This window comes from Papio anubis, chromosome 1 (assembly GCF_008728515.1).
Source record: "Papio anubis isolate 15944 chromosome 1, Panubis1.0, whole genome shotgun sequence".
NCBI lineage: Eukaryota > Metazoa > Chordata > Mammalia > Primates > Cercopithecidae > Papio > Papio anubis.
The window spans coordinates 165,788,827-165,933,005 of record NC_044976.1 but is presented as its reverse complement, the minus strand read 5'-3'; the positions used below and the strand labels follow the sequence as shown (position 1 = coordinate 165,933,005).

General features: G+C 35.4%; 1 long non-coding RNA gene across 3 annotated transcripts; it reads right to left on the bottom strand.

The window, feature by feature from the left end:
* Positions 1-28,629: 28,629 nt before the first annotated feature.
* LOC103878931 lies at positions 28,630-143,685 on the bottom strand. 3 transcript variants are annotated; one of them, XR_002518124.2, is made up of 6 exons: positions 138,460-139,567; positions 126,752-126,815; positions 109,019-109,198; positions 81,827-81,901; positions 31,070-31,178; positions 28,630-29,296 (listed from the first exon to the last, which is right to left on the bottom strand). It is a non-coding gene; the product is annotated as an uncharacterized LOC103878931 (long non-coding RNA). The 3 variants fall into 3 exon arrangements; XR_002518123.2 differs by lacking the exons at positions 28,630-29,296; positions 31,070-31,178; positions 138,460-139,567 and adding exons at positions 74,154-74,331; positions 142,090-143,685; XR_002518122.2 differs by lacking the exons at positions 28,630-29,296; positions 31,070-31,178 and adding an exon at positions 74,154-74,331.
* Positions 143,686-144,179: the final 494 nt, after the last annotated feature.

Below are 144,179 nucleotides of genomic sequence, written 5' to 3'. Positions count from 1 at the left end.
TTAATTGAGTATAACTGAATTGTGGTTTATAAAAACATACATTGATTTCACTTCTGAAAAGTTTTTGACATTTGCATAGGGGTCTAGCATAAGATAAACTTTGCAAATGTATTGAGTATACTTGAAAAATAATATAAACTTACTAGGTACAGTATTCTGATTTGCACATTAGGTCAAAATCATTCATTGTATTTTTTTTTTGTTTGTTTGTTTTTTTCTTTCTTTCTGAGACAGGGTGTCTCTCTGTCACCCAGACTGGAGTGCAGGAGTATAACCATGACTCACTGCAGCCTTGACCCACAGGCTCAAGCAATCCTCCCACCTCAGACTGCCAATAGCTGGCAGGCACTTACAGGCAGGCACCACCACTCCAGGCCAGTTTTTTGTGTGTGTGTACATAGGGCTTTGCTAGTTGACAAGGCTGGTCTGGAATTCCAGAGCTCCAGGGATGCTTCCATCTCCATCTCCCAAAGTGGTGGGATTGCAGGTGTGAGCCACTGTGCCCAGCTATTGTTTAAATTTTCTACAGCTCAACTTATTTTGTCTTCTTCCTCATTTTTTTTTCAAAATAAATGTCTATATTTATGTAAAATCAATGATTTTATTTTTGTGATGAAATAAATTATACACATATCAAAGAGGCTTTACCGATATCCGAAGAAAGCTGTGCAAGATAGACCCTTGCTGAAATAACTCAAATTTGTCTATCTTCCTACATGTTTCTACCATGTTAGAAACTAGTTTATAGGTCAACCTCAGACTAAAAAGAGTAAATGTATTTGAATCCATTCAAATAGATTCAATCTACTTCACTTCTGCCTCACCATAAAGTTTATTTACAATGTGGCAGATAATTTCTTTAAAATGCAAGATAATGTGTATATTTGAATTTTAGATAACAAATAATATTTTACCATAAATATAACCATACAAGATTTCAGACACGTTAATTTTTAAAAATCATTCACTGCTTCATTTCTAATTTAACTAAGCATCCTGTGTTTTTACTGGCTAAATCTAGATGAACAACCTTCACTCAAAATTTTTCTTTTTCCTTTTTTTTTCTTTGAGACAGGATCTCTCTCTGTTACCCAAGCTGGAGTGCAGTGGCACGATCTCAGTTCACTTCAATTTTCACCTCCTAGATTCAGCCAGTCCTCCTGCCTCAGCCTCCCAAGAAGCTGGAAATACAGGCATGAGCCATCACTCCTGGATAATATTTGTATTTTTTGGTAAAGGCAGGGTTTCACCATTTTGGCCAGGCTGGTCTTGAACTCCTGATCTCAAGTGATCCATTTGCCTTGGCCTCCCAAAGTGCTGACATTACAGGCATGGGCCATCATGCCCAGTCAAAATTTGTCAATGGCTTCTCATTTCACACACAATTAGATACAGCAATATATGCTCTGATCTGGACTAACTCTCAGATTTCACTTCCTTCCCTAACACCCCAATATTACTGCAAAATATCCAATGATCTTCTTGCTGTACGTGCACTATACCAAACACACTTTTGCCCCAGAACCTTGCCATTTCCACCCTCACTTTCTTCAGATGCCTGTTCAAATGTGCCACCTTACAAGAAAGACTCTAACTTGCTAATATTAAATAGCAGTAATCTTATATTCTATATCCACACACCCTTGTTAGTCTTTGGAATACTTATTGTCACCTGATATTATTAAATTTTTTGTTACTTTTTACTCCTTTGTTTCAACAAAACAAAGTCTTTGGCCCTATGGAGTTCAAACATAATCTTGAACAAGACTACAAAGAATTTAAATTACATTTGAACTCTATAGGGTCAAAGACTATTTTTGGTCACTACTCTATACACAATGCCTAGAACTGCGCCAACATGTAGTTTAGGCTCAGTGTATTTTTTCAATTGAAGTAAATGGGAAAAAATTTGCTTATCCAGGAAGTAGTACAATATCATTTATGATATTGTCCTCCAGTGTATTATCATCCTAAGCACTGTGTATACAAGTCAAAGTGATCTTATTAAGAGAGTTAAAATGATTTAAATGATCGTTTCACTCCAAATTATATGTAACTTTCAAATAGAAAGTTTAATACTTACTTAGACGAGAGAGACAGAGTTACTTATTTATGCAATCTCATATCCTCTTGTGCTTTATTCAAAAAATATTTAAGCAAATATACAAAATATTAAAATTAATGTAGTTATTCTGCTAGATATAGTGTTGAAAGCAATTAAGATATTCTTATGAATTGGTTTCAAATCTACCCATGAACAATTATTTTGACCCCTCAATTTTATATACAGCTGTATATGGATTTTATGTTTTTAAAATCTGATTTTAAAAGTAGTATGAGGTTCTTTTTTTTTGAGATGGAGTCTTTGTCACCCAGGCTGGAGTGCAGTGGCATGATCTCGGCTCACTGCAACCTCCACCTCCTGGGTTCAAGCAAAGTTCTCCTGCCTCAACTTCTCAAGTAGCTGGGATTGCAGGTGTGTGCCCCCACACCCAGCTAATTTTTGTATTTTTAGTGGGGACGGGGTTTCACCATGTTCACCAGGCTAGTCATTTTAAACATCAACATATTGCAGGATGATATAAGAGTAAAAACTCAGAGACGCACATAATCCCATCCCAACAAATAATGAAAACCAGCTACACAAGTCCAGAGATGCCTAATGACTGTGTCCTTAGAGACTACCCTGAGATTAGGGTTGGGGTTCAAAAACCCAGCTCCTTCAAATCTCACTTGTATGCTAATGTATAGTTTTTAAAAATTAGTATAGTGCTAGTGTGGTTTTGCCCAATGGCTTATAACCTCAGCTCCACTGTGCCAGCCCATCTCACTATGTAAATAGATCATTGCAGTCATACATAGTAGTGAAGGCCTCTGCTTCCTCTGCTATGGTCTGACTCTTGGTGTCCCATAAATTTTATATGTGGAAAAGTAATCCCCAATGTGATTGTATTAAGAGGTGGGGCCTTTAGGAGTGTTCGCCCCTCCTCAGTGGAATTTGTGATCTATAAAAGAGGTGTAAGGAAGCTGTTTGCCCTTTCTATCCCTCCTGCCATGTGAGGACATTGGAGACAGAACCATCTAGGAGGAATTGGCACTCTCCAGACACTGAATCTTCAGGAACTTGTTGTTTTGATCTGGGTTTCCCTGCCTACAGAACTGTGAAATGTAAGTTTCTATTGTTTATAAATAGTCATCTCTATAACACCACTTTATAGTACTATTTATAATATTGATAGGGACAGGAGGCAGGGAAATTCTGTGCAGAAGAGGGAGAGTCCCTAGCGAAGGGTACACCCTCAAGCTGAAAAGTTTGGAACTGTGGCTCAAAGTGAGAACTTACATCCCTCATGACTCAAATGTTGCCTTTTCTAAAACCACCCATGGCCTGCCGGCCTCCAATCCCATGTGTATAAAAATCCCAGGCTAAACTGGCAGAGAGAGGAAAAGTAGGAAGACATCAGAGACTATGGTTGGACATTGGAGAGAAGTGGCTTGACTTCAGAGGGACAGGTTGACAGCGTAACTTCAGAGAAGAATCCAGCCAGAGACAGCCAGATTTCAAGGGAAGATTACCTTCTATCTCTATCCCCTTTCCAGCTCCCCTTCCCACTGAGAGTCACTTCTACTAGTGATAAAATCCTCCACATTTACCATTATCCAATTCGTTTGTGTGACTTCATTTCTCCTGGACACCAGACAAGAGCTTGGTTGGGTTCCATGAGTGCAGATGCAAAAGGCTGTCACACTGACCCTTCACCCTAACTGGTGGAGGCAGCTGCCTCACACGAAAAGGCAGAGGGCCCACTGAACTGTCAACACGCAAGCTGCCCGTGGATGGTCGAGCTAAAACAGCACTGTAACACTTCTTCTGGGGCTTCAAGGGTCACAGAGACCACACCCTAGATACTGCCACAAGACTGGTACTCCTGCCTGCACCCAAAAACACTCTCCTGGCTGCTGCACCCACTCGCTGGAGAGGCCAACTGACTCCAGCGCTCCTGTACTAAAGTTCCCTCCCACAAAGGGGTCAGGGAAATACCCTGTTTCATTATCACTGTTCATTTATTTTTACTTTTATTTATTATAATACTGTTTATAATACCAGTGTTAATCCAGAAGTATCGAGAGTAGCAGTGCTTTTGTTGCCCCACAAACAAATCATTAAACCATTCCCTAGGAAAATGTTTTCCTCATTGCTTTACATTTTCATAACTGGTAAGAAATCCATTCCAGGTCCAGGTAAATTGCCGTTGTTTGGTCTATAAAGAGAAAATGCATTTCTCCAGTTGCCTAGTTAAATCATTATTAAAATATAATCCAGAAGAGATGTAAACACAGATGTATTTTTTTTTTTAAAAAAACAGCTACTACTATTTGATATCTTGATTCAAATATTGCTAACATTAACACTAACACTTGGCTTAAAATAGCATATAGGAATGAAGATTAAAGATAAGCTCTAGTCTATTAGTGTAGAGACTAAAATAAGTTGAAAGTATCTATAGATCTTATGTAACAAAACTATTGTAATTATTAAAATACTGGGTATAAAGGAGAAAAACAAAATTGCCTATCTGGCTCCTTTCAAATACAGTTGACCCCTGATACACAGGTTAGGGGCACCAACTCCCACCCCTACTGCTACACACAATAAAAAAAAAAATCTGCATATAACTTTTGAATTTCCAAAAACTTAACTACTGATCGTTGACTGGAAGCCTTATCAATAATGAAAAACCAATCAACACATATTTTGTATGTTATGTGCATTGTATAATATATTGTTGCCAAAAAGTGAGTCAGAGAAAGGAAAATGTTATTAAGAAAATCATAAACAAGAAAAAATAAATGTACTGTTCATTAAGTGGAAGTGGAGTGGAAGTGGATCATTATAAAGGTATTCATATTATCCTCTTCACATTGAGTAGGCTGAGAAGAAGGAGGAAGAGGAAAGGTGGGTCTTGGTGTCTCAGGTGCGGCAGAGGCAGAGGGTGGAGGAGGTAAAACGGGACAGGAGAAGCAGGTATGCTACATGTAACTTTATGGAAATACAGCCTAATTTCTGTCTGACTCTTTCTGTGCTTTTTCATTTCTCTAAAAATGTTTCTATACTGTATAATCCTCCTTCCACCGTTTCATTTTGTTTCAGTGCCCATAGAAGTGTCCATGTCATAAAAGAAATCATAAGCAGTCACAAATAATCAGAACGCTTCTGCCAGATTGTCTGTCAATTTGTTTTCTGGTACCACTTCTAACATCTTCTTCTTCATTGTTTGACACTGGTTCAGAAGCATTTATTTCTTTTCAACTAATAAACGATCTTTGTGGGATTTTTCTTTTCCAGAATAAGGCACTGTTGTCTGCATTAAAACCTGTTCTGGCAGATGTTCTTTCTCTTCCATGATTTTCTCAGTGGCGTCTGGGAACTTGCCTGCTGCTTCTGGGTTGTCTGAAGCTGCTTCTCCTGTTATCTTGACATTTTTAAGCCAAACCACTTTCTAAAATTATCATGTCGTGCTTTGCTGGAATTAACTTCTCCAGCTTTAGATCCTTCACCTTCCTTTTACCTTAAGTTGTCATATAATAATTTCATTTTTTCTCAAATCATATGAGAGTCTATAGATATGCCTCTCTTATAACAATCCTGTACCCACATAAAAGCTCCATTTTTAATAGGAGATACAAAGGTATTTTGCAAGAAGCACAAGATTTTCACACTTGCTGGCATAACTGCAGCCAGGACCTCACAATTTTCCTTTTTATATTTTTTTTCTCACAGTGGTCTTTACACCATATTCATTTATCTTGAAATGTTGAGCAACCACAGCTGGAGATCTCGATCTATAGTACATATCAAACAATTCAACTTTTTCCTGTAATATCATGACTTTTCTGTTTCTTGGGAGCACTTTCAGCATCACTTGTTCTTTGTATGCATCTCACGATGTTATTCAAGGTTTACTGTATTTTGCTAAACACAATGAAAAATACAGGGGAACCATGAGGGATTACTTTTTACCACAGTATGCAATTTACTGAACAGAACTGCTCACATGGAGATAATTAGAGTCACAGAATTTTGAGAGATACTCACAACATTTGAGCTCACTGCAATAGCACCGGAGACAGCTATGAAATTATAGCAGTAGTGCATTACATACTACAGTTAATTTTATGCTGTTATGATTTAATATTAAATTCTTACACTTGTTTACATTTACTTTACTGTGATACCACGTGAGGTCTGTGTTTATGTGCATTCATTTTGATAAAATTTAACCTCTCTTAATAGATTTGTGGATGTTTTATTATAAAAAAATCAACTAGTACTTATATATATTTTATACATTGAGATATACACAAATTTTTCTTAGTTTTTTTTTTTTTTTTGACATTTCTAGGCTATGCAGTTCACCTATGAGTGCTTTCAAATTGTTGCAAATCCTCAAAAGTTTTTCCAATATAGTTATAGAAAAAAATCTATGTATAAATGGACTCATGCAGTTTAAACCAATGTCAATTGTATCACTAATATCCATTTTTTATAAAGCTGCTACAGAAAACTTTAAGTTGTATAAGAGTTTACAAAATCCCTACAACTACTGAACAACAGAATGCTGTGGAATAACTATGGTTTATTACATCTCCGATACTGGTTTTGTGTGTGTGTGTGTGGCGGAAAAGATCTTTTAATTATTTTGATTTCAAGATGAAACTAGTGGTTTAAATTCTTAAAACATTTCTGAAGACAAAAATAACATAGATTAGTTCAAATTATAAGCAATAGAAGCAACCTCAAGTTATATTTCATGATGAGAATTTATTTTAGAGAGTGTGTACTGGAAAATAAGGAAGCAAAGTTGTTTTGTTTTGTTTTGTTTTGTTTTGTTTTGTTTTCCCAGAAATCACACATGAAAGCCTTGCTAATACCTCAATTCAGGTATCAAACTGATATCCCTCTTCTGGTGTTATCTCCGTCTTAACAACCCTGCTGTATTCCCACTCTGTCTTCCTCCTCCTATTCCCAGTACTGATTCTGTAGACATACTTCTGTGGCTTTCTATCTAGGTATTATATTTAAAACTCTCAACCAGAAAGGACATGACTGAACTGTATTGTCACTATCAAAGAGCAATTATTCCCACAGGGTAAGTGTGTGCTTGCTTGTATGATTTTTGCCATTTATTATTACTCATAAGTCTAGTCTAAGATTGCCTTTGTCTAAGATGCTAACTCCTGATTCAGTCGCTGTGGAAAGGAATCACAGTCAAATGTCAAATCCAAAGACCAAATGTGAGTTATTTAAAGTCTCATAGCCTGTCTAGTTCAGTAGACATATTTAGTTATAAGTGTGAAAGAAATTTTTTTTATATTATTTTAGATGCATTTTTCATTAGTAATATTTGTGAAGAATCTCTTCTAGAAGCTGTTACATCTGTGGCCATATTTACAAAGCATTATCTATGTGAACGCATGCTATGTGTACTCTTACTTTTATAAAGTATTTAAAGTACTTCTTTTTGAATGTATCTCTTTTTAAATATTTTCATCTTATCAGCATTTATAAAAAATTAAATTGAAAATGTTATAACAGTTTTGTGGACTGCTCGCCAGAGCTGTTGTTCATATTTATTTGTAATAATACTGTAGCTATAATAAACTAAATTTTTATAATGGACAGAAAGATTATCACTTTTTCCTTATATAAAAGTAAAAATTAATTTATTAGAAATGTTATGGCCAGGTGCTATGGCTCACGTCTGTAATCCCAGCACTTTGGGAGGCCAAGGTGGGCGGACACTTGAGGTCAGGAGTTTGAGGCCAGCCTGGCCAACGTGGCAAAACCTCATCTTTACTAAAAATACGAAAAATAACTGAGCGTGGTGGCACATGCCTGTAAGCCCAGATACTCAGCGTGGCTGAGGTAGGAGAATTGCTTGAATCCGGTAGGATTGAGCCGAGATCATGCCACTACATTCCAGTCTGGGTAACAGAGCGAGACTCTGTCTCAAAATAAACAAATACATTTAATTTAATTTAATTTAAAAAGAGAAAATTTATGTTACTTGTCAACATAATTCCACAATGCCAACTTTTTAATGATATTATTTTAATAATTGTAATCCTTGATACAATAAATTTCTCCTCAGCATGAAAATGTTTTCCTTCATTAGAAATCTGTTTCATTAGTCTTCTTTTTGCTGATTCTCTGCTTTATATTTAGTTTCATAACTAACATAATTGTTTTATTCAATTATGTGTATATTTATTTATGCAAGTTTGTAGTCTACTTTGGACGTTATAATAATAATGATATTGAAATTTATTTCTCTGATAAATAGTTGAGTGCTAAATATATGGGAAACACAGTTCTAGTCATTGGGGAAATAACAATTATGAGAACTGAGTTCTTGCCCTCATGAATGTTTTGCTTACCATTTATTAAGTATTTGTGTTAAGCCAGGGCCTATGCTAGCACTTTTTATGCATTACCTCAATTGATCTTCACTGTTACTCTTACATTCTTCTTTCAAAGAAGAGGAATTGAAACTTCAAGAAGTTTCCTAACTTGGCCAAGTTCACACAGCTAAAACCTGGCAAAGCTGAGCTGAGTCTAACACGATCTGACTTCCAAATTTCCACATTTAATTCTTACATTCTTTTCATTAAGATGAGCTCTTCTACTCCAAACTCAATTTACTTTCATTTTGCAATTTTTTTTTTATTTTTTAGTAACTGTTATTTATAAAGGTTTTAGAAGCTTTTTTTTTTTTTTTTTTTTTTTTTGAGACAGAGTCTCGCTCTGTCGCCCAGGCTGGAGTGCAGTGGCCGGATCTCAGCTCACTGCAAGCTCCGCCTCCCGGGTTCACGCCATTCTCCGGCCTCAGCCTCCCGAGTAGCTGGGACTATAGGCGTCCGCCACCTCGCCCGGCTAGTTTTTTGTATTGGTTTTAGAAGCTTTATACACACACACACACACACACGACACTTTAAAAAAACTGGTTTTGTGGAAATAAATATAATGAAAATTATAAAAGTCAGTTGCATTGCATTGGAAAAGAGAACTTGAAAAGACTGTAGCCAATAATGATTGCATTAGCTATTTCATCCATTCTCAAAGGAAAAATAAATACAATATTAACGTGATTGTGAAGATGGTCAAGATATTTGTAAAACATTCTATAAAAAGTGATATGATAGATATAACGCTATCCTATATTTTCTCAAACGTAGGTATAGTCACATATTAAATGCTTAGTAAAACCAGTCTTTATATGATATTATTTTCTCCTTTTTCCCCCAAATTCTAGTCTTTATTTCAAGGTACAACTTTCTGAGCACCTATGTTTTAATGACAGAGCAAAATGGGCAATGTGGAAAGATCTGTGCATTTCAACTCCAAATTTTTACTTTTATAAACAAAACCCATCTGATTTATTAAAGAAGTTTAATAACACTCAAAGAGATTCCAAAACAATTTGTACTTACGTATTACTTGCTATCTAGAACACTTTTCAGGCCCCAAAGAACACAAAAGTGATCACGCAAACACATTTGCCCATAGACAAAAGGCAAAGCGATACAATAACAAGGAGAGAAGGCAAGTCCTACTTGCTGGTCCTCATCCTTAGAAGAGAAGGGAAACTGAGAAGATCATGTGGAAGTTCAGTGAGTCTGAGGAAACCAGGTAACTAGGAGACTCTTAGATCCCTCTTCCTAAATATACCATGAGTGATTTCCACACTACTGAAGCCATTTCACAGAGCCCGGGGACTCTTTCCAGGGCTGACACTGGGGAGAGTCCCAACCACAAGTTCAGCACAGACTCTGTTGCTCTAAGAGTCCTGAACAAATCTAAGATGTTTTATCATTCTCTAAGAAGGGTTTTTACCCCAAGAGCAGTCAAAGATCCGACAGGGATCTTTTGGAGCACTCAGTAGCAATAATAGTAGAGTCCCAGTAAGTGGCACCCAACCTTCCACTTGACATTTGCAATCAAGGATCAATTGTGTGGCAGGAAAAAAACACTTAGGTCTGCTATGTATTTTATAGTCCAAGTCATCCTACCTCTCAGATTTGACATCAACAAATATTTTTATTTTTCAAAAAGTCAGATTTCTGCAAAAAAATGGTAGCTCCAGAGCTTTTTACTGTGAATCTGTAACAAGTCTAATTTGAAACTCATAAATGATCTCCAACTTATTTGTCCAATGCTATATTACTTCCCCTGAGGCAACAGTTGCTACTAGCTTTGTAAATCAAGGGATGGAGAGTATATATAAAATTCAAAAAGGAGCATTTCTGTTAAACGTTTTCACATATTTTCTGGCTCCACTAGTCTTCATAGTTGTAAGTATGCAAGGACAAGATACGCAAGGTACTCACAAATAATTTTAGTAAAATATAAAAATACTGACAAACAAGAGTTTGACTCAATAATTACATACTTTGTGTGACACAAATTTATTTTTTCCCATACATTTTGTACATATTCGAAGTAAAAATCTGAAATTCAGTCTGCAGAACTATAATCTTAAGTTCTATTTTTAGAATTTAAATTCAGTATTTGTCTTAGGTTCCAACAAATCCAACTACTAAAAGTAAGATACTGCATTAGGAACTACATCTAAAGAAATGACACTCTCTGAAGACAAGTAAGACAGGCATAAGAGCATCTTAAATTTAGCATACAAAGTAATAATTTTAGAACTAATAAGAATAATTTGTTGTAGAAAAAGGAGCAATAAATTCAATAGGCCTTCTTCTAAACCAAAGTCTGACACAGGAGATGTCATTTCAAGAAACTAGTTGCTTTTCTAAATATCTGCAGAGAATTCCTTTGATTGAAGAAAAAAGATTTTCCTCAATATGTAGGTTAGTCTACTTGGTAGGAGAATTATTAGGCTTATCAGACATGATATATGAAAACAGTCTTTGATGTATTGTGAGTTGAAAGTTCTTTGGACTTACCTGCCTTGGAAATCCTGAGGGAGTCTGTGACCATTTGTTACATGATAAAATATTTCTCATGTGAAAATATTTGAATTTAATGAGCAATTATTGGGAGATCATGATATGGCAAAATCTGAGGCATGAAAATCCCCTGGAAAAAATCATATGTCACAGTAAAGAGAGGAAAAGCATAAACTACTCTCAATCTTTACATTTTGATATATGCATTACAATTTTTAGCATGCCTAATATTTTGAAATGCCAGAAGATACAAGAACATTTCTCTTACTCTCCCAAATGAAAAAAAGTAATGCTATAATTGGACACTGACACTGTCAGTCATCTTAAGTGTGAAGGGAGGCAGATGATCTCAGGGGTGGGAAAGAGCAACCAGTTGTGTTGTCCATCAACCAGCTCCTTTTTTTCCCACCTCTTTGCCTAAGATAGGGGTTTCTAATTCTGCCTGGACCTTTTAAATAATACAAAAAAAAAAAAAAAAAGAGATCTCACCAACAGAAGGCTAAGGAAACTCATGCTTTAAAATGTATTTGCAGGATAGAATTAACCAAGATATGTAAAGCCAACACTAAACTTCCGAAACCACCTTTTTTTCTGCCATTCTTTATATATCCACAAGGAATAGGATAACACGACATTTTCATCACTAGCCAAAGAAAATTTGGACTAAGAATTGTTTTTATGAATTTCATCCCAGAGAAAATTTTTTTTTAATCATCTATATTATCAAAATTATCAGGCTTGATTTTCTATTGTAGTCATTCCTCAGGGATAAAACAGGACATATTTCTAAAAGAATTACACATTTTTACTATTAAAATTGTATCATTAAACTTTAAATTATCCTCTACTCCAGAGGTCCCCAGCTTTTTTGGCACCAGGAACCAGTTTTGTGGAATACAATTTATCCATGGACTGGGAAGGGGTGGGGGATGGCTTAAGGATGAAACTGTTTCACCTCAGATCATCAGGCATTAGTTATTAATAGATTCCCATAAGGCACACACAACCTAGATCCCTTACATATGCAGTTCACGATGGGGTTTGCACTCCTATGAGACCCTAAAGCCACCATTCATTTGACAGAAAGTGGAGCTCAGGCAGTAATGCTTGCTGACCCACCGCTCACATCCTGCTATGCAATCCACTTCCTAACAGGCCATGGATAGGTACCAGTCTGTAGCCAGGAGCATTAGGGACCCCTGCCCTACTCCACTAAACTAGGGACTCCCCAAAGAAAATAATAGTCCTTTAAGTAACCCCTTTATCTAACAGTCCTCAACATCATCTTTGCCATGTTTGGTAGGTTTCACATACACTGAGAATCCCAAAGACCTTATAAAAACTATATATCTTATAAATATAATAATGAAACTGGGCATTCTGTGCTCAAAACCATCAAAATTTTATTTTACAGAAGTAATAAAACAAGAATAAAAAATAAAATAGTTTAAAAATAAACTTTATCTGCTGGTGCTTATCTTCATATTTATTAGAAAATGATATAAACATAATTTTATGGCAATTCTAATTGATATTTTCATTTAGTACAAGACTATTGTTGATTAATGATAATATCTTTTTAACAGTTAAACTTATTTTAAAGCTTAGTATTTTTCTATTATTTTGCTATTGGTGGATCATTAGCAATACTAAACCGTATTGATAAAGATTAAGATAACATTGTGCTTTTACTTCAAGAATATAAAGTAAAACAAAAGTAATGGTTAAAGGAATCCACAGGTATGAATGTGGTGTGGTATGCCTATTACTTTTCCAAATCAGTTAGGAAAACGGAAGCAACTTAGAAAACAAAAAAGAATATCTTAGATTCCACATTTCCTCAGGTCTGCTGTCCTCTAGTTTTTGTTGCTATTGAAATCGTGGTAGATATTAACCAAAGTAATGACATACAGGTCAGACAAAAAGGCAGTCAAGATTTGGAGTTGGCTGATAATACGTCTTCTAACCAGGCGTCTAGAGGAAGATATTTTTTTCATGTCATCCACAAAATAGTGTATATATCTCATTTTGAAAGTAACAAAGTATCTTTCTTTCTAAAATAAATTATACATATTTTATATTTTATGTCTTTCATTTAAATGCCAATGTTATTCCATGAGTTAAATTCAAGGACTATAAGAAATAAACTCCATGAAAAGAGGGACATTTTTTACTTGTGCAACAAAGTGTATTCAGTACCTGATAACACACACACACAATCCTCCAATGAATATTTTTAATATAAGCGAATATTGGTATACGAGTAATTTAAGATTTTAAAGGTTTTGAAAAATATACATCAAATCTTTTAAAAACATAACTTATAACTTCTGCACTAATATATTCCTGAAAATATGATAAAATAGTATTTCTAATATAGGAAATTATAAAATTATCCTTAATGGTATGTACCCTATTATTACCAACACATTTGTAAATGATTATATATTTTATACAGTAGTTTGTTATGATAGTATTCTGGATGAAAACTCAGCTCCAAAGGACAATGGTTAGTTAAATAACTTATAAGTCTAAATACCTCAATTTGTATTTTGTCTTGTTTTTGATAAAGATACATAAATAAACATTCAAAACCTAATATAAAATAAAATAACTTTTCTGATGTATATAAAATCAGTGAATGAATCTGAGGCAGTTCATTTCGTTCTGCTACAAACTGAAGAAAAACAAACTGGCATAAGCAGTAATTAAATTTAAGGCAATGTTTTGCAATGCGTGTTCAGTTTCTGAAGAATAAACAGCTGCTTGTAAAATGTGACAGCTTCTTCCTCTTCAGAGAGAAGCAGAAAATCTCTTGAAAAGCAGAAAATCACATGAGTGGAAGAAGATTCAAACAAATTTTATGCATGAATAAATACAGTAAACTTTAATTTGTACAAACAGGAAAACTGTTATATCAGTGCCTGTAAAAATACAATAGATGTTAATATTGCTGTTAATTTATTCTTATAAATTTTCAGATTTAGAACAAATCTAAATATTTTAGAAACTGTAAACTGTATATTTTATCCTATCTGACACAAAATCCAACCTCATAGCACGCAATATTTAACACAAAATGTAAAACCCTCCTGATATAACTCAATAGGTAATGCTAACAAGTGTTTAAACCTATTTTCGGATTAAATCTGCTGCACAGTTTCAAAATAAAGTACCATATCTGAAATCTTAGCACATCTTTTATTTGAACTCAAACTACTTCAAACTGAGTCACTTTTCTCTGATTAAAGCCTTGGCAACCACCAGTGAGAGCTTGCTTTTAACATGTCAATTCACAGAACCCAAGAATTCTCTACTTTGTAAAGTTCAGTCATAGTTTAACAAACAATTTTCAGATTCCAATTCAAAGGAGGAATGCAGTTAAGGGAATATGCTTAAAGATGGTCACCTTTTTTCATACTCTTTAGCCAGTTGAAAAAACTTATACATACAAAAAATAAAGAATGACAAAGATAAAAAGTTTATTAAATGGGATGTGACTAGCCCATCTATTCTTCTGCTGGCGATATATAGTACGAATGCCATTGCCAAAATACACTAGCATGCATGGCACAGTGAATATGTTCAGTCTGCCAGGACCATGGTTTGGTAAAGTGGGTAAATATCCCTTACTACCCAGCCCAAGGCAGAGATATTAGCTTGGGAGTCAGACGCTGGACTTGCACCTGGATGATTTACAGGGAAGGAAAGATGATAAGTGGAATATAGGTCACACCCCACTCCCTTCCTACTGATATGAGTGAGCTGGCTGTGTGTATTGAGACAGAGAGACAGGAATGTGGAAACAGAGGGATGAGGTCCATGATCTCCTAGTTTTGGGGCACTTATGCAATCACTCAACCTTGGAGGATAGCTATGGAAGTGAGTTATCAGTGAGACCCTGAGGTATTTAAAGGATTATGGGACAGAGGTACTCAGATGGTCTTTGAGGCACTTGAGAAGGAACCAACATGTGCAGGAGCTCATGAATGATGGAGTTGCTTAAAACAAAACCATCCAGTTTGTTCCTTCACAGAAAGAGAAATTTTGATCTCAAGGGACTGGTGGTGGCAGAAACCAGGAGAGAACATGTTGTCTTGGCTATTTGAGGTAGTTGTTGAACAGGGGATAGAGAGTGCTTTGCTCTCAGGGAAGGAATGACAAAGCTTGGGTAGATTGACTCACAACCTAGTGTTGGAGCACATGCCCAGGCTCATCCAACTAGCCACAGCTCCAGATTGCCAAGGTGACAAACCAGAATCTTTCTTTTTTTTTTTTTTTTTTTTTGTCTGGCATTTAGCATTCTAACCTCATACCCCACCCAGTATGATACGCTAAGCTTCCTATACACTCCTGGCATAGGGAGGATGAGGCTACCACTGCCTTGTGCAGGATGGCGATGGGCTCATGGTTGTATGGGCCCAAGAGTGGGGAATTAGATGATACTCAATTGTCTAAAAACAGTTTTGATTATTTTATAGACAGTGGAGGAACTGATGTCTACCTCAGCCTCTCCAGGGGAGTCATCTTCCCAGGCAGAGATATTACGATCTTCAACTCAAACTTCTCTAAACTGAAACAGGTATAGAAGTATGAGCAAGATCTCCACCTGTCCTCTAGAGTCTGGAGGCCTCGTGAACCTGTTAGAGTAAATATGGTGTGGGGGACTTCAACTTACATGACTCTGCTAGACACTGGGGCCCATGTCACTGTGGTTCCTGGTCCTGCAGAAGAGCATTGACACTGGGTGGCTTTGGGAGATTTTCAGGGAGCTAAGGAGATGCTAAGTGGAAAGGTGCTTGCTTGCTTATGAGTAGGTCCATTTGAGCCATTAATTGAATCACTGGTTGTGATTCCAGCTGAATGTATTAGAAAATTGATCGTCAAATGCAATGTTTTATCCCACAATGCCTACTGAGCTACATCCCAAATAAAGTAAACATTTTAGCCATCCCACTAGGATAAGTCTATCGCTCCATGTCTCCCCAAACCTCATAATACGATAAAGCCAACATCACATTCCTGTGGAGGAGAAGGACATCATACTCTTCACTACGTGCAAATAGCAGGCAAACTTCTCAGTTTTAACAGTTAGATTTAACCACTTAAGAAAGACAGTGGGACCTGTCACTTGAAAGTTGACTCTTCAGGGCTAAACACTGTGACAGACCTACTAGCACCAGCAATTTTAGATATCATCACAGTGACCAAATACAACATGAAGACCGTCAGCATATAGTATGAAGTCATTCTTTATGCATTCCCAATCCTTTTGAAAGATAAATATAAATTTGCATTTACATGTCAAGATACATTTGCATTTATACCTTACCACATAAATGGAAATGCATGTACAATTGCATTTGCATGGCAGGGTACATTATAATATACATTTACAGTGCTGTGACAGGAGTATTTGAACTCGCCTGATATGCCATCTATGAAGGAGATTGGACTTGACTACTGTGCCCTTGCCCAAAGGAGTCCTATGTATCCATTACATAGATTACATACTCACTGTGGCCCTCAATGAGCAGACCACACAAGAGGTGTTGGATTTAATAGTCACAGATATGCAACAAACAGGCTAGGAAATTGACCCCAACAAAATCCAGGGACCAGCCCAACAGGTGACCTTTGTAAAGTCCACCTGGGCTAGAATCCAAACTAGATGCCAGAGACTCTCTGTCAATAATTGTTAGCATTAACCTGACCAAATATGAAAAAGAAGGACCAATATCCGATTGGACTTTTTAGATATTGGTGATGACACATAACCCACCTGGGCATTCTGATGGTTCCTCCCCACCAGATAACCAGAAAAGCAACTATTTTCCATTAAGGGCCCAGGGAGGATAAGGCATTCCAGGCTTTATAGCAATCTATTACTCAGGCCTTGTCCCTAACCCATTAGAACCTGCCTACCCATTTGAATTACAAGTCTAAGTGTTGGGAGATCAAGCTGACTTAAGCCTTTGTCAAAAATAAAAAGAACAGTAGGGTTCAATAAGCCCTGGGTTTCCAAACTCATAGGTCCCCAAAACAACCACATACTACATCCTATTTGGAAAACAGATTTTAGATTGTTATTGGGCCCTGGTGGAAACTGAAAGGCTGACCCAACATGCTGTGGTTGTACACTGACCAGAATTTCCCATTTTGTCCTTGGTTAACAGCAGCCTAGACATTAGAGAACATCAGCCTAGCAAAGCTGCATCATCAAACAGAAATGGTACATCCAAGACTGGGCCCAGATTAGGCAAGTTGCATGAGAAGGTGACCAGATATCCTGCAGGTGGAATGGTGTCTAACCCATTCAACTGCAATGGCAAATAAAAATCACAATTACAGGATGCAGGCTTTGATACCTTCTACTGGATTACAAATGGCTTTACAAAGCTGAAGCCTTGAGGAGGGAAGTGGATTTTAGCCAGTGTCAACATGAAAACGGGAGGCATCATCACAGAATGTAGATGGTTGCAGTTCCTAATGCTGTGAGTTAAATGCAGTTTGGCTAGTGGTGTCCCACACCCTTGACATTGAATCGTGCTACATCTTTACTGACTCTTAGGAAGTAGCTAATGGCGTGGCCATATGGTTATGATCTTGGCCAGGTTAATTGGACAATCAGAGACGCCCCTGTTTAGGATGCTATAATTTGGCAGAAACTGACAATATACTCCAACCTATTTGTCACCCATTTTGACGGACACAAGAAAGGTCCATACATCAACAAACATCCATGGAATTAGCAATAAATCAAAACTGCACTGAGGGGCTGGGTGTGGGTGCTTACACCAGTAATCCCAACACTTCGGGAGGCTGAGGCAGGCAAATCACTTGAAGTCAGGAATTTGAGACCAGCCTGGCCAACATGGCGAAAATACATCTCTACTAAAAATACAAAAATTAGCCAGGCTTGGGGTACATGCCTGTAATACCAACTACTCGGGAGGCTGAGGCACAAGAATCGCTTGAATCCAGGATGCAGAGGTTGCAGTGAGCCAAGATCACACCACTGCACTCCAGCCTGGGTGACAGAGCAAAACTCTATCTCTAAAAAATAATAATAATAATAAAATAACAATTGCACTGAAATATCAGAGACAGTAGACATCAGTGAAGTAGCAGACATTGCACATATTGTCCCAGTTACATTTTGGGTCCATCAGCAAACAGACCAGGACAACACTGCCACTATTACTCATTGGGCCTGGAAATAAAGAATCACTTTTCCACCTTTGGAAGCCACCACTGCCATAAAGAACTGTGATTCTTTTCAACTTTAGGCCTGTGCACAAAACTGACAATCGGGGTACGTTCCTTGAGGACAGCCCTACACAAGTGTGGCACTTGGAATCTATATGTAACCTTCCCCAAGCTCCCAAGGATGTAAATATGCCCTTACTACTGTGGACACATGCATTAGATATGAACTGACCTTTCCACCTTTCCAGTATGGTGCACTTGCTCAGCAAACACCATGACCACCCTAGAAAAGAGGCTGTGCCATGTCTTCAGATAGCCTGATGACATTCAAAGAGATAGAGGCCCTGCATTTTTCACTGAGGCCATGCAGTTGTATGTTTGAGTATATGCAGAGTATATGGTATCTGTCAGACCCTTTTCAATAGACCACTGAAAAAAGTCTTAAATAGGAACACACAGAAAGAACTTTTCAAGGATGGACTATGCAGCTGTTAAGGACCCTCTGGATTTTAAATACCTCAGTTCAGTGCAAAGGGAGCACAGCCCTGGGTTGTTTGATAGAGCAGTCTGCAGATGAAAGGATAGAAGCACTGAAGCTGTGGGCATGGGTGCTAAACATGAGGTGCAAAAGGGATTAATGAATGATGATCAGAAGTACATATGGAGCCCATGTGGGTATGAGATGTAGGCTATGCGACAGTCCTAAGAGAAACTCTTACAAAACTTCTTTCCCACTACAGCTGTTTGCATTCCTCCCAATATAGTGACAGGTGTAGCCACCTGGCAGACAGACACATTGGAAGACAGTAACCTTGAAGTGCTGACCCCACAGGGCACTGTTATTTAGTGAATGGATGTGCCCACTGGCCCCATGGGCTCAGTCTCTGACCTAATGTGATGACAGGTGACCATAGTGGGTCCCCCAGTTCCCACAGGTTATGTCCTAGGTGATCTAAAAGTAGTGGATCCACCCACGGTACCCTCTGTTCATGCTGTAAGAAGAGTGTGGGTCAGGGTAGCCTTGGGAGAAGTGGTGGTAGAAGGACAGGGACAGACCTGATCACCATTTATTCCAGCCCCCATCTGAGATAGGGACGCCAGAGACAGGGGGAGGGAAGAATGATTGACAGGTGGTACTCCCTTGTCTGCCTGTTCTTTCTACACAAATGAGGCAGCAGAGGCCTAAAGGCATAACACTATTCTTAGAAGTCCCCAAGCTGTGGCCACAAGAAACCTCAATCTGTCACTGACTAAAAAGTGAACCCCTAGTCTTGCCAGCGGTCAAGTATGCCGGCATTCTCAAGGCCACAGTTTACTAATAGGACCCAAGCTATAGCTTTCTGAGTGAAGATCTGAAACAGCCACATGGAATGGAACCAGAAGAGCCTGTTTTAACCTGACTGATTTAAGATGGCAAATATCACAACCACTGGTAACAAAGTCATAGTGGGCTACTTGCTGCACCATACTCCTCTGATTTACGTGAACAAGAAGTGTCCCACCATTGACAACAGAAACAAGAGCTGAACTAATGTTAGCCCCCTGAACAACATTCTAGGAGGGAAATTGAGTTAATCCCATTATGCAGTTAATAAAGCCTGGCTGGTGAACACTTACGCCTACATACCTATGAGTGGGGTGCTGAATAAGAAAATGAAGAAAGGTGTGTTATGAACCTCTTTCTTTGTGGGAAGTCCAGGGTGACCCGAATATGGAATGGCAATGTCATGCCTGTATTGCTGAAAGATTGTGGGATCCCGCATGCTGGGCATCGTAGAGGTGCCGTTGCCCTTGGATAGTGACCCTAACAATGAGATCCACCACTGGGCTAACAGCCTAGTGGGGATACCAGGCACCCCAGAAACCTGCCAAAAGAAGTAACTGACTCTGGATTTATGTCCTTTAAAAGAGCTTTAACACTGTATTTAGGAGCCAGTGATCAAGAAAGAAATGAAGAGAAACCTGTCTCTGCCCATGACAGGTATGGCATTCTCTATGGCCATTGCTTTCATAGCTCAGCAGACATCTCTCAACTCACTTGGAAAATTATTTTAGAAAACAAAATTGTTCTAGACTTCCTTTAAACCCAATTGTGGGGAGTGTGTGCCATTGCCAACACCTCCGGTTATACCTGGATAATTACCTCAGGCATTGTAGAGATACAGGCAGAAAAGATGCAGAAAGGCAGGTCTAATGACTACATAGTGTGGGACCACCTGAAACATTGACCTCTTATCAACTCCCTAGCTGGATTGCTGTGTCTTGGGCTAGGTCACTGCTGCAGTCAAGCATGATCATCTTACTTGTCATAGTAGTCCTCGTGGAGCTGGTAAATTGGATTCTGGCTATGACTCAATGATGTGGCACCGAGATGATATTCATCAAGCTGCTGTGTCAATCTGATGAGACAAAACTTCACCTTCATATCTCAGAAGGCCAGTGGACATAGGAAATGAACTAGCTTTGCCAAGGAGGATATGTAGGTCAGGGGAATAGAGTATGGCAGTTCTTCAGGTGGTCTTGAACCAACTCACTTCTGCTCCCCTTTCTCACTTGTAGTCCTCAAGAATAATTATAGGATGTGCTGAGAATGCAATAATTGATACAGGGAAAAATTGCCTGGGTCTTATTCCTGTCCCTTCTAGAAAAGTAATATCTTGAGTTAGGGAGGAACTGCCCTGAACAGCCTGGGTTTTGCTTCTTCTTCCTCTGGGATCAGGATGTCTTTGAAGACTTTTCCCAGTGAGTCATGTTTCCACTGAGGGTTATAAACCTCAGTGGTATGGGTTGACTTTCAAGGTCCCTCACCTGTAATGCAAGCAAAACATGTGCAGTCTAGACCTCATTTGCCCTACGCAGCTTTCTATAACCTTGGAAGAGTGATTCAATAAATCCAGGACTTATTTTGCCTCTTGCTGCCATCTGTAAGTAACAAACCTGCTTCATATAACCTGGGGTGTGTGTGTGTGTGTGTGTGTGTGTGTGTGTGTGTGTGTGTTCTGTTTCCAGGCTCAGGCAATTGGTAGAACTGTAGCCAAAGATGCAATGGGAAGAAATGCTCAGGCTCCTGTTCCTGGTGGTTGGCATAGGTGATGGATCTTTGCTATCCTCCATGTGGTGGGAGTCTTCCCTTGGGATTGGTCATTGGAGAACCTGCTCTGCAGGATGCCATCAAAGTAATGTAGCATTACTCTTGTCCCACAAATCAGAAGCTCAAATATTTTATACTGTTTTCTCTTTTTGCAGAAACTACACTAACTTTTATTGCCATTTTAAAATGCAGCGAACACAGTAGACCCAGGAAATAACGACTCTAAACTTACTTAAAATTCTGTATCCAAACCTGAAACCTTGACTCTGTGGAGGACTCCCTATGATAATTATTCAGAAATTATTTACTTTTCATTTATGCATCATGAGTAACTGATTTTTCATGTGGCAGAAATACATAAAATAAATTTAAATAGGGTATTTTATAAAATTGGAGACAACAGTTGCAAGGATGAAAGCAAGCAAATGAAATTTTTCAATACAACACAAGTCAGAATGATAGCCTAAATTATCAAAAAGGTAGCATTTTGGTATAGCATATTTTGTTTAAGAAAACACAGAGGCATGCCTTAAATGACTCAGAAACATTTCCAAAACATGAGTAATTTTTAGATTGTTATCAGTGGTAAATAAGAAGAGGTCTTTACAAAAACAATAGATAAGAATGTCAATTAATTCATGAGGCTGATTTTTAAATGAGAAGAGATTCCCTGTAGGAAATTTCTTCTAGAAAAGGTAGGTTGATTTGTTACATACCCTACTGTATACTTTGGCTGTAAAGAGGATTGTTTGAATGCATTTGAGTCAGGCTAGTAATGAGAAATAATAATACTAACGTATGTCTCTTCATTAAATAAGTAATTCACTAAGGAGCCAATTATTAATTATGTGGATTTCTGTGTACTTTTTGGAAACACTTGAACTAAGAAATAAGTAATTTTCTATACTGAATAATGTTTACAAAAATATGTATCTTTGGCAATTTGGGATTACACATATAAAGCAATGAAATTCGAAAGAGAAGGATTCAAATTGCAATTAAAATACTTAATATATTTTCTAGTTTAAATAAATGCAGTCATAACAAAGAAAATACATGTTATTCTCTTCTTCCCACTTCATATCCCTATCTGCCATTCTAACATTCTAACCTATCTTTTCTAGTTTGATTCCAAAATAAGCAGCCACAATACAGGGGTGTATTAAACAAGGAAAATTGATTAATATATAAATATAAAACATAAGTGTACCCTATACCACTGTGTCAGGGCTTTAACTTTTAAGCATTGTGTGCATTCATTTAAAAACCTCTCAACTGCAAAACTTAATTAGAAACTAAAAAGGCAGTATCAAAGAGTCAACACTTTAGTTCACTATATTTGCTCTCTCACAAAATATATTTTGCTCTGACAAATGCCTGATGCAGGAAATGAAGTACTGCTCCTTCCCTCTCCAAAACAATTATAAAACCTTTAGCCAATATGTTTTAATGAATGGCTTGATGTACCAAGAATACATAAAAGTGAGAACAAGGTATGAGATAATATCTAAGAATATGTTATTACTCCTCTCATTTATTGTAGAAATGTGACTGCAGAAGGGATGGGGAAAAGAGCAAAGATCTAGCCAGTAATCCCTAGGAACTCCTGAGTCATCCAATTTATATTGTTGGAGGGAAAAAAAAAAAAAAAAAAAGACAGCACTTCTATAGAATTAACACTTTAAAAGATAAGATTATGAGAACGAATGGTTCCACAATCTCCTGATAACTCAAAAGAGAGAAGAGTTACACCAGAACTCAACTATTCTGGTGTATATTTAAATGTGTCCATCAGAGGAGAATATATGTAGCAACATCTTCTTTTTGAGTTTTAGGGGAGAAGCAAACGTTCCATATGGGATTATTATTCTTTGTACATATTGAAGAAGAGTCTTCATTGCTTTAAGAATTCCACAAAACCTAAATAATAACTTAAGAAAAAAATACCTTCTAAAGCGAAAAGAGTTTTTGACCTTGTGTGTCATTGTCAGACTTTTCAGTCTCAGGAAGGTATCATTTTTCTCACCATGATGCCATATGAGTGCAGAGTCCAAAGACTTTATTGCAGAAAGCAATTTTATCATATTATTTCTTCAAAATAATTTACCCCTGAGATGCAAAAAGTTTGCTTGTAAGTTTACTCTTGGTGGGTTTGGATTCCGAATCAAAATTGTATGTGGAAAACAGTGAAAAACGACATAACTTCATAAAATGTTGTGACACTCAAATGAGATTTTTGGGAGGAAATTTTTTTTAAAAAAATAAAGCACTATTTAAAAAAACCTTCCATTTCTGATGATGATCCCTAATAATGATAATAAAAGTCTTTGTTTCAAGATTTTCTATTGTAAAATAATGATAGTTTTCAGAAAATTAAAAATTACAAGATTATCTGACAACATCAAGTTGTTTAAAATGAACAACTTATTCCACTAGAGTCATCAGTCAATTATATAATGATCAGGTTCTCAAGAAGGAAATGTGAATTAAAAGAAAATTTTAATGTGAAATAAAGATAATAGAAGACACATTAAGCAAGATAAAATGACTTTCAAATATATTTTTTAAAAATTCAGTAATATAAGTCACTGAAATTTTAGGGATATATATATATATAAAAATCACTATAATGTTCTATTGAAACTCTGAGACTATTTATAACACAATATTCTAATTTACTTAAATTATTGAGCCTTTTAAGAATGAGTGTTTGTCTTAGTACATTGTGTCTCAGAATTATTACTGTTTTTGTCATCTTGCAAACATATTATATATTATTATGTACATACAAATTTAAGACAGTAATTAGTTTTCTTTAATTTTCATTTCTGTGCATATATAGTAGGTATATAGATTTATTGGGTATGTGAGATGTTTTGATACAAGTATACAATGCATAATAACCACATCATGGAAAAAGGGTTATCCATCTCCTCAAGCATTTATTCTTTGTGTTACAAACAATGCAATTATACTGTTTTAGTTATTTTAAAAGGTACAATTAAATTATTACTGACTATAGTCACCATATTGTGCTATCAAATACTAGGTGTTATTCCCTCTAAATGCTATTTTTTTTAACCCATTAACCATCCCCACTTCTCCCTGTCTCAACGTCTACCCTTCCCAGCCTCTGGTAATTAGCCTTCTACTCTCTATCTCCATGAGTTCAGTTCCATCCCTTTATTGCAAATGACAAAGTCTCATTCCTTTTTATGACTGATTAGTACTCCATTGTGTATAACTACAACGTTTTCTTTATCCATTTATCTGTCGATGGACATTTAGGTTGCTTCCAAATTTTGACTATGTGGACAGTGCTGCAACAAACATAAGGGTACAGTGTTGTTTCTCTCTTACATACTATCGTTTCATCGTTTCTCTCCAGTAAACTGATTTTCCTTCTTTAGGGCATATAACTAGCAGTAGGATTGCTAGGTTATATGGAAGCTCTATTTTTGGTTTTTTGAGAAACCTCTCAACTGTTTTCCATAGTGGTTGTACTGACTTAAGCTCCCACCAACAGTGTCTGAGAGTTCCGCTTTCTCCACATTCTCACCAGCATTTGCTATTGCCTGTCTTTTAGATATAAGCCACTTGAGCTGTGGTGAGAAGACATTTCATTGTAATTTTGATTTTCATTTCTGATGATCAGCAATGTTGAGCACCTTTTCATATGCCTGTTTGCCATTGGTATGTCTTCTTTTGAAAAGTGTCTATTTAAATATTTTGCCCATTTTTAATCAGATTACTAGATTTTTTTCCTAGGGACTTGTTTGAGCTCCTTATATATTCTGATATTAATCCTTTGTCAGATAAGTAGTTTGTAAATATTTTCTCCAATTCTGTGGGTTATTGCTACACTTTGTTGACTGTTTCCTTTGCTTTGCGGAAGCTTTTTAACTTGATGTGGTCCCATTTGTCCATTTTTGCTTTGCTTGCCTATGCTTGTGGGGTATTGCTCAAGAAATTTTTGCCCAGACCGATGTCCTGGAGAGTTTCCCTGGGGTTTTCTTGCAGTATTTTAATAGATTGAGGCCTTAGACTTAAGTCTTTATTCCATTTTGATTAGAATTTTGTATATGGTGAGAGATAAGGGTCTGGTTTCATTATTCTTCATATGGATATCCAGTTTTCCCAGAACCATATGTTAAAGAGACTGTCTTTTCCCCAATCCGTGTTCTTGGCGCCCTTATTGAAAATGAGTTCACTGTAGGTGTGAGGATTTGTTTCTGGGTTCTCTATTCTATTCCCCTGGTCTCTGCATCTGTTTTTATTCCAGTAACTTGCCGTTTTGGTTACTACAGCTGTGTAGAATAATTTGAAGTCAGATAATGTGATTCCTCCAGTTTTCTTCTTTTGCTCAGGATATCTCTGCCTATTCTGGGTCTTTTATGGTTCCATAAAAATTTTAGGATTTTTTTTTTTTTTCTATTTTGGTAAAGAATGCCATTGGCATTTTGGTAGGGATTACATTGAATCTATATATCACTTTGGGTAGTATGGACATTTTAACAATACTGATTGTTCCAATACACGAACATGGAATATCTTTCCATTTTTTAGTGTCTTCTTCAATTTCTTTCATCAGTGTTTTATAGTTTTCATTACAGAAATCTTTCACTTTTTTAAGTTAATTCCTAGGTATTTGATTTTATTTGTGGCTATTGTAAATGGGATGGCTTTTTTTACTTATTTTCAGATTGTTCACTGTTAGAATATAGAAATGCTTCTGATTTCTGTATGTTGATTGTGTCCTGCAACTTTACTAAATTTGTTTACTATTTCTAATAGCTTTTTGTGAAGTCTTCAGGTTTTTCCAAATATAAGATTATATCATCTGCCTCAAAGATAATTTTATTTATTTTCCAGTTTGGATGTGCTTTACATCTTTCTCTTGTCTGATTGCTCTAGCTAAGACTTGTAGTACTCTGTTGAATAACAGTGGTGAAAATGGGCATCCTTGTCATGGTCCAGATCTTAGAGGAAAGGCTTTCAGTTTTTCCCATTCAGTATAATACCAAGTGTGGGTTTGTTGTATATAACTTTTATTATGTTGAGGAATGTTCCTTGCATATCTAGTTTTTTAAGGATTGTTATGAAGGGATGTTGAATTTTTATCAAATGCTTTTTTAGGATTAATTGAAATAATCATAAATTTGTCCTTCATTCTGTTGATATAATATATCACATTCACTGATTTGCAAATGTTAAATCGTCCTTGCATCCCAGGGATAAATACCACTTGGTCACAATGAATGATCTTCCTACCGTTTTGTTGAATTTGGTTTGCTAGCATGTTGTTGAGGATTTTTGACTAATATTCATCTGAGATATTTGCCTACAGTTTTCTTTTCCTGATGTGTCTTTTATTTTGGCATCAGGGTAAGACTGGCCTAGTAAAATGAGCTTGGAAATATCCACTGTTCTATTTTTCAGAATAATGTGAGTGGGACTGGTATCAGTCTTTCTTTTAATGTGTAGTAGAATTCAGCTGTGAAACAATAAGGTCTCTGGCTTTTCTTTACTGGGAGGCTTTTTATTAAGGCATCAATCTCATAATTTGTTATTGGTCTGTTGAGTTTTGTATTTCTTCCTTGTTCAATATGGATAGGTTGTGTCTAGGAATTTGCCCATTTTTTTTTTCTAGATTTTCCAGTATATTGACATAGAGTTGTTCATAGTACCCACTATTTGAATGTCTGTATTATCAGTTGTAATGTGTCCTTTATCATTCTTTGTTTTATTTATTTGGAACTTCTCTATTTTTTTAGTTGGTTTGAATGTTTGTCAGTTTTATTTAACTTTACAAAACAGTTTTTTGTTGTATTGATCCTCTGTATTCCTATTTATTGTTTACTTCATTTTAATTTCATTTATTTCTTCTCTGATCTTTATTACTTCTTTTGTTCTACTATTTTTGCATTTCGGTCACCCTTGCTTTTATACTTCTTTAAAATGCATCATTAGATTGTTTTAAGTTTTTCTTTTTTGATGTAGGCACTTATAGCTACAAACTTCTCTCTTAGTCTGCTTTTGCTGTATCCTATAGGTTTTGGTATGCTGTGTTTCTACTGTCATTAGTTTCTGAATATTTTCAGTTTCCTTCTTAATTTCATCATTGGCCCACTGGTCATTCAGGAGCATGTTGTTTGAATTCCATGTGTTTGTATAGTTCCAAAATTACAGTAATTATTGATTTCTAGTTTTATTTAATCATGGTCAAAGAAAATCCTTTGATATTATTTAGTTTTTGGAATGTTTTAAGACTTGTTTTGTAATCTAACATATGGTCTATCCTTAAGAATGATGCATGTGCTGAGGAAAAGAATGTGTATTGTGCAGCCGTTGGATGCAATGTTCTGTAAATGTTATATATCTTGGTGCTCCAATGTTGTGTGTCTCCCCAGTCCACTGGCTCTGGGACCAAGTTCAGCACTAGGACTCGCCTAGAAGTTGCAGTCCTGTGGCCTAGGCTGTCTTTCAGGTTTACTTGGTGCCCCAGTGCATGTTAGCCCACGGTGGTGAGACTTGTGGGAAATCAAGTTGGTCTGCTGCAATTGGCAATTCCCTTCTGAGAGGAGCTGTTTTAAATGCTCCCTCAGTGCCTTCTGAGTTTGGTCCAGTTTTGTTTTCTGCTCTAACAGGGCAACACTGAGTTCAATGTCTCACAATCGCTTCACTGTTCCCCTCCTCAGTGCACAGAAATGCTCTCCACACTATGTTGTCATCGGCAGGGCTTTGGGCAAGGGTGGTGTCAGTGATTCAAGACTGTTTTTCCCTCCTCATCAGTGCCTGTCTGGGTGCTATGAAGTTAAGACCGGATACCTTGAGTCTCACCTGATTTTTGGTTCTCGTGAAGGTGCTTTACTTATTTATTTATTTATTTATTTATTTATTTATTTATTGTAGATAGTTATTAAATCGGTGTCCTTCCCAGGTGGACAATTGGTAAAGTCTTCTATTCTACTACCTTTCTCTGTCCCTCTCACCAGTAATCAGTTTTTAGTGTGTTTGATAACATACTGCTTTACAAAGTCGGCAGCCTCTCAGATGGCCCCCAGTGATCCCAGGCTTCTGGCATTTGAGCCTTTGTGTAATGCCCCTACTTTGAGTGTGAGCTGGATGTATGGACTTGCTTTGAAAGAGCAGAATATGTCAGAATTGATGGGATGTCACATCTGAGAATAGGTTACGTAAGGACTGTGGCTTCTGACTTAGGTGTCCTCTGTCACTCTCTTGCTTGCTCTGAAAGAAGCCAACTGCCAAGTTGTGAGTTCGTCTCCAGAGAGACCCACTTTTGTGAGTCTGAGGATTTGGAGACTGATTCAGGAAATGACAGGACCATGATATGGCAGTGTTGCAAAAGTTTTATTAGGTGGTGCCTTGACAGAGTTGCATGTGAAGTAAAGTCCTTCACAGTGGGAGGCTTTCCAGAAATAGTGACCTAGGGCCACCACCCAGAAAAGGCAAAGGGCAAAGGAGAGGAGAATCAAAGAGACGGCTTACGTGTTTAGCGTTGTTACTCAGTGGCAAAGTGGGGAGACTGTGGGTCAGAGAGCTCCAAGGTTTGTCTTAACTATGGCTAGCCGATTTTGAGTGCAATTTCATGGGGTACGTAAAGGAAGGAGGTTCTAAATGGCTAAAAATACACTTATTTGGGTTATTTCATTTAATGGATCTGTAAAAATTTGAGTTTGTTGCCAGTAGCTTTGAGCTAATTGTCCTAGCCTTCTTGTTTACAAAGTAAGCAGTATTAGGCCAATATATTAATATAAGGGCAATCTTTGGTGCATTTATATAACACCCACATGACTTGAAACTCATTTTTTTAAACTAAGAGTCAAAGAAGATTTAAGGCCTGTCAACAACCACCTGAATGAACTTGGAGGCGGATCATTCCCCATGCAAGCATTGAGATGACTTTAGTTTCAGTTGGCAACTTGATTGCAGCCTCATCAAAGGTCTTGAGCCAGAGGAATTGAGATATGTCATGCCCAGAAGCTAGATCCACAGACACTGTAAGATATTGAATGACTGTTGTTTAAAGCCACTAAGTTTAGAGTAATTTGTTTCCCAATAGCTATTACCAGAGAGGATAACCTTTGGCAATCTTTAACAAGGGCATTTTGAGATGGTTATTGGTGTATCAAATTAAAATACACATATACCATTTTTCCAAGTTGAAGTGAATCGTCACTCAATTCATTTAGTAAAATGTATGCTCACTATACTATTCACATGCAATAGTATAATTTTATATTAAAAACTAAATATATTTTATTATGTATTTATTAAGATAATGATAACACTTAGAGAAGTTCAAAAATACATAATGCATCTAAGAAGAAAAAATATTTCTTGTCTAATGGAGTTCAAAATCACTATCATGGTTGGTGACTGGATTTCTTTTAGGCAGAGATGTAGGAACAGCCTTCTTCTATTCACCACTTTCCAGAAATGTTTTCCAAAGTCACCATCCTCATTTGTATCAAGGTAGCAGAAGGAGGAAAAGTGAAGCCAAAATAAAGAATGGAAAAGAAGTATCTACTCCTTAACTGCTTTATTCTAAAAATGGTTCCTTCCATCAAATGCAGTTAGTAAGATTTAGTCATATTATTCCATCTAAATAAAAATGTAGGGCTGGAAAATGCAATTTTTGGCAGGCATTTAATTTCCTGACAATACACTATTGCCAGGACAGTATGCATATTTGGTTCCCCTTTAAGGATACATATATTTCCAGATACTGAATGGGATATATTTGCCCCCTCCCCAAGAGTAACAACACAGAGCATTACACGATTTAGACCGTAAAAATTGTTGGTCTTCCTGCTGGTATGCCTGATGACAAAAGGACAATATTATATTGCATATAAAAAGATGCAACAATGTGTTTTTCCAATATTCATTTTTCATACATCTTTTAATATTCAGATGTTACTTTATTGCTTGCTGTGACCATGCATAGTTTAAGATTTTCTTTAAGTGTGTGATGGTTAATATAGAGTGTCAACTTGATTGGATTGAAGGATACAAAGTATTTTTCCTGGGTGTGTCTGTGACGGTGTTGCCAAAGGAGATTAATATTTGAGTCAGTGAACTGGAAGAGGTAGACCCACCCTCAGTGTGGGTGGGCACCATCTAATCAGTTGCCAGCAAGGCAGAAGAAAGCAGGCAGAAGAAACTGCAATGAGGCCTGACATGCTGAGTCTTCTGGCGTTTATCTTTCTCCCTTTCTGGATGCTTCCTGCCCTTGAACATCAGACTCCAAGTTTTTCAGCTTTTGACTCTTGGACTTACACCAGTGATTTGCCAGTGGCTCTTGGTCCACAGACTGGAGGCTCCACTGTCTGCGTCTGTACTTTTGAGGTTTTGGGACTCAGACTGGCTTCCTTGCTCCTCAGCTCGCAGACAGCTCCTTGTGTGACTTTACCTTGTAATCATGTGAGTCATTTCTCCTGATAAACTCCCTTTCATGTATACATATATCCTATTAGCTCTCTCCCTTTACAGAATCCTGACTAATACTGTGTTCAAATCTTCATTTTAAATCAAGACAAGAAAATGCCAATACAATTAGATGCATGCTTTTTAAAGCCAAGTGGGCCAAAAGAGGAAGCAGTAAATACTTAGCAAAGATAAGATTACACGGTGTTTTTTGTTTTTTGTTTTTTGTTGTTGTTGTTTGTTTGTTTGTTTGTTTTTTTTTTTTTTGCATTTAATGCATGTATGATACATTTGGGATATCAAAATAATAAGTTTTAAGTTTGATTTATGCCACCTACGTACCAGATGTGGAATTCCAACGTCTCCTTATAAGATGACAGTTCCAAGGAAATTCATTTTGACATTAAAATTTAACACTCCATTGTCAACTCTTTGCCACAATCTTGCCAACCTATGCCAAGAAAATTATTATAAATAAATCAAGCAGAGGCCACAGCATCTTATATCAGACTAATTCTACAACCAAATATAAATAAGAATAATGAAACAAAAATATTTAGAACCACTTGAAGAAATTTGAGGGAAACATACACAGGCAAGACTTGAGGACTCCATTACTTAACAGAAAGAACAAGCAGGTTAAGCTTCATATTTAGAACTGCTTTGTCCTTGAGGACATTTTCCAAATCACAGCAATGAAGAAGTAGGTTCCAAGTTGAAGGCAATACTTTTTACAGGACTGAAATGCAGGGTTTAAAGTGCAAGACTGTCGACATGACTGGGACTTGAAGATGACAAAATCCCAAAGAGTGGAGAAACATATTGTAGCAGACAGACTCTAAAAGGCCCTCCAAATCCTTAACTCCTTGTATTCATGGCTTTGTTGAATCTTCTCTCTTAGTGTGTAGGCAGGATTCATAATTTGCTACCAACCAGTGGAGTAAAGCAAAGATGATAATCACTTTCATGATCATGTTACATGAGATTGTATCTTTCACGCTAGAAGACTCTCTTTTTTGCTGGCTTTGAAGAAGCATCCTGTTATCTTGGGGAGCCTAAGAAACTGAGAGAAGTCTCCAGTTAATCATCAGCTAGGAATTGAGGATGACCTCTTTCTGGCAACCAGCAAGAAAATGAGGCCTCCAACCTTACATCAAAAAATTGAATTGTCCTAGCAACCATGTGAGCTTGGAAGTGAATCCTTCCCCAGTTCTTCCTTGAGATGAGACTACATCACCAACCAACACTTTTATTACAGCCTCATGAAATAGAAGCACCAGCTAAGCTGTAACCAGACTCCTAATTAACAGAAACTGTGTGGTAATAAAAGCATGCTATTTTATGCAAATAATTTTGTGGTAATGTTGTTATGCAACAATAAATAAATAATGTAAACAATTTAAGAATCTATTCACCAATTATCTTCAATTATCTTTTCTACTCTGTTTTATGCAAAAAATTGGCTAGTAGCTATTATAGGCTTTGAGGATGATATGTCATATCTGGTAACAACTCAACTCTGCTGTTGTTATGCGGCAGTTGTAGGCAATACATAAATAAATGAGTGTGGCTGTTTTCAATATGAGTTTATTTAGAAAAGCAGGTGATAAGCTATAGTTGGTCTTTGAGCCATGGCTTGCTAATTCTAGGTCTAAAACTATCAGATAAAAAACGAGAGATTAAATATAAGAACAAAAGCCAGCTATATACTTTCTCTGTTATTGATAGAGTAAGCAGACAGAATATCAAGTAAGCAGGATATCAAAGCTATAGATGACCTGGAGACAAACTATCAATTTGTCCTAATAGACATGTATATAACACTTTATACAGTGGCAGAACATACATTTTTACCCATGTCATAGAAAGAATCAACCTGAGCAATGTTAAAACCATAGACTTTAACAAATTTAAAAAATGATACAAATCATATAAAATATTTTCTTGGTCATAACAAAATTAAACTAAATACCAGGAATAGAAATATATCTAAAAATTCCTAAATATTTAGAAATGTATGACGCGTTTCTAAGTGAGATGAACAAAAACTATTTTAGGCTATAGGAAAACAAAGATGCAACTTATCAAAATTTTAAATATTCATGTTAAAGGCTAATTTATAATATTAAATGCATTTGTCAGAAAAGAAGAAATATCTAAATTAGTAACCTAAACTTTTGGAAAATGAAAGTAGGAAGAGCAACTTATACATAGAATAAGCAGAAAGAATGGAATAATGAATATTCTATCAGAAAGCAAAACATAGAAAAGAGAAAACAACATAGAAAAGAATTGAAAACAAAAGCTCATTGATAATTCTGTAGCCAGGCTAGGGAAGAAAAAAGAGGAAGAGGAAGAACACAAATTACCAATATCAGAAAAGAGAGAAAACCATCACTACTGATCCCACAGACAGTAGATGAATAATCCAGAAATTCTGTGAAATCACTCTAAGCTAAATAATTCCCAGAGCTCAAAAATAATTCTCGGTGTTAACGAGCCAGCATGGAGCAGTCTCATTGAACACTGGAGCTATCCACAGTAACACCAGAAAGAGGACTGAAATATATGAAGATTGAAAGCTATTTTAGATCTGTCCTAATAAAACTTAAAACTGGCCTAAACGTAATCAAGCTGATCTGAAACTAATTTAAGTGCCTATCATTAAAAAAGTAACATTTTATCCAGAAAATCATAATGTAAGATTAATGACAGGCAATAGTCTTTCAAAAAAAATATGAGATGCAAAGTAACAGAAGAGAAGGACCCAACAAGCAAGTGAAAAATCAGTAATAGAATCAGACCTAAAAAAGAACAGAATTCATGAAATTGGAAGATAAAGGTGTTAAAATATTTTAAATAAATTACCTAAAGAGTCATATAAACTTAGTGAAAAAAGAAAAAAAAAAAAAAAAAGCCCTTCTAAGGGGGTAAAATGCAATTATCTGAAATAAAAAAATTTATTTGATAGGCTTAATGCCGGATTAAAGAACTAAGAAAACGTCAGAAAATGAGCAGGGTCCAATTTTATTCTGCTGCTCAGTTTTCCCAGCACTATTTGTTGAAGAGACTGTTCTGTCTGCATCTCTTATTCTTGGCACTCTTGTGGAAAAACAGTTGATTGTATACATGGGTTTATTTCTGGGTTCTCTATTCTGTTCTATTGGTTTATATGGGCCCCGTTTTTATGTCAGTAGCATACAGTTTTAATTACTGTAGCTCCAAAATGTATCTTTAAATCAGGAAATTCCATGCCTCCAGCTTCGTTCTTCTTTCTCAAGATAACTAGATATTTGGGATCATTTGTGTTTCCATGTAAATTTTAGAATTGTTTTCCTATTTGTGCAGAAATGCCATTATTATTTTGATATGGACTGCATTGAGTTTGTACATCACTTTGGGTTTGGGGCATTTTAGCAATATTAAACTTTGCAATCCATGAACATAGGGTGCCTTTCCATTTATTTGTGTCTTTTAAATTTTCTTTTATCAATAATTTATAGTATTTAAGGTATAAGTCCTTCACCTTCTTGGTTAAGTTTGTTTCAAAGTATTCTATTTTTTGATGTGATACTAAATAAAATTATTTTTAATTTCTTTTTGAGATAGTTTGCTGTTAATGTATAGAAAGAAAACTGATTTTTTTATGTTAATATTTTCAACCTGTAACTTGGCAGAACTAGTTTATCAGTTCTAAAAGGTGTGTGTGTGTGTGTGTGTGTGTGTGTGTGGTCCGTAGGATTTTCTATTTAGAAGACCAAGTCATCAGCAAGCAGAGATAATTGTACTTATTCCTCTCCAGTTTTGATGTTATTTACACTTTTTTTTTTTTTTCCTAATTGCTTTGGTTGACTTTCAGCACTAAATTAAACAGGTGATAGGAATAGACATCACCACATGCAAAATCACCTCAGAATGGATTAAAGAATGAGGCATAAGACCCAACACTCTAAAGAGGTGTCTGTCTGTTCACATTCATTGCACTGTTATTCACAGTAGCCAAGATATGCAACTAACTTACATGTCTGTGGACAGATATATAAAAATATGATATATACATACAATAGAATATTTTCAGACTTTTAAAAGAAGGAAAGCCTGCCATTTGTGACAACATGGATGAACCTGTAAGACATTATCTAAGTGAAATAAGCCAGTCACAGAAAAAAGAAATGCAACATGGTTCCACTTTTATGAGAATTTTCTCACTTAATTAGTTTATTAGTTCTAACAGATTGTTTTGTATATCTGGAGTCTTTAGAATCATGTGAAATAGTCAAACCCATAGACACACAAAATTAAATGCTGTTTACCAGGATGTGGAGACAGGTTAAAATTGAGGAGCTGTTCAACTGGTATAAAGTTTCAGTTACGCAAGATGAGTAAATTCTAGAAATCTCCTACAAAACATAGCACTTATAGTTAACAATAAAGGCGGGGACACCAGAATATTTTTGAAGGTGATAGACACATCTATTAGCTTTATTGTGGTAATTGTTTTACAGATGCATGCGTATGTCCAAACTCATGAAATTGTATACATTAAATATGTGTAGTATTTGCATGTCAATTGTAACTCAATCTATTTTTTAAAGTTTTAGTGAACTATAAGATATCTCATCCCAATTATCAAGACAATTAAAATAGAGAATTTTAAAAAAAAAAAGAAAAGAAAAGAAAAAAGATACATATTCTTTGTGAAAAAGTATGGTTTACTATACATGTAACTGGAGTTCAAGAAGAGTGGGAGATAGAAAATATTTGAATAATATGTGAATAAATAGTGGCTATGATGGTTAATTTTATGTCTCAACTTGACAGGACTAAGGGATGCCTAGATAGCTGGTAAAACATTATTTCTGCATGTGTTTGGGAGGGTGTTTCCAGAAGAAATTAGCATTTGAATCAGTAAAGAAGATCTGCCCTCATCAATGTGAGTGGTTATCACCCAGTATGTTAAGAGCCCACTCTAACAGAATGAAAAAGAAGAATGAAAAATTCTCGCATATTGAGCTAGGATAGCTACCTTCTTTTGCCCTGAGTCACCAGAGCTCCAGGTTCTCCGGCCTTTGGATTCTAGTACTCACCAGCAGTTCCTCTGAGTTCTCAGGTCTTTGGCCTTGGACTGTGAGATATATCACTGGCTACCAGGTCCTCAGGATTTCAGACTTGAACTGAATTACACCACCCATTTTCCTAGTTCTTCTGCTTGCACACAGCACACTCTGGGACTTCTCCACCTTCATAATCATATTCATGTCAACCAATCCCCATAATTAATATTTTATAGATCTTTTAAATATAAATATATCCTATTAGTTTTGCCTCACTGGAGAGCCCTAACTAATAGAGTGGCTAAATAACGTCCAAAACTGATGAGCATTGTAAGTGCACAGATCCAATACATTTGTGGAAAAATAAACTAAGTTTTCTAGAAATGTAGTGTTCTTTTGTTCTAAGGCAAGAAGGTGATGTATGTATGTCTGGAGTTACGAAAAGGAGAGACAACAAATGATATGTCAGTCTTGGAATGTCTGCAGTACTGCACAAAGGACATCCTTACATTTTTTAATAGAACATCCTATTAACACATCGCATATATCCATCAATGGGATGTAGGTAATCAAAAAGATAGAAATGCAAAAAAATTTATAAAAAGAAATACAAGTACTCGGAAAAGCAATACAAAATAAATCTCTGTAGCAGTGAAATAAATGCAAGTGTAAACAATAGATAATTTTTATCATAAAACAGAGAATTTGATTTTTTGCTGTTGTTGTTTTTATGTTCACTTGAGTGATGATATCCAGTCTCACCTAACTGTTTGGAATAAATGCAATGTCATATAATATTTATAGACATTGACTTATAGGCATCATATAGAATACTATAAACACTTGAAGAATCACATATAGAAATTATTAACAATCAAGTAAAATTGATTATCTCAATGTGTATACTCTTGAGATGGCAAAAGCAGTTTTCTTTTATTCCCTGCCAGTCAAAATATATAAATATTATTTATATGAGACTTTTACTATCTTCCCAAGATACAATATAATGTGTCTATATTTTCCTCTAAACCTTGATATTTTTGTATTTTCAAAACCAGCTATTTATAAAAGGGTATATAATTATTTGGCATCACTATTTGGTATTTATAAAAGGCTATAGACACCTTTTCTGTGGACCATATGGATTAACATATTATTAACATATTATTTCATTTTAATGTATGCATTCCTCAAAAGCTTTGCTCTCTTGAAATGGGTCCCAAAAGAAGCACCAGACTCTTTATGTCTGAATATCCATCTATATTATAGATGTATATTGACATAGTTTGGATATTTGTCCCTGCCCCAATCTCATTTTGGATTATAATCCCCAGTGCTGGCAGCAGGGTCTGGTGGGAGGTGTTTGTATCACGGAGGCAGATCCCTCATGAATATCTTGGGTCATTCCTTTGGTGATAAGTGAGCTCTTGCCCTGAGTTCACAGGAGGTCTGGTGGTTTAAAAGTGTGCGGCACCATCCCCTCACACTCTTTTGCTTCTGCTCTTGCTATGTGACATGCAAGCTCCCACTTCACCTTCCATCGTGAAGAAAATTTCTTGAGAAGCCATGTTTCCTGTACACCCCGCAGAACCATGGGTCAATTAAACCTTTTTTCTTTACAAATTACCCAGTCTCAGGTATTTCTTTAAGCAATGCAAGAATGGCCTAATACATATATAGTCTATATCTGTACCTATACAGATATAGATATAATTATCACAGTGCATATAACATACAAAATTAGAAATACAGAAAATTTGGATAATTAATGCTTATGAAACATCAACTACTTACTGCTCTGTTTTAAAAGAAGAGATTTAACTGTCCTAAAATAAAATTTGTTATATGTTTCTTACAGATTAGTTCATGAAATACTCTTTCATGTGCACTGCTACATTTTAATTAGAACTATAATAACTGATCTCAGTCTTGAGATAAATTTGCTTCAAGTTTATATATTTTCAAATTGCTTTTGTACATAGAAGTTCACTTCATCTTAAAAGTACCTTATATAGCACCAGCAAATGTTTCAATAAGCCCATTTTAAATATAATTAACCAGGTCAGTAAGTTTATAACAAACACTAGGACGTTAATCCACTTAATTCAGTATTTTTTTCTCTATAGCAGTGACTTATGAATGTCTTCTTTAAAGTTTCACAAGGTACAAGGAAACTCAGTAAGCATCATTTTTGCCTCTGATTACCACTGATGATAATATAGGTGGTTGTGAACCTCTGTTTTTAGCAGATTCATGCATTTCAGAATAACAAGAAATGGAAGGGTGCCTTTAATATTAATAATAGTTATAGATTTAATATGTTTTTGCCAGCAACAGAATTAGAACTATATTTTCTGTAAATATTCATGAAGATTTTAGACAATGAGCTAGCCTTTTGAGTCTTACCTAAATTTCAGCATAAGCTTAAATGACAATATTGTTTATTTACATTTCATTTTCTTATTCTTTACACTTCACTGCCTTCAGATATATAGAGAATCAGAGTTGAATTACTCTGATAGGTTTATTCTAATTTCCCTAGAGCAAATTAATTAAGCATATACATATTATATATATCTCTATATATATGCAAATAGGATGGTGTTTCACAGTTTGACTATAATTAATACTGGCTGTTATACTACACAGCATCTATATAAGAAAAATATGTTATATGTTATAGTATTGTATCAAATAATCCTCATATTTATTTCAAATCTTTCTATTTATATGCCATATAGTAAGTGTATATATATGTATCTCAAAAGAACATATGTACATATAATATATAATATATGGAATTTATAATTAATATTTTTATAGCTGATTATATATTTTATATAAATATGAATTTTATATAGTATGCATTCTTATATGCATTTTTTAAAATGAATTTAGCATTAATTTTATTTGTGCTCAGGATTCAGAAAAATACAAATATCTGAAGATACTCCACCTCACTTTCTTTGTAGACATGGTCTCTTATTCAAGAAGATATCGGAGATAAAAACATAACCAATATTTTTATAATCATAAGTGTTCTAATGAAAAACAGAAAAGTAAATAAGCTTTATTTATACACAAAACCAAATATACCCAGAATAATGACAAATATTAATAGGTTTTGAGAAGTGACTTGAAATCTTATCTACAGATTAGTGCCCTCTCTTAACTACTGCATCCATGAAAAATTTTGTATATGCCATGATGAGATTTAGATAGAGACCCCTTTATCTCTCATTCATTCGAGGATTACATAGAATTGTGTTGAGGGAGCCCTGGTACAGTATACCTTTGGATACCTTTGACGTGTCCACTGGTTGAATTACTTATAAAGGAGATTAAAGGCAGAGTAAATAATTAAGAATTTAAAAAGTATTTTCAAACTATTTTAAGCATATCATTCCATCGCAAATTTCTTTTTTTTTTTTTTTTTTTTGAGACGGAGTCTCGCTCTGTCGCCCAGGCTGGAGTGCAGTGGCCAGATCTCAGCTCACTGCAAGCTCCGCCTTGCGGGTTCACGCCATTCTCCTGCCTCAGCCTCCCGAGTAGCTGGGGCTACAGGCGCCCGCCACCTCGCCTGGCTAGTTTTTTGTATTTTTTAGTAGAGACGGGGTTTCACCATGTTAGCCAGGATGGTCTCGATCTCCTGACCTCGTGATCCGCCTGTCTCAGCCTCCCAAAGTGCTGGGATTACAGGCTTAAGCCACCGCGCCCGGCCCCATCTCAAATTTCAATTAGAAAATATAATTAGAATAAAACTGAAATCCCACACATTTAAGGTGTTACCAAAAAAAAAAAAAAAAAAAAAAAAAAAAAAAAAAAAAAAAAACTCAATAAGGAATGTTTTGATTACTGAATAAAAAGTTTTTATTTCATAAAAACTATGCATGGACTAGTCTGATGCATAGTCCATGTACAAAATAGCAACTTGTTTTGTCTTGCTTTAAAGCTCAAATTCAATGTACTCAAATTCAAATGAGTTATTTTAATTAACCATTTGTGTTACTCAGGGTTCTCTAGAAGGTCAAAACTAATGGAATATATGTGTGTGTGTCTGTGTGTAGGAGTTTATATACGTGTATGTGCGTGTGTGTGTGTGTATGTGTATATATATATAAAACAAAGTTTATGGGGGTTTATTACATCTTAACTCACATGATCGAAAGGTCCTACAATAGTCTATCTGCAGGCTTAGGAGCAAGGAGAGCCAGTCCGAGTTCCAAAACTGAAAAACTTGGAGTCCAATGTTTGACGGCAGGAAGCATCCTGAGCACTGAGAGAGAGACTTACATATATTGCCCTGTGAAAAGGTGCCTTCTGCCATGATTATAAGTTGCCTGAGCCCTCCCCAGCCATGTGGAACTGTGAATCAATTAAACCTCTTTCCTCTGTAAATAACATAGCAGCATGAAAATGAGCTAATACGTATTGATAATAACTACACTACAATGTAAGTCTCTCCCTCAATGCTGGGCACATAGAAAGACTCCCTATAAGCTATCAATTATTTTCAGCATTGTCAATCAATTACTGGGAAAAACTAAAAAGTAAGCTTAGGAAATGTTCAGCTCCCAAAACTCAGATAAGAGTTCTGAAATCAATCTACATTTGATAAAATCCTGTTTATCATTGATCTAATCAATGATCCCAGAAGTAGTTTAGAAAGCCATAGATATTCTTTTATCAAATGTTTTCTAAATGTCTCATATCTATAGGAAAATATAAGAAATAAAACAAGATAATGTACAAGACAGGTAACACGGCAAAACTGCTTATGGTTAATTGTCTACTCTTAGTTACCCATGAGGTCCACAGCAATTTAGAATTTTAAAAGAAGAATTTGCAATCTGATTAGAATGATTACATAGGATAGTTTCTACTCTTTCCTTCTGCTCCTCTCACCCACATATACTCTATTCCAGCCATTGCAAGTTATTTGCAATTCTCTGAACACCCCACGTTCTTTTGCAACTTGAGCCTTTAATTATGCTGTTCCCTCTGTCAGGAATGTCTTTATTTTCTAGTCTGTAAGCTACACCTGGGCAGAGGTTGTCTCTGCTTTTTAGGGTTCTATACTATGCATAACACAAAGAGCCCACTATGTGCCATATACATAAAGATATCTGTGAAAAGAATTAATATCCCTCAGGAGACTTCCTCTTTATTTCTCAAGACTTGTCTCAAGACATATTCAAATCTCTTCCTTAGTGAATCTTTATCTTGTACAATTTTTACAGCCATCTACAGAATTATGTACTTCATATTTTGAGCTTCAAAAACATCCCATGTTTATGGCTACTATAAAAAGCAAGATTAACAGAGACAGTTTAGAAGTGAGACTATAAAAGAAGAAATTACCACTAATCTCTTAGAATTCTCTGTAAATGTTTTTAAGTATGCATGATCCTCCTGAGTCAAAGTTCATTTAAATTAAATTATAAAATCTACTATAATGTTTCTGTATAGATATTATTGAAACATTTTTATACTGGTTTGTGAAAACGTAAATAGATCAGTAGCTGTAGAATCCAAACAGTAAAAACATGATTGATACCTTTTAAATTTGAATCTTGTTATCTCTGGAATTTCAGATTGTTATTAGCTTTTTTAAAAAGAGCATAGCCAATTAGTGATTGTAAGCTGAGTTATTTGGAGAAGAAAGAAAATCCAAATATTATGGAAAGTTAGCTAATGAAATAAAATTAAATTACTATATAATAAAAGAACTATTTGAAATTTAAGTTGAATTTAAGGTAAAACAGTATGAATCTTAATTATTTCTGCTTTTCTAATAGTGTTATAAAAAACAAATATAACTTGGTGTTTTTTAGGCATAAAAAATAGTAAAAATGTGTTCTTTTAAAATTCCTGTTTATCACACATTTTGTGCATAGTAGGATGTACCAACTGCTACCATCCTTTGATCAGAGATGGAAAGTAAAAATTCATTGCCTCTTGAAATCTTCTATCATTCTCTTTGTTTTACTCTAAACTGCATTAGCAACATGTCCCAATTTATTATCATCAGCTTCTATTAAAAAAAAAAATGTGGTCAGAGTCGATCATGGTTGGTGTTAGGCTTTTCTAAAGTGATTTATATCATGTTTGCTTTACTTCTCTGAGCTTTATGCTTGTCTTACTCTTTTACTTTTACTTTTACTTTTCCACACTGTGTAGGAAACAGCCTCAAAATAACCTGAGAAGTTGTACTTGCAGAGGATTTGTGGATCATTCATTATATTCTATGTTCTCTTTCTATGAGCAGCAGTTACATTTTTAACTGTAAATTTTTGGACATGTTGATAGTGAAGAAGTGAGAGAAAAGCCAATTATTTATAGAAAATTGTCTGCGGTAGACGTGATTTTCCCTTGGAGACTTTCCTAATTTTTCATGTAAAAATAGATTTTCTTTTATGGAAGTGAATTTTATGGTTTGGTAATTGTAGCAAATCTCAGATATGTTTAATTCAATAAAGTTCTAAGCCTGACTATTCCTAAATAATTATTTAGCCCACGTCTAAAAATTTTATTTATTCCATTTGTAAAAAATTCCCTTACTGCTTAAAACACTAAACTTTAACTCTCAGCTCATGTCCTATAGTTATGAATTTTCTATCATTAGATATATTTCTTTTATAAGGGTATTAAAATAAGATAGAGCCAGCTAATTGAATAGTAGTGTTAAGTTCGTTTAGTGTTTCTTTATGGTCTCAGGTTATGTGTTTTGTTTTTTTACTTTTTCTTCTAGTTTGGACTTTCTGTTGGGCTTGGTTTCATTTTCTTTTATTTACAAGGGACATTACAGCTTTGAGACTAGTAGATAAAACTGAAATGAGCTTGATATTGATAATTGCAAATAATTTTATGCCCACTGTTAGCTAAATCTGACCAATCTGGCATAAGTTAGGCCAATGTAGCATAGAGATAGATTCTCAGTAATACTAAGTAATCACAGTAATTACATAATTGGTAAACACAAATGTATTAACTGTAAGTTTTAAATCAAGTCATAACTTATTAAACAATTGTCATTATTAGCAAAAAGAGTATATTCCACAAATCATTCATTCATCCATCCTTAGAATAAAGAAATATACCTTAAGTGATTTTACCAGTCACTGTATCTTTGAATAATGGCCTGAAAAGAATTTTACTTCATCTTATATCTGTTTATCCTAAATTTAATATTTTAATATGTGCAAATTTTAAAATAACAATTTCCTATTTTTATATGCTGTGCTTAAATGTTTAGGATTGAGGTTATTATAAGACATTGCATGTACTCCCAATTTATATCACTGTTATGTTATTTTAATATTAATAAAATAATCTAGATGTTTTAGCTCATCATACTTGAATTAAGTCACCAAAAATTGATTACTTATTTTACATTTGCATTCATATCTCATATTCTGGTTGTATTAGAACTCTTACATTTATTAATCTAATTGCTTTTAATTATATTTTGATAAATACTTTTTAATCTGAAATCTTATTAATATAAAATTTTGAAAGATGCACATGAGAAACAGAAGAAAAGTTAAACATCTGCAATTTCATTTACCACATACAAAACACACTGTTAGTATTATGTATTATTCATACAAATGTATTCTACTGCGTGAAATGATGAACATTCAAATGCATTACTTTATAAGAATTTTGCTATCCATAAACAGATATGTTTTGTAAAACAGCCATACCCCCACATGTGAATAATCTCTGTTTCCTACATCTTCATATTAACATGATAATTATGAACAGTTTCCAATATTATCAAATATTCCTTGAAAATATAGTCACCATAATGTGTTGGACTTTATGGTAAAGAGATCTAAGTATGTCTTTCAAAACTTCATTATAATTGTTATGCCTTTTTCTACAGTTCCGATTTTTTTATATTTGAATATGTAAATATATTGAGTGCAAATGTAACTCTAAAGCTTTGGTATACATTGTAAAAATAATTTCCAGTAATGCCTATCTTTGAGACTCATCTAAAACCACTTTCTCATGTATTATAATACCACAATCAAATGCTTGTTACATTTTCCACATTTATCTTGCTGTCATTTGTTTCTGGACTTTTGCCTAGTTAAATTATATTCAGTGATTAAAATTTAGTCCAAGAATTGCTGCAGAAAGCTTTATGCAAGTTCCCCGGGCAAGGTGAGATGTCCTTTATTGTTCTCCTGTAATAGGGATGTGCATATCCCAAAATAAGATGTACTTATTTTTGCATATCGCTATGTCTCACTTGAAAATGATTGCCATACTTCTCTTTGTATCCCCTGTGACCAGAAAAATGTCCAACATGTGATAGATGTCATATAATGTATTTTTTAATTAATCATTAATTTAAATATTATTTAATGAATAAATTTTAATTTTCAACAAACTTTCCATGTAGGCAAATATTATTTCCCATATTTAGTTTGAGAAAAATAATTGTAAAATGGATTACTTGCCTAGAGTCATATAGCTAGAAAATGTATTCAGGGTTTTTCTGGGGCTAGATACAGACCTATGAATTCTATTATATTAATAGTATCAAATAGTAAAAGTTGACACCAGACTATCTATAATGAAATGGACAAAGGATTTTAAAATAGGTCCAGAACTTAGGATGCATAAGATCACAAAAATTATTGCTCTTTTTAGATATATAATACTAATAATGAATCTATACTATCTTTTTCATTATGTCTTAGTTCTACATTTTTAATTTCTTTGTCATTAAAAATAATCTGAATTGGCTATCATTAAATAATACATGATGATACACATTTATTAAAAATTATTCACATATGAATTTAAGGAAGAAGGATATGGTGCATACAATATTATTGACAAATATTATGAACCAATACAATATTTTTTAAAAGGATCTGGTTGGCATACTAGGTAAAATTATTCTTTTTTATTTAAATTTGGCCTCAGCTAGAGGAGTATTTTTAGGAAGCTCATTTTTAACGACCATAGTAACTCAATTATTGTTTTAAAATTGCACTGTTTATCAGTAAAATGGTATAGTGGAAGTAGCATGAGCCTTGAAACCAATGAGACCATAAATTTGAATCCCATGTTACCTCCCATCAGGATGTATGATGATAGAAAACTTATTATACTTTACGATCCTCATTGTAAAATTAAGATAGAAATAAATGTCCTAATAATGTTACTAGAGAATTTCAAAACATAATAAACATAAGGGTCTTACATATTGTGAATATTAAATAAATGTAAGTTTCACTGTTTCTATTTCATTGACAGGTAGACGCTGGTGCAGGATAAAACTGAGGAATGTGGATATTGGGTCTGTTTTTACTGGCATTTATACCCTGTATAGTGTGTTTTCCTTTGCATGATCATCAGATTTATAATAGAAGAATGTATGCTTTTAATTATAAACAATTTCATTATTAACAGGTAAAGCTGGTTTGAATTTGGAAGTGTGATTGGTTGTGGTGTAGCATAGCAGTGAATTGGCTTGGGCTTTTTAGTGGCAGCTGATAAAATTCATAGCTTTACCTAGTTAGCTGCACATGGAGAATTGCCATACTTTCCTTTTAAGACAGCTAGATGCAGCAATTACAAACTTACTATTGCCAGAAACATTATCTCTCACCTGGCTAGAGAAATAACAGTTCTTGATAACTCAAAAAAGCTATAAGCTCGTAAAATGAGTTCCAATTATTTTATCCTTTGTCAGGTGTGGATTTCATGTGGCCAGAAAATGTATTTCTTTACTAAAGCCCAAATATGAAGAAACATAGTCTGTATCATATGAGATTGCCAAAACTCCAGGAGAAAATCTACCTTTCTGACTTGAAGAACTAGAAAGGAGTGTTTAGGATAACCATAGCCAGTCTAATGAAGAATGGGAATTCTGGAAAAGAGAGACAAGATGGTAAAACCTAAAATATGTCAAACTCCATAAAAATAGATATCCCAATAGTAATATTTGTACCCATAGTAAAATTTTAATTTGGTATCATTTATAGTTTACAAAACACTCTTACATACTCAAGTTAATCCTCATTAGAAATTGTAAAGTGCTTAAAAGATTTTTTAATAGAGCAAGACTCAGTGTTTAATAAACAATAAACTTGCCCAAAATAAAAGAAAGTGATATAAATGAGTACCAAAAGAAGATTATCCAGTTTCAAGTTTTCTGTTCTTTTTACTTTGATTCGGAGTTTGACTATGTGGATCTTAGGTGGGGACCAGACTTTTACATTTTTAATATTAAAAATTAAAAAAATATAAATATAAAGTATACATTATACAAATATTTTTTTTAAAGGTGGGGCCTAGTCAACAGGCATAGTTGGAAGAAAAAACAGATTTTGAGGGGGAGTGGTTTGACTCAAATATCTCTTGGATAAGGAATCCAGTGAGGATGGAATGGGTGATATTCATTGAGAAGAAGAGGTGTGATTGCAGAGGACAAGCCTATTACTGGCAAAAGCTGCCTGCTCTAATTTCTGCATTTTATTGGCAAAGCCCTCCTTCTGCATTTTAAGTTATTTATAATGTGTCAGGCTGTAGTGGTTAATACAGAGTGTCAACTCAATTAGATTAAAGCATGCAAAGTGCTGTCCTGCGTGCGTCTGTGAGGGTGTTGACAGAGGAGACTAACATTTGAGTCAGTGGACAGAGAGAGGCAGACCCACCCTTAATCTGGTTGGGTACCATCTAATGAGCTGCCAGAGCAGCCAGTATGAAAGCAAGCAGAAGAACATGGAAGGACTAGACTGTTTGAGTGTTTTGGCCTCCATCTTTCTCGTGTGCTGGATGCTTCCTGCCATCGAACATCAAGTTCTTCAGGTTTTAGACTCCTGAACTTATACCAGTGATTTGCCAGGGGATCTTGGGCCTGCAACCACAGACTTAAAACTACACTATCAGCTTTCCTACTTTTGAGGTTTGGGGACTTGGACTGACTTCCTAGTTCCTCAGCTTACAGATAGCCTATTGTAGGACTTCACCTTGTGGTTGTGTGAGTCAATTCTCCTAATAAGTTCCCCTTCATATATTCATCTATCCTATTAGTTCTGACTCTTCAGAGAACCCTGACTAATACAGATTTTGGTACCAGGAGTGGTTCTAAATAAATGGAATTTTAAGGATGGATTTATTTAGTTAGTTTTGGGGTTTCTGGACTTGGCTGTTTAACATGATTAGACCTAAAAATGCTAAGAACTCTACTTCTAACAGTATGGAGAACACTAATAGTCCTTGGTGTGAACTGTTTAGAGAGTTATGCAAAATAAATACATTTAATACTCTTCATTCACCACTAGCAAGAGGCAATACATTCCTCATTTGGGTGTGTTACTCTGGGCCATTTATCGAGTGACCCAAACGTCTGCCAGTTTTAAGTGGAGTCCAGAACAGGAGAAGGTCCTGCAACAGGTTCAGGCTGTTGTGCAAGCTGCTCTGCCACTTGGGTCATATGACCCAGCAGATCCACAGTTTGAGGTATCAGTGACAGATATGGTTGCTGTTTGGAACCTTTGGAGTCTTTGGCCAGCCCTCACAGCAGAGGCCTCTAGGATATTGGAGCAAGTTCCTGCCATCTTCCACAGATAACTACTCTCCTTTTGAGATATAGCTTTTGGACTGTTACTGGGTTACAGTAGAAACCAAATGTTTGACTATGGGTCATCAAGTCACCATGCGACCTGAACTGTCTATCATGAACTGGGTGCTTTCTGACCATCTAGCCATAAAGTGGGGGAGGCACAGCAGCATTTCCTTCATAACATGGAAGTGGCATATATGTGATTGGGCTCAAGCAGGTCCTGAGGGCACAAGTAAGTTACATGAGGAAGTGACTCAAGTGCCCATGGTCCCCACTTCTGCTGCCCTGCCTGCTCTCCCCCACCATGCACTAATGGCTTCATGGGGAGTTCCCTGTGGTCAGTTGACAGAAGAAGAGAAGACAAGGGCCTTGTTTACAGATGGTTCTGCACAATATGCAGGCACCACCCCAAAGTGGACAGCTGCAGCACTAGAGTCCATTTCTAGGACATCCCTGAAGGACAGTGGTGAAGGGAAATCTTCCCAGTGGACAGAACTTTGAGCAGTGCACCTGGTTGTGCACTTCACATGGAAGGAGAAATGGCCAGATGTATGATTATATATTGATTCATGGGCTGTAGCCAGTCATTTGGCTAGATGGTGAGGGATTTAGAAGAAACCTGATTGGAAAAATGGTAACAAAGAAATTTGGGGAAAAGGTATGTGGATGGACATATCTGAGTGGTCAAAAACTGTGAACACATTTGTGTCTCATGTGAGTGCTCACCAAAGGGTGACCTCAGCAGAGGAGGATTTTAATAATCAAGTGGATAGGATGGCCTGTTCTGTGGACAACAACTCATCCTCTTTTCCCAGTGACCCCTGTCATTGCCCAGTGGGTCCATGAACAAATGGCCATGGTAGCAGAGATGGAGGTTACACATTGGTTCAGCAACATGGACTTCCACTCACCAAGGCTGACCTGGCTATGGCCTCTGCTGAGTGCCAAATTTGCTAGCAGCAAAGACCAACACTGAAGTCATTGGTTTGGCCCTCAACAAGGCACCATTCCTCAGATAGATCAGCCAGCTACCTGGTGGCAGCTTGATTATATTGGACCTCTTCCATCATGGAAAGGGCAGAGTTTGTCCTCACCTGAACAGACACTTACTCTGGATATGGATTTGCCTATACTACACTCAGTGCTTCTGCCAAGACTACTGTCTGTGGACTCACAAAATGCCTTATCCACCTTCATGCTCTTCCACACAGCATTGCTTCTGACCAAGACAGTCATACTTTACAGCCAAAGGAGTGTGGCAGTGGGCTCATGATCATGGAATTATTGGTCTTACCATGTTCCCTATCATCCTGAAGCAGCTGGATTGATAGAACGGTGAAATGGCCTTTTGAAATCACAATTATAATTCCAACTATATAACAATACTTTGCAGGGCTGGGGCAAAATTCTCCAGAAGTTTGTGTAGGTTCTGAATCAGCATCCAATATATAGTATTGTTTGTTCCAGAGCCAGGGTTCATGGGTCCAGTAATCATGAACGGGTAGAAGTGAAAGCGGCACCGTTCACCATCACCCCTAGTGACCCACTAGCAATTCTGTGTTTCTGTGACATTACATTCTGTGACATTACATCCTGCTGGTATAGAAGTCTTAGTTCCAGAGGGAGAAATGCTGCCACTGGAAGACACAACTGTGATTTCATTAAACTGGAAGTTACGGCTGCCACCTAGCCACTTTGGGCTCCTCCTATCTCTAAGTCAATAGGCTAAGAAGAGAGTTACAGTGTTGACTGGCGTGACTGACCCAGACTATAAAAGTGAAATCAGTCTACTACTCGACAACAGAGGTTACAAAGAGTATGTGTGGAATACAGGAGATCCCTTAGGGCATCTCTTGGTATTACCATGCCCTCTGATTAATGTCAATGGGAAGCTACAACAACTCAATCAAGGCAGCACTAAAAATGGTCCAGACCCTTCAGGAACGAAGGTTTGGGTCACTCCACCAGGTGAAAAACCATGATCTGCGGAGGTGCTTGTTGAAGGTAAAGGGAGTACAGAATGGGTAGTAGAAGGTAGTCATCAATACCAGCTATGGTCACGTGACCAGTTGCAGAAACGAGGATGGTAATTGTCATGAGTGTTTCCTCCTTATTTTGTTAAGAACATGTTTGTACATGTATACATTTGAGCTAAGAAAATATCTACATTTTATTTCATTTCCTTTTCCTTTATAATGTGACATAAGATTTATTGACTTTATATCAACATTTAAGTGTTGTTAACTTTATGTAATAGCATTTAGGTTAAAGATTAGTGTGCTTCTGGTTGAACAAAGGATAGCTGGATTATGTTAGGCATAATTATGACCTTATTATTGTCTTTATTTGAAGATTATATTTATAATTTCAGGAGATGTGTATGGGCTCAAGTTGACAAGGGATGGACTTGTGATGGCTAATATTATGTGTCAACTTGATTGGACTGAAGGATGCAAAGTATTGTTCCTGAGTGTGTCTGTGAGCGTCTTGACAAAGAAGACTAACATTTGAGTCAGTGGACTGGGAGAGGCAGATCCACCCTCAATCTGGGTGAGCACAATCTAGTGAGCTGCTAGTGCAGCCAGAATAAAAACAGGCAGAACGTGGAAGGCCTAGGCTGTCTGAATCATCTGGCCTCCATCTTTCTCCTGTGCTGGATGCCTCCTGCCCTTGAACACCAGACTCCAAATTCTTCAGGTTTTGGACCCTTGGACTTACACAAGTGATTTGTCAGGGGCTCTCGGGTCTTTGGCCACAGACCGAGGGTCGCACTGTCAGCTTCTCTACTTTTGAGGTTTTGGGACTCGGACCAGCTTTCTGGCTCCTCATCTTGCAGACAGTCTATTGTGAGACTTCTTGTGATAGTATGAGTCACTTTTCCTAACAAACTCCCCTTCACATATTCACCTATCCTATTAGTTCTGTCCCATTAGAGGACCCTGACTAATACGCAGGCCTGACATCCAGAGTCTACATACCTTTCATCTATTAGTGCTCAAGACAGCCTATCAGTGTCAGTTTCACAAGCTCTATACTCTAGGCAAATCTGTACTGCAGACACATTAAGTCATTTGAACAAGGATCACGGGCAGGTAGTATCTTAAATTCAAGTCTATTAGGCTCTATTCTAGTGTGCCACACTGTTATCCTAAACCAATCCTAACAGGTGAGCTATTTCTATGAAGGAAAATCCAAAATACAAAGATCATTTTTTTTCCTTGAAGCTCTTTCAAAATATTTATTATAAATAGGTGGAGAAAATTTTTGTTTTATACATCTAGTTGATTCTTTTGGGGAAAACTTTTCTCGACCTCTGATTATACTAACATCTTAACGTTACCTCTACCTTTCCTCCAGTGTAAAAAAGGAATTAAAATATTCATTCCACAAATTTACTGTGATAAATACTAGATATGTGTACCCATAGTTTTTGTGCAGTAAAATAATTATTGCCTGTGATAGATTCTTATCTGCCATTTTAATGTTTGATTTTTAACGGTTTTTACTATCCAGGTAGAAAGTAATTGTTTATTTTGATGTGAGTAATAATCATTGAGGTTTAAGTATTGTATTTTTCTAAGGGGTGAATGTTAGAGAACCACACTAATTTATCAGGATTAAATTCATGATGTTTTACTGCTGTAGAGTTTAAAATTGCTGTCTTTTTGCCATACTGAACACCAAATATCAAAATTTTTTATCTAAATTATTTAGAGCTCTAAAGAAATTTCAGATCAATTCTTAGTATTATCAAATATTTCTAAAAGAAAAGAATAGACCATCTGAACTAAATTTTTCATCTGAGATGTCCTCATGGATAGGTTTAATATTCATTTTTGACCTTCTTAAAGATATCTTTACCTCTCACGGTTAATACTGGTTAATATTGAATAATAAGAAAAGATGTAAGATATCTCATTTATAGAATTTGCAGCATGATCCCAGTTTTTTAAAATGAAAATTATAATTCTCTTATAATCACTAGAATAGATCATGGAAACACTTAACATGACTGAACTTACATTCAAAAGATTAACTTTATATTTTTTCTTCTTTATATGTAATAACTATTTTAGTCAATAATATTATTTCAATATTTATTTTGATAAAGTGACTTCAGGTTGTAATAGTAACTGGCCTAATAGCATTCTGAACTTGTCAGTGAGTAGTCATGTACTACACTAAATCAAGTGAAATTACATTTCCAAGTATCCATTCACCACTGCTAAACTAACAGCCCATTATTTCAATTCTGTTTACTAGTGAACAGAATTTTGTTCCTACTATTTTGAGTAGACCTTCTGTTCTTAATGAGTATACATAAGCATCAATCATATCCTCTATCAAGTAGTCTAATGATGCTGAGGAGGTAGTATCATTACGGTGCCAAATTGTCTTTTGTCTGATGGGATGAATACTCTCTTCTAATAGTTATGTAAGAGATAGGTCATGAAAATAAGAAAATAATATACAGAAAATGTTATTTGAATTTTCCTTTAAAGAAAATATTTTTAGCAAGAATGAACTATCTTTTTTATCTCATTTTCCTTAATTCATATCAGGGTATATCATGGCCCATGTTATTAAGTTCATGGTTCAGTTTAGAAATGAGAACTGTGCTTTCAAGGTACTTTAAAGAATTATTCTTTTCTTATACTAAGTCTCATTTGTAAAACTTAAGTGGATCATATCTAATATCAAAACAATATTTTTTACTTGGTTTATACATGTGAAAATGATTTCAGAACTGCAAAACCCTATATAAACAGGCAGGCACTCAATGACAGTTTTAAATTTTACCTCACAAATAATTAAGGCGTATTAAAAAAACACTCACCAAAATAATAATAATAAATCAAGAGATTTATTAGAATCTCTCTATTTAATAGAGAGACTTCAGAAGAATATTATCAAAAGGAAAATTAATAGTTCAGGTTAGTATTTCTGGGGGATAATTATAATTGGAATTTAAGAATAGTTCATCTTCCTTTTAAAGTAAAGGAATCAAAAAGCTTCTCTTTTAAAATCCAATTAATTATGGAAGAATAGTGGGTCACTCTTGATGCTTTCCCATTCCTTATATTTTACACCAAATAAACAATTACTTACCAACTGTCGTTAATCTTACCTCCTTCACATCTTTTAAATCATTCAAAGTTCTCTTAATGAAAACAATAACAATCCAATTATCACTATCATCTCTAATCTTTATTCATGCCTCATTCTCCTGGTGACATTTCTATCTCCATATATGCTCTCTCTTCCATATATTCCCCCATTTCCCAAAGTTATCTTCTAAAACACAAAGCTCATCTTGTCCTGGATTAAGAAGTTTCTGCTCCTACAGCAACCTTTGCTTGCCATTATGATACTATTTATCACACAATAGTCATAGATTTATTGTCTAGCTTAGCACTGTAATTTTCTCAAAGGCAAAGCCAACATCATATTTTTCTGTACTGAGTGTGTTGCTATACTAGGAGCATATTCATGGTTGGATCAATCAGTTTGGAATAAATTCTATGGATCACGTAATTCTACCAAGCAAAGGCTATCCGATAGGTTCCCTCTTTTTCTTTCCTGTTAATTTTATTCATTTACAGGCCAGGCATGGTGACTCACACGTGTAATCCCAGCCCTTTGGGAGGCCGAGGCAGGCAGATCACCTGAGGTCAGGAGCTCGAGACCAGCCTGGCCAAAATGGTGAAACTCTGTCTCTACAAAAGGAAAAAAAAAAAAAAAAAAAAAAAAAAAACAACTTGGACGGGAGTAGTGGTGCACGCCTGGAATCGCAGCTACTTGGGGAGCCGAGGCAGGAGAACTGCTTGAACCCAGGAGGCAGAGGTTGCAGTGAACCAGGACCATGCCATTGCACTCCAGCCTAGGCAACAAGAATGAAACTCCATCTCAAAAAAGATTTAAAAAAAAAAAAAAAAGGCCGGGCGCGGTGGCTCAAGCCTGTAATCCCAGCACTTTGGGAGGCCGAGGCGGGTGGATCACAAGGTCAGGAGATCGAGACTATCCTGGCTAACATGGTGAAACCCCGTCTCTACTAAAAATACAAAAAACTAGCCGGGCGCGGTAGCGGGCGCCTTTAGTCCCAGCTACTTGGGAGGCTGAGGCGGGAGAATGGCGTGAACCCGGGGGGCGGAGCTTGCAGTGAGCCGAGATCGCGCCACTGCACTCTAGCCTGGGAGACACAGTGAGACTCCGTCTCAAAAAAAAAAAAGTGGAAGAAGAAAAAATGTGGCATCAGAGCATTTTATTCTGTGTGTTAAATGGAACTCTGTCAAATGCTGTGTCTGAAGAAGAAAATATACTGCAATGATAAAGTGTTTATTGTGTGTCCAGCACTGGTCTTCATACTTAATAAACTGAGGTATGAGAACCCCACTGGGTAGATATTGAGACTATCATCTCCATTTTATAGAATAAAATTAAGGTACAAATAGTTTCAGCAATTTACTGGAAGTCACATAGAAAGGGGCAGAACTGAAAAAGTGAACTCACAAAGTATAGGTCTAGCATCCTTAGGCTTAATCATCCTATAATGTCTCAATTTCTGAGGCACCATATACACATTCAGGAAATAGCAAACATGTATCCTCTCTTTAGTCTCCTTACTACAAATGCTCTTTGAACTGGTGTAGTTAAATATTTGTTAACAGGCTGTCCTTCAATTTGTACTACTTCAGCCACAGATTATTTATGTAATAGCCATTGTTAAATTTTGCCTATTTAAGTCCTTAAGCAAATAATAATAATGTGTAAATAGTGACTATAAACTTCTGGTTATTCTCTTTCTTATGTTTAGTTTTTCAATGTATGTGGCCCAGACTTCTAAAGGAACTTCAAATATATTGTAGCCAGAGAAAGATTATATAAAACAAACCAAACCAAGCAATGTAAGACAAAACAGGTAAACATAAACCTTTATCATGTCAGTACCTTGCTACCTGTGGTAACATAGTTTAATTTGGGTGTTAATTGCCAGAAAGGAAGACATAATATATATTTTTCAAAGGTTTCTTGTTCATTGTGGAGTTTGTATTTAACACTGGTGATAAAATGTGGTTATTTAGTTTCACTTTCAGAAAAGAAATCTGTTTCTTAGACATTCTTAACATTGAATACAACAGATAAGAATCTAGATTGAATGCCAGTAATTATTTGTGAATAGTGACTTAAGCATTAGCTTCTTTACAAATCCATTTTCAATGACCAAGTGACAGATATGGCCCATTTGCATGGAGGTTACTTAAAATGAATTATGTTGGGATTGTAAAGATGTGATTATTGCATCACTCTATCATAGAGATTAGCCAATGATAAAAATTAAGGCAGGGGGAGGGTCTTAATTTTTTTTTTTGAGACTGAGTCTCGCTCTGTTGCCAGGCTGGAGTGCAGTGGTGCAATCTCGGCTCACTGCAACCTCCACCTCCCAGGTTCAAGCTATTCTCCTGCCTCAGCCTCCCGAATAGCTGGGACTACAGGCATGTGCCACCATGCCCAACTATTTTTTGTAGTTTTAGTAGAGATGGGGTTTCACCATGTTGGCTAGCTCATTCCCTTGACCTTGTGATCCACTTGCCTTGGCCTCCCAAAGTGCTGGGATTACAAGGGGGTCTTAATTCTTTTTGTCATGCTACTTAAGGATTTATCTAAGATAACTTTTATTTATCTATTAAAGAAAACAGAGTAGTGAATTGTTTCACTTTTACAGTATTTCTAACTTATAATAATATACTTTTAAAAATAAAATATATTTTTGACCATTATATTAAAAATATAAGATATTGAACCATTCTAAGTTTCAGTTCTTATCAAAGACCTTTGATAGCTATTTGATCTTGCCATATCACTTGTTCTATTGTACCTATCTGGATGTGATTAAAATTAACCAATATAAAGCACAAAGAGAAACATTCAGTGCTTGTTTATTTCTATTGTTACAATAAGCATGTCTAGGCTGTTATTTTTAAAATATTGGTTATCAGAGAGAAGATCCCTTGTTCTCAAAATGTATAACCAGCAATAGAAATAATAAGAAAGTCAATGGTTTGATCTTCCTAAAATTTCTCTTTCCTCTCGATAGTTCTTCCTTGGAGAGCGAGTTTATTTGTCCTCATAATAAGTATTTCTGCATTTCAGAGCATTCCTCTATCCACTAATGAAGAGCTAGCTCTTCCCTATGTTCTAAGTGATGAATCTTTTATTCCCAGGTGACTGAACAATTTAGCCCATTTGAACACTTTTGTTGTTTTAATAGCTTGGCTATTGCAAATAATGTGGTTACAAGGGGTGAGGAGGTGGGGGAAATGGGAGAGGTTAGTCAAAGAATACAAAGTATTACGTAGGAAAAATAAGTTCTAGAGATCTAATGCACTACTTGATGACTAAAGTTAATAATAGCATATTGTATACTGGAAATTTGCTAAGGCAGTAGATTTCAGATGTTCTCACCACACACACACACACACACACACACAGGCACAAACACAAGTAGTTATGTTGGAAGATGCATATGTTAATTAGCTTGACTGTAGTAAATATTTTACTATGTAGATCAAAACATCATGTATGTCTTAAATATACCCAATTTTTATTTCAAATAAATAATTGAATAAACATAAATACTGCTTAGTTTCTACAACCTATATAATGGCAAAATCCAACAAGGGATTAAAGAACCCGGGTGAGATTTTCTCAGACACACATGTGAAACAATGATGTTCTCATTGGAAGGCTCATCTTTCTTCTCTGGGATATTGTTATTATATATGGAGGGTGCTGGACACAAGTAGATAGCGCAATTAAGGTTGGGAGTTAATCTGTAAGCCTTATAACATGTACTGCTTTGAATGAGGCTTTAGGCACCCCGCAATGCACTCTCTTGAACCACAATGCAGTATGAAGTTAGTAATGCTTTCAAAGGTTTTGTGAACTCCATTGCTTTGTGTCTGCACAGAGATTCCATAGCTAACAGTGAACAGATCAAGCATAAGTAACAGTAGCAAAGTATAATAATCCATTTCTTTTAAAAAATAAAGCAATGGAGACAAAGAAAATTAACTTCACTGAGGTCACTTTGTCAGACAGAACTATGACACAACTCTTTTAAATAACATCATAGGGAAGAAAATCTAGGCTGGAATTTTTTTTAAAAAAACTACTCCTAACTATTGAAATTAAGTTTTATATATGAACCATTATGACATATACAATTTTGGATTTCTGGATTTTTTTTTCCAGATTCTTTACTTATTTTTTACACTGAAAGGTTAAAATTTCCTGCCTTAGCTCTAATACGTAATGGAAAGAAAAAAAATCTTAATTAGTTCTTCTCTTCAGATTTCATGTCAAAATAACATACTGAGTACACATAAAAAAGGGGCAAAACATTTTAAATGTCGGTAAAGAGGGGCAAAACATTTTAAATGTTGGCATTTATATGTAGATCTAGTACAATTATTATTTAAAGTAGACATCCCAATGCAGATGATAATGAAGGGATGGACTGATTATATGATCCTGACTATTATAGGATAAAACATCCATTTCCACTCCACTTACCACATTGGATATTCTTGTAAGTTCTCAGTTGCTTTATTATCACCATACATGACATCCACATTCAGGCCATAAGTATTAGTAATAATTATAGATCCATAGAACTTAAAGATCAGAAATTTTAAGCAGTAATGTTAATTATCCAAGACTATGACCACATATGTAATTCATTTACTCTGTACAACTAGAAACTAAACTATCATGTGGCCCAGAGAAATATTTGGAATCTTTCCTATATCGTTTGTTCCTTGTTATCCAAGGCGGATTGGTTCTAAAGCTCCCCAAGGATAACAAAATCAACGAATGCTCAAGTTCCTTATACAAAATCGTGTAGTATTTGCATATAACCTACGTACATCCTCCCATATACTTAAAATCATCTCTAGATTATTTATAATACCTAATACAATATAAATACTAGGTAAATATACATAAATAAATAAATATACTATATTGTTTGGAAAATAATGACAAGAACAGTCTGTACATGTTCAGTACTGATGAAATCATCCATTTTACTCCCAAATATTTTCTCTTCATTGTTGGTTATGTCTATGAATGTGAAACCCATGGATATCAACTGTATATTAAATGGTGACTTCTTGAAAAAGCCTTCTCATTCTCTTCTAACAACAGAGTAACAGAAATTTTTAAAAATCGTTAACTCAAAAAAATGTTTTAGACAATTAATAGGCTATCTATTTAGCTAGGTAAGTTTTGAAGCTTTGGCACAAAAGAAAATTCGTACTATAAGATAAATCAAAAGTGAGATTTACAATATAGTATATATTAGATGCTCAGTAAATGAATGTTGACATAATGAATAAATGAGTTTTTGCCAGAATAATAATTAAATGTATTATCTAACATGCCATTTAAATCAAAACTTATTTTTAAGGTATAATTTTAAAAATATTTGCTAGCATAAAAAAAGATCAATGATGAAGGCAAGATGAAAAATACAGTAGTTAGGCTTTATTTGGGGGATTTACATCAAAAAACAAAAATTGTAATTGCTTCTTATTTGTATTCAGTGTATTTGGTTTTCTAGAGCTGATGTAACAAAGTACCACAAACTGGGGTAGCATAAAACAATCAAAATTTTATTCTTTCTGGAGATTCAAAGTCTGAAATCAAGATGTCAGGAAGGCCATACTCCTTCTGAAGTCTCTAAGAAAAATTGGTTTCTTGCCTGTGTCCTAGCTTCTGATGGTTAACATCAATCCTTGACATCCCTTGACTTGTAGTTATATCACTCTAATCTCTGCCTCTGTTATCACATGGCCTATTTATCTCTGTTTATGCCTGTATTTCTGTGTCCAAATTTCTGCATCAGTCATGGATGTAGGGCCCTCTCTGATCCAGTATACTTTCATATTAAATAATTTCATCTGCAAAGACCCTATTTCCCAAATAAGGTCACATTCACAGGTCCTGAGTGGACATGAATTTGCAGGAACACTATTCAGCATACGAAGTCTCTGTTGTAAATATACAATGGTTTTCAACTTGACTCTATAATGAAAGTTCTCTTTTGGAGTGTGTTGGTGGTAGTGGTGTTTCTTTACATATAAACTAGATACATTTTAAAACTGTTGAAGTTGCTTTTCTGTTTCTTATATTTAAATGTTTTCCTCTCTTAATTCAAGTAGTTTATTCATCACAAGTTGATTGAGGACATACTGTTAATTTTCAATTTACTGGTTATAAAATGATTGCGTGTAGTGTTCCTAGTGTCTTCACGGAGACTTAGACAATAGCTAGCTTCCTCCTTTTCTTATAAGTGCACAATCTTTTTCAAACTGCAGTTTCATTTTCCCCAAAAGTTTTGTAATACTGCAGCATTTTCAGATGATTTAAGGATTTTTTTCTTTTATATTGACCCATCTCTAAAATAAGGGTGCTTTTCAGAATGCTAGAAACCCATGCATCCCTCTTAAGTCCTATATTTTCTTTGGCCAATAATGGGTGAGCAATTGGAAATAACTCTTTTTTTCCCCCAAACATTTGAAGCTATCATCTCTCGTTATTACTATTTCTTCTTTTCTCATTCTATTTCTAGAGAAAGAGAGCTGAAGTGTAGTAACATTCCAGCCTCAAAACTACTTATATTGATTTTGTTACACTAATAGAAGTAACACTTAGAAAACCTCGTATTCTTATCTCTGGCATTTTAAATAAAATATTCAGCAGAATTATATTAAATTCTTTGGAAAATGTAAAGGTTTCTAAAAGCAAAAATAATCTTAAACTAAAATTCTTATTTCATTACTACCTTATGAGAATAAAATAAATTTATTTTAGATATTTTTTATATGCCTAGCAGTTATTTTAATTTAAAAAAGTCTTATAATAGGTTAAATGCAAAAACAGAAGGGAAACATATATATGTGTGTGGTTAAATATATATGTATATGAACTTTGTATATATACACATATATATGCATGTAAGTACATATGATTATATTATTATAACATATAATTCAAACCTGTGTGTGTGTGTATATATATTTTATAACATACATAATACAGATATATGCATATTATGTAGTTATTATAGCCATTGAAAGAAAACAATATTAATTACAATGAATGTTTGATATTTGATGCTGTACATCATCTTAGTGGGAAGAAGAGGGTGCTAAAATACCTAAGTAGAGTCCTGTGATTTTTCCCACTTCCTCCACAATGTCCCAAGACCTCTGGTTCCTTGAATGCCCTAGTGGTATTTAATCATAGAATTTGCAATTGATGAGCTCAGATCATTTGAGCTCTGGCAATGCTCAACTGGCATTACAGTTTGAGCATTGGCTAAACCCCTATTAGGTCTTGATACATATAGGCCTACCTCCTCTCCATTTGTAGTGACCCAATCAGTGACGTTCCTCAATCTCACCTATAACTCACTAATGTATCACTCTTTAAGTCATAATGAATTTCTGCATGTATTCCAGACCATAAAGCTTTCTTGGTGTTTAAAGTCAAGACCTCCCTCTGCCAAACAGTGATGTGTCAAATGGTATACTTTGGTCAGGTCAAATCCATCAGACCTTCTCCTTACAGAGTTTAAATAGGAAACATCTGTTTTAGTTTCCCTTATATCTCCTTCATACCTGTGTGTTTCTAAAGCCACATCCCAGGCTTAGTCATGAAAGAGAATTAAGAAAAGTAGGAACCCTAACACTGGTCTACAAGCCTTTTTTAGAAACGCTTGGGGCCTGATGTGTTTCAGAATTCAAAATTCAGGGGATTTAGAAAGGTAATTATGTAAATCTATTATATATTTAATTACACCTTCAATGGGATTTCAGGTATTACTCCCAATGAAATACATTAATATTTCTGTGTATATATATCTGCACACACGCACAGACACACTCACAAGTGTAAAACACAGAGATAAGATACAGCCTCTCATCAGTACAAGTCAGTTTCTGCACATTATTCCTATACTAGAAAAGAAGATGGATAACCAGATGAGGCCCTGATATGCTAAGAACATCAAAAATACCTCTGCCTTCTGGGACACAAAACCAGGTTACAAATTATCTTTCCTTTCTCACGCCCCAACTTTCAAAGACAGCCAGTCCTCTATAATAACCATGGGTTCCACACCCACAGATTCAACAAACCACAGACTAAAAATATCTGAAAGAAAAACAGCACAGATAACAATACAATAATAAAAGACAATGCAATTTTTTTAAAATCTCATAGGGTTTAACACCAATTTACATATCCTTTACATTGTATTAGATATTATACATAATCTATAGATGATTTAAGGATATGGCAGGATATACATAGATTAGATGCAAATACTACATTACCATTTGATATAAGGAATTTGAACATCCATGGGTTTTGGTATTCTAGGGTGTCCTGGAGCCAATCCCCCACAGATTTGAAGGGATGAATATATTTCCTTACTCAAAAAGGCCAAAATCTGTTCTCTCCTGCCTAAGTATCCTGGCTCAATCTTAGATGGGGAAGGCTGCAAATAAACATTATTTAAAAGATAAACATGTCAAGTGAAAATTAAATATGATAGTGAATATAAATTACTTTGAAAAATAAAACTATTTATATATATAAAATACATATTTTTGTTTTACTTATTTCCAACTAGTAATTTAATATTTAATGTAGGAAAAATTATTACTGGATGCTCAAGCAAGCTCTTGGTTTAGTAAACCAGATATTCCAGTACCAAGATATCATTTCACAGACTACTTGCCAATTGCAGAAGGGAAAATAAAAGCTCCTTTGCAATGGATAAATCTGGGGCATACTACTTTAAAAACTGTCAATCAAAGTTTGTACTACTACGTCTGTAATCCCAGTACTTTGGGAGGCCAAGGCAGTTGGATCACTTGAGGTCAGGAGTTTGAGACTGGCCTGGCCAAAATGGTGAAACCCTGTCTACTAAAAATACAAAAATTAGCCAAGTGTGGTGGCACACGCCTGTAGTCCCAGCTACTTGAGAGGCTGAGACAGGAGCCAAGATAGCACCACTGCTCTCCAGCTTGGGTGACAGAGTGAGACGCTGTCAAAAAAAAAAAAAAAAAAAGAAAGAAAAGAAAAAGTAGTACTACTAATAATGAAACACATTGATGCTGCATTGAGGGTATATCACCTGCATAGTATTCTTGAGGAAAAAGTAATTCTAATTGTGAGGAAACGTTCAGACACTTTCAAATTGATAATCATTCTAGAAAACAACTATCAAGGACTTTAAACAAGAAAAAGACTCCCTCCCCAGAAAAGCTGTAGAACATCTAAGGGAGGCTAAAGAAACTTGATAATTAAATGTGTGACTTTTGGCTCCTCGATTAAAAAGTGTAAAATAATGATTTGTCCAGTGAGACAAATGTTGAAAATATGGACTCTAGGTTAGATTATATAATAATGGCAAAATTGTATTTCCTGAATCTGATAAGGGTATATTAGTAATGCAGAAGAAAACGCTCATGTACTTAGGAGAGGTATGATGAAGTAACTAGGTCAAAATTACTTCCAAATGGTTATAAAAAGAAAAAAGGTGCTCATGCATAAAGAAAAAAATGGAGAGAGAGTAAGGAGGAGGAGGAGAACTTAAAGATATAAAACAAATATAGCAAAATATTAACAGTTTGTAAATCTAGTTGAAAAAAAGAACTATATGAGTATATCTTATACTATTCTTTTAAGCAGAGAAAACATGTTTCAATATGAGTATAATTGTAAACATTGAATGTTCATTTGTGGTTTGCTGAAAGGATTTTTGTAACAAACACAGTTAGGAAACACGAGCTCTAGTGATGTTACTAATTACTAGGGTAGCCTTGCTGCCTACACTTTTTCTCAGTTTCTACATTGGTAAATGAATCTCCACAGTCTCTTTATCTCTAAAATTCTATGAACATGAAATATCTAATTCAAATTGATTTATACAAGTACTTGTGGGAAGAGTCAACTAAGGAAAATAAAATGTTTACTGTGGTGTAGATAGGATCTTAAAATCAACCGAACATGGTATAGAAAAGAGCATAGAAAAAAAAATGCTGGAATAGGATGTGTCATGTCAACCACACTTCTGCCTTTGCCCAGCGTTTTCCTATTGCATTTCAATTTACTCCCCCTTTATCAATATTCTAATTCAAAAATAATCTAAACAAAGAGTGGCAATTTTTATAAAATATTTTTTAATGTAGAATTGCTCTCAACACAAAAATGAAATACCAATCATCAGTGTTTTATTTATTTACAAGAGCAAATAGACAATTTGATAAATCTGTGTAAAGCATTCAGGTAATCAACAAAGAATTCTGAGGTTCATAAAAAAACACTACACTCAACAGACCTTCATGACACTATATAATAGATTGATTTTTAATGTAGTATAGAGATTAGTCTCAGTGAATAGAGATTACTAACTGTAATTAGTTTTGGTGACTTAGAAAAATACTATCTATGATGATTGATGATACTCCAGCCATGTATGTGAGAGCCAATAATTAAATTAAATTACACACATGGCATGAAGGAATTTTATGCCATTTTATTTGTGCATTGCATATTGTCCTTACCTAAGAATTATTCAATAATGTTTTGGCCAATCCAATTTTATTTTAATAGATTTACACAAAAGTTTTATTACCTACTAATTGCTTGGAAAATTTTAAATCTGCTGTGTTATGCTGCTTTATGTGTACATTTTCGATAGACTATTTTAAAACAATTGTTCTCATCAAGGGACATTTTAGAAAATAAATTATATTGCAAACAATCTTGTGTGGGTTTTTTTTGTTTTTTTTTGTTTTTTTTTCTGACTCTGGGATTATGTTATGTCTGTGTTAATTGAATACTAACAGGATCTGTTCAATTAACTTCTTCAGTCATGCTATAGAAACCTTTGCCTAATATAGAAAATCATATACTTTATTATCACAATCTAATATACATTCAAGTTTTTGAAATAATGAGCCCAGCATGCTACTTTTCTAATTTATGTGCAATCAAGTTGCATAACCTCCCTTCATATACTTTATAAAGAATCTATGCACAGGATAGATTATTGAATCATGAGAAATATTTCAAAATATAGATATTATCCTGTCTTTTCTTTCCCATATACCTTTTCCTATCCTTTCCTTTCAACTCTGCAAAATGGTATCACACAAATTTGGGATGGCATGAATAGCTCATACCAACCTGACCCCAACAAAAGTTTCCATCTAATCCCAGCATATATGTGACATTCATGTCATACCAGGCCATCAGTCTCAAACACTTTATTCATTTTCATATTCTAATGCCTTTCTTTATGCTGAGTTTGGTAGTCATATCAGAGTCATAAGGGTTCTTGTTCGCTATGTTTTCAAAGAAAATGGTAAGAATGTATTTTTCTGCTCCTTTTGAAGAGTGATGTGGATATATGCCTTACTTCCATGAGTCAACCATGAGCATAAGTATGTAAATTCTGAGAGGAAGTCATAAGAGCTGATAAATTATTTACTGTATTCTCTTCTCCTGCCATGATGATCACAGAAGCATGTATTGAGATGAGTCTTCGTCAGCCGAGGGTTCTGAGTGTCAAACGTGCAAAGTTCCTGTGTCAGGCTATTGACATGAAATAGAATTGAACTCACTTGGCTCAAATAAATATAATTTAATGAAGGTACTATGTAGAGAGGTGAAATTTAGTTCTTATGGTTACAGGGGCTGAGAAGTCTAAGATCAAGGTACTTGTAGGATTGGTGTTTGGTGGTAGCTGCTTTTTGCTTTCAAATTGACACCTTGTTGGTGTGTCCTTTGTAAGGGAGGAACACTCTGTCCTCGCATGGCAAATGGACAGAAGGCAAGAGGCTGCTCCTTAGCTCCTTTCAACCTAGAACTCTTTTATAAAGGTGCTAATCTTATTCGTGAGGGGAGAGCCCTCATGGCTTAATCAACTCCTAAGGTCACACCTCTTAATACTGTTGCATTGGATATTAAGTTTCAACATTAATTTTGGAGGGGGCACCATTATTAAAACTGTAACAAGTGCTGAGTAGACAAAAGAAGGGAATAGCATTATGGCAGCTCAGTGGTTGCTAAAATTATGGAAAAGGACCCATCCAGCCTAGGTCAGGGGGGCATAGCCACTGGCAGAGACAAGACACCAAAGCAGGAAAGATGTTTTGAGAAAATGTATAAGACTCCCTCATCCCACAATCTGTTCTCCTTTATATGCTTTCTGTTTTCTACATCCAACCAGGAGCCATCCAGCAAGGAATCTCAGAAGATACTTTCTTTAGTGTTGAGTTTCCTGAAGCATTAAGCCTCTAACATTTGTGGGTTATTATTTATTTATTTTTTTTATGAGACGAAGTCTCCCTCTGTCGCCCAGGCTGGAGTGCAGTGGCCAGATCTCAGCTCACTGCAAGCTCCGCCTCCTGGGTTTGCACCATTCTCCTGCCTCAGCCTCCCGAGTAGCTGGGAGTGCAGGTGCCCCCTACCTTGGCCGGCTAGTTTTTTGTATTTTTTAGTAGAGATGGAGTTTCACCGTGTTAGCCAGGATGGTCTCGATCTCCTGACCTCGTGATCTGCCCATCTCGGCCTCCCAAAGTGCTTGGATTACAGGCTTGAGCCACCGTGCCCGGCCACATTTGTGGGTTATATCACATTACAATATAACCTTTTATGATTGATAATAAAATTACTACAAGGAATGGGATGCTACTGTAACCAAAACCCAAGATATAGAACAATGGCTTAATAATTGGCAGGAGTTGAGGAAATGTCATCAGAGACTAGAGAGATGACAATCTGCATAACACAGTGGCAAAATATTTGGTAAAATTTTACATCCGGTAACTTTAAAAACAAATTATATACCTAATACATTTGTAGCTTCAGGGAAAATTGGTGGGAAAAGCAATATTGGTTGCACCTTGTTTCCTATTAGCTATTAGTTGCTTCCTATATGGTGACACAAAAGAGGTGAGTTTAGAAATGAATTACCCAATGTGCAAGCAGGAATGAAAAGGAAGAGAGAAAGAGTTCACAAATTTAGTCTTGTAGCACTGAAAGAAGAAACTCTCTCAATTCCTATTATTGTAAAAGTATTTTGAGAAAAGTTTTGTGTGGCAAAGGATGATTGAACAAGAGCCTTGTCCCAAATAACAAATCGAGAGTATGACCATCATGGCCATGGTTAAAACCTTTGAAGGGAGTGTCAAAGTAGACATATATCTAAAAGTAAATCCTTTGTTTAGACAAAATTGTTCAAGGAGGGAAAATGAATGTAACTCTCCCAACTGAACTACTGATTATTATTTCAGTTTTGTTACTGTAAAATCACCTAGCCTATCCTCAGTTGTGAACCTGAAATATTCTCTCTGCTTTGTTCTGTTATTTGCTTAGGAATCTTGTAAACATCTGGGATAAATGTGATAACATGTGCCCTTCAGCATTTGCTCCAATCTCCATTTAGTGTGCTTTTCTTTTCTGCAGAGACTAGAAAGAAAAGGCTACATTTCCAAGATACCCTTACAGCTAGGATCCTAAATCTGATTTAGGTTCTGCCAATCAGATACAACCCTGTGAGACTTGTATTATAACTGAAATAAATGGGGGAAAAAAACCAGCACAAACACATCAATTTTGCTAAGATGGATCTATCACATAAAATTTTTCTGGAAGCAGTCAGATTTTTGTTTTGTTTTGTTATATATATATATACACACATCTGGGTTACAACTAAGTGGAGTGATCATGAAACTAGTATTTGGGACAGTGGCTTACTGACTTTCTACCTTCCTGAATATTGCTCCCTTTTCAGGCCCTTTGAACACATTCATTCAGGAATTGTTTTTGGAGATCCAGCCTACACCTTTCCAGTGACTCTGTAAGCATGCAATTACTTTTACTAAATGCCATTCTACTTAAAATAGATACAATGATTTCTGTTCAGCAACTAAACCCTAACAAATAAATTATCTTTCAAGACCCTTACTAGATATCAGAATTACTTTCTTCTTTGTAACTTTATATAATAGGTTTTAAAATTCTTATTTCCTTACATTTAAATAGGTTTTTCCCACTTTCTCACTTTACTTGATTGTGAAATATTTGAGTAAAGGAACTTCTATACTATTTTTTTAAATAACTTGTTCTTATCAAAGTAATGAATTTATATATTTTAAATGACAGGGTATATGAAGTCTTATTAAGTAGTATATACCCAGGAGTTGTTTCTGAGCCTAGTTCTAAAAGATCACTAACATTCTATGCTCTTAGCAATTTTCAGTATTCTAATATACATTAGAATATTATCTAATGTATATCTATCTATTATACATAACCTACTATTTTTAAATCAGTTTTAAATATTATTTCCCTATGTATTCAGTTAAAAACTCCTTTTTAATACCACACACTGTTTTAGTAAATAAAGCTCAAGACCTATTGAAGCAGTGTCATTGTCTGGGGTAAATACCCAAGGTTAATTGTCTCACACCAAGGAAATCGAGGTCACAGACACAAAAGAAGTAAGTTTAAGACCAGAGGTTTAATAGGCAAGATAAAGAAGGAAAACAGTAAGTCCTCTCTCTCCTACAGAGAGTGGTGGGTGGGGGGCCTCCCAAGTGGCTCTTCTGGTTTTGTGGTGAAATGTACAGGATTTTATTTTATTTTATTTTATTTTATTTATTTTTTTTTTTTGAGACGGAGTCTCGCTCTGTCGCCCAGGCTGGAGTGCAGTGGCCGGATCTCAGCTCACTGCAAGCTCTGCCTCCCGGGTTCACGCCATTCTCCGGCCTCAGCCTCCCGAGTAGCTGGGACTACAGGCGCCCGCCACCTCGCCCGGCTAGTTTTTTGTATTTCTTAATAGAGACGGGGTTTCACCGTGTTAGCCAGGATGGTCTCGATCTCCTGACCTCGTGATCCGCCCGTCTCGGCCTCCCAAAGTGCTGGGATTACAGGCTTGAGCCACCGCGCCCGGCCAATGTACAGGATTTTATAGACAAGCTTGAGGAGGTAGTGAGTGATTTACATAGGGCCGGAGAGATTGGTCAGACCAGCTGTGCCATTTGCATAGTGTGCAAAGAAGCTGGCCATCCCACCCTAATCTTTTATTATACAGATGGAGTGTTACTTGGTTGGTGCCATGTTGCTTGCTTTTTTACTGCACAAGTGGCAACAAAGAAAAGGGAAGAGGGAAACTTTATGTTGAATATACCTGGTTTCCAGGTATCCCTTTTCAATTGGCACAGCTCCCAGCATTTACCTATGCAAGTTTTTAGTTTGCTTTTCTATGCTTGCAGCTTGATTTTTCAGGCTGCTTTTTGTTAGAAAAGAATTTTTTTTTTTTTTTTTTTTTTAGATGGGGTCTTCTCTGTCACCCAGGCTGGAGTGCAGTGGCACAATCTCAGCTCACTGCAATCTCTGCCTCTGGGATTCAAGCAATTCTCCTGCCTTCGGCTACCGAGTAGCTAGGATTACAGATGCACGCCACCATGCCCAGCTAATTTTTTTGTTTTTAGTAGAGACGGGGTTTCACCATGTTGGCCAGGCTGGTCTCGAACTCTTGTCCTCAGGTGATCTGCCTACCTTGGTCTCCCAAAGTGCTGGGAGTACAGGCGTGAACCACTGCATCTGTTATGCCCAGACCCTCTGTTCCCCAAAGAAGACCACCAGAGTCCAGAGTCAAAGCCAAGCGGCAAGGATCTTTATGACAAGTTCGAACCTGGTCCCTCCATTACACAGCATACAAGAGGGCCCCAAACAATGCGAGTGCTTGCTTTTTTTTTTTTTTTTTTTTTGAGACTGAGTCTGGCTCTGTCGCCCAGGCTGGAGTGCGGTGGCCGGATCTCAGCTCACTGCAAGCTCCGCCTCCCGGGTTCACGCCATTCTCCTGCCTCAGCCTCCCGAGTAGCTGGGACCACAGGCGCCCGCCACTTCGCCCGGCTAGTTTTTTTGTATTTTTTAGTAGAGACGGGGTTTCACCGTGTTAGCCAGGATGGTCTCGATCTCCTGACCTCGTGATCCGCCCGTCTCGGCCTCCCAAAGTGCTGGGATTACAGGCTTGAGCCACCGCGCCCGGCCTGCTTGCTTTTTTATAGCCCGAAAGTTACAGGGGAACAAAGGAATTCTTTCGGTTCCCGCGCTTTCAGTAAAACCTTGAACGGCTGTCTCCTTATCGGAGACCTTCCAGGTGGTGTTTGTACTGGGCTCAGGAAGTTTGAGAGATATGTGGTGGGATGGGAGGATGGGATGTGTTTGTACTGGGCTTGTTTGTTTTGAGCCCGGGGCTGAGGAATGTGCCTGGCTCCTCTCACATCCAGCCAAGAAATGATTTTGGGGACTGCTTTTTATTAAAAGGAACCTTACCGAGGCCTCTTTTACCCTCATTCTCTGCCTAAATAATTTATTTTTAACTCCTGTATCACTATTACATATAAACTGATAAAATGTAGAATATTGTCAGGTAGTAATACATCAAGGTAAGGAGATACCCAAATCCTTTTCAATTTTCTGTCATTCCTGTCAATATTAATGAATGCATCAGGTAACCCCTCAGTTCATTAATTTGCTTTTTCTTGGAAACCTTCTTTTGGAATAGTCTACCCTCCTTTCCATATGACCAGGTAGCTCCCTAGGCTTGCACCCAATTGTTGCTTGTGAACTTTTTATTATTGTTATTCTGAATTGGATTCCTTGATTCCACTCACAAGCCTGCATTTTCTTGCAATCACTCTTCTTTGTTATGGCGATGCAGTCACTATAATATCTTCTTAAGAAATAATGTCTGAGGGCAAATACTTGAGTCCTTGCTTTACCCTTTTGTGACATCACATGTCAGATCACCATAAGCTGTTCTTTGATAGATATTGTAAAAGTAATTGAGTAGCTTTATTTCTCACACATCCTCCAAGTGTCATTATAAGCTTTTACTAAACCTCAGGGCCACTCAATTTCTCCAAGGAGGAATCTACTCATTTCCTATAGTAAGAAGTTTATAGGCTTACATGCTTGACTCTAATATTTCAGAAGTAGAAAAAGGGAAGGGAAGTTGAATTTAGCATGCCAGTTTCTCCAACTCCACTCATTTCTGCCCCCACTTCATTTTTTGCTTTTCATTGTACTTGATTGGCTCACTTTTTTTATGTTCTGTTTGAAGGTAGCTAGATTGCAACCTTCTCTGTTCTGCTCGTTCAGTTTCACCACGTGTTTTTCATCTTCTGAAAATTTATTGAAGTCGCTGTATATATTATTATTTCCTTTCTTGTTTTTTCTTCCTTGTATGTTTATGATTATTCTACTCCTTCACTGAGATTTACAAAGAAGTTTACTGATATTTATTTGGTGGAAAAGTATGAAACATACTAGAAGCCCTAATCTTATTTATCTTTATGTTCTCAATGATCCAAGCTAACACATAATAATAATTAAATCTTGTATTAATTAGAAAGTAAGTTTAGATACTTATAAACAATAAAGAGTCAACATATATAGCAACAGACATTAAATCATAAATATTTTAAAAGTCGCAGTTTATATTATTGGTCAAAGCCCTCAGTTTCTTTGGATCCCAATTTCACATATTAACAATAATAAATTTGGAGTAATTAGTTTCTAAAGTAATTTCTGACACCAAGAACAACTAATTTATTTTTTCAATTGCTTGATCTCTAAGCACATTTCAATACCATAGCCTCTTATTGTTTTCAAACAATCTCTTCCTTGATTTCTCTGACACCTTTCCATTTTCATTCTATGTATTTGGCTATTTTCATCTATGTATTCTCCTTTGTACAGTTTAGAGGTTTTTTTTCTCAGTATTCTTTACAGAGGATTTAGCTTTTCTTGAAAGGACACAAAGATAGATGTGTACCCCCCCCCCCCCCCCCCCCCGCTACACCCTTTTGTTCTCCTCTCTAATCTTTGCACATACCAGAGATTTCGTAAGTTCTGTGAAGTACCTGTTTTTCTGCACGTACCAGAGATTTTGTTTTGCACATATAAGTTCTGAGGCAAGGTCACAAGACGTGTTTAAGTAAGATAAAACTCTTGCTGCCATAAACCTGCTCTCCCGCCTCAAAGGTTGAACCGAAATATCAGAAATGGCGGGAACCAATCATAGTTAGCCAAATCGCCTTGTTCAAACACTAGCCAATCATATATCTGATTTGTATAATAACTCTATGCCCACTTTTCTTAGACTATATAACACTGCTCGGAGCTCAGTGGGGGAGCTCTCCTGCCCGTCTCCTTTCGCGAGCGAGTGAGAGTTCCAGGTTCGAACCTGTAATAAAGATCCTTGCTGCTTAGCTTTGACTCTGGACTCTGGTGGTCTTCTTCGGGGAATAAACGGTCTGGGCATAACATTCTTTCCTGAGAATGTAATTCTTCCTCTTAAACTGGTTCTGGATTCCATATTTTTTGCTTTGCATTCTCTTTCCTGGCAATATGATCCATATCTATTGCTTTAAATACCATCTCTAGAAAATAATCTCTGAATGTATAGCTCCAGTGAGGCCCAGACATCACCACGAACTTCTTAATTCATATCTGCTTATGGATAAATGAAAGTCAACTCAAGTTGAGCAGTCCTAAATGAAGCTCATGATCCATCTTTCACTACATTTCTCCTTCACTATTTCCATTTTAATGAATGATTATGGTGAATACAGTCATACAAGACAGTAACTTAGGAATTGTCCCTAATGCTTCCTCTCTCTCCCCTCATATACAATTCAACATTGAGATTTTTTTTTTAATTTGCTTCTAAACTGCCTCTCGAATTTATTAATATTGTCTACATTAATGCCATTATAACTCTAAGCCAAGCATCACCATTGTCATGCGTGTCTGTGTGAAGAGACCACCAAACAGGCTTTGTGTGAGCAACATAGCTGTTTATTTCACCTGGGTGCAGGCGGGCTGAGTCCGAAAAGAGAGTCAGCGAAGGGAGATAAGGGTGGGGCCGTTTTATAGGATTTGGGTAGGTAAAGGAAAATTACAGTCAAAGGGGGGTTGTTCTCTGGCAGGCAGGAGTAGGGGTTACAAGGTGCTCAGTGGGGGAGATTTTTGAGCCAGGATGAGCCAGAAAAAGGAATTTCACAAGATAATATCGTTGCTTAAGGCAAGGACCGGCCATTTTCACTTCTTTTGTGGTACAATGTTATCAGTTAAGGCGAGGCAGGGCATTTGCACATCTTTTGTGATTCTTCAGTTACTTCAGGCCATCTGGGCGTATATATGCAAGTCATAGGGGATGCGATGGCTTGACTTGGGCTCAGAGGCCTGACATTCCTGCCTTCTTATATTAATAAGAAAAATAAAACAAAATAGTGTGAAGTGTTGGGGCGGCAAAAATTTTTGGGGGGTAGTATGGAGAGAGAATGGGCGATGTTTCTCGGGGCTGCTTCAAGCGGGATTAGGGGCGGCGTGAGAACCTAGAGTGGGAGAGATTAAGCTGAAGGAAGATTGTGTGGTAAGGGGTGATATTGTGGGGTTGTTAGAAGAAACATTTGTCGTATAGAATGATTGGTGATGGCCTGGATATGGTTTTGGATGAATTGAGCCGAAAAAAACAAGGAGAAAAATGGGTATTAAAGGACTAAGAATTGGGAGGCCCAGGACGTCCAATTAGAAAGTGCCTAAGGGGGTTCAGTGTAGCTTTGCCAGCAAAGATTATTTATTTACTTTAAGAGGGAATTTAGAGTGGCGGTTTGGGATAGCACTAGGAGGTATCAGCTGTGATGGCTTGGAGAAACAGTGTAAACTAGCAATGTAAACACGAGCAGAGCATTTATGAGTAGTTGAGAAAGGTGAATAGGAGTATGACTAGACAGAAGACAGTAGGGATGAAAGTTTTTTGGGGTGCAGTCCTAGTTGGTCTGGTGTCTGGAATGAGACTGGGACCTAATAAAAAGGAGTGTCCACACAGGAGCTCAAATGGGCTGTAACCTGTAGCATTCCGAGGACAGGCCTGAATTCTGAGAAGGGAAAGTGGTAAAAGTATTGTCTAGTCCTTTTTAAGTTGGAGGCTGAGCTGGGTGAGGTGTGTTTTTAAAAGACTGTTCTACCTTTCTTGAAGATTGAAAACGGTAAAGGATATACAGGTTTCACTGAATACTAAGAGCCTGAGAAACTGCTTGGGTGATTTGACTAGTAAAGGCTGGTCCGTTATCAGACTGTATAGATGTAGGAAGGCCAAACAGAGGAATTATGTCTGACAGAAGGGACGAAATGACCGTGGTGGCCTTCTCAGACCCTGTGGGGAAGGCTTCTACCCATCCAGTGAAAGTATCTACCCAGACTAAGAGATATTTTAGTTTTCTGACTCGGGGCGTGTGAGTAAAGTCAATTTGCCAGTCCTGGGTGGGGGCAAAACCTCCAGCTTGATGTGTAGGGAAGGGAGGGGGCCTGAACAATCGTTGAGGGGTAGTAGAATAGCAGATGGAACACTGAGAAGTGATCTCCTTGAGGATAGATTTCTATGATGGAAAGGAAATGCGAGGTTCTAAGAGGTAGACTAGCAGCTTGTAACCTACATGGAAGAGGTTATGAAATGACGATAGAATAGAATGGGCCCATGAGGCTGGAAGGAGATATTTTCCTTGGTCTAAGAACCATTCGCCTTGTGTGGGAAGAGATTGATAGGTGGAAGTTTCAGCGGGGGAGAAGGTGGGAGTGGCCGATGTGAAGGAGGAAAACTGTCCTGAGGGATAGAAGTTGGAAGCTAGCTGCTTTTTTAGCTAATTTATCAGCATAAGCATTGTCCTGAGTGATGGGATCTGATGCCTTTTGATGGCTGCTTTTTAGCTACCTTATCAGCATAAGCATTGTCTTGAGCAAAGGTTGGGGGAAGAAAATAGATTTTGAAAGTTATGAGAACGGTAGAGGGTTGAACATAGTTTGGGATTTTTAGGGCCTCTAACAGTATTAAAGCAGTGGCAGCCGCTGTACACAGACATGAGGGCTAGGCTAAAACAATAAGGTCAAGTTGTTTGAACAGAAAGGCTACAGCTCCTGTGTAAAAATTCTGTCTGCACTAACCATGCCTAGGAAGGAAAGGAGTTGTTGTTTTGTAGAAGGGATTGGGGTTTGGGAGATTAGCCGGACACGATCAGCAGGGAGCATAAGTGTGGATTTATGAGAATTATGCCGAGATAGGTAACAGATGAGGAAGAAATTTGGGCTTGACTGAAGTAATGGGGGCTGTCCGTGAGGCCTTGCAGCAGTACAGCCTAGGTAATTTGCTGAACCTGATGGGTGTTAGGGTCAGTCCAAGTGAAAGCGAAGAGAGGCTGTGATGAAGGGTGTAAAGGAATAGTAAAGAAAGTATGTTTGAGATCCAGAACAGAATAACGGGTTGTAGAGGGAGGTATTGAGGATAGGAGAGTATATGGATTTGGCACCATGGGGTGGATAGGCAAGACAGTTTGGTTGATAAGGCGCAGAGATCTTGAATTAACCTATAAGGCTTGTCTGGTTTTAGGACAGGTAAAATGGGGGGAATTGTAAGGGGAGTTTACAGTCTTTAAAAGGCCATGCTGTAGCAAGTGAGTGATAATAGACTTTAATCTTTTTAAAGCATGCTGCGGGGTGGGATATTGGCATTGAGTGGGGTAAGGGTGATTGGGTTTAATGAGATGGTAAGGGGTGCATGATCAGTCGCCAAGGGGAGGTATTTGTGGTGGAATGTCATCAGTTAAGGTGAGGCAGGGTATTTGCACTTCTTTTGTGATTCTTCAGTTACTTCAGGCCATCTGGGCGTATATACGTGCAAGTCACAGGGGATGCGATGGCTTGGCTTGGGCTCAGAGGCCTGACAACCATCTCTTGCCTTGGATGAATATAGAGTCCTTCTAATTGGTCTCCCTAACACTTTGTTTCTGCTTTCCAGTTAATTTTCCACACTGCAAAAAGAATAACCATTTTAGAAATCACATCTGTTCAGGTTGCCCTTTAAAACCCTTCCATGAATTCCCATTTCTCTTAGGAGAAACAAAAAATATTCTTCATTTGGCGTATGAGTCCTGCATGATCCTTCCCCAGCTGTTTGAGCACATTTGGCATAACCATTATAAACAGGAGTTGTAGAACCGGACTGCCTGGGATTAAATCTGAAATACTTCAGTCATTAGCTGTGTGAATTATACAAGATATTTTCTTCTCTGAGCCTCGGTTTTCAGATGGTTTATTAATATTGAGTACCTGCTTCATATAATTGTTTTAAAAATTGAATTAGCTACAACATATAAACTACTTTGATTTATATGCCTTTCACGCAATTTAAACATCAAATTATAATATTAATATTACTATCTTTTCATTGTCTTCTCATGATCATCTCCCTCTCCATCTCTGTATTTTAGCCATAATATTGTTTGTTTGTTTTCGTTATTCAAGTACACAAGCTCAGCCCCACCCCAGTATTTACACATACAGCAGTATTTCCTCTCCGTGGATTGTGCTCCACCCTCCCACCCACACCTCCACCACAGCTGATTTAATTCCCTTTAACTCATCCTTCAGGTTTCAGCTTTCCTGAAAAGTGTCCTCTAACATTAAATCAGTTTCCACCATTCTAAGATTACATAGCACCCTGTACTTTCATTCACAGCACATACCAGTTTATAACCAAATATAATTTAAAAAATATCTTTCTCATCAACTATACCATGTGCTCTGAAAATATAAAAAGTATATTTATTATCTCATGTTACAGTTAGTATCTGTTACCATTTTCTCATTTGTTTATCTAAAGTGGTTAAAATGTTTCATAATTGTATCAGGAAAAGTATGTTGTCACTAGTTGGGGAAATTTATGCAAAACTTGAAAATGGGCAAAGGGATGTAACATATCCTTTCAATGTCAATCAAGAGCATTGTTTAACAGGGTAACCCAAAGATTATTACATTCTCTAGGAGAATATAGCTGTCTTACATTCTTACCCTTTTCTATATAATTATTGTCCAGAACCTGCAAAGTGACAGCTTGCAGGTTTCTTACCAGTAAAAAAGAAGAAAAGAAGAAACCTGAAGTTTATGATTGTAGTTGTCCTCTAAAATATTAGCCAGCATCACATTCAACTAAACATTTATAAATATGTCTTATCTTAATATTTTAAAATATCTACAGACAACAGTTACTCAAATGCTCTTTTAACTAGCTTTACTATTCCTCTGCTCGCCTCAAAAATAAAATAATCTTTGTTCATTTTATACATTCATTTTGTCTTTTATGAATAATATTTTTAAAATTTATATTTAGCATAATCAATGGGTCTACTAGATTAAATCACTGTTGTACTATAGTAATTGGTTCAGTGGTTGCCTGAAAAGTATTGGTTCTAATGGATTATGTAATAGATTATAAATATATAGCTTGGCTGGCACATTTTTTTCTGGCAGTTATATTATATTTATTACATATACTGTGAGATAAAAATTGATGCATTTTCATCTCAATTTAGGCTAAAGCCCCAACACAATAAAAACCAACTGTTCCCATATTCCAAATTGAATTATGATTACACTATTCTAAGTGGAAAGGAAAGAAGATTTCTCTCTTTTTTAAAAAAATGTTAGCTTCTCAAGCAACACAAAGACAATAAAAGTATTGCTATTTAAAGATAAAGAGAAGACTTTTGGTGACAGATCTTAATATACTGAGTCCTATCCACATCCCAAAGGGAAGAGAGCAGGAGGCACTTCCCTCTTCATGTAATGTGAAACCATAGGGGCTTTTCAAAGCCCACCGAGATAACTTCGTATAGTTCCCCTGGAGCTTGAGAAAGTATAATATATTGTTGTCTGACTCAATATCTTTTTAAAAAAATAAGACTGGATTATTAGTTGTTATCAGGGCAAATCAAGGATAAAGGTATTTGAGTTGAATACCTTTTGATAAGAACTGACATGAGTCAGTATCTTCACTCTGTTGCTTGTGAGACCAAAGGCCTCAAATGATTAGAGATACATGAATTACAATAGGCATTCTTTCGTATAGTTTCACAGCTAGGTGATATGTTACAACAAAAGCGAGGCTTAGACTGAATTCTACCTCTCACAGAAAATTTATTTGTAAACAGGTCCCAAACAGTCATGGGACCTGTTGTGGTAGAAGTATTAAGTTAACCTTCTCATCCAGTAAGACGACAGATCCCTCAAAAACACTGTGGCACAGTGGACTGAATAAAGCCCTTGACCAAGACCCTCACTCAGGAAGATGTCAGTCTGAGAGCTCTCCAGACTTTGTTCAAGGGTCAAATCTATATAAGATTATTAGCTAATAAACACCTCTTGACCATTAATCATTTCAGCAAATACATATATTTCTAAATTTCCTTATACTGGTCATCAAGTCTTCCATTGTTTATTGAGAAAATGATAGTTCAAGAATTTTTAGTTGAAATCAACCTATGACTTTAAAATTCTTGCATGGATTTCTTTTTATCTCAGTAAAAATGGGAAAAGTTATTAATTTCAAATGTTAATTCACTACCCCTATAGTGAGCATTCCTAGGTATTTCAAGTGTTAACCAAGTATTCATAAAATAAAATATCAGTGCATATTCCAAAAGTTTTACTCATGATGCTGAATTTTTTTCAATAAATTACTGACAGTATAAGACCTGAAGTTTCATAGGTTTTTCTGGCAAAAGAATGGGTAGTCTGTTTGCACAGGACAAGACACAGGCCATTACCAAATGTAACTAGTCAGAATAGAGTTGTTCTTTGTCTCCCTTACAGAAACCATGAATGAGAGGTTCCCAGTGGTGGGGCAGTGAGCATGGAAGAACCCACACACCCTGAAAGTCAGTGTCAGTTTTAAATGTCTGCCCTGCAGGACAGCCTGATGTTCCCTCACATCATTAATCAAATAGGAAGGTTCATGTCACATTCCAACATTCATTGTGTATGGAAAGCTTCTCCTTTGATAGGGAAGATTATTGTGTTTCAACTTTGGATGAAGTTTATAATTTTAAATTAATAGAATGGATTGAACAAAATAATTACTGAAATGAGACAGTGTATGAAAACTGGAAGTTACTTGAGAATTTTTTATGTTAAAGTGACAATGACAGCCATGGGACTTGCCCTAGTTTTCATCCAAGGGAAGAAAAGGCAAAATGAGTCCTACAGCATGGAGTGAATGGACAATGGAGGTTACAAATAAGATTCTTGCATATTTGTCCTTATTGAGTGGCATTGTTTCAGTATGATGATTTCTGTTCCAAATTTTCTCACAGATAAATAACATGGGTGGATCAGGAATCATAGTATTCAGATCCCACACGCTAGTATTATAAAATAGTCTCTTCTCCTTTTCCTTTCAACATCTAAAAGTTTTTAGCTGAAATGTCTGGAATTTCCTAATGCCACAATTCAGAAAAGGGATGCGTCAAATATGTTGTAATTCTGTGTTTATTACACTAATGGCTAAAGGAGTAGAGATGGCCTTAAATTACAAGCTATCAGGGACAGAGTTTCTGGTGACAGTACACTGCCACTGAAGCATCAGTTGTCTCACCCAGGGCAAAGGGCAGTGACGGTGTGATAAGTTTCCGGAGGGAAATATAAGCTGTGGTGAGACAGAATTGCCTGAAGCTATGAGTGGTCTTAGAGGTCATAGCTAGAGAACACTAGTTGTATTTATGTCCCCTGTTCCAGCTGCTACCATAAGTTCTGAAGGTAGTTTTCTTTCAGGCACAGTTTCTGAGCAAAGCTACTGCTCAGAGTTTTACTCAGTTGAAAGGATGCTGTATTATATCAGACCAAGGTCATGTGAATAACTTCTTTGATTTGCACCTCAGTTCATAAAGGGTCAATCTCACATTAGTGTCTGGGGCTCAGGTTTTTTCTTTAGCAGTCTTTACACTTCTCACTCCTGCCATGTCACCATCAGTGTTTTTACCCCCCTTGCCTTCATGAAGCCCTGACTTCATTCCAGAGGCATTCCAACAAATGCTGATCTAATCCCTGACTCCATTCTGGAAGGAAGATCATAGAAAATATTTTATAAACCTCAATGGAAATAACTGTTGCTTTCAGATTATTCAGAGTGAAGCATCTTTCAAACAAACTTTAAAAAAAAATCATTTCCATTCTTTCATAGCATAGCTGAGTTACTGTGATAAGGGAAATTCTCTTCCACAAGAGTGAAAAGGGAAAGATAAAGGAAGTGAGAGAAGCTGAACACACAACTCTACCTCCTTCTACCTCATATGTTTTAGGACACTTCATCTACAATTTTTCAACATTTCAGATTTAAAATAATGTATCAACTGATTGGCTAAATCCTTCCACTCTTCAGTGTGCCTGCCACCAGCTACCTGCTACACACAGGTTTTCTACGAGCTACCATTCTTCTCTAATAATTTTTAAAATTGCTATTCTCAGTGCTTTTGGCTAAGAAGAGTGTATTCCAAAAAAACTCTAATTGGAGAAAGGATTGTAAATTGGGAAGGAATTTGAATAATGTTATAATTTTATACATTATTAATTACCATTTCTACTTGCAGCGGCTTCGAACTTCCACTATTTAGCATCATTATGCTCAATTATCATGTATATTTCTCTACGAAATAACTGAATATGCCAATAGATTTATGGAAAAATCTTTTCAAGAATGAATGATTGACAAATATTAACTTCATGTGTGGTCCTTGATAAATTAATATTGGTTTGTATCATCTTCACCATACCTTTGTCTGTATATGTAGAACTACCTACAGTGACCCAATTTCACCATAAGGGTTACCACTAGACTTTAGAATAGGAATGCATGGCAGTGAGGAGGAACAGTTGATTGGCCATGATGCTTAAGTATACACTACTTCCGCAAAGGAAAACAATTGCATGCTAGAACTTTCGTGTCAGAACTAAACAGTGTCATCACTGATCAAATTCCTTCTGTAAGTACACAACCCCTACTCTATAAACTAATTAAATCTCATTGTACTCTCTTATTTTGTTATCTGTTGTGAATCCAAAACCTTATAATCAGTGAGAGAAGTGCATTTTTGGTTAGGTGAAACAACTTATAATTACAGCTAAATAGATGGCATACTGTTATACTCAGAATAAATGTCACTGATAAGTGAACTATAAATGCACATGTTTCTTTTGAGATCAATTCAAGAAAGCAGTGGAAAAGGTAATTAGACAAAATTCAGTATAGTATCCAAACAGTACATCCCAAATTAAAATTAATATAGAGCATTGCTTTACTTCAGAACAAAGTGTTGAACAACTTGTACTGGAGGATACTACATGTCAGTGAAATCGGAAACAAAGAACTGAATACAAATGGAATGAGCTTTTCTATGATTTGTGTATGCAAGTATATGTGTAATGAGAAACTATTGAAAAGAAGGATCCGTCACCTTCCTACTTTTCTTTCTAAAAAAATATCTTCATGAAATTCTGAGATTTTGCACGTAGGAAATACATTGATAAAATGCAACACAATAAAATGCTCCATTATAGAAACTGTAATTTTTAGAAAATTGCCCAGCAGGAAAATAATGAGCAGTCAAATACTTGCAAAAAATGTATAGAGACAATCTTGAGGATTAGTAATCGTGATTTTTCCATGAAGACTCTGAGTTTCTGAAATGAAAAAGTCTGTATTTGTCATAGAATAAAACAAGTAAGTACTTATATTAAAACTTGAGGGAAAATCACTTTTTCTTATAGCCTAGTAAATTGCAATCAATACTCTGCTTGCCTAGTAGTCGAGATATTTTTATCAATTTATCTGCAATTACCAAAGAAATATCATGCTGAGGTAATTACATGCTGTTCCTACTTTTTGAAAAGTAGTGTTTTGTCAAATAGTGCCTGGATATATCTATTGGTCCTACACAAATTCAAAGGGAATCTGGAGAAACTTACTGAGAGAAATGTATTATGCTTTACAATTTCATTTCAAAGTTATATAGAGTTAAGGACCTAACTGCTAGTTATAAAACTGTTATGTGCATCTATTGCTCTGACTTTTACTGTTTTTGCAATATCTCTGTGCAGAGGGCTATATTTAAAAGATACTTTTTAAAATTATTTTTACTTTTATTGTCTAAGATCTTTACACTTTTCTTTGTTAATTATAAGCCTTGTCTTTTAGGTCCATATGTTCTCATAGTTTATCAGCATGCACAGAAGAAGTTATTATTATGGGTAACATTTATGGGGTATTTACCATATGCCAGGCCCTATTCGAAGGGTTTTTACATGAATTAGATCATTTGATCTGCACAACAAATCGTGAAGACACATATTTTGTTATCACTATGGTTTTACAAATGAGAAGAAATGAGATACAGAGATGTTTAAATTCATCCTGTTGGTTGCAGAACAGGTGAGAAGCAGAGCCAGCCTTTAAAGTCAGCAATTAGGTCCAATGTTTGATTGTAACACCATATTTCCCCTGTTATAAAATACCCAGCCAAATAAAAGAAGAATGTTTCTCTGAAGCCGTCGTCCTTTCAGGCAAATTCACTAGAAGCTTACAAATGTTAATAATATTTAATATAAATAAGTAAAAATTATGACAAAGCAAGAAGCTTTTAAGCAGCTTAGGAGGACAAATAAAAGGACAAGTCTAAATAAGTAGTTTCTGTACACTTACAATGTACTAAGACAATGCCAAAATCTCACTAATTGAGTACATATAAGGTATTGCTTTAAAACATAATACATCAAGAATTTACCATGTTAGGGATTATTATTCCTTTGATATGCTGACTAAAGGGCGACTAAATAAGGATGACTTTATCACAGGCAAACCATTGTTTGTGTAACAACAAAATTATCTGTTTTCATACTATGGCATACAAGCATGTTTAAGCCAAAATGTCCTATGTTTAATATTATGTTTGAAAAATATGTGCACAAGCTTTAATATGATAGTATTTGGAAATATTGTAGCTCCAGGTGTGAGAGCACCTCTCAGTGGTAGAAAGGTATTGCTATTTTAAAGACAGAAAACTGGCATGTTCTAGTAATAACTGAATTTTTAGTGAGCTAACAATATTTTTGTGGATTTTCTGAACCGTTTGTTTTCTACTGACTCCCCAGTTTCCCCTACTTTTTTTCTTGTATTAGTTATTGCTAGCAAGAAAAAATAAGAAATATTCAGAGTATTGTGCTACTCTTAACTTTCAAAAAAGACGAAATAATTTAATTCTGGGTCTTTAGGAAAATTAAGGATAAATTAGTAACATCATATTTCTTTCTTTTATATGTTTAAGAATGAATCCAGGACACAAAGGAAATACTTTATTATGGATTCAACCAAAGAAACAGAACCAATGCTAATCTATATCTATCTATCCATCTTCCTTCCCCGACTATCTGTCTTGTGTACTTCACAAGCCCATCATAGGACAAAAGCAGCAGTCTTACCTTAACAAATGCAGAAGGCCAAATCCCTAGGGGTTTGGGTTTGATGCTGGAGCTTGGAGTTCACAAGATAGGCAGCTGGGGAGGGAAGATGGATGTAAATTAGAGCAAGAGCAATCAGGAGCCCATAAAGGCAAGCTAGAGGCTCCAAGAACAGACTGTCACCTATGTCAATTCTTGTTGCCTCTGATCTTGTTTGTATGATTATATTGCAGACGTTAAGGTCCATTGTCATGGACTTAAGCATCCGCACAAGTCCAAGAGGTAAGGAAGCTGAAAGAGGATCCGCTGGAAGGTGGGACAAATGCAGACTGCCACTGCCTCACATCAATGAAGTGAGCCAGCAGTGACAACAGTTGTGAGCTACAAAGTGGTTGCTGCTCACATTCTCCCTCCAAACCTCCCATAAGGTACTCTGTCATACTCCACCCTAACCAGAAACATAGAGAAAATAAAATTCTGAAAAACTTAAGAAAAAGTAGTTAAGCCCAGCCAAGTTCACCTATTGTCAACTTGGCACCCATATACATCTTCTTAAATCATATTAATCTCCAGATATTGAAAACAGCAAAGCCATGCTTTCACATAACATATTGCCGCTATTTCAGATACAGCTGAAAACACATTCATCTTTTAAAAGAAAGAATATAAAGTCCCTTTTTTCTCTTTGGGTGATATTCATTCTTCTATTCATGCTCCATTATTGACATGGTGTAACTTAAATACTGAGATATAAAGTTAAGCACTATTAACGCATCTTTTTTACATGATTAGGGAATAAGAGGAGAAAGAAAAGAAAATAAACATTGTGTATGTGATATCAGACACACAAAAGAGTCATATTTATATAGAGATAAGAAATATTCATAATTAAATTAGTCCATATATCGGCAACTGGTTTCATTGTTATAGCTGGTATGTTTAAATAACTTCTTCCACTACTATTTTTAAACCCTTTGCTCCCAGCAAGAACGTCGGTTTGTTGTAGTTTCTTGCCTGATGAAGTTACCCAAATCATTATTCCTGAAGGATTTGGGTAATTATCAGTCTAGCCTGAATTGAGCTGTGCTAGTTTTCCACTGATTTCAATCATAAGACATGAGCGTACTAAGAAGCACTCTGGAAGATCTCTTCCGTTTCAGAAATACATATCTTTTTTGATTTTTAGTAGAAACCCAATTTTACCTTGATAACCAGAAGAATCACTCCAACTAGTACAGAAACTCCATTTGTTGCCTGTTAATTGAAGACCCTAATTTGGCTAGGTCAAATCTCAGTGTCTAGTCCAATGCAATCATTATTGCATTATCACTTGATGGAAGCATTACTTCCTTTGAAATAAGGATCTCTGAATTCACAGGGCCTAAAATCATGGCAATGAGAGGCAAAAGTTTGCTAGTATAACACCTGAAGTCATATTTATAGTACTCTCTGATTTTTTTTCCCCTCCTTTTGATTCCCTGGCCCATACATTTTGACTATAAGAGATATGGCACCGCACATGTATTCTGACCATGCGAAATATCCTGGGGATATTACTTCAGCCCTGAAAAGTGTTGCCATATGGCTGACATCATAAACGAGTCTTCAAAAAACCATTTCACCATACTATTATCTATGCTATGAAGAAAATTATAGCAAGATTAATTTCATGAGCAAGGGCCTTTGCCATGTTTATTTGCTGTAAAATAAATTCCTTGGTCAGCAATGATGGTGTGAGGAATAATATGATCCTGAATAAGATATTCTGTAGCACACAGATAGTATTGCTGGCTGGATTTAGAACTCAGAAGTTTCTGTGACCAGTAAATATTGATGAGTAGAAGTCCACACTGCAGATCTGATGTAAATCTTCATCCCTGTCATCATGGCCACATTCTTCATAAGTCTGTGGGTCAACGAAAGGAGTGGCTAGGGAAAGAGGCTAACATCTACAGTACAGGTAATCCTACACACCTGGTTATTAAAACTCTCTTCTGTTGAGGTTACCCTTTGGTAATCTTTCACTTGAGCTACTAACATTTCCACATCATGTGCGGTGAGGTATCTCCACATGCTTCCCGTGATCACAAATTTAATCTTATTCCAAGTTCTTAACCATCTTACCAAACAACTGGCCACATCCTATGAGTCAATATAAACCTATTTCTTCTTCCAGGCAAAAAAAAAATGAACGGTCAGGTGCACTGTTCAAGTTATGCCCACTGGGAAGATTTACCTTTACCACCGTCTTTCAGGGATATTTGAAAGACAGGCTGTAGGGCAGCAGCTGTCCTCTTTTGACAAATACTTGAATATTTTGCAGCATCACCAATAAATCACAGACCCAAATTTTGTCTTCCTCATTAAATTAGTTGTAGGGAATTTTCCATGAGATTATAGTTGTGCACTGGGAGAGATAAGTTAACAAAGCAGAAGTAAGGACCATGGGCACTTGGCTCATTCCTTGGTCAACTCAACTTTCTTGTGCCTTCAGGGTCTGTTCAAGTCCCATCTCATCTGTACCACTGCCATTTGATAATGGACTGCTGTTGTGCATGACCAGTTTTATGGCTTGGTAGGTCAGAAAACACCCACTTCATGATGGGTAGTTTAGATCATATAATAACTTGATGGTCTGCGGTCAAGCTTTCAATCTCAACTAAAGCCCTAAGGCAAGCCAAAAAAGCTGTTTCTCTCAAAAGGAAAATAGGTATCCACATGGTTTTGCTCCAAAGCCTAATGGTGTGCATAATGATTCTCCTATAGTGGACTGCTCAAGGCCCCAATCAGCACTCCTATCTGCCACCAACACTTTAACCACCATCAGATGTGGTGGGTCATAACATCTCACAGTCACAGCAGATTGGCTTGGACCTGTTGCAGAACTTTCTCTTACTCTGAACCCATCCATAACTGTAGATTTTAGAGGTAATTTGGTAAATAGGTTGAAGTAGTACACCAAAATAGGAATTTCTGTTAATGTCTCCAGTCTTCTATGGTCATTGAAATAATTTCCTGGAAACATAACAAATTGAATATTATATAGGCATAATCGGTTTCCTAAATAATAAAAATTCAATCATATTTGGAGATACTTATAAAGATACTTGGTCAGAGAATTTCAAAACTGTCTATCTACCACTCTTTAAAGATTTGATTGTTTTCAAATTAAAAACAAAATGTATTTCAATCAATGCTTCCATTTGTGGTCCACGTGTTGATGTGTACCTGGGAGTCTACTTATGTGGTAATTTCTTCAGTAAAAAATTCTGAAAAAATATTGATGCATTAAGTTTGTAAATTTCAGTAAATTCAGTTCATACTGATCTCTAGAGAAGGAATATTAAGATAGACCATCAAAAAGCTGTATATGAGAATCCCCAAAATATTTTATTAGATTGATAAACACAAATAATGGGGAAAACTTAATGCAATGTTCATTATTTAATTTATAGAAGGAAAGGCCAAAAGAAACTGACTATTTTATTGAAGAGGATGCAGAAATTTTGTCTTCAGTGAATCAAAAAAAACAAAAAAGATGAAAAAAAGGAAAAAAGAAGAAAAAAGAAAGAAAGTGAGAGAGACAGAGATATAGATTCTCAGCACTGAAAATATAATACATAGAATCAAAAAAACCCAGAAGACAGGTAGGTATTTATATTCCTTCAGTTTCACTTTTGTATTCATGTTTATAATCCATAAATAATAAATATTTATAGAAATATTTAAGAGTATGATGAAACTTGAGTTTGTTGTAAACAGATGATTTCTAATAGAGAAAAATAAAATATACTCTGCTGTATTTCTTGCTTGTCTTTATCTGTTTCTAACTTGGATAATTCATTTGGCTTCCCTCTATGCTAAATGTACATACACAAATTAAACTGAAGGTTTATTCAACATGCTGATTACTCAAGTTAACACCTTGTTAAGATACAGTAAATTGACTAATTTATTTGCTATATTTAAGACTAATACCTTATTTTACAGCAGGTTTTATTCTGTGTTTTCCAAAGAGGTGCTGATACAAACCTCTGAGCTACTAATGAAACTGTTAAGAACTCCTCCTCCTTTTGTTAAAGTGCCAATTCCCATTTCTCCCTGCTGTGACTTTTACTGCTCTTTATATGGAAACCACATAGTGTCTTACCTTCAAGAAACCATCCTCAGTAATTCACAATAGTGAGCGGGGCTTTGGTAGGAGTACAGATGATTAACTGCAAGCTCTCCTGCTGTTCTCAGTCAGCAACCAGCTCTATAACTGGCTCAACAGATGTTTCCCTTTTAGAGTTTTAAGAACTATAATTGGGTGGAAAAATAGCGTGTTTCACTAAACTCAATTTGCTGCTTGCATTCATTTGTTAGAAAACTCATAATTTAAAATCCACATACATATATTGGCTTGATTAAATGGACTATGAGGTACATAATTTTTCCCACATGTCAACAAAATATATTGCACAGTGGTTGGTACCCATGAAAGGCAGTTTATCTGAAATTCAAGAAATTATATTTTTGAACTCAAGGGACTAGTTTTGTTATAGGCAATTTTTCCGTGGATGGGTGGGAGGATGATTCTGGGATGATTCAAGTGCATTACCTTTATTGTGCACTTTATTTCTATTACTATTATGTTTTGATATATAATGAAATAATTATACAGCCCACCATATTGAAGAATCAATGGGAGCCTCAAGCTTGTTTTCCTGAAAATAGATGGTCCCATCTGGGGGTGATGGAAGATGGTGACAGGTCATAAGGCATTAGATTATCATAAGGAGCATGCAACCTAGACCCCTTGCATGCACAGTTCACAATTGGTTTCGCACTCCAATGAGAATCTAATACCACTTCTGATCTGACAGGAGGCGGAGCTTAGGCCTCTTTCTAGTTTGAATGGTTTTGTTTCTGTCTCTTGCCTGATTGCTCTGGCTAGGGCTTCCAGTACTGTGTTAAATAAAAGTGGGCATCATAGAATGAATTAGGAAGAAGCCCTTTCTCTTCAATTATTTGGAATAGTTTGAAAAAAATTGGTGTTCTTTAAAAGTTTGTAGAATTCAAGCGGTAAATCCTTTCTGTCCTGGGCTTTTCATTTTGGGAGACTTTTTATTGCTGAATCAATCTATCAATCTTATTATTTGTTATTACTCTGTTAGAGTTTTCCACTTCTTCCTAGTTCAATCGTGGTAGGTTATATGTGTTCAAAAATTTATTCATTTCTTATTGATTTTTCTTTTGTTTTTTTTTTTTTTTTTTTTTTTGAGGTGGAGTCTCGCTCTGTCGCCCAGGCTGGAGTGCAGTGGCCGGATCTCAGCTCACTGCAAGCTCCGCCTCCTGGGTTTACGCCATTCTCCTGCCTCAGCCTCCCGAGTAGCTGGGACTACAGGCGCCTGCCACCTCGCCCGGCTAGTTTTTTGTATTTTTAGTAGAGACGGGGTTTCACCGTGTTAGCCAGGATGGTCTTGATCTCCTGACCTCGTGATCCGCCCGTCTCGGCCTCCCAAAGTGCTGGGATTACAGGCTTGAGCCACCGCGCCCGGCCTCTTATTGATTTTTCAATTTCGTGGTGTATCATTGTTTAAAATAGTCTCTAATGACCTTTTTTATGTCTGTGATATCAGTTGTAATGCCTTCTTTTTCATTTCTAGTTTTATTTTTTGGAGGGTCATCTCACTTTTTCCTTAGTAAGTCTAGCTATGGTTTCTCAGCTTTGTCTTTTCAAAAAACAACTTTAGATTTCATTTTTAAAATATTTTCTTGTCTCTATTTCATTTAGTTCTGCTGTGATCGTTATTATTTTCCCTTCAACTAAGTTTGGGTTTGGTTTGTTCTTGCTTTTGTAGTGCTTTGAGGTGCATTCTTAGGCTGTTTATTTGAAATATTTCTACTTTTTTGATCAAGGCATTTATTCCTATAAATTTCCCTCTTAGTGCTGCTTTTTTTGTATCCCATAGGATTTGGTATAGTTTTACAGTTTATTTTTATTTGTTTCAAAATATTTTATAATTAAAAAAATTTCTTCATAGACACATTGGTAGTTCAAGACCATGATGTTTTATTTCCATGTATTTTTATGGTTTTCAAAGTTTTTCTTGCTATTGATTTTCAGGTTTATTCCATTGTCGTCTGAGAAAATATTTTATACAATTTCACGTTTTAAAAATTTGTCAAGGCTTGTTTTGTGGCCCAACATATAGTCTATCTTGGAGAATGTTCCATGTGCTGAGGAGGAAAATGTGTATTCTGAAGCTTTTGGATGAAATGTTTTCTAAAGGTCATTTGGGTCCGTTTGATCTAGTGTGCAGCTTAAGTCTGATTTTTAAAAATTTTCTGTCAAGATGATATATCCATTGCTGAAAGCGAGGCGTTGAAGTCCCCTACTAATATTGTTTTGGGGTCTCTTTCCCTTTAGCTCTAATATTTGCTTTATATATTTGGGTGCTCCAGTATTGAGTGCACATATATTTACAATCGATATATATGAATTTAATCATTCTTGCTGAGTTTATTCCTTCATCATCATATAATAACTACCTTTGTATTTTTTTTAATATTTTTTATTTTTTATTTATTTATTTTTTTGAGACGGAGTCTCGCTCTGTCGCCCAGGCTGGAGTGCAGTGGCCGGATCTCCGCTCACTGCAAGCTCCGCCTCCTGGGTTTACACCATTCTCCTTCCTCAGTCTCCCGAGTAGCTGGGACTACAGGCGCCTGCCACCTCGCCCGGCTAGTTTTTTTGTATTTTTTAGTAGAGACGGGGTTTCACCAGTTAGCCAGGATGGTCTCGATCTCCTGACTTCGTGATCCGCCTGTCTCGGCCTCCCAAAGTGCTGGGATTACAGGCTTGAGCCACCGCGCCCGGCCTATATATTTTTAAGTCTTTTGACTTAAAGCCTATTTTACCTAATATAAAGATAGCTACTTCTGCATGCTTTTTGTTTCCACATGCATGGAATATAACTTTCCATTCCTTCACTTTCAGCCTATGTGTGTCTCTACAGGTAAAATGAGTCATTTGTAGCTAGCATATAGTTGGGTCAAGTTGTCTTATTCATTCACCACTCTATGTCTTTTAAGTGGGGTATTTGAACTATTTCCAGGTGTAGGACTTCCTTATACATATCTCACCGGGCTGGGCCAGTGGTAATGAATGCCCTGTTTTTGCTTGTCTGAGAGATATTTTATTTTTCCTTTATTTTGGAAGAATTGCTTTGCTCAAAATAGTATTCTTGACTAAAAGTTTTTTGTTTTGGTTTTTTTTTCCCCCTATTTCAGCACTTCAAATATATTATTCATGTCCTGGACTATAAGATTTATGTTCAGAAATCTGCTATTAGTCTGATGGAGATTCTCTTATTTGTGACTTGACACATTTGCTATTTTTAGAATTTTCTCCTTGTCTTTGACTTTTGACAGTTTAACTATTTGCCTCAGAGATGATCGTTTGGGTTAAATTTATTTGGGACTCAATGAGCCTTCTATATCTAAATGTCTATATTTCTCCCAAGGCTTGAGAATGTTTCAGCTATTTTATTATTAAAGATGTTTTCTATGCTTTTCCCACCTGCTTCTGTGAATTCCAATATGCAAATATTTGTTTGCTTAATGGTGTCACATTAGTCACATAGGCTTTCTTTGTTCTGATTTTTATTTTTCTTTTTTTTTTCTAATTTATTTTAAAATATGTGTCTTCCAGTTCATAAATTGTTTCTGTTTGATCTAGTTTATTGCTGAAGCTTTCAACTGTATTTTTATTTTATGGATTTAATTATTCATTTCCAAGATTTCTGTTTGATTCTTTTTTATATCACTCTCCCTTTTGAAAGTCTCATTGAATCATGAATTGTTTCCTTGATTTCTTTGTATTATCTACCTATTATCTCCTTTAGCTTGCTGAGTTTTCTTAAGATCAGTATTTTTAATTCAGTTGTAGAAATTTTATAGATTTTGTTTTATTGGGGATCTGTTCATGGGAAATTAACATGTTCCTTTGGAAGTATTATTTCTTTATTTTTCATTTTTTGTACCAATATTAATATCTATGCATCTATTGTAACAGTCACTTATTCCAATTTGGAAGAATGTAGATTTTTCCAAAATGTGGATTTTCCTGTAGATTCATCTGTGGTATCTGCTACACAGGATAATTTGATTTTGGTTCTGGATGAGCACAGCAGTGTAGCCTTTACATTATTTATTTGGCTATAATCAACATCAACAGTATTTGTGAGTTCCTCGGTAGCTTAATTTATAGCTGTGTGTGCAGACTGTATTATTTTGCATTTTACTACAATAAAATGAATATAAAGGGATATATAAGTTGACATCTTTCAATATATGTAAAAAGACATAAAGAGATTGTAAACTTGGAAGATGGAGTACTTTTCAAATATCTGTGATTTTAACTTTTTTATTACAGATGAGAGAGAATTGAAACAACATTGCAATGTCTTTATTCAGTTACTTAGTATTTCATATCAGTTGCGTTGTTACATCGTATTTTAATACTCGTTTAAATTAAATTTGAAATAATATAGTATATTACTTGATCAGAATACTGTATAATTACATTTGTGGTCTAGTTGATAATTTTTACAATAGGACCAATAAAACCTTTTTTTGGATATTTATTTTGCTAGGCAAATATTATTCCAAATTATTCATCATGGTTTACATATTTTTAGTATGAAGAGGAAGACTATAATTATAATTTAAATTTAGTTTTAGAACATGCTAAGAAATCCTGTAGAGCTTCTTTATAGTCTTGGAGTTGGGACTTGAATCCATCCAATGTCCAAAGTGTAAATAATTTAATCATTTAATTTTAGGGTTTTACTATATGTACTTGTTATGCTACTGTATAATTACTGTATAATATTTCTGGAATAATTTACACAAAACAACCTTTAAAAGGCTTATAAAACATGAGAATCAACTATAAATCCATGAAATAACTCTTAATTTTAATTTACTTCACTACTGTATATGCAGTACGTAATTTTCTTCTTTAATAAACACCTTATCACATAAATGAGGCAGTTTGTGGGGCCTTCTAAGAAGTTCAGAACACATGGGAAAGGTTATTTTCTATCTCTTAATAAAGTTGTAAATTATTTTTCTTGGGAAAATTAAAGTCATATTGTAACAACTAAAATAATCATAAACATTAATCTTTATTCAAATCATATAGTTTTTCAAATTTAGCAAGTAAGAGAAGGCATTCCTAAAATAGTCATAAATGTAGTGTAAAAACATTGTTTATAGCAAAACATTAGAAAGCAGCCCACCAACAAAATACTAAGAAAAATATTTATTTCAATTTAAACAGTATTCACTTCTCAGAATCATAATCTGCATCATATTTCTGATTCTCTATAAATTATAGTCATAATTTTATCATTCTATTTTAGCTATAATATGTGAATTCCTCAATGTAATTCCATAAGCCTCAAAAATACTCTCAATTCTCAGTTATGGATAGGTTCTCTTCTATTCGGACTTTCCTTTCTCTCAATCTTTCTTTTATTTCACACATTTCTTATAGTGTCTTGAATTGTCTAACTACATTAACCACTTTTCCATGCATACTCAATGTCATCAAATAATTTTGGTTATTTACTGAAGCCAAACACTCTTAATTTTCTCTCTCATTGATAAGGAGTGTCTCTTGGGGTGAATTATATCTCCTTTTCACCTTTCTCACCCCGACACCACTCTATATGGCTAAAAAACAAAAGAAAGTCTTTAAGAAAAACATTAGCCACAGTATCACAACATAAAAGCTAATCAATTCATGTATAAAAAATTTTAGATTATGGAAACCTAATTACTGAAAGTATGAATCATTTCCCTTAATGTAAAAAGGATCCTATAATAATATCCCAGAAAATTAAAAAAAAAAGGTTAATAGTCTTTGCTTGAACAATTCTCGCAGTGGGGAAAATCTCTGCTTTATTAAGGAGTTCATTTTCTTGCTGGACAGCTTTGAAATTAGAAAGTTGCACCTGATATTTATTCATTTCTTCATACAGATTATAAGCAAGGTATAAAAATAATGTAGCTGACCTCATCTGGACTCTGAACAGTGGCTGTTTTCCTGCATTTGTATACTTTGTTTTCTAGATGATGAGATAGAAAATAGCTCTGTAGGATTAATCATTCAAAATGTTCTCATATAAAAATATCTACAGTGATTTTTTCTTTGAAATTTTACAAAGATGATAAAAATGCTCTCTTGATAACTGAATTCATTTTCTGAAATGAGAATCTAAATGCACAATGAATTTTAAATCTTCATCTCTTCCTCATCAGTAAGTGATGAAACTCTTAGCTCCTGTTCCTGAAATGACCATCCTGGCCTGGTCTGGTCTGGGTCCTACATAGTGTCCTACATAGTTTGTCATATTCCATGTAGTCTATAAATACATTTGTCTCTTTTTAACTAGGTGTGCTAGCTTACTCCTCCTCCCTTTGCTTAAAGTATAATATTTTATATTAAATATTTTGCATTTAAGGAAAAATCTTGTCTTCCTACAGTGTACCTGCTGACTGTGTAGCTCTGTTCATCTATCGGAGTGTTGGATGCAGTGAAAATGGAAAGGAGATGGTTAATGGCACTGGCATTAAGTCCTTTTGCAAGGCAAATCCAATCTTCTGAGTGCGAACTGAAAATTTATAATATATCCTTTCAACTTTACCACAATGCCTGTGTAATGGTCCTCAGGTATCATTAGCTGTGAAAATTTTAATATTTGAATTTGACAGAGGGGTAGAACACCACCAGAAGTTCTGCCATTGGTGTCTTGGTTGGAAGGTATTTAGGATGTGCAAATACAATTTTAATTTTGAAGAGATATATATATATATATCCCTGTATAACTTTCAAATAAGATATCAACTATCATCTTTAAGTATCTGAATATATAGATATATCAACTAGACATACAAAACTAAACCTGTTAATTGTAATTAACTAACAGAGGTTCAGATGTTTATCTAAAATATAATAATGGAATAAGTGAGTTTCCTTGCTTACTTTGATGTATTCTAAGCCCTTACTATCTTTTATCTACACATAATACAAATAAATACTTTATATATAGTTTGTAATATATCCAGATTATCAAAAGTAAGATACAAAAAATTAAAATTACTATAAATGTATAATATTTCTAAAGAAATCTTTTTTCAATTTTGCTTAAAAATATTGCAATATGGGCCGGGCGTGGTGACTCGTCACTGCACTCCAGCCAGCCTGGGCGACAAAGCGAGACTCTGTCTCAAAAAAAAAAAAAAAAAAAAAAAAAAGATTGCAATATGATAAAAATATATTAAGTGAATTGATATTTGACACAAAGCTAAATTGAATTGTGTAGATTTTACATTCAACAAATGGTTTAGACATTTCATTTCAAAAACAAATTCTTCTTCTCTTTTTTTTTTTTTTTTTTGAGACGGAGTCTTGCTCTGTTGCCCAGGCTGGAGTGCAGCGGCACAATCTCTCCTGACTGCAACCTCCGCCTCTGGGTTCAAGCGATTCTCCTGTCTCAGCCTTCCAAGTAGCTGAGATTACAGGCATGTGCCACCACGACTGGCTAATTCTTATATTTTTAGTAAAGATGGGGTTTCACCATGTTGGCCAGGCTGATCTTGAACTCCTGACCTCAAGTGATCCGCCCTCCTTGGCCTCTCAAAGTGCTGGAATTACAGGCATGAGGCACCGTGCCCAGCCAGAAAACACATTCTTATAATGGTTTCAAATGCATCAGAGCAACCAAATAATTTACTTCTTTTTCCCAGGTTTTGAGTGTCATTCTTATACTATTTGTTATTTTAAAAATATTTCCAGTGATTCTGCAAGAAATGTGAAAAATAGGGATGGGGTTTCTGAAAATAATAAAAAGGAGATACTTTATACTGGATTTGTCTTTGAATAAATGATATATTAAGGATTGGGAAATAGAAACATTAGTATTCAGGTATCATAGTAAACTCAGAGAGAAGTTTGACTAAATGAATAATAAGCATATGGAACATGTCACCAAGGAGACCAATTAAAAGTGTGATAAATCAAAAGTTCTGCCATCATTTTGAGTGCAATAGAAGTAAAGAGAGTAAGACAAGAGAACACAACTAGATGCTTGCTTTATTGACAAAGTTAAGCCATTGTTTCTTTTCTTCATATAAAATATTCCAATTGATCTCTCTATTGGTGTAAAATGTTTAACAGCAACCTCACCTTTACATACATAATTTTTAAAATTAGCAGTTTTCCTATCAGAATTCTATTTTAAAATACTCATTTTTGTATCTTTATTGTGTCATTATCTTTGCCAGTCATTTTGCTGACTATAAAAATTCTGAATTTTCTTAAACTTTGAAGATATATATCTTCTTTTTTGGTATTATTATAATAGATGAATATGCAACCAATTCTATTTACTGAGATAATCTTTCACACGTGGTAGCTACAAGTATCTTTCTTCACTTCCTGTATATCTTCACCATTTCCTCAGATACTATTTAAATAACCAAAAATGCAATATTTGTAATTAAGGCATCCTTGACCTTTCTCTTAAAATGAAAATTTCTCCAGAGATATAATGTATACATAACCAGCTGTATCTTGTAATAAGATTTATTATATTACTTTCCAACAAGACTTAACAGAGAAACTAAAACCTGGGCCAAGTTAACTTTTGATTAGTCAGAGGGTGCTGATATTGCAGAATGCAGAGTTTTGCTCATCTCTAAAGATGTACAATCTCTGGGCAGGCAGAGAACTAGAAAGAAAGGATATAGGCCTCTGGAAACAGAACTGCATGGAAGAAAGATTAGAGATATCAGAATGGTTATGAAGAAAAATTTTTTAAAAAACTGATTTCATAATGCAAACTCTACATTTGGACTAGTCAATGTATTTTACTATTTTAGTTTTATATATCATTAAATGTTTATAAATTTCTGTGAAAATAAACATGTAAATTAGCTCATCAAAATTTAGACTGTATGATTTTATTATTGATATTTTTAAAACACTTAGTAACAAACCACAAAATGGAACTGATATCTGCTCAATCACTCTACTAATAATGACTGAACATTGACTTTGCTCAGTGAGCTGTGCTTGCACATAATTCGCAATACAGTAGCAAGTATGAATAGTACTTCTTTAGTACTCTACAATGGATTATTACAGATACTTTCATACGTAGTCTAGTCTGATCTTATGGTGCTAAGTGTTTTGATCTAGCTTTCAGTACTGAAGATAAATTTATTCATAAGATGGCAATTTAAAAGGAAAGAGAAGAAATACTGCATCGAAATGTTTTCAAGGAAATTGCATTTTAAAAACTATAAATGTACTTCATTTAGAAAGGATTTGTAACACATATACTTTGAAGAATTATGTGTCTACATGTTTTCTATTTTTCTTAATCTCTGAATGAAAAAAATTATGAAGTGTTATATTTGAGTATTATGTTTCTTTGAAAAGGAATGATAGCTCATTGAAATGTTTTCTAAGTCATTTCATAGTTTCATATAAAATGTCAGCAGTGGATAAAATCTTTGAGTTCCTGCTAAGGTAAATTATTTTGCATTATGCTTAGTTTTCTATTTAACTCCATATAAAATTGAAACTGGATTCTTCTAGAAAATAATTGTAACGCTAAGATGTTATCAAAGTGCACAACAGATTGCATCACACTATAAATTATATTTTTAAAATTAGTATTTTCTGTTAATGTTATGACTAAAATACATCACAAACACAACAGTGAAAGATAGCCAGTTTGCTAAATATTGGAATACAAGCTTCTTTTGGTATATTTGTATATAAACAGTGCCTAAAATAGTCCCAATCACTTAATAAAGGTACTTAATAAATCTTTGTCAAGTTAATTTAGAGGGAGAGAGAAGTTAGAACATTTACTATCTACATTTACCTATAGTGCCTTCCCCCTTCCTCTCAGTACCCTTCATCTCCTGGTTCATGCATCTTTCTCCAATTACTACTAAGGGCATCAGAGCTACTACAGAGTTTCTGGGATACATTTGAACCTGCACTGGCTTATGCTGGAAATCATCAATGCCATACTTAAAATACTCATACTGCTTACAAAATGTTCTAGTTACATATTATTCTGCAATACCACCCTCAACTGTATGCTGTATTGATAATTACCTAATGAGAACATAGATAACCTTCTATTTGATAATTAAGAATGGTCATTTCACAAGATATTTCTTTATAACCACAAAACAAACAAACGATAAAAAAAAAAGGGCTCTTTTCCTACACTTAAGATGTCCAGCAAACCCAAGGAAAAATAAACTCTGTATTTTTATGTATTTTAAGAACTTAATGTTTTAATTTCTCATCAGGACATTTGACTCTGCCTATTAGTCTCTTTTCTCAATTTTTCTTTTATACTTCATTACCCTCTTCAATTCCCCATCTCTGGTGAACATTCTGCTAATTATTGAATGATAATTTACGATTCATGAATTTTCTCAAATTTTTATTCTCATAGAGAAATATGTGTTCTCCTTTTCAACTACACTCTCAGAAACAATAAAAAGCATAATAATACTCTTTACTGATCTGTTAATATATTCAAAGAATTGTGCTAAAAAGAGTCATTATCAATAATTATGTTATTTAATATCAGATAGATACTCACATTGGCATCTTTTTAAAAAAATAATGAAACTGAGGTTTCAAATGGTTAGGTAATATTGCAGAGGTTAATTAATATCCACGTAGTTAATACGTAGCGAACAAGAATTTTCACCACCGTCATTGGAGATCTCTCTGTTAACTAAATTGAAAGGGAATAAATATTATTTCTTTCCATCAGATTTAATTCTCAGCCTGTGCTATAGACACTTCCTCCATAATTATCCATTGGAGAAATAAATAGAAGAGAGTTAGAAGAGAACGTGGTCAATTGTTTTATTTCTTAATTTCTCAGCTTCTTTCATTACCTCTACTAATGGCCCTTGCTATATTACACTTTATTTTTTAGTTATATTTAGGCTGTTTTTGTCTTCCACTATTTCATGCACACCCTTTACCTCCAAGTTACATACTTATATAGTTAACTTTATTTCCCTCTAGACTTAAACCTTTTTTGTGGGCAGACTCTTACCATTTCTTTTTTAATTTTATCTCCTGTGTCTTGAGTATCTGCTACAATTGATATAGTTGATCAATTGTATCATAGTTGATACTCAATAAATAGGTGTTTAATGAATACATCTCAGTGTCTCTGTCATAATCAATAAGAATTGTCTTCTTCAGGTTTTTTGGAAACTACATGGTAACTCTTTTGTTTCTTCATTCAACTGGTAAAGGCTAGTGACACCCAGAGTTTTTTCCTTAGTCATCTATCTTCACTCTATCATCTTCCTTTGGAAAATTTGTTCCATATTCAACACTGAATTTCTACTTGTAATATGCTAGTTATTTCTGATGAATCTCTCTTCTGCTCAGGCCTCTATTTTCTGCATTTGTCTTATATATTCAACTTCCATTTATACGTGAGAGTCCCATATGCATCAGGTATAAAATTAAGCTTCTCTTCCCCCATAACATACTTGTCCTATATTCACTGCTGGTGAAAGACACCAGTGATTACCTACTTTCTTAAGCTAGAAGCCTGTGAGTTATATAAAATAGATGTACTTTCTTGTTCACATATAACTTCTCTACACCAAAATATAACAGACTTCCCCTTGCTTGCCATCACTGCTACCACTGCATTAACTTAGTACTTTATCTTTTCTTTCATGTATTAATAATTTTAGCTAATATTCTCTATTTTTCTCAATGCATTATGTATGAATTTTCAAAAGTACAGTCCTGATTCTGCAATACTCTTATTTAAAATCCTTTGTGTTCTCCTTATTTTCAAAACAAAAATCCAAACTACTCTACATGTTATGTACAAAACATGCTTCATAAGATATACAAGTTTTCCACTTTATTCATAGTGAAATAGATAATATAAAAAATATGTTAACCAAATCGAACAGTTTTTTTATGCATGTGTGCAGTTGAATGCTATCATAGCAATGAAAAATATGGGTTATTTCTTTTTCTCTCAATTGATATATTTATTCAACTCAGAAATTTTATGTAACTGTGAATTTCCTCATTTTTCTATTCTGTTAGTCAAAAACAGCACATCTAAAATTGCAAATGAACTCTTCAATTTCAGAAATATTGTGAATATCATTTGGACCACAGTCTCTGTTCTGATTATTCTGTTAGAATTCCTTCTCTGGATACATGGTTTTTAACTATATTTTCTATGTACATAAAAAATAGCCAGTGTCCTGCAGATGGAAAGTTAAAAGTCAGTTTTTAACCTGAAGTTAAATTGATTTACCATCATTATTAGAAGTACATGGAGATAAAGAAATTAACAATCATATTCATTTTTGCTATGATGTTTTCTATTCCTTTTTCCCCCAAATAGCAATGTTGTTGAGTAATTCGTTTAAGGATATCAAGATTTTTAAACGCTGTAAGTTTTATTTTTCTAACCTGGTTGTTTTAAGATTAGCTATATATAATTTATTCCTTGAATTTAGGGCACAAGGGTTCACTTTTCAGACGGTAGCAGCACAGTTTTTATTTCTGGCTTGCAATTTTGATATTAAACTTCATACTTCTAAAACTGATAAATAAATACCACACTTTAATGAAAAACCTGTCTTCAATGAAACTCTAGTTTCTAGTCTCCTGGTTAGTCAACCAGAAAAAAATAAAAACAACTTTTGCAAATGTTCTTTGCTCTAAAATACTTGACATTTTCTATTCCTATTCTTCTCTATTTTTTGTGTGTTGTTCTTCCTGCACTTTTTTGCATATTTTTTCTGGCAATTATTTGCAACTCTGGATTATTTTGATTCAAGATTTAATTTAGCTGGCATTTGTTGAAATTCTGCCAAGTAACATGTTAGTCATAAAGGGTAAGCACATGAGATAAGCACAGACTCTAGACTTCACTATTCACACACAAAAAATTGAGAAAGTCAGCATTTATTGAGCTCCTACTATTAGATAATACGCCTCTGATATTTATGACAGACATAACCTCTCACGTTGAAATGACTATCCTTAAGAGGTGTTATCACCTATTATTTATGAATAGGAAGAGCTCTAAACATTAGATGTGAGTCTTAAACAGTTGGGCCAAGATTTAAATGTACCACGATGTAATAGTATGCACACTATGTCTACTACAACATGGTGCTTCAAAAATTATTATTTTTTAGTATCAATACATGTTCAATCTTATAAATTTGTTTAATGTAAATTTTAGCTTTAGTTTCAATTGAGTATCACCAGACTCTGGATATTTTCAAGAATGTCTTCCTAATATGACCCAAACATGGCCTCTGTTGTTTTTTAAATACCTTTGACATAAAGTAAATTGAAGAATTTGTCTTTCTTGACATCAATCCATCATACTCTGGATTGATGTAGCTTTACATCGTGTTTGAAAGATAGTGTTAATACTCTGTCTCTTCTGAGAGTTTTGTGGGATTTCTTTTTAAACAAAATTGCTTTGATTATTCCAGGCCCTTTGTATTTTCACATGAATGTTAAAATCAGTTAGTTAATCCCTACTAAAACTTTTGTGGAAATTTCCATATAGGTATTGAACCTATATACTAATTTAGGGAGAATTGACATTTCAATGATTAATATGTCTTCTGACTCATGAATATGGTAATCTCTCTCTGTCTATGTTTCCTTAATTATTTCAGCAATTTTTTTGTAGTTTCCAGCATACGTATATTTCACAATTTTTTTCAGATTTCTCTCTATGTGTTTACCACTTGTTGATGCTATTGTAAATGATATTTTTAAATTTTAGTTTCTTATTTTCATTGCTAATATATAGAAATGTAATAGATTATTTATATTTATGTGTATCCTTTCATATATGCATTACTACTGTTCTATTAGATTTTAAGTAGATTCCAGCAAACATTTTAAAAAGACAATTATGCCTTGTGTGGATAAAAATAGTTTAATTCTTCCTTTCCAATTTGGACACTTTTTGTTTCATTTTTCTTTTTTATTGCACTGTTTGAGCCTCCAGTAAAATGTTTACCAGAAATGATTAGAGTAGACCTCCTTGTTTTGTTCCTGATTTAGGCAGAAAGCATCCAGTCTTCTACCATTAAATATGATGAGATATATAGATTTTCATAGATGGTACTTATCAGGTTGAGGAAGCTCCTTCCTATGCCTAGTTGTCTGAAAACTTTTATTAGGAATTCTAGATTTTGTCAAATGACTTTTTCCATAGCTATTGAGATGACGTTTTTCTAAATAATTTAATATGGTGAACTACAATGCATTTTTTGCATTCCTAAGTAAAACCCACTTTGTCATCATGTATTATTCATTTTGCATATTGTTGTATTCTGATTGTTTTTGTTTTAGCTTTTTGCAACTTTCATCAGGCAGTATTTTGGTATGTAATTTTCTTGAAGTGTTTCTGTCTAGGTTTTTGTGTCAGGTTAATTCCTCACACATGATTCACTTGGAAAGTATTCCTTTCCACTTTTCTGGAAGAGTTTGTTTAGAATTTGTATTATTTTTCTCTCGAATATATTGTAGAAATCACTGGTGATGTAATTTGGACATAGAATTTTATTTATTGGAAGGTTTGTTCCTACAAATGTAATTCCTTTATATATAGGACTCTACAATTTATTTCTTCTTGGGTAAGCTTTGGTAGTTGATGTCTTTCAAAAAACTGGTACATTTCATATAAATTGTTAAATATATCTGTATAAAGGTGTTCATAACATTCTCCTAATATTCTTTTAGTATCTAAAGAAACTGTACTAATATCACTTTTCCTAATAAATCTTTAATTAGGTTAAAGGTTAAAATCAACTTCATTAATTATGCTAAATAAAAAACTATTGATTTTGATTTTGACCTTTCTTCTTTTTTATTATAGGAATTCAGTGCTATAAAATTTTTACCACTGTGGTATAAATTTTTCCTATATACTGCTTTTGCAATATATAATGTATCTTTTCAAATGTCATCTTTTCCTTTTCATTTAGGTCAAAATACTTGTAATTTTCTTTCAGATTTCTCACTGGCTCATCAGTTATTTAGAAGTGACTGTTTATTTTGAAACTACTTAGGGGTTTCTCAGAAATCTTTCTGTCTTTAATATCAAATTTTATTCCATTGTGGCCAGAAAATGTACTTAGTAGATTTGAATCATTTTGGATTTATTAAAAGTTGTTAGTTATTATAGCTGATTTGTTAAAAGTTGCTAGCATATGATCAATCTTTGTAAAACTATTACATGCAGAAACTCTTCCCAAAAAATGACAAAGTGTGAATACTTCCCAAATAATTCCATGTGTTCAACATCAGAAGAATGTGTATTCTGATTTTATTGGGTAGACTACTCTATACATTAAATTCAATCAAGTAAGTTGACCTAATTTCAATTAATATATATTGTTCAAGCCAACTACTGTATACCTGGGATGATTTTCTGACTATTCAATCAACTCTTATATAGAAAGTGGTATTAAAGTCTCCAGCTATCATTATTAATTTATCTATCTTGTCTTAAAATCCTACTAGACTTTATGTATTCTTAAGTTCTGTTATTTTGAAACCATTTTTAAATACATAAACATCTAAACTTTTAATGCTTTATGCTTTTATTATTATGAGATGGACCACTTTACCCCTAGCCATATTCTTTGCTCTGAACTCTAATATTTAAAAAGAATCTTTAGCTTTCTTTTGATAGTATGACAGTCTTAGCATGGTATACATTTTTAAAATATTTATATCTTTACATTTAAAGTATTTTTCTTAAAGGTGGTATTTATTTTTTTTATGCTACTCTTCTCTTTAATTTTTCTATTTGTACATTTTGACTTTTTAGATCATTTACATAAAATGTGACTATGGAAATTTTAGGTTTAAAACTATCAGTTTGCTGTATACTTTGTATCTCCCACTTATTATTTATTCTATTTCTTTTGATTATTTTCTATTTCTTTGCCTTTTGGATTTATTTAATTTTGTGATTCCATTTTACCTGCTTTGTCAACATATTAGCTACAACTCTTTATTTTGATAGAATACATTTTTAACTTATTACTCTTTATCTTCAAATGATGTTATATTACCTCACTTATACTATAAGAACGGTAAATAATGGACTTCCCTTTTTTTTTTAATTTATTTATTTTTTTAAATTTATTTATTATTATTATACTTTAAGTTGTAGGGTACATGTGCATAACATGCAGGTTTGTTACATATGTATACTTGTGCCATGTTGGTCTGCTGCACCCATCAACTCGTCATTTACATCAGGTATAACTCCCAATGCAATCCCTCCCCTGGACTTCCCTTTTATCCCCAGCTGGGACTTGTTTGTTATTGTTACATCTACTTGATACACTTCACTTTCAATTTTGTTGCTATTATCTATATTTAAGTAGTCAACTATATTTTAAATGAATTTAAATAAAAATATATGTATATTTTTTTCTCCACATATTCACATTTACATTTCCAGTACGTTCTTTTATTTGTACGGCTGATGAATTTGAAGTTTTCTGTAAGCATATTAAGAGTTACAGGTCACATACAGTCTCTGTTTTAGATTCTCTCTCTTTTTTTTCTTTATCATCCTTTAAAAGTATAAAAAGCAGGCTATCTCATGGCTATACAAAAAGAGGGTGCTAGGCAGATTGTGATACATGGTTTGCCAATCCCTGGCATAGAGCTGTGTTTATATCAAGTATCACTTTTTCTTCTGCCTGAAAAATATAGCTTAACATTTAGATGGTGAGAGAATGCCAGTGATTAATTATTTCAATTTTTCATTGCCTTAAACTGTATTTATTATTCCCTTTTTAAACTCACTTTTCTTTCTTTTAATTTTTGAAGGATATTTTCACGGGCTATACAATTCTGGGTTGACAGTTTCTTTTTCTGCAGCACTCTAGATCTTTAAATATTTGTATCTACTCTCTTCTTGTTTGCATTGTTTCAAATGAGACAGCTGATGTAATCTTAATTTGTTTCCTCTGTACATAACATGTTTCTTTCCTTTGGATTTTTTAAAAGATTTTCTCTCATCACTAGTTTTGAAATATTTGATTATTATGTGTTTTGGTATAGTAGTCTTTCATTGGGATTTACTGAGCTTCTCAGATCATCAGGTATGTAGTTTTCACCAAATTTGAAAGCTTTAGCCATTACTATGTTAGTTTTCTTTTGGACTCCTCTTTTTTAGGGACTCCAATTATAGGTTTATTAGGTAACTTGAAGTTGTACCACAGCTCACAGATGCTGTTCATTTTCTTCTCCTCGTTAATGTCTATGTAAAATTATAGATGATTTGTATTGCTATGCCTTCAAGTTTATTATTTTTTCAATTTCTACATAGTCATTAACCGATCAAGTTATTTTTCAAATTTGACATTGTAGTTTTTTCTTTAATAGTTCCATTTGAGTCTTTTTAAACGTCTTCTCTCTCTTTTTAAATGCATGGAAAACAGTTTTGTTAGTTTTTCTCCTCTCCTCATTATAGGTCACATTTTTCTGTTTCTTTGCATGCCTGCTAATTTTTTCATTGGATTCAAACATTTGAATTTTACTTTTATGGAGGATGGAAATTTTTATGTTTCTATAAATATTATTTATTTATTTATTTTTGAGACGGTGTCTCGCTCTGTTGTCCAGGCTGGAGTGCAGTGGTGAGATCTTGGCTCACTGCAAGATCCGCCTCCCAGGTTCACGCCATTCTCCTGCCTCAGCCTCCTGAGTAGCTGGGACTGCAGGCGCCGGCCACCACGCCCGGCTAATTTTTTGTATTTTTAGTGAAGACGGGGTTTCACCGTATTAGCCAGGATTGTCTCAATCTCCTGACCTCGTGATCCGCCCGCCTCGGCCTCCCGAAGTGCTGGGATTACAGGCGTGAGCCAACGCGCTGGGCCTATAAATATTCTTAAGCTTTGTTTTGTGATGAAGTTAACTACTTGGAAAGAGTTTTACCCTTTTTTGTCTTGCTTTTGAAGTTTGCTAGGTGGTTCTGGAGCAGTCCTCATTCTAGGGCTAATTGTTCTCCACTGCTAAAGCGTTACTTTTCTGTATACTTTACCCAATGCCCTGTCAATTATGTTATTTTCCATCCTGTTTAGTGGGAACAGACACTACTCCACAAACTCTATGAGTGCTAGATATTCTTCTTCTAATCTTTCATGCTCTTCTCCTGGCCTTGGGTAGTTTCCTCCTACATATTGCTAGTCAAGACTCATGGAATATTTAAGGGTGATCCTCTATAGATCCCCAGAATTCTATTTCTGGATATCTTTTTAGTCTATGGTATGCTGTCCTAAAAATTCTAGTTTCTTTGTCATTCCTCAACCCTTAGCTTCATCTCTTTAACTCAGGGATTCCATAGTCTCCATCCGGTTCTCTCTATATATACCAAGATCTGGAAATTCTCTCAAGGCAATACACTGGAGTAATTCTAGGACTTGCCTCATTATTTCTCATCTTTCAGAATCACTGTTATCTATTGCCTGATAATAACTCTCTAAGGTCACCATTTTATATATTTGGTTAGTTTTTATTTATTCCTATAGGAGGGTAAACCTGATCCTTGTTAATCCATCTGGTCAAAAGCATAAGTGGCCTTCAGCTGTTTTTAATCTATTCTACAATATGGTCAGAACTGAATTAAATATGACTATAGGGACCTGGAATTAAAGTAAATAGACAAGTAACATTTTAATTTTTTCTTGATATCTATTTTAGCTATAGATTTACACCAATTTGGACTTTATTTCTCAAGTTAAAGTGTTCTAATTGTAATTTGCTTTAAGTAGGGTAATCATGTTGTACATAAGTTTCAATTAGCCTAATTATTTATTTGAATTCCTTCCAAAGGCTCAAGACCATTTCCTAGTAGTCTTGAGCCTTTGGAAGGAATTCAAATAAATAATCTGGCTTTGAGTTGCCTAGATCTTACAGACTAAGTTCTCCCTTCCTGATTTTTGGGTCAAAACACTTTGCATTTTAACTGACCACTTTGTAATAAAAAATAAATACAACTAATTATTTGAAGGTCTCTTTTTCTATTTCCCTATGGCTCCAGTATAGTAAGTTTAAGGGACTTGGAGCCTGATCAGAAAAAAAGATATAATCGCCAAGTGGCAGAAACACACAATGAGCTTTATTTGGGTAACAGTTTAACAAGTTTGCATGCTTGGGAAGACCATTATAGCCTACGACCATCCAGAGGCTATGACACAGAAGGAGAAGAAGGCAAAGGAACTCCCACGGGATATGGTACCAGTTAGGGGGATTATGTGTTTGGGGGACATCAGTCAGCAACATAGCAGGTGGTCCCTGGGTCGGAGAGCACCAAAGGGCAGCAGCAGCTGAGGCTCCTTCTTAGCTACAGTGTTTATTTTATCAATGGCTTATGGATGTTAAATGCAGTTTTGCATGATATACATAGAAGATAGCCTAAGTTGCTGTTTATAATCTGCTTTTTGGAGCTATGTGTAAAACCACAAACAGCTTTGGGTTTGATGCTGGAGGCCTTCTGAGCTAATTGGCTCCAGCTTACTATGAAGAAGTGAACAGCAGAGGGTCAATAACACAGAGGGTATCCTTATCTTATGTATATCACAACGCATTCCTTGGTCTCGTATTGTTTTACAATCTAATTCTTGCATTTAGAGCCAGTGATGAAATATCTTTAAGATTCAGACTCTTAAAAGGATGTGAACTAGTATTTCAGAGGGAATTTGCAGCTTGTCTGACCATGTACTAAGGAAAAGCAAAGCAAACAGCTCAGAAAAGACTTTAATTTGCTCAATCTCTTTGGGCAGTACAGTGCTATTATGGCCCCTTTGCTGCATATTCCTGTCTATCCACATACTGCAAGATGTTTAACTGGAGTACAGACCCCTCATTTGGTAGCCAGTAAAAAATCTAGGACTATGGAATTATCTAACATAATGACCGCTAATGTATGGTAAGATTCAGTCAAGGGTTCTAGTCCTTGGGTCATTTAATTTGTGTGGCTAACACCTTACACATGGATAACCATGTTTCTTTAATTGGGTTTGGTACGTTGTACATATGCTATTCTTATTGTCCTAGAAATGTGTGATCCTAAAGTGGTTAGCACTTTGAAGACTATTAGGAAAACTCGTTTGCAGCATTGGAGAGTTGTGGCTAGTGTGGTTTATAGAGGCAAGAACTTTGGAAGGAGGAGGCATGGTGGGCTTCCACTGCCGAGTAAAAAGGTACTGGAATTTTGATCCAAATCCAAGTGCAGGAAATAACGTCCAGGGTCTGATGAGGGAAAGCCATTTGATTCCCTTACAGGCCCACAAGACTTCCTCTATTCTGTGTCTCTATGAAGGGAAGTTTTTATAGTTTGGTGCAATTGCAGACAGTGTTGGTAAAGGTTAGGGTAAAATAAGCATGTATGATATGAGCACTTGGGTCTACTAAATCGGTTATGGGCTCAATTTATCATTGTCCAGATATTTGCATGATATCAGTCTCTGTACATTATTGTTGGATGCGGAGAGTTATTGGAATAGGCTCATTATGATCAATGAAGTTTGCAGGGGAACTTGGACAGGGGAGAGTATTATTCTATGTTACTTAAAATCAGGTTGGCAGAAGCAACCCCAGCATGTGGTTAAATATGTCATAGTACATGTTTCTGAGTCAATGACTATGTGCACGTTTGGTTTGGTGGACAATTGCATGTCCCTCTTTGTTCAGATTGGTATATACTGGCGCTTGAATTGCCTGCCAACTGCCATTAGTAAATGTCATAAGCTATAAGCATGGGAGAAGCCTTCCAGGTGCTCTTGGTTATTTGAACAATCAACATTACACGTTAATATTTCTTGGTATTTTCACTTACTCTACTATTTTACAGGAACATGTATCATTAAAGAAATATGGGCCTTAAAACAGGGCCTATTGAGAGAACTTGGATGACAATGGCCTTCCAAGTGGTTAAAAATACTCGCCACAGACCTAGTAATATTAAGTTCACAGTTTTATGGCATAAGTACATCATATTTAAATTCACAGCCAATAAGGAGACCACCTGGAGAGACACTGATATCTCTGCTGGTATATACACCCACAATAGACACAACCACAATTGCTAGTTTGCACAGAAAAATGCAAACCAATTTGCATGGGAGCCCTGGCAGTACTGCCGACACCAAAGAAATATCACCGGATAATTTCATCTTTTTCTTGTCTCTTGTAGAAAATTCAACATGTAGAAATTCAACATGATGTAGAAATAATTGCCCCCCACCCCAGACCAGATAATATCATTTGGTCGATACTAAGGGTAAAATCTGATCTCCTGCTTCTTGCTGAAGATGACCTCCAACTTTAACCTCTACTATGTTGTTCTTCCTTCTTATGTGAAAAGTTCTTACCTTTGCTAGTGGTAACTACACATCCACTGCAGAATCATGTTAGTCTTGGTAATTTATACCCTATCACTGACAAGATATGACTGAAAACAGCATGCAATCTGTACACCAGGAAAATAACACGAGTCAGTATGGGGATAATGGAACCACACTGTTGACTATTTGGGTAGATCAGTCCTAGTAACATCACCATGAACATTAACATTTAGGCTAGCACTCCTCCTCCTATTCTACCTCCAGTAGCAACACTCATTCCAGCTAAACCAGAGTCTTGGATATCACTTGTGACTCAATGACACCCTCTAAGTCCTATCAGCCAACTTCTACTTCAAATCAACAAAATAAAACACACTTTATTAACTAGTGCTTTCAAACAAACAGAACAGTGAATCACTGTCTATCAAGTCTTATTTATGGAATGTCCAGAAATTGTGTTCACCCAATATTACAACAAAAATGCTCACACGTGCTACAATCAAAATGCTATAATTCATAGCCAATACCAACAAACACTACCGCATTAAAGCAATAACATTATAGCTTTTACTAATCCCTGCGATAGCAATAAAAGTAACCCTTGCCAAAAATATACACCCCTTGCTATGTACTAAATATTTGTGACCCCTCTAAAATTTACATGTTGAAATGTTAACCCCCACTGTGATGGTATTGGGAAATGGCACCTACAGTAGGTGATTACATTAAAAGACCAGAACCTTCACAGACAGGATTAGTATCCTTATAAAGAGAAGTCAGAGAGCTCTCTTGCCCCTTTTGCCCCATGAGGACACCGTGAGAAGTTGACAATTTGCAACCTGGAAGAGGACCCTCACCAGAATCCGGCAATACTAGCATCCTGATCTCAGACTTCCTAACCTTTAGAACTGTGAGAGATAGATTTCTGTTGCTTATAAGCAGTGCATGGATTTTTTTTTTTTTTTTTTTTTATAGCAGGTGTAGCTGACTAAGACACCTTTACAACTCTTCATCTCTTTTCCTGCGAGTTATGTGCCACATAAGGACTTTTGATAAATGACAGACCACATATTCGATGGTGGTACCATAAGATTAAAATAATATATTTTATTGTACCTTTTCTATGTTTACGTATGCTTAAACAAATACACATGACTAATTACTGAAATTTACATTACAGTTGAATGTATTAAGGCAATTGCCCTGATTCTTCACTTTCAGGCACACAGAGTTTAATTATGGACTTACCTGCATTTCAAATACTTGGTTTCAACAAGATAGAGAACTAAGAAATAATTAAGAGAAAATGATAAAGTATCATTCTACTGAGGAAAATGTTAAGAACCATAATATATCTGAGTAAAAATAATAATAATCTGAAATTCAAATTAAAAGGTCAAAAGTTACTTAGAAGGTTGCAGTGCCATACAAGGCATTGAGCGATGTTACATAGCAAACTGTGAATGAGATAATAATAGACAGCCAAAAGGACAATTATTCCCTATGCTGCATATCAAAATGCATTGTGCTGCCAACCAGTAAGATCATGATCTCCATATATTAAAAATAAAAGCAGCATATGAGATACACTTGCTCTTAGTGGACTGTAAGGTATGGAATATCTAAGACACTGGTGAGTAAAAGCTAACTTATCACTTTTCTGGATATCAGTGATATGCGGTTGGAACTCTGGGGAAGGGGTAAGGTGATAAACGTTAAGCTATTTACCTTCAAAATTCTATGAACTGATGACAATTGTGCTTCAAATCTCCTTTTCTGAGAAATTCTTCTTTGCTTCTTACTTTTTTCTGCATAGAGTCCCTGCTGCCTGATCATTTCCACTTTGCTTTTTCGAAAACACCAGTCCATGTTGTTCTAAGGAACAACTGAAGTTCTACCTTCTTTTGCCTGTAGAGATATTGATTATTCCTAAATTATGATTGTAGCTTTATTCCCATTTATATCTCCATTCTGTGAAAGGGTCACGTGTGCAAAGTGGCCCCCAAACACCATAGGAGCCTAGAAACCAAAGAACGAGGCAGACATATCCAGTTTGTCAGTTAAAGATGTTTTAATGTGGGAACTTAGAGACAGAAGTGGGGCCTTGGGAGGCCACAAGGCAGGTAGATCTCTACACTGCCACTTCCCAGACTTATATTCCACAGGGAATATATTCCCTATGCTTATTCCATAGGCTTATATGCCATAGGGAAAAAAGGTACAGTGCTTCAGCAAGACGATTACAGACAACTCTCCAGAACTGGCAAGAATGTTACGCGTATCATAGCCTATAATTTGTGCAATAGCATGAAGACTGACATTTCTTACACTAAAGTCCTTAAAGTGTAAGAATTATAAGGACGGTAAATAAAGTAAGACTCAGGAGGCGTTCATGGGACCAGAGTTAATCAGAAATCAACATGGCAGATCAAGATGGAGTCACTTTTGTCTCCACAATCTCTTTAGCTTCAAGAATACGTAATATTTATGGGAAAATCATACACACTATTTAGAATCTGGAAAAAATGTTTAGTCCTGCTAAATCACTTACTACCTTTTTGAATTGGTGAAATCGTTTAACCTATGACACTTAGAATTTTTTGTCTATAAAAACAGAGATAATAAAGACTTGCTTGTAAGATTATTACGAGTCTTGAATAAAGTTTTTGTGAAAATTACCAGGAACACTTTTAGTGTTAATTTTTCTCCTCTTTCACTTCTTAAAAAATAGTAACTTATGCTTGTATTAAAATATTGCATAAACCCCATAAATATAAATGCCTAATACATACTCATTTTTTTAAAATAACTTAGTGAAAATAAATTCAATGAATGAGGAAAAATAAGGACTTGCATCTGGCTTTTTCTTCTATGTAATCTTCATGCCGTTGAAGTGAAAGTATTTTCACATTGTCTGAAATACAATTTGATTAATTAAAGCAATATTTTTATACTGCAGATCATGATCTCTAAAATTAATGATATTAATTTTTTTTTATTTCACAGCTAATATTTACCATTATGCTAGTGATAAGATTGGATTCACAATGTTTTATTACTTGGCTCAGAACCAAAATTAGAGACAAAATCATGTGCATGGCTTCTTATGTGAATCATCTTGGCACGATATTAACATCAATATGAGATGAAAGGCTGATGCAATTCCACAGACCATTGAATCAACAAGCTCTTTATTATTGAACCATCCTCAGTGATTCTACTGTGAATGATATGAAAAGTATCACAAAATTATTCCTAACTTCAAGTTCCTTTTCTTTTTGAAATAACAACTATTTATCTTGCAAAAACTGACTCATTTTTGCCATTTATCAAAAATATTAACAGTAGAAAAATAGTAACTGATTAATTTTTAAAGCAAAGATAAAATAAGTATTAAGTTAAACTTACAAAGTCTGTTTCTGTTAAAGGATTTACACTACTATGTGATGGTCATTGAGAGTCAAACATGAATTCCCTGTTTATATTAGGAATCAGCATCATGTCAGACATAGAAATTTGGTATCATTATTTTATTTTTATGATCAAGTATTATTCTGATTCCACACCTTACCTTTAATTTGCAAGTTGATTGTTAACCTAAACTAAGAAACCTGTAAATGATCTCTTTCTATTTTATTTCATTGTACAAAAGGGAGAAAATTTATCTATAAAGAGCCATCAAGGAAAAAAAAAATTGAAACACTGTGTTCATAAAACAAGCAGTTTGCCCACACACATGACCTTTCAGGTATACATCTTGGTCAGGTCTTTTCAAAATGGATCTAACACAGCTTGAGTTTATTGTAGTCGACTGCGGCTTAACTCTCCTTGTACTGATTCCTCACTCCTAGGCTATCAGAAGACCTCCTGTTATCTTCTAAATTTTGATTCTTTTGAACGAGTCAGACACCAGATTTTTACCTTCCAAAATCTGAGGGATACATATCAACACTGTTAGATATCTCTCACTCTCCTGGGATTTTATAATGGCACCAATCCTCCCACCCATGGTCCTGGGTTTGGCATGTGGGAATTATCGTCCTTTTCCCCTCTCCAATGGCTGGGAGTAGAAAACACCATCATATTCTCTGTTACACAAATATCTGTTTTCAAAGAACTCCTGACTTTGATCAAACCCTATCACGGCCCTCCAGCTTTCTCCCATACATAGGCTGGAAGTAGGGGATGGATTGGAGAGTCTAGAACATATTGTTGGCCACTTTTTAGAGTCTTAGGAGGATGCACCAGCATCACTCTTTTGAATGTGTGACTGTTTAACATCCATTATCGTCAATACAGGGACATCAATTAAAACTCTAAGACAACAGGAAAAGTAAATTTAACTTAATTTTTTCCAAAATTCTATTACATTCTCACATTTTATCTACGTAAGTATTTTTTGTTTTACAGGACAATACAATAGGGAAGTTAAATAATTCACCTAATAGCTCTCATCTAGAAGGAAGATTTTAAGAAATTCTAATGCAAATCTCTAAACTCCACTACTTTCCAAAAGGTGGAATCTTCGTAAGCACATAGTTTATTGGCATAGTTAAGCTGAGGACCCTCCTCAAGTTTAGGGCAATAAGCCTGATTTCCAGTTGTAGTTACTGGAGAAAATGGGACCATTACTGTACTATTAGGCCCATTAATGATTGGTCCCTGCAGAGAAAGAAGCTGAGTCCACAAGGTGAAGGACTTCTGGCCTTGTATTAATTGGATAAAGTAAAGCAGTACCAATAATGCAGTACCTTATTGGGGGTGGGGAAGAAGCAGTTTGTTATTCTCACAGCATTTTAAGCAAGTGAATTATATTTCATGTGGTTTTTCAGAAATAGGAATACTTCACAGATTTTAACTTTACCATTTCCTTGAGTATTACCATTGTCAAGGACAAAGATAGGCTGATATATGCATATTCCCCCTTAAAAGAAAAGAGTTTGGGAAAGCCTATTATCATTTGAAGGCAGGCTTTACCAAGGAAGTGGGACACTTCCACCAATTCCGTGGATGGGCACTTACTATGGTTTAAACGTGTGTGTCTCCCTTCCAAATTCATATGTTCAAATCCTAACCTTTAAATGATAATGTTAGGAGATGGGACTTTTACAAAAATAACTGAATTATGAAAAAGGGCCCCAATGACTGGGATTTGTGTCCTTATAAAAGAGACTGTGGAGAACCAACTAGCCCCTTCCACCATGTAAGGAAACAGTAAAAAGACACCCTCTGTAAGGATCAGGACCCTCACCAGACACTGAATCTGCCAACACATTATGTTATACTTCCCAGCCTCCAGAACTGAGGAATATATACATGTTGTTTATAAGCTACCCAGTTTATGGTATTTTGTTATAGCAGCCAAAATGGACTAAGTGAGAACTTAATAATGGGTTTACATTTAATGGAGAAAGAGGTGTATAATAGGGTATATCTGAGTAGTCAAGTACTTGACTACAATACTTGTATTATGGAAGAAGAGGAGACAAGTCATTTTGGGAAAGCAGTATTTGGCACTGACCTACACTAAGACCCAATTGCAAATGAACAAAACTAAGGAGATAGGCAGAAAATACAATAAAGTATGAAGAAAAGATACAACACACAAAGGCAATGGGTGTCCATAATGTAAAATAAGGACAACCATGTTAGAACTAGAGAGGACCTGATATTTATAACACATATAATAGGCTTAAATATTTGAGAGCAAGGATAAATAAGGTTGGGTAAGTAGGAAAGATCCACCCTCAAGAGGTGTTGGAGGGCTTCAAGAAGAGGACATATGGAATCTGTGTGGTTTAGTGAAAAAAAGAAAATCTAAAATAAAATTTGAACGAAGAATATGGAGAAGTGGATTCCAACAATAGCATCATTTTTGTTGATAACATAGGTAAGTCAGTCTTTCCAAACCTCAATTTCCCCATCTATAAAATGACTATACTATATTCCAATATTATTAAGACTCTTCTCAGCTATAATGTTTTCAGCTGTATAAAAAAGAATCTACATAGAAAAGGATATGTTTTGTTTGGGATAACAAGCTAGGAGCATTATTTTAGGAAATTTGGTTGTATAATAAAGCATTTGTCAAGGCAGAGAAAATAACAAAGTTGACACTAAAGTTCTGTTCGCATTAAAGATAGACATAAAAAATTCTATAGTAGGATGATGAGAGCAAGATTTGAAAAGAATAGCAAACTTCTGGAGCTATGCTTCTTAATATGGAAGTCATTAGCAACATGGTGATTTTATAAAAATTGAAGAGCTTTATTGAAATATACTTGACATCTAATAAATTTTATATGTTTAAAGCATAAAATTTTGATGAATTTTGACACCACAATCAAGATAATGAATGTATGCATCACCAGCCCCCACCAAAATTTTCCTTCTGTCGCTTTATAAACCATTCCTTCTACCCCTCGTCATTACCTTCCATTCCCAAGCAAGTACTGAACTGTTTTCTGTCACTAAAGGTAAATTTGCATTATTTAGAATTTTATATAAATGAATCATATAATTTTTTCTTTACAAAATGTAGCAGTTTTTACTTGATACAACTATTTTGAGATTCATCTATGTTTTTGTGCATGTCAATAGACCATTCCTTTATATGACTGAGCCACACTCCATCATATGAATGTACCATAGTTTGTTGAATGTATCATGTTTGTCCATCCACCTCTTGATGGACTTTTGTTTTTTCTTTCTTTCATTTTTGGCTATTATAATGGACACAGCTATAAACATCGATGTACAAGTCTTAATTTTAAATGTTTTGTGTAAAAACTCAGTTGTATACTTGCTGGATTATACGGTAAGTAAATGTTTGGCTTCTTTAGAAACTACTAGGCATTTTTAAGTGGTGATATCATTTTTCAGTCTCAACACCAAAATATAGAACTTCCAGTTAATCCATACCTTTGTCAACACATGATATGTAAATCTGTTTAATTTCAGCCATTCTGATAGGTTTGTGGTGGTATCTCATTGTAATTTTAATTTTTTTCCCTAATAAATACTGATATTGAGCATCTTTCCCCGTTCTTGCTAGCCATCAGTTTATCTTCCTTAAAGTGTCTACCTTTATTGCAGCAAGATTCACAATAGCAAAGACTTGGAACCAACCCAAATGTCCATTAGTGACATACTGGATTAAGAAAATGTGGCACATATACACCAGGGAATACTATGCAGCCATAAAAAAGGATGAGTTCGTGTCCTTTATAGGGACATGGATGCAGCTGGAAACCATCATTCTCAGCAAACTATCGCAAGAACAGAAAACCAAACACCGCATGTTCTCACTCATAGATGGGAATTGAACAATGAGATCACTGAGACATGGGAAGGGGAATATAACATTGGGGCCTATTATGGTGAGGGGGGAGGGGGGAGGGATGGCATTGGGAGTTATAACTGATGTAAATGATGAGTTGATGGGTGCTGACGAGTTGATGGGTGCAGCACACCAACATGGCACATGTATACATATGTAACAAACCTGCACGTTGGGCACATGTACCCTAGAACTTAAAGTATTAAAAAAAAAAGTGTCTACCCAAATATTTTGCACACTTTAAAGTGGATTGTGTGTTCCATTGTTACGGGGTTTTGAGGTTTTGTGAAATATTCTACATTTAAGCCTTTGCAGATGTGTAATTTGCACATCGTTTTTCCTGGTTTGCAGCCTCTTTTTCCATCCTCTTAAAACTGACTAAATAAGTCAAATTTGTAAATACGTTACCTTGTAGATCATGGTTATATTATCACATCTAAGAAATCACTGGCTAATTCAAAACCACGAAGTTTTCTCTTATGTTTTTGTCTAGAGATTTTATAACCTTAAGTTTTGCATTTAGGTCTACAATCCATTTTTATTTATTTTTTGCTCTTGGTGCTTGGTAATAGATCAAAAGTATACTTTTACATATGAATATGCAATTGTTCCAGTTCCATTTATTGAAAAGACTACCCTTTCGCCACTAAATTGCCTTTGTAACTTTGCCATAAATCAGTTGAGCATGTATGTGTGGATTGGTTTCTCTACTCTTTGTTCTATTCCATTGACTTATTTGTCTGCCTTAATTACTATAGCTTTATGATAAGTGTTGAATTCACATAGTATAAGTCCTCCAATTTTACATCTGCATATAAATTTTAGAACCAGCTTCCCACATTTTTCAAAAACATAAACAAACACAACACTTACTATCAGGAGCTTTGGCATCTAAACAATATTGAATCTTATAATCTATGAACACAGTGTCTCTCTCCATTTATTTACATCTTTTTAATATTCTCAGCAGTATTTTATACTTTTAATTAAACAGGTCTTGCACATATTTTATATTATTTATCACTAAATGTTTTATATTTTTGATACTACTCTATGGAGACATTGTAAATGGGTGTTTTCTAAGCAGAATGTGTACAGCAGTACTAAACAAGTAAAATGTACATGGTACAACTTTTCTTCAATTTAGTCTTCTCAAGGATCTCTTCCATTTGTTACAAACGTATTTTTAAAAATATTAAAAGAGTTTCTTGTAATAATTGCCAAAATAACTTGTCATTATTTTCAAGCCACCTGGGAGTTATGATTTACGTAAGAATGGCTCTAAAGACATCAATCCATTGTTCAGTGTTAGTGAAATTCTTTCACATCATGGCATAAGAGAAAGTAATCACGTTTGGATGGCATGCTCCCATACAGGAGCAGACTTGGGAAGATTTATGGGATTGCAGAAAATAGATTCATTACATTTCTACTACATAATTAAAATAAAATAAAGTGGAAAATATTGGAAAATACATTAAATATTGAATTCCCATGACATTTCCAAATAAGAGCTTCTGTTTTCACGGTAGTTTACAGCATTATTATTATTATTATTATTATTTTTTGAGACAGAGTCTCACTCTGTTTTCAGGCTGGAGTGCAGTGGTGTGATCTCCGCTACTGCAACCTCCACCTTCCAGTTCAAGTGATTCTCCTGCCTCAACCTCCCGAGTAGCTGGGACTACAGGCACACGCCACCATGCCCAGCTAATGTTTGTATTTTTAGTAGAGATGGGGTCTCACCATGTTGGCCAGGATGGTCTCAATCTCTTGACCTTGTGATCCATCCGCCTCAGCCTCCCAAAGTGCTGGCATTACAGGAGTGAGCCACTGCGCCCGGCCTACAACACAGTATTTTATATCTAATAGCACTCTAGATATTTGCATCACAGTTGATGAATTATCTATAAATAATTATCTGCCTTTGTGTAAGTTTCATTTTTTATGTGTACCTACTTCTGTATATTAACTATTAAAGGAATTTGATAGCTAGAGTACTAGAGCCATAAAGAGGGGAAGATTTCTGTAGCACTGAATCTATAAGTAGTTCTCTTTGTGTGGAAAGTCAGAGGTGTATAAAATATAGCCAACTACAAAAAGGAGACATGAGCAATGACAGAGACCTATAGCAGATACATTTCAGAAGACCTCATCAGGGTACATTAACTGAGAAAGAACTATATTTTTAGCCACAGTAGTTTGGTTGCCTTAAACAAAAAAGAAAAAGAGCACGAGCAATATAAAGACAGCATGCAAATGACAGAATGCTCAAAAAAATGCACACTACTCAATGACTATTTTGTGAGGGCTTCTCTTTTTCTGACTTTCATTTGGGGTATAAAATATTTGTCTACTATTTTCAAGTACATTTGTCCAATTTAGCTAACTCTCCTCAAAGTGTTTGACTCAGTAATGAAACTAAGAGCTTATATAATAAAATTAAAAAGCAAGAGATTTATTAAAATGACTAAATTTATAGTGGAATAAACTATGTATATTTAAATAATGAGTTTATAAATTGTATTCAGGAAATGTCAGTGTACTTCTGTGTAAAATTTGTTGGTTCACTGGTGTTTTCTTTATTATTTTATGACAAACTATGTCTCAACAAGCGGTATATATTTCATTTCCTCCTCCTGTTGTTTTTTTTAATAGGCTTTATTTTTTGGAGAAGTTTTAGGTTTATAGAAAAATTGAAGGAAGGAACAGAGACTTCCTCACATACCTTCTACCACGGTATGTGCATAGCTCCTTAATCAACATCCTCCGCCAAAGAGGTACATTTGGTAGAATAGATAAACCTACATTGGTACATCATTATCATTCAAAGTCAGTGGTTTACATTAGGGTCCATTTTGGGGTTGCACATTCTATGGGTTTGGACAAATATATAATGAACCTGTGTGCACTGTTAAAGTACCATACGGAGTAGCTTCACTGCCCTAAAAATCATCTTTCTCTCCCCAAACTCCTGATATTTGTAGTTCTTTCAGATTGGCTTCTTTCACTTAGTAATATGCAGTTAAGGTTCCTGCATGCCTTTTTATGGCTTGATAGTCTTTCTTTTTTTTTTTCTTTTTTTTAAATTTATTTGCTGTTATTATACTCTTAAGTTGTGGTACATGTATAGTGTCATACATATGCATACTTGTGCCATGTTAGTTCTGCTGCACCCATCAACCTGTCATTTACATCAGGTATAACTCCCAATGCAACTCCTCCCCCCTCCCTCCCCATGATAGGTCCGTGTGTGATGTTCTTCCTGAGTCCAAGTGATCTCGTTGTTCAGTTCCCACCCATGAGTGAGAAATACGCAGTGTTTGGTTTCTGTCTGGATAGTTTGTTAAGAATGATGGTTTCAGCTGCATCCATGTCCCTACAAAGGATGCAAACTCATCCTTTATGGCTGCATAGTATTCCATGGGTATGAAGCACATTTTCTTAATCCAATCTGTCACTGATGGACATTTTGGGTTGGATTCCAAGTTCTCGGTTATTAGAATAGTGCTGCAATAAACATACGTGTGCATGTGTCTTTATAGAGCATAATTTATAATCCTTGGGTATATCCCCAGTAATGGGATGGTTGGGTCATATGGTACATCTAGTTCTAGATCCTTTTGCGAATCGCCATACTGTTTTCCATAATGGTTGAACTAGTTTACAATCCCACTAAACAGTGTGTGCGTTCTATTTCCACATCCCTTCCAGCACCTGTTGTTTCGGACTTTTAAGGATTCTATTCTAACTGGTGTGAGATGGTATTCATTGTGGTTTTGATTTTACTTCTCTGATGGCCAGTGATGAGCATTTTTTCTCATATGTCTGTTGGCTGTATGAATGTCCCTTGAGAAATGTCTGTTCATATCCTTTGGCCCACTCTTTGATGGGGTTGTTTGTTTTTTCTTTGTAAATTTGTTGGAGTTCTTTGTGGTTCTGATATTAGCCCTTTGTCAGATGAGTAGATTGCAAAAAATGTTCTCCCCATTCTGTAGGCTGCCTGTTCACTCTGATGGTAGTTTCTTTTGCTGTGCAGAAAGCTCTTTAGTTTAATGAGATCCCATTTGTCACTTAAAGCTGCTGCCGTTGCTTTCTTTTTGGTGTCTTAGGACATGAAGTCTGCCTCCATGCCTATGTCCTGAATGGTACTACCTAGTTTCTAGGATTTTATGGTATTAGGTCTCACATTTAAGTCTCTAATCCATCTTGAATTAATTTTCGTATAAGGAGTAAGGGAAAGGATCCAGTTTCAGCTTTCTACTTAAAGTGCATAAATAGCCAATTTTCCCAGCACCATTTATTAAATAGGGAATCCTTTTCCCCATTTCTTGTTTTTCAGGTTTGTCAAAAAGATCAGATGGCTGTAGATGTGTGGTATTATTTCCTATAGACCCTTATTCGTCTCCATTGGTCTATATTCCTGTTTTGGTACCAAAGTACCATGCTGTTTTGTTACTGTAGCCTTGTAGTATAGTTTGGAAGTCAGGTATTTTGATGCCTTGTATTTTGTTCTTTTGACTTAGGATTGTCTTGGAGATGCGGGCTCTTTGGTTCCATATGAACTTTAAAGCAGTTTTTCCAATTCTGTAGCAAACTCATTGGTAGCTTGATGGGGATGGCATTGAATCTATAAATTACCTTGGGGCAGTATGCCATTTTCACGATATTGATTCTCTTCCTATCCATGAGCATGGTATGTTCTTCCATTGGTTTTGTGTCCTCTTTATTTCACTGAGCAGTGGTTTGTAGTTCTCTGCAGGTCTCTTAGCATCCCTTTGTATTGGGTTCCTAGGCATTTGATTCTCTTTGAAGAAATTTTGTGAATGGGAAGTTCATTCAAGGATTTGGCTCGTGTCATTCCTGTTGGTGTATAGAATGCTTGTGATTTTTGCACATTAATTTTGTATCCTGAGACTTTGCTGAAGTTGGTTATCAGCTTAAGGAGATTTTGGGCTGAGACAATGTTTTCTAAATATACAATCATGTCATCTGCAAACAGGGACAATTTGACTTTCCTTTTCCTAACCATACCCTGATTTCTTTCTCTTGGCCCAATTGCCCTAGCCAGAACTTCCAAATCACTCTGTGTTAATAGGAGGTGGGAGAGAGGGCATCCTGTCTTGTGCCAGTTTTCAAAGGGAATTTTTCCAGTTTTAGTCCAGTATGATATTGGCTGTGGTTTGCCTTCAGGGCCAGCTCTTATTATTTTGAGGTACGTTCCATCAATGAATTTGCTGAATGCTTTAGCATGAAGGCTGTTGAATTTGTCAAAAAGCCTTTTCTGCATCTATTGAGATAATCATGTGGTTCTTGTCTTGCCCTTGCCGGGAGAGGCTGGATTATGTTTATTGATTTGGTGAATGTTGAACCAGCCTTGCATCCCCAGGGATGCAGCTTTCTCCCACTTGATCATGGTGGATAAGCTTTTTTGATGTGTCAGTTGAATCCGGCTTCACAGCATTGTTGAGGATTTTTGCATCGATGTTCATCAGGATATTGGTCTAAAATTTCTTTTTTTGTTGTGTTCTGCCAGGCTTAGTATCAGGGATGATGTTGGCCTCATAAAATGAGTTAGAGATTCCTCTTTTTCTATTGATTGGAATAGTTTGCATGAATGGTACCAACTCCTCCTTATACCTCTGGTGGCAGTTCAGCTGTGAATCCATCTATCCTGACTCTCAGTTGGTAGGCTATTAATTATTGCCTCAATTTCAGAGCCACATATTCATTCAGGATTCAACTTCTTCCTGGTTTAGTCTTGGAAGAGTGTAAGTGTCCAGGAAATTCATCCATTTCTTTCTAGGTTTTCCAGTTTATTTGCGTAGGTGTTTATAGTATTCTCTGATGGTAGTTTGTATTTCTGTGGGGTCGGTGGTGATATCCTCATCATTTTAATTGCGCCGAATTTGATTCTTCTTCTTCTTTTGCTGTCTGCTAGTGGTCTGTCAATTTTGTTGATCTTTTCAAAACCAACTCCTGGGATTCATTGATTTTGGAGGGCTTTGTGTCTCTATCTCCTTCCAGTCTCTGCTCTGATCTTAGTTATTTCTGCCTTCTGCTAGCTTTGGAATGTGTTTGCTCTTGCTTTCTAGTTCTTTAATTGGTGATGTTAGAGTGTCAATTTCTTTGATCTTTCCGCTTTCTCTTTGTGGCATTTATGTTATAAATTTCCTCTGCACACTGCTTTAAATGTAACCTAGAGATTCTGGTATGTTGTATCTTTTGTTCTCATTGGTTTCAAAGAACATCTTTATTTCTGCCTTCATTTCGTTATGTACCCAGTAGTCAGTCTCAGAGCAGGTTGTTCAGTTTCCATGTAGTTGAGGTTCACTGAGTTTCTTAGTCCTGAGTTCTAGTTTGATTGCACTGTGGTCTGAGAGACAGTTTGTTATAATTTCTGTTCTTGTACATCGCTGAGGAGTGCTTTACTTCCAGAATGGTATGGTCAATTTTGGGAGTAAGTGCTGAGATGGTGCTGGAGAAGAATGTATATTCTGTTGATTTGGGTGGAGAGTTCTATAGATGTTCATGAAATCTGCTTTCTTGCTGCAGAGATGAGTTCACACCCTGGACATCCTTTGTTAACTTCTCGTCTCAGTTGATCTGTCTAATGTTGACAGTGGGAGGCAGTTGAAGTTCCCATTATTATTGTAAGGGAGCTAAGTCTCTTTGCAGGCTCCCATGACTTGCTTATGGAATCTTGGGTGCTCCTGTATTGGGTATATATATTTAGGATAGTTAGCCTTCCTGCTGAATTGATCCCTTGACCATTATGTAATGGCCTTTCTTTTGTCTCTCTTTGATCTTTGATGGTTTAAAGTCTGTTTTATCAGAGACTAGGATTGCAACCCCTGCTTTTGTTCTCCATTTGCTTGGTAAATCTTCCTCCATCCCTTTATTTTGAGCCTATGTATGTCTCTGCGTGAGATGGGTCTCCTGAATACAGTAGACTGATGGCCCTGACTCTTGTCCAGTTTGCCAGTCTGTGTCTTTTCATTGGAGCATTTAGTCCATTTACATTTAAGGTTGGAGATTGTTATGTGTGAACTTGATCCCGCCATTATGATATTAACTGGTTATTTTGCTCTCGTTAGTTGATGCAGCTTCTTTCCTAGCCTCGATGGTCTTTACATTTTGGCATGTTTTGCAATGGCTGGTACCGGTTGTTCCTTTCCCCATGTTGAGTGCTTCCTTCAGGTCTCTTGTAAGGCAGGCCTAGTGGTGACAAAATCTCTAAGATTATTATCGTAAAGGATTTTTATTTCTCCTTCCACTTATGAAACTTAGTTTGGCTGGAGTGAAATTCTGGGTTTAAAATTCTTTTCTTTGAAGAAATGTTGAATATTGGCCCTACTCTCTGGCTTTGAGTTTTGCTGAGACTTGTTGTTAGTCTGATGGGCTTCCCTGGTAACCCGACCTTTCTCTCTGGCTGCCCTTAAGATTCTCTCTTTCCATTTCAACTTTGTGAATCTGGCAATTATAAACGGAGTTGTTCTCGAGGAGTATCTTTGTGGCGTTCTCTCGGTTTTGGATTTGAATGTTGGCCTGCCCTACTAGGTTGTAAGTTCTCCTGATTTATCCTGAAGATGCCCAACTTGGTTCCATTTTCCCCTCAATTTCAGGCACCCCAATCAGACGGAGATTTGGTCTTTACATATAATCCCATACACTCTTGCAGGCTTTGTTCATTTCTTTTTCTTCTTTTTTTCTTTGTTTCTTCTTCGCCTACTTCATTCATTTGATCCCTAATCGCTGATACTCTTTCTTCCAGTTGATCCAGTTTGTTACTGAAGTTTGTGCATTTGTCACGTATTTCAGTCATGCTTTTTCATCTCTTTCTATTTCGTTTATGACCTTCTCTGCATTAATTAGTTCAACGTCAATTTCCACTTTTTTCAAGATTTTCAGTTTCTTTGGCGCTGGGTAATGAATTCTTTAGCTCTTAAGAAATTTGATGGACTGAAGCCTTTTCTCTCATCTCACAAGTCATTTTCCTGGCCCAGCTTGATCCGCTGGCGATGAGCTGCGCCTTTGCCGGGAGATGTGCTCTTATTTTTGAATTTCCAGCTTTTCAGCTCTGCTTTTTTCCTCATCTTTGTGGTTTTATCTGCCTCTGGTCTTTGATGATGGTGGATGTACTGATGGGTTTTGGTGTCCTTCCTGTTTGATCGTTTTCCTTCTAACAGTCAGGACCTCAGCTGTAGGTCTGTTGGAGATTGCTTGAGGTCCACTTGCACCCTGTTTGCCTGGGTATCAGCAAGCAGAGGCTATGGCAAAGATAGAATATTTCTGAACAGCGAGTGTACCTGTCTGATTCTTTTTGCTTTTGGAAGCTTCCTCCTCAGGGGTATACTCACCCTGTGAGGTGTGTGCTTCACTGTCTCAGTGGGGGGATGTCTCCCAGTTAGCTACTTCCAGGGTCAGGGACCCACTTGAGCAGGCAGTCTGTCCGCTCAGATTCAGCCTCCGTGTTGGGAGATCCACTGCTCTTCAAAGCCAGACAGAGTCACAGCCTGCAGAGTTTTCTGCTGCTTTGTTGTTGTTGTTGTTGTTGTTGTGTAGCTGTGCCCTGTCCCCAGAGGTGGAGTCTACAGAGACAGGCAGCCTTTGAGCTGCTGTGAGCTCCACTCCAGCTGGAGCTCCCAGCAGCTTTGTTTACCTAGTTGCTTCTCCTCAGCAATGGCGTGGCTTCTCCCCAGCCCTCGGCTAAGCTGCCTTGCTGGTAGATCTACAGACTGCTGTTAGCAATGAGGGAGGCCTGCGGGCTGGGACCCTCCGCCAGGTGTGGGATATGATCTCCTGGTGTGCCTGTTTGCTTAAAGCGCAATATTGGGGTGGGAGTTGTCTGATTTCCAGGTGTTGTGTGTCTCAGTTCTGGCTAGGAAAGGATTCCTTCCCTTGGCGGCTTCCCAGGTGAGGCGATGCCTCGCCTCTGCTTCAGCTCGCTGGTCGGGCTGCAGCTGACCAGCACCCCATCGCCCGCACTCCCCAGTGAGATGAACCCAGTACCTCAGTTGAAAATGCAGAAATCACCGGTCTTCTCTGTCGCTGGCGCTGGGAGTTGGAGACTGGAGCTGTTCCTATTCGGCCATCTTGCTCCGCCCTACCAGCTCCTTTCTTTTTAATACTGAATGATATTCCATTGTCTGAAGGTACCAGTTTATCTGTCAAGTTTTGGCAATTATGAATAAAGCTACTATAAGCAACCATTTTTAAAGGAATTTTCAATTCCTTTAGGTAAATACCAAGGAGGATGATCATACGGTAAGGTTACTGGGTCATATGGTAAGGTTATATTTAGTTGTGTGAAAATCTGCCAAACTGTCTCCCAAAGTGGCTGTGTCATTTTGCTTGCCCACCAGCAAGGAATGAGAGTTTCTGTTGCTCTACATCCCCATTCATTCCAGCACTTCACCCTCATCTTAAAATACGCCCATTTTCTTGAATCCAGAGACATTCTAAACCAATCTCTTCAAAGAAAACCCCCAGTCTATTGCTAGTCATGGCTTAAAAAATAGGAAGAGCAGCAAATTATAACATTGCTCAAAGAACTTTCCATTTCATCATCTCTCTAATGTTCTAACTGTGACTCTAAAAATCAGTGTTTGCTTTTTAAATCTCTATAGATTAAACTTTCTTAAACTTAAGAACCCAGCTTTTTGCTTCAACTTCTCATGATTGCTTTTTTGTTTACTGTTGATATGGTGATCACACATCAGATCACACACTACTATATACTCCTTTCAGTAATCTATATCAAAATCTCTACATAAGGAGAGCTACAATCAACGTATTTCTAAGCTCTAACAGCCTTCTTGCAATATGTTATAAATATAGGGACTGTGATAAACACTGAAAATGTCTCCAGTAAAGATATCAACAATTTTAATGTGACAATATATAAGTTGTTAGCTGCTACTAAATAAAAAGAAAACACATGCTATAAGCAAACACACCACATTGATTTTTGTGAGTTAAAAGTGCTAAAACATATTCTCAATATTTTTCATTAATTATGTGGTTAATTGGAACTTTAAGAAAAATTACATTGAAAAACTGTCTAGTTTCCTGAAAACGCTGATGTTAGAAACAAATAACTCAGGAAGGGAACTGTGTAGTTATGTCTGCATTAGACATCTCATCCCAGGGGCATTATAAACATGTTCAACAAGTACCATTTCTGTCATGCTAGTGTTACCTTTCACTGTAGTTGAGACATCTGACAAGCAAAGTCTCCATGCTAGACTACACAAACTCTCTAGACACCTTAGGCTTTCAACAATCTTAATCCTGTTTGTTGAATTTCAAAAGACTTTCAATAAATTAGAAAACCCAGCCGGGTTTTCCTTCTCCCTACACATTACACAAACAAGAATCACATTATTGTTTACTTAAAAAGGATTAGTGATTATGCCACCTACCTTTATTTTGTTATTTTTGTTTGAAAAATATTTTTATTCTCAAATGAAATAAATTTGAAAATTCTTATCTTAGTTCTAAGCTGAACCGCATCACAACACAAATAATTCAACTTTTCATTTGTTTTGATTTAGTGCACATGACAATAGTCTGGAAAAATATGATTTGGTCACATTAGAGATTAAAATTGGTGCTTTTTCTTTGATAAAATTTACAGTAATAGAACTTTGAATAACATCCATACAACACTTCTCTGTCATCTTTCAGCTGATACACACTACCAATACACTCATCCAGTTTACTATCACCTTTTGCTTGGATTAAGAAAATGGCAACATAATTAGTCTTCCCACAAATTTCCTCTAATCAATTTTCCATCCTCAGTATCTTTCTAAAATCCAAAACTAATTATGTCATTCTTCTCCTTGAAACCTCCAATAGCTCCACATCGCTTTTATAACTGAATTCTTTAAATCTGCTCCTGTGATCTTTATAATACAGCTACAAGTCCTCTTTTTGTTGTTAGAGTTGCCTCATTTCTTTCCATTATGAATTTACACAGAGCACATATTATTCCCTATGCTTGGACAAAGCTCTCCTCTCCTTCATTCAACATCATCTTTCTACTCATTCCCCAAAACCTCAGTTTAAATGGCCCATGATAAAGAAAATGTTTCCTAACCTTTGAGACTTTCAATTTCCCAATCATATGATTAAACAATTAATTAATTGCTAGTAATTTCAAATAACTGTTAATAACTGTAACAGTTATTAATATATAACAAGTTGCATATTTGGCTGGTTGATGTCCATCATCCATGCTAAAACTGTCTTTGAGGCCAGGTCTATATCTGTTTCATCATTGCACCATCTCTACCCTGCAGAGTAGAAGCTCAATAAATATTTCTTGAACCTAAAAATGTATACTGTGCACAAATCCAACCTACAGCCATGGCAATATCAGTACTAAACTAACCTGTAATTACCATTTTTAATGTTCCCAAAGAGTTCTGTCACAGTTCTGTAGTTAGCTGGCCCATAATGCTTAAGTACTATTATTCAAGATATATGCCTTCCACTTTCACCACTATTTAAAAAATAATGCTTCAACAAAATGATCAAGAGTGGCATCAATGAGAGGAAAACTTTGAAACCTCTCAAATTTTGCAAAGCTACACAATCAAAATACTAAGCACCTTATCATTCGTTATATGTAATCTGTAATACATCTCATAATATTATGATTGAGGACCAGCAATGTAGATAATAAATGCTATGAAAAAAACTTGCAGAGTAAATCCTTTTTTCAAAATATTTAATAAAAACTATTACAGACTCTTTTTCCAAACACTTAAATTTTGCCCTGAATTCTTTATTGCTACTAGGTAAGAAGAGTAAATAAAAATGACAATATTGCAATTAGGCTTCAAGTTTTATAAATTGAATTTTGTGTATAATTTTGGGAGGTGGCAAATAATACATGCCTTTTCTAAGAATCACTGTACTTAATATGTTAATACATAAGATTAAAGGTAAGAGGAAAGAAAGCTAGAAGATTACAGAGTTCCTCACGAGACTCATAGCAGCAAAAATCAGTCCAAGGAAAGAAACAAACTACTTGAAGTAGTCTAAGAAAAAAAAAAAAAAAAACTAATCTGGAGAACTGGGTGTTACCAAATTATTGGAAATGCTGAAGTTACCTTATAATGATCCCATGAGACCACTGAAGGCATCAGTTCATAGACACAAAACAATGTCTTCAATCTGGGAAATAAAGAACATACATGAATATACCACTGACATTGCATAGACAACAAACCAAGACCAGAGAATGAACAATGGAATACTGTCACAGATAAAACTCAAAATTTCCTAACTCTGCTTACTAGCAGAAAGAGCCAAAAAGATGGGAAGATGGATTCTGCCTCTCTTCTACCCTTTTAATTGCAAGCAAGAACTTCTAAATAATATCTATTTTGCATTTTAAATCCTAAACATCCACTATAGCTATGAATGGGTGCATATGTTTTTAAGTCTACTGAATGGAGAAAATAGCTCTTCTGGAAAAGTGACTTCAAATATTAACAATGTAACCCTTTACAGGACACTTTACTTAAGTAACCAGGTGAGGATGGCTATACTTCTATGCTGAAAGTACTATTATTCTTTAGCGGCTTTAGTTCTAAATGTGTGTGTGTGTATGTGTGTGTGTGTATGCGTGTATGTTAGGTAAAGGAATAGTAGGTCTTACAAATTTCATTGTATTCACTACTTATCTGACATTCTCTTTTTAAAATGTCATTACTACATTACTATCAATGTTATTAATGTCTTATTTAAAGCTGTACTAGTACCTATTATTCTTACCATTTGTAAAGGTCTGTTATCCACCAGGATGCACACACACAAACAAAAATACAAATATTTTAATTATTTCCAATTTCATCTATCCCAACATTAACTAGTGATCCTTATTAATTTCATATAAAAGATGAGGAAACGGAGACAACAAGCAATTTTCCTGATGACACTCAGGAAAATGTAAGAATTGGCCACACAGATTCAAAACTAAATCGATATATCCTTGTTAGGCTAAACCGTCACATTCTTAAAACTCAACTAGTTTAACATATAATGCTACTGATACCATATCTAATACTATTAAACATACCATGAAAGAAAATTGAGTCAAGGGATATGGAAAGAGATATTTGAGTCCTTTATGTGTAATACCTAACTATTAAACTTTTCTAAAACTTTTCTGATACTGAACACAAAAAGGGCTTGTTAGGTTGTGAAGGTTGTTGCAAGTTAGCCTCATAAAATGAAGTGTCATCTGCAGACTAACAATATATACTCCAGAGCTAAAGTATCTTTCTTGGAAATGTAAAGCCAGAATAAAGTGAAATGCAAAAATATTATCTAAAATGAGTATGAACAAATAAAGAGCTCTGTATTATTAAAAATATCACAATGTTTACATGTGCAATTTAAGTTAAACATATTTAACTCCATGGAAAAATGTTTATTATAAAGTTTCAGAGAGAAGAGAAAAATGAACTGGGAATTAGCCCTAATTATTTCACTTAAAAATATGTATTAATATATTTCAGATATTAACTTAAGCACAAAGAGATAAAAAGTGGGCAAAAGTAGACATTGCCTCTACCTTCACAAATGTCATATTAGTAAGAAACTAAGATATTAATTAAACTATCACAAATAAATAGAAAATTATAATTATGGTAAATGTACAAACATAAAGTACACAATTGTGTGAGGCCATATAAAAGACACATGACCTCATTTATCCATTTAAGAAGAGTTACTTCAAGACAGATATTTACTTAAAAATTTACTCAGGGAAGGTTTGGGAAAGCAGAAAAGAAACACCCGGTAAAAGAAATAATAAGGAATTCACAATAAAAATGTTAAGGGCCACCTTAACAATATAAAAAAATTATTCCTCTATGTTTCTCTATGTGATACAAATATTTCCTCAGTTGAAGAATGGAGGGTGATTAAACACATACACACACATACCCTTAGATGATATGTATATAAATAGTAATACATATATCTGCACATGTATATGCATTTAAAATGGAATAATACTCAAAACATGAATGTGAGTAAATTGTCATTATTGTTCTGTGCTTCCAGATTTCTGAGAAAATGCAACAGTGTTACCTGGTAGATATTTCAAAGTTCAAGAAATTTGGAGGGAAAAAATTATGGCTCTGAAGTCTTAACAGTAAACAATGGCTCCGAAAAGTGGCCAAAGAGGATTTTAGTCTTATATATATACACACACACACACTAAAAAATAAACATATATCACATATATAATTAATATGTGATATTAACTATATATGTGGCATATATTTATTTTATATATATATTTTAAAAATTAATGTAATTAATTTAATAACTCAAAATAGACTGGAGTGCAGTGGCACTGTCTCGGCTTACTGCATCCTCTGCCTCCTGGGTTCACGATTCTCCTGCTTCACACCCCCAAGTAGCTGTGACTACAGGGTCACACCATACCCGGCTACTTTATGTATTTCTAGTGGAGACACAATTTTGCCATATGCCTGGGCTTGTGTTGAACTCCTGGACTCAAGTGACCCTCCTGCCTTGACCTCTCAAAGTGCTCAGATTAAAGGCATGAGCTGCTGCACGTGGACAGAGCTTAAAATTTTTTAAATATACACTTTATTAAAAAAAATATTGAGTAATGCTTGGAAAGATAAATTTGGCTGCCTATTAAATATTGATTACTTCATGCTTTAATAATTATTTTATGAAGTAATAAACGAAATTTCAACTTGTTAAAGTCAAATTACTAATTAATGAATTAATATTTTATATATTCCTATAAATTTTTGCCACACTCCCGTGTGTGATTGCCTCTGTTCACAGCCCAGGTTTAATGAAAGAATTCAAGACTTGTTTATAGGGCTATACAATTTTCAGTTTTATAAACTTCCACTTTTCCAGTGAATGGTTGCAACAGAAAAAATGTATGATAGAGACTTTGCAGCCTGAAACACATGCACAATTTTTGAACACCACTAACTTCTTGAGCAAATAATTTATTTTATCTCAGTTACAGTTTTGCATCTGAAAAACAGACATTCTAACACTAAACTCCAGAGTTGTTTGGGGGATAAAGAAGCTTTTAAATCACCTGCCATCCTTGAAGTGCTTACTAAATTTGCCACAATAGATGCAATATGGTGAAAAGATAATTCGATGGGGGATAATATGATTCTGATTTGAGTCCTAACAAAACAATCATTAGCTATTTGATTCTTATATATGACACCTTCTGAGAGCTCGTTTCTTATTTACTAAACTGAAAGAATGAAACTTGTCCTGCAGTTTTGTGAACATCAAAAGAAATAATATATGAGAAAAAGCAGCAAAACTAAGCTGATGCAGTCAATGCTTTGCACACATAGTTCTATGAAAGCTATTCCCATGCTGTTGTGTAAGTATGCATTGCTTACCCAAGGAAATAATCAAAAAGGAGTAGGTAGGCTAGGGCTACTTGATAACACTCCAGGTATTTCAGGACACAAATCACTTTCACTAATTTCTACTCCCTCACCTAACACACCTCATGACTTTATCCTTGCTTGCTTAAAATCATCCCCTACAGGAAGGAAAAAAGTGGCATCCAAAGAAACCCATGTAGTATTTGCATTAGGGGAAGTTTTTACTGGTTATTCACTGATATGAGAGTGCTATGTTCATTTGCTATTCTTATGATAGATCCTATTAATTTATCCACTAAAAATGAGAATTTTCATTCTGACAAAAGGATGATGATAATTTCACTTTATTTGTATCAATTTTAAAGGCAAGTGGAATACGTGTAAATGTGGTTTGCTTTTGAAAACGAAAGACATGGGTATAGTTATATACTGCATAAAACAGTAAAGTGTTGTGTTTATATTATTTAGATACATCAATTTTTAAATGATATTTGAAATCTGTATGAAAACTGTAAGAGAAAATGGTGAAGAAAACAAGTGAAAATAACTGTATTGTTCTAAATTGTAATTTAAATAAACATAATTTTTCTGATTTTTAAATATTTTATATACCCATTTAATGTAGCATATGATTAAATGATAACAGAACGCTTTGCTCCATCTTATTTCAAATTACTACTTTGATACATACACAATTGGTCATTCATGCACACGTCACACACAATGTCAAATAACTATCATTGTCATTATATGCAATATAATCTACTGGCAATGCTTGTCTATTTAAGACTACATTTTTTAAAAAAAAGCATACAGCCCTTGTTTCTCTTTCTCTGAAGGTTATAATGTTGCTTGAAATATGCCAGTAATTTTAACTTTGTGTTAAAAATACTCATGAGGAAAAGAAGAAAGCAGAAAAAAAGAAATTTGGAAGGCAAGAGATTTAACCAAAAAATAAACTATAAATTTCTGACTTCATTATATGTGCTAAAAATCCCTGTTGTGCATACTTTATACATTGAGATTTGTTAATATTCAGGATGCCTAAATGGAAGTAGATATGCATAGTAAAATTTGAGAATAGGATATTTATTAAAAAAAGAATCCTCCAATGACTTGACACAGTTTCACATTTTGTCCTTGACCAAAATGAATGAACATCAGTTTTCCTGGGCATTATAATCGATTAATGTGAGATCAATTGCAGCAAGATACAGAATACATGAAGATGCCGTTTCAAATGGCATCAGGATAATTATTAGCAAAGTGTCCTTTTTAATAAATGGTTAATGATATCTATTACCTCATGTTTTGCTAGTATGACTTTTTAAAATATTATTTTATTAAAGATTAGGGAGAAAGTAAAAGACTGAAAAATTGAACCCAGGGGTTTGAAATAAATTTCCTATCTGTCAGAGCTAATACATGAAGAATCAAGTAAAATATGTTTACACTGCAATATAATTCAAATAAATTATTCTAGCTATCTGTTTTGTATTACTCATATGTACCCATGTGAATCTGATTTATTTCCATAAAATTTTAAGCCTAATTGTTAAAGCTACAGGTAAAATTTAATGCATAACTTTTACTGGATACCATATACATACATATATATCCCTTGTTAATAATGTTTTATTGGCCTCTGTGGAATAAATTTTAAATTTAATTAAGTAAAAAGAGAAATACTGTCACATTGTAAAAACAAGTCCCAAACCTTCATAATTACTTATCTATTAAGAACCATAAAATCTGAAGACTCAACAAATATTTTCTGAGAATTTTTCTGTTTTTCTCATGATTCTTTTTGCTGAATATAACAAAAAAAGCCTCAATAATTTCAGAATTTATTAAATGAATTATACCCTCTTGTAAATATCAAATATCAAAGTGATCAGAATATGAAGTCAGCATTATTTAGCTCAGCATTATGAAGAACATTCTTGGTTAACAGAGGGGAAGGAGCAAGTAAGTACAATAGGTGTGGAAAGTGAAGTGAGACAATTGAAGAGGAAAATGTTGAAGAAAACTTGGTGGAAACCTGAATGTTCTAGAGAAAAGATACTCATCTATGATGTCAGAAATACTGACATATTGGCTATGACATAGCAATCTGGGATTTAATTCCCTCATTCTAATGTACTTTATGCACTTAGGAGGGTAAAATTGCCTTCTTTCCAAAGGTAGTAAATTAAATCTGGAATTGTATGCGGTTCGCTTGACATATACACAAGCTCAGTAATTTTTAGCTACTACTTGTATTCACAAAGAGAATAATATATGAGCTCATCCTAGAAAATGACTACCATTTCTTCAGATAGAGTATGGAGAATGCTAATTTCAGTTCAAAGAAAATACAAAATACAAATATAAATGAAAATGTAGTACACATGGGTAACATTAAATATTCTATAGTGGCTAAAAGCCATACAAACAGAGCAGTGGATGATAAGGCTGGAGAAGCAGACTTGGTCCTGATAATAAAAAATGTAAATTATTTGCACATAAATGCGGACTGGATTGTGTAAACAATGGGGACCCAGAATGAGCGATGGAGGTCTGAAGTAGGCAGTAATAGTGATAAGTTATACGTAAATAAATCTTCATTGTGATGAATCACAATCTGAGCAATACTGCCAGATTATGATAGACCTATCTATCTTACACATGGAATAAAGATGCAAAACAGTTCAGTCAGTGCCATGACACTTTCAGTGATATACACCCTCTTAGTAATTTTCTCTTAGTTTTTAAAACTATAAAATATTATAGACATAAAAACATCAGAGAAAATAATATAACTGAAACCCATGTAAGTACCAAGTTGTAATACATGTAAACATATTGTCATCTTTACTTCATGCTTTTTAAAAAGCAACATTTTATGTATACATTAGAAATTCCAGAAATTCACTTTAGGTATGATAACATGAAGAGCTCCACTGACACAATCCCCAGGGAAATTGGGAGAAATTATTTTCCAAAAACGAATCCAATCATTTAAACCTTCTGGAATTGATCCTAAGAGCACCAAGTAAAAGAAGAAACACCTATTCAAGAAAATCTACAAAAATTGGTTAAGAAGGGTGATAATACAGAACTTGAACCTATACCAGTCCCTCCCTCCTCTCCAGCTCAGCAAAGCAGACTCCTCTCCAGACTGCAGTAGCCAAAAACACAGGTCTCCCTCATTCTCCCACTCCCCACCCTAGCACCCAGTTGGAGAATTTCCTTCTCCAGAGGATAAGGAGTTTAGCATTTTTCATCCTACTCCCAGCTTCGGGATGCTGAGGTGATCAAGAGAAAGTTGGAGTGGCTGTACTAATAGATTTTAAAACAAAGGCAATAGATTTTAAAACAAAAAATGTTGCCAGAGTTAAAGAATATTTTATAATGATAAAGGGTCAGGATATCAAAAAGAAATAACAATTACAAATACGGGGGTTCCCTGACTTATAATGGGGATATGTCTTTATAAACCCAAGATAAAATCCCATACTGTAGGTTTAAAATGCATTTAATACCTCGATGAACCCATAGTTAAGTTGAAAATTCACAGATCAAGTCACCATAAGTTGGGGACCCATCTGGATATAAGTAGCTAATGACCAAGTACAAAAGATGCATAAAGTCATAGTAATCATGCAGTGTAGTATTGACATAAAGATAGACACATAGTTGAATGGAAGAGATTAGAGAGCCACATATACATGGACAACAGATTTCTACAAGGCGATTTAGTTGGGAAAGATAGCCTTCAAAAACTGTGAAAGAACCATTGAAATAACTTATACAAAATAAAAAATTTTAAATTAACTTTTATCCAAATTTCATGTCGTATACAATAATTAAGTCAAATGATGATATGCCTACATGTGAAATGTAAAATTTTAAAATTTCTAGACTAGGCAAAGATTGCTGGGATACAATACTGTAAGCCAAAAACAAATCTCTAATCCCCACAACTGACTGAATTGATGCCCCTCTCAGCCAAGAGGATTCCAAAGACTTGAAAAATTAGTTCAGGCCCTTACAGAAAGTGGGGAAGATTAGACAAGACTCATTGAAGCCTCCTCCCTTTGGAGTTTAGACACAGCTGACCTACTGTGTTTACAAATGCCATGGCAACATCAGGAAGTTACCTTATATGGTCTAGAAGGGAGAGACATGAATACTCCACCCCTCATTTAGTATATTATCAAAAAATAACCATAAAAATGAACAACCAGCAGCCCTTGGGGCTGCGCTGTCTATGGAGTAGCCATTCTTTCATTCCTTTCCTTTCTTAATAAACTTGCTTTCACTTTACTGTACAGGCTCGCCCTGAGTTTTTCTTGTGCAACATCCAAGATCCCTCTCTCGAGATCTGCGTAGGAACCCCTTTCCTGTAACAATAGGCTGTAATTAAACTAAAGAACTTCTGCACAGACAGAGAAACTATCAAATGAGTAAACAGACAACCTATTGAGTGGGAGAAAATATTCACAAACTATGCATCCAAAAAAGGCTTATTATCTAGATTATATAAGGAACTTAAATCAACAAGGAAAAAGCAAAGTGGCAAAGAACATGAACAGACACTTCTCACAAGAAGACATACAAGCATCCACTAAACATACAACAATGTTCTTCATCACTAATCATCAGAGAAATGCAAATCGAAATCACAATGAGACAACTCTCACATGAGTCAGAATGGCTATTATTTAAAAAATACAGATAGCTATTATTTAAAAAAAAAACATGGTGAGGCTGTGAAGAAAAGGAACACTTATGAACTGTTGGTGGCAATGTAAATTAATTCAGCCACTGTGGAAAGTAGTTTGGAGATTTCTTGAAGAACTGAGAGTTGAACTAACATTCACCTCAGCAATTCCACTACTGAGTATATATATCCAAAGAAAAAAAATTTTGACCAAAAATACATGTGTACTCATATGTTCATTGCAGCATTATTCACAATAGCAAACACACGGAATCAACCCAGGTACCCATCAAGAGTAGATCTGATAAAGAAAATGTGGTACATATGTACCATCAGATATTATGTAGGCGTATAAAAGAAAGAAATCGTGATCTTTGCAGCAACATGGATGCAGCTGGAAACCATTATCCTCAGCAAACTAATGTAGAAACAGAAAATAAAATACTACATGTTCTTGCTTGTAAGGGCAAACTACACACTGGGTACAAATGGTCTTAAAAATGAGAACAACAGAGATTGGAGAATGTAATAGGGGAGAGCGAGAGAGGGAGTTAAGTGTTGAAAAAAACTACCTGTTGGGTACTATGCTCACTACCTGTGTGACAGATTCATTTGTACTCCAAACCTCAGGATCATGCAATGTATCCTTGTAACACACCTGCATGTGTTATTCCTGATTCTAAAATAAAAGTTGAAAAAAGTATTTTTAAACCTGAACATTTCAAATCCTGGCAAGGAGGTTGAGGAACTGGAACTTTTATATACTGCTGGGAGGCATGTAAAGTGTTACAACAGCTTTAGAAAACCATTTTGCAGTTTCATTAAAAGTTAAAAATATGCCTACTCTGATCCAGCCATCTCATTTGTATGCAAACATTTATACAACTTTAACATAGCCAAAACCTTGAAACAACTGAACTTTCCGTCACCAGGTGAGTGAAAAAGCAAACCGTATTATGTACATTCAAAATATTCCTCAGCAATAAATAACAATCTTCTGTTGATATATATTACAGCATGAATGAGTCTCAACATAATTTTGTTGATAATTAAGAAGATAATTAAGAAGAACATACAGTATGATTTAATTTACAAAAATATCTTGACAGTGTGAAATAGTCCACAGTGATAGAAAGTAGATCAGTTACTGCTTAGGGGTTGGGATAGGGAAGAATGGAGTACAAAGAGGCACCGGGAAAGTTTGCCTGTAACGTACACATTCATTATCTTGATCATGATGATGGTTTCCCAGGTATATACGTATGTCAAATTTTATCAAGTTGTTTGTTTTAATTATGCGCAACCTGTTATATGCCAACTATATCTCAATGTAACCTTTAAAAAATACTTTAAAAATCAATATCCAAAGCTGCCTTAAAACACACACACACACACACATACACACACGCACACACACCTTCACATGTCTGCTGCCCTGAAATAACATTAGAGAGGAAATTGATAATTGAAAAATAAATTTATTCCATGCCCTAGCTTGTAGACCAAATTGTTGCTTGTGCTGTGACCTTTGAAATCTTCGATTACTTATTAGTAACTGAATTTTACCTCTGAGTTTCTTTACAGAGTTTGCCCAAGAACTCGTATCAATTTCCAAGCAAAAGGTCAGAATGTTCTGCCATGTAATAGGGTTTTTCGTTATTTCCTTATAAACTATGACATTTTCAAAATGTCAGCATTGGAGAAAGCTTGAGTGCTCTTCCATTCTTTCTTCTTGATACATACTAGCAAACATACAACATGAAAAATATATGAAATAAGTATTTATTGTGATGTGTAATAAGTGGTGATAAATAAAAGTAGTAGAGAAGATTTTAAAAAGACGCTCTTACAGAATTTAAAGTCACATTGAAGTACCTTTCTAAGATACCTAAGAATATAAATATAGGAATATTAATAAATCACAGTTACATTAAAATATCTTCTAATTAATTTTTGTGGTGTCTGAATCCAAATAATAAACCAGTGAAATTAATGTGTAGTCTTAAAATGAAGAAAATAGGAGTTAATAAGATATACAGTATAAATTTGGAATAATTAAGAATAGATAATACTCCCAACATAGTAAAAATGGTTTTATATTTTTTTATTTTTATTTATTTTTATTTTTTTTGAGCTGGAGTGCAGTGGCCCCGATCTCGGCTCACTGCAAGTTCCGCCTCCGGGGTTCACACCAGTCTCCTGCCTCAGCCTCCTGAGTAGCTGGGACTACAGGCGCCCGCCACCACGCCCGGCTAGTTTTTTGTATTATTAGTAGAGACGGGGTTTCACCGTGGTCTGCATCTCCTGACCTTGTGATCCGCCCGCCTCGGCCTCCCAAAGTGCTGGGATTACAGGCGTGAGCCACCGCGCGCGGCCGTAAAAATGGTTTTAAATGCTTCTTTTAACAAAACTGAAATTTCATTAGCTTTGTAGCTAACTAAAACTTTTTTTAAAATTTTTTATTTATTTATTTATTTATTTTTTAATTTATTATTATTATTATACTTTAAGTTCTAGGGTACATGTGCATAACGTGCAGGTTTGTTACATATGTATACTTGTGCCATGTTGCTGTGCTGCACCCATCAACTCGTCAGCACCCATCAACTCGTCATTTACATCAGGTATAACTCCCAATGCAATCCCTCCCCCCTCCCCGCTCCCCATGATAGGCCCCGGTGTGTGATGTTCCCCTTCCCGAGTCCAAGTGATCTCCTTGTTCAGTTCCCACCTATGAGTGAGAACATGCGGTGTTTGGTTTTCTGTTCTTGTGATAGTTCGCTAAGAAAGATGGTTTCGATTCTGATTTTCATTCAGTACAGGGTTTAGAAGTCAAATTATTTTAATTAACTGCGTATATACTCCAAAGACAACTAGTAGGATATACTACATACTTTTTCATTGGAACTGGCACTTACATTTTCTAAGACCTCTGGTTTCCAGTTGGCTATAACTCAGGATTTCCTATATTAAATCCTATTCAGTTTAATTTATTTATTATTAATACCGGATTTTTGGAAGCGTATGATGAAAACAAAATCACATTTTATTATAATCAACAGCATTTTCATGCTGGCAGAGTAGGAGAACCTGTGTGAATTTGAAAAAGCTCCCTTTCCCACTTGTCATTTATTTCCTATGGTATTGTATCTATAGAAGTACTCATCAAAGGACACAGTTATTTTTAGAAAAAAGAAAAAAAGGCCTGATTTGGTTTTCAGAAAGTTGTAGTCTTCATTTTACTGTTTGTCTTTTCTTCTACCAATAACTTTTCTAATTAAGGCAATTGCTGTGATTGTCTATTGAATAAGTGGCATCTACAGATGAATTGATATTGCTGTTGGTTTTTTAATTTTAAAAATTAGATAGGGTGATTAGTATTTATATATTAATTACAATCATTGTAATTAGCTGTAAAAATGAGCACCCAGGACTCTACATTGTATTCATATAATAATATTACCTGAGCTACATGATGCAAAAAAAGACAAGACATGAAGAGAAAAACAGACTTCACCTTCTATTAATTATTTATTACGATAGTTGATTCAACTGGGATTTCTAATTTTTATCATAATAGAGGAACTGGAAAAAGATATGTCTCCCTCTATAAACTGCTATGAAACTGGAAAAATTTGAGACAACAAAAATTGAAATGCAGGCATATGACTTTGAAAAAGGAAAACATATCATTTTATACCTGTTTCTGGATTGGATTCCAGCGTGGGGGCACTTTTCACTGCACACTGGAGAGAGAACAAATCCAAAAGAGACAACAATCTCACCACACTGCTGGTGCAAGTTTCAAGCTTGGACAAGAGGCGAGGATTTCAGGGTCTGAAAGGGAAAAACCTGTGCATAGGAGCAATAGCAGACATTTGCATGGAATCTTTAAATAAAGGCTGGGCTGTAATATGCGCAAGTAGACTCCATGAGCACTACCTGAGAATGGCTGCTGTGGGTTTGGAAGCCAAACATAGGTATGATAACTTTCTCAGTACAGATATATATAAAAAATTGGGAGGCTCTGGTAAACCTTGAGAGACTACAAAAGTAAGTGAGAGTAAGGGCAATTCTTAGGACAAAACTAAAATAGATCTGTCTTAATAAAAAATAAAATTGAGCCTGATAGAATGAAGAGGATGCTTCATAATCAAACTGCCTGCCATAACAAATCACCATAACTTTTACAGGAAAACAACATAATTCACATATTGCAAGTGTCACCCATGATGTCCAACATACAATAAAAACTTACAATCTATGTAAAGAAGTAGAAAAATACAGCCCATGATCAAGAAAAAAAAAAAAAAAATCAAAAGAGACACCAAGGTGAAAAGATGTTGGAATTAGCAGGGACAAGGTTTTTGTTTGTTTGTTTGTTTGTTTTTTAAGTTGCTAAAATATATCAAAGGACTGCAAGGCAGAAAATAGATAAAGTGAATGAAAAAGTGGGAAATCTTGAGAAATAGGAAGTTATGAAGAAATGGATGGAAATTCTGTAACTTAAAAGTACATGATCTGAAACGAAAAGTAGCCTGGATTGGAATAACAGCATTAAACACCTACAAAAGAAAAGACTGATGAACTTGGAGAAAAATTAATAAGCATTATTAAATCTAAATAATAAATAAAAATATTAAAACTTTATCAAAGACCTGAGATAGCTGAGGGGCAGTATGAAGTAATAGTAAAATACATGACCAAAAACAGGGAAGGATAATAACTTTATTAAATTTCTTTACGTTGGCTGGGCACGGAGGCTCACGCCTGTAATCCCAGCACTTTGGGAGGCTGGGCAGACAGACAACCTGAGGTCAGGAGTTAGAAACCAGCCTGGCCAACATGGCAAAAACCCATGTCTACTGAAAATACAAAAAATAGCCAGGCGTAGTGGCATGCGTCTGTAATCCCAGCTATTTGGGAGGCTGAGATAGGAGAATCATTTGAACTTGAGACATGGGAGTTGAAGTGAGCTGAGATTGCTCCACTGCACTCCAGCCTGGGTGAAAGAGTGAGACTTCATCTCAAAAAAAAAAAAAAAAAAAAAAAAAAAAAAAAAAAAAATTCTTTAAGTCACATTTTACACTAAATGGGGACACAATAACAACTTAAATAGATGTTAACAGTTTGAGGATATCTATTGCAATCTCTTGAAAAGCAAATAAAAAATAATACAAGGGACATAGCTATAGGACAAATAAAAGAAAGTGAAATAATGCATTAATGTCAAAGTACTTTACTGATTCAAAAGCAGAAATAAAATAAAAAATAACACAAAAAAGAGACGAAATACAAAACAAATAACAAAATAATAGAAATCAGTCTAAACACATGAATAATTGCATTAAACACAAAGGGACTATTCAAATTAAAAGGAAATTATTGTCATACTGGATTTAAAAAAAACACACACAACTATTTCTGCCTTTAAAAATACACTTTAAAATAAAAGCACAGGGCAGGCATGGTGGCTCATGGCTGTAATCCCAGCACTATGGGGGGCCAAGGCGGGCGTATCACTTGAGGTCAGGAGTTCGGGACCAGCCTGGCCAACATTGTGAAACCCTGTCTCCACTAAAAATATAAAAGTTATCCAGGCCTCATGGTGCATGCCTGTAATCCCAGCTACTCCGGAGGCTGAGGCAGGAGAATTACTTGAACCGAGAGGCAGAGGTTGCAGTGAGCTGAGATTGCACAACTGCACTCCAGCCTGGGTGACAGAGTGAGACTCTGTCTCAAAAAAATAAATAAGGCCGGGCGCGGTGGCTCAAGCCTGTAATCCCAGCACTTTGGGAGGCCGAGACGGGTGGATCACGAGGTCAGGAGATCAAGACCATCCTGGCGAACACGGTGAAACCCCGTCTCTACTGAAAAATACAAAAAACTAGCCGGGCGAGATGGCGGGCGCCTGTAGTCCCAGCTACTCGGGAGGCTGAGGCAGGAGAATGGCGTGAACCCGGGAGGTGGAGCTTGCAGTGAGCTGAGATCCGGCCACTGCACTCCAGCCTGGGCGGCAGAGCGAGACTCCGTCTCAAAAAAAAAAAAAAAAAAAAAAAAAAAAAAAAAAAAAAATAAATAAATAAATAAATAAATAAAATAAAAAATAAAAGCCCAGATTCATTGAAATGAAAGAATGTAAAGCAATGTACCATCCTAATAGTAAGCATGAAAGCTTGTATGGCTATATTAAGATCAGGCAACATAAACTTGAAAACAAAAGTTAATAGCAGGGACAGAGGGAAACATTTCATGATTGTGAAAAAAATCATTTATCAGGAAGTTGTAATAAGCATTCACATATATGTGTCTAATCACAGAGCTGCAAAATACACAAGGAAAACCTGGCCAAACTAAAGGAAGAAATAATTCACAATCATAGTTAGATATTTTAATACCTCTTAGTAGTTGAAATTAAAGTGACAAAATATGAGTAAGTATACAAATCTGAACAACCTAATTTGAGCTAATTGCTATTTACAAAATTTTATGTCCAACAAGATTGAGAATTAAATGGTTCTATATCTGTCTTTTTAAATTAAATTTATAAATAAATGCCTTAAAAACAACTTGAATTCCAGTTGATTTACTGGTAAATTATATCAAATTATAGCCAACATTAAGGATTTATAGCAAACATTTGAAGAAGAAATAATAGTGATATTAAAGATGTATTTACCTAATCTGTTCTACTTCACACATCACAATTTTCTCCCATTCAATTTCATACATAATCCTTTCTGACTTCTTCTTGATGTAAAAGGAAATCATAAAACATAAATGCAATTATATAGACATGTATCTTGTAGCATAAACTGGCTAGCTATTTCCTAACACTTATTTCATCTTGACACACTGTTAGATCTTCTTGACCAGGCCTCTTACCCATCAGACGTGATTGTTCTCAATAACGGAATGAAAATGAAATTGATGTGTGTCACCACTGGGCAAAAGTAATTGAGAGCATATGTATTTTCACCACAGTCTGAATTTCACTTCTCTGCTAGACAGATTTAGAAAACTGAGCCCTTAAAACGTGTGGAACCATAGGTACAAGAAGCCTGGATCCATGATACCTGCATGAAGCAGCCCTAATCGGAAAACACCTACTTCAATGAGGCATTAGTTTACTAATGACCAGTGACGTGAGTAAGAAATAAACCTTAATTATGGTAAGTTACTGAGATTTTAGGTTTGTTTTTATAGCAGTTAGTCCACCCTAACTAAAAACATCTTTAGTTTTTAAATCATCAAGCCAAACATTATAGCTAAACAGATACTTAAGAAATATAGTATTTCATAATTATTAAATTGCAGTATGTTTACTCACTTAGTATGACCTTCAGCTATTTAGATCAACATTTGGCTTTAGCTTCGCTTATTTCTACTGGTTTCACTTCAGCTAAAACAAACTACTTTACTTGGCATTGGTAAATTCACAGAAATTCCCCTTTTATTATTCAGAAGCCATGTGATAGCTATTCACAGAATCACTGATATCTTCGCTTTCATTTAGACTCAGGTTTTTCTATGCAGACAATAAACTTCTATTGAATCCTAAGCAGCTATGTCATCTTATAGTAACTATTGCTCTTAGAAGAGGTAGGTTACTTCTAAACACAGCTGATTTGATGACTAGTTGAAAGCATGTAAACTTGAAGTGATAGGAGACATATCTTAATCAATAGATTTATGTTAATTAAGAGTTAAATAATCAGATATAGTATAATACGGTAGACAAATACCCAGATCTTGCATTGTGAGAATTAACTTATAATTCTAGCTTTCCTATTAAAACTATTTCCTCAGGCAAGTCTTCCTAATATAAGAGTCTTAAGTTTTTTCACCACATGATAGCAGCTAGCAGATAATATTTATTGAGATCCAGTGCTAGGTAACAAATTAGCCCAAAACTTAGGATTTAAAACAACAAACATTAATTATCCCAGAGTTTCCATGAAACAGGAGCCCATGCCTCACGGCACAGACCTGACAGAGAGAACAGCAGCTGCTGTGTAAAGGAAGCCTCATCTAGATCATTTTTTCCTGTCTCTTCTGCAAATTAAATCCTTCGATTTTTGGAGAAAGAAAACAAACATCTATCATTTATTTCAGCAGTGTTTTGTAGTTCTCCTTGTAGAAATCTTTCATAAATCTAAAATAAAAGTTCAAATTATATATATATATATTTTTTTAAAATAAGGCAACAAAAACTGTCACCCATATTCCATCACTGAAAGCTCACTACATCTACAGAAAGTTAATAGGAAAATAAAATCTACTCCTGGAACTGTGGCAGGCATACATGTTGGCCCAGTAGATCTACTAACTAAGACTGAAACAGTGTTACTAAGAAGTCCCCACCTCTAATACTGGAACTTAATGAGAATGAAAGAGAGTGCCATCTGGCGAGGTAACCAGCTAACAAATTGACTATGGCAGGGAATGTGGCAAGAATTTGGAGAGTATGCTGTCTGAGGTGAAGCAGAAAGGAAACTCCTAAAGTTGAGGATGGAACAGATATTGAGAAACTCCCACTGACAAAGCTTTTCTCACACTAAAAATAAGGTAATACTTGAGGTATCCGAGGCCTATGTACACTAAAGATAACAACAGCAACAACAAATCTCAAATCCAGTTCACCGAGTCACTAGGTTTACTTTATCCCTTGGCCTTCACATTAAGGGTTCAGCTGAAGGAAAGGCAGGCCCATTTCCAGGTATAAAGCTGCTTATCTTGGCCTCCAATATCCTACACAAAATAGATTTCAATTAAAAAAAAAAGCAGTGTAAAGAAGGTAATCAAGAGGACAATAGCCAATATGATTCAGATGCTACAGTATCAAACTGATTTTAGGTAAACTACGATTGCTATGTTAAGTGCTCTGGTGGAGAGTATGCATAATCTGGTGGGTGATTTTAGCAGAGAGATGAAAGCTACAAGACATAATCAAATGAAAATGTGAGAAATAAAATATATGAGAAAAATGCGCTTTTTTTTTTTTTTGGGGGGGGGAGAGAGAGTTTCATTATTGTTGTCGCCCAGATTGGAGTGCAATGGCGTGATGTTGGCTCATTGCAACCTCCGCCTCCTTGGTTCAAGCAATTCTCCTGCCTCAGCCTCCTAAGTAGCTGGGATTAGTGGCATGCACCACCAAGCCCAGCTAATTTTTGTATTATTAGTAGAGATGGAGTTTCACCATGTTGGCCAGGCTGGTCTTGAACTCCTGACCTCAGGTGATCCGCCCACCTCAGCCTCCCAGAGTGCTGGGATTACAGGCATAAGCCATCATGTCCGGCTGACTTTGACAAGCTTATTATTGACTCAACACAGCCAAGAAAAGAATCTGTAAACTTGAAGGTGTATTGGAGATATATAGAGATAGATCAACAGAAATTATGCAAACTGAAACACAAAGAG